At 52.9% G+C, this 102,377-nt stretch overlaps 4 protein-coding genes and 1 long non-coding RNA gene across 21 annotated transcripts; 3 read left to right on the forward strand and 2 right to left on the reverse strand.

Moving 5' to 3' along the window:
• The first annotated feature begins 1,009 nt into the window (after positions 1-1,009).
• Positions 1,010-21,616, forward strand: ESPNL (espin like). The gene is made up of 9 exons (XM_080669502.1): positions 1,010-1,318; positions 2,423-2,613; positions 3,674-3,860; positions 6,060-6,242; positions 9,622-9,753; positions 16,184-16,295; positions 17,265-17,377; positions 18,291-18,485; positions 19,955-21,616. The coding sequence occupies exons 1-9, from the start codon at positions 1,025-1,027 to the stop codon at positions 21,560-21,562; spliced, it is 3,015 nt and encodes a 1,004-aa protein (XP_080525628.1). The 5' UTR covers positions 1,010-1,024; the 3' UTR covers positions 21,563-21,616.
• A 2,897-nt stretch (positions 21,617-24,513) lies between these two features.
• On the reverse strand, positions 24,514-28,942 carry LOC308248799. The gene is made up of 4 exons (XR_013960643.1): positions 28,810-28,942; positions 27,568-27,789; positions 26,329-26,471; positions 24,514-25,359 (listed from the first exon to the last, which is right to left on the reverse strand). It is a non-coding gene; the product is annotated as an uncharacterized lncRNA (long non-coding RNA).
• Positions 28,943-30,755: 1,813 nt separating this feature from the next.
• Positions 30,756-40,761, forward strand: KLHL30 (kelch like family member 30; the record flags this gene model as incomplete). The annotated part of the gene is made up of 7 exons (XM_080668236.1): positions 30,756-31,529; positions 32,548-32,683; positions 34,482-34,568; positions 35,046-35,201; positions 36,474-36,662; positions 37,378-37,523; positions 39,003-40,761. The coding sequence occupies 7 exons, from the start codon at positions 30,756-30,758 to the stop codon at positions 39,252-39,254; spliced, it is 1,740 nt and encodes a 579-aa protein (XP_080524362.1). The 3' UTR covers positions 39,255-40,761.
• A 16,519-nt stretch (positions 40,762-57,280) lies between these two features.
• ERFE (erythroferrone) lies at positions 57,281-64,423 on the forward strand (the record flags this gene model as incomplete). The annotated part of the gene is made up of 7 exons (XM_080670448.1): positions 57,281-57,469; positions 59,711-59,821; positions 60,315-60,402; positions 61,817-62,209; positions 62,296-62,386; positions 63,090-63,168; positions 64,325-64,423. 7 exons carry the CDS (start codon positions 57,281-57,283, stop codon positions 64,421-64,423), a joined length of 1,050 nt encoding a protein of 349 aa, XP_080526574.1.
• ILKAP (ILK associated serine/threonine phosphatase) lies at positions 61,390-99,291 on the reverse strand. 17 transcript variants are annotated; one of them, XM_080670440.1, is made up of 13 exons: positions 99,110-99,239; positions 88,178-88,243; positions 87,672-87,728; positions 84,000-84,119; positions 82,593-82,719; positions 80,865-80,971; positions 79,703-79,796; positions 79,323-79,410; positions 77,820-77,941; positions 69,736-69,855; positions 67,935-68,016; positions 67,522-67,689; positions 61,396-63,162 (listed from the first exon to the last, which is right to left on the reverse strand). In XM_080670440.1, the coding sequence occupies exons 1-12, from the start codon at positions 99,156-99,158 to the stop codon at positions 67,549-67,551; spliced, it is 1,173 nt and encodes a 390-aa protein (XP_080526566.1). In that variant the 5' UTR covers positions 99,159-99,239; the 3' UTR covers positions 61,396-63,162; positions 67,522-67,548. The 17 variants fall into 17 exon arrangements, with proteins under 17 accessions (XP_080526568.1, XP_080526566.1, XP_080526562.1 ...); XM_080670436.1 differs by lacking the exon at positions 61,396-63,162 and adding an exon at positions 88,034-88,080 and having other exon boundaries at positions 67,425-67,689; positions 84,010-84,119; positions 99,110-99,242; XM_080670443.1 differs by lacking the exon at positions 61,396-63,162 and adding an exon at positions 88,034-88,080 and having other exon boundaries at positions 67,425-67,689; positions 99,110-99,234.
• Between the last annotated feature and the right edge of the window lie 3,086 nt (positions 99,292-102,377).

A 102,377-nucleotide genomic window follows, 5' to 3' on the forward strand; every position in this document is an offset into this window, starting at 1 on the left:
GACCTATGAACCAGGAGGTCACAGTTTGATTCCCGGGCTCCATCTCCAGGGTGGGGCGTGCAGGAGGCAGTCGATCAATGATTCTCATCATTGATGATTCTATCTCTCCCTCTCCCTCATTCTCTGAAATCAATTTAAAAAAATAAAAAACACAGTCACCTGAGACTGTGTCTCTGGAAGCCCTGGGAAGGCAGGTGCCTGATGTGCAGTGTCCCCCTCCAGGGAGGCTGTGGGTGCCCAGCTCCAGGTCTGGGAAGTGCACCTTGTGGCTCTGAAATATGCACCTGAGACCGTTAGCTGCAGCCCCTCAGACTCTCACTAGTTGGTGGGTGGGCTGAGACGGGGCCTTCAAACCCTCAGTCTCCCTAGGGGACTTCCTGTCCAGTGCCCAAGGCTGGCCCTGCGCAGCCAGCTGAGGACCAGGACCCAGCACAGGTTTCCATGTGGGAAGGCTCCTTGTATGACGATAGAGGCAAAGCATTTAGATCCCAACACACCTGGTGGTAAGTTCCCTGGAAACAGCTCCATTGTGGGTGGGTCTGCCCTCCCGTGACAAATCTCCCAAGTGGCTTTCTCAGGCCAGCACGGGCTCAGGGCTGCTGCCCAGACTGGGGGAGCAGGCGCTGGGGGCCTGCTGCTCTCTTGAGAGGGTCTTGTAACTAAGCTCTGGCTGGATGTGGGAGGTTCATCCTAGGCTGAGACATTTCCTCGGCCCTCGCCCCACGGGAGGAAGCGGCATGGCCCAACGAGGGGCAGTTCCACTGGCTGGTGCTCAGCCCCTGATCTTAACACGGTGTGAGCCCTTCCCCTGTACCCTGTGCCCTCTGAGCACAGCGCGAGTGGCTCAGGCAGGGCGTGTGGCCCAATCCCCAAGGCCTGCCCCCCCTCTTGCACCCTGCCGCCTCCCATCTGCCCTGTGGGCTGCTTATCGGGTAACCAGAGCTGGGAGCTGCGTCCACGCCTGAAACAGGAAGCCCGGGCCTGTGCGTGAGCCCTGAGAGCCTGCAGGTGCCTGGGCAGGAGGATGGAGGAGCAGCGGGCACTCGTGGCCGCCAAGGACGGGGACCTGGCCACCTTGGAGCAGCTGCTGGAGGCTGGCACCCTGGGCCCAGGCATCGTGGACGCCCTGGGGGCTGGCCTGGTGCACCACGCCACCCGGGCCGGCCACCTGGCCTGTGTCAAGTTCCTGGTGCAGCGGGCCAAACTGCCCGGCAACCAGCGGGCCCACAACGGGGCCACCCCGGTACACGACGCAGCTGCCACCGGCAGCCTGGCGGAGCTGTGCTGGCTGGTGCGTGAAGGGGGCTGCGGTCTGCAGGTGAGCACAGGGCAACCTGGGAGGCAGTGTCCCTGTGAACAGAGGGAGGCGTGAGCTGTGAGCTAGAAGGTCCTCTGCCCTGGGCTCTCTTTCTCAGGGACTCACCATGAAAACCCCACAGCTCAGTCTGTGCAGTCTGTCTCTGCCCCCTCCCCCACCCCCCCTTCAACAACACAAAGCCCTTGCAAGCCAAGGCCACCTCCTAAACCACCTCGCATCCCCATCGCCCCCACCTCCCCGCATAGGAGCGCCTGGCCTTGCCGGTGGGGGTCCCGCCAGTTCTCATCAGGCCTGGTCCCTGGGGCCTGTCTCTCAGGATCTAGGAAGGGCCCACAGGCGCGCGCAGTGGGCACTTGGGCTCAGGAGCTGGAGCCCCGTGCGTGACTGAGGCCCTGATGCTAGAGAGAGGTCTCCAGGGTTCAGGGACAAGCTGGTGAGGGAATTTCTACCAGGGCCTGTCTTCGCCCTGTTCCTGCCTGTCTGATACCCCTTTGTGAGGAAAGACTGTGAGCAAGCTCTGACAGAGCCGAGTGGGCATTGGGGACCCACTGGGTCCCAGAAGAGGGAAGACTCACTGGTCACAGCCTGAGGCTGCCATCAGTCACAACTCCCAGGGGCAGAGGCAGGAGTGCTGCCTGTCCGTGCTGTGCCTGGGAGAAGGCCCCAGGCTGTGGCTCCCGCAGTGGAAATGCTCCCGGCCAGGACCTGTGCTGGGGGTGGGCACTCAGTGGGGGGGGAGGGGCCAAGGTCAGGAGGCCGCCAAGCCTGGCACGCACTGGTAGGCAAGCGGAAGCCTTTCTGATCGCTCGCAGAGATTGGGAAGGGGCATGACTGTGCTCTGACTGTGCATGTGGCAGGGTCACAGATTTTGACCCAGACCTGGCCTTGAGCCCTGGCCCTGCCTCTTACCTTGAGCAGGTCGCCTCAGAAGAAAGGGCCTCCCTGGCCTTGGAGGGAGCAGGGGGGAGAGGAGGGAGCAGAAGCTTCCAGCAGGTGGGGTCCCTGGCAGTGTGGACCCCAGTCTGGCTCTGGCCACACAGCTTCTGCCCAGCGGGGTGAGTCCAGACCTGCCACCCATTCCCCACCCTGCCTGTGCCCCGGTAGGACCAAGATGCCTCGGGTGTCTCCCCACTACACCTGGCCGCCCGCTTCGCCCACCCGGTGCTGGTGGAGTGGCTGCTCCGAGAGGGCCATGCAGCCACGCTGGAGACGCTGGAGGGGGCCCTGCCGCTGCACCATGCCGCTGTCAGCGGGGACCTGACCTGCCTGAAGCTCCTGGCAGCTGCCCACCACAGGTGAGGAGCTGGAGCGCCTCCCGTCGGCAGTCTGGGGGCCTGGCCCCTGGGGAGGCTGCACCCAGGGGGCAGAGAACAGCTGGTGGGCAGGCACACAGGGACAGGACACAGGGAAGGCCAAGCCTGGCTGTCCTTACGGCCGCACGTGTGTTCCCGAGACCTTGCATCTCAGCAGTGGAGCAGCGTTCTTATTCCTGGTCCCCCCATTCCCACCCCTTGGCGAAGGCCTTTGGGACTTGCTTTGCGGATCTTCCTCAGAGTGTCCACGCTGGCCATGGAGTCTCTTAGACTCACAGTTTTTAAAGTATTTTCTGCCATTTGAAAACTGGGAGACTTCACATTAAAACATACGCACACACATATGCACGTACACATATGCGCACACATGCACTTGCACATACACACGCACACGTGCACACACACACACACACAAATAGGAAGGACCGTGCCCCAGAGGCCAACATTCCCACTTGGCACCACTGCAGGAGCCAGAGGTGAAGTCTGTGTCACCAGGGGATAGGGGTCAGCCCTGGGCAGGGGATGACCCCTCCCTGCAGCTAGTCACTGGCCCTGCAGCAGGTGGAGAAGGAGGGGATTCGGGAAATCCCAGGACCTGCTCCAGTCCATTCACACCGGCCCCAAATGCCAGGCCCGAGTGCCCATGGATGGGTGAATGTCTAGTGTCTGGCTCACAATGTCCCCTTTTGCAGAGTAGGCTCAGCTCTGGGTTGCCCACTGCAGGTCCTGGGCTAGTCACCTGAGGCGCCCTCTGCTGGCCGACCCCAGGGGCGCACACCTTGATGAGGAGTGGGCGGAGCTGGATTCCAGCAGCCAGAGCCCTCATCCCCACTTCCCCGGCCTCAGCTGGTTCCCTTGGGCGATGAGAAACCTGTGCAAGCCTACAGGTGACTGGCTGGGACCCCTCAGCCGGTAAGGGAGCTGGAGCTGGCCTGTGCCGGGCCTCCCCTCCCCTCGATCTGGGTCCTTAGCTGGATCAGTCCCCACACCCACCCCTGTGACCCTTGGCCAAGCGCCCTCTGAACCTCGCCCTCCCCTGCAGCAGCGTGAACCGGCGGACACGCAGCGGCGCCTCCCCGCTGTACCTGGCCTGCCAGGAGGGCCACCTGCACCTGGCCCAGTTCCTGGTGAAGGACTGCGGCGCCGACGTGCATCTGCGCGCCCTGGACGGCATGAGCGCGCTGCACGCCGCCGCCGCCCGCGGACACTACTCGCTAGTTGTCTGGCTGGTAAGGGGGACCGGGTGGGGACAGGGGAGTCCCCGGAAGGCTGGCCCCTGCTCCTGCCTACTCCCCAGAGTCCCTCTCAGCAAGCAGGGCCTGGCTGCGGTGGGGGGGCCCACCGGGGGCCCACCCCTTGGATCCCCGCAGAACTGGGGACCCACAGGATTGTGGGGATGGGATGTGCCCGCCCATCGCTCCCAGCAGCGTGGGCAGCAGGCTCAGGCGGGTCCGGGATGCAGCCTCGAGTCCACAGCTCCAGGCTGAGGCTGTGAACCCGGCATCAGCAGCCCTTCCCCACTCCCCTAGGGGCCTCCTCCTCAGCCCTTCCAGCAAGCCAGCCTCACTCCCCAGGGGCCTTTGCATGTGCTGCCCCCTCTGCCTGCAGCTCCCCAGGGCCCCTCCACTGCCTGCCTGCCCACCTGGCTAGGATGGCAGCCACCCTGTGCCCAGCTCTCTGCTCTCCTGCCGTCTTTCCTCCATGGCACCAACACCCGACACACTGTAATTCTGACTTCTTTATCTTGGTGGTTGTCTGTCCCCACCCTGGGAGGCAGGGACTCTGTCCTGCTGCTGTGTCTCAGGGCCTGGCATGCAGTCAGGGCTCTGGAGATGTTTAGTGAGCAAATGAATGAAGTCTTCAGGATGAAGTCCCACTGCTCACCTGGGCCTCAGAGGCTGCCAGTGGTCATGTCCAGCCTCCCTTTGCCTCCCTTTTCCGGCACCTCCCAGCCCCTCCCCCCAGGCACTCAGCAGGGCCTCACCTTGGCACAGGCCAGGTCTCCCTCCTCCTGGGGTCCTCCTGCCAAGTGGGCCGTCCCCCGGAGAAAGCCTCCAGTTGTCACCCGCCTGACAGTCTGGGGCGTTGTCCTCACATCCCCTCCCCTGTAGGTGTGAGCCCATCCATTTCAGACCTGGCCTCCCCTCACCTGGAGGGACTCCTGGGCCCAGGGTGGGTCCTGGCCGTCTCTGGCAGCAGGGCCATGCATAGCACGTGCTTCACATATGAAGTGAGCCAGCAGGCTGTGTGGTGCCCAGGACAGGTGGGTAGGAGGGAAGAGGGACCTCTGAGCCCCCCAGAGTCCCCTAGAGGCTCACCCCAGGGAGGGAGCAGCTGGGGCCATGGGGTCCCAGGACCAGAAAGGCCTTTCCAGATGGACTCCCCGCCCCCCTCCCTGTAGAATGGCCGAGGGGGAGGGCAGCCTCCACCCAGCCTGGCCCACCCGCACCAGGGCTGGGCACCCTTGCCCTTGGGGTGCTGTCTGGTGGGAGGCCTCTGTCCCTCACAGACATGGCCGAGTGTGGGATGAGCCAGCAGAGCTTTGGGCTGCAGGTGACGCATGGACCGAACAACCAAAGCCCATCCCTCCCCCAGGAGGAGCAGGAGGCCGTTGACAGTGGATCAACCCCGTGGGCACGTCTCTGCTGTTCCCTGGCCTTTCCCTCGGGGTGAAAGTTGGCCACATTGAAGGCAGGAAGAGGGAGAAAGGGGGCACCCACATCCGCCAGCCCCTTCCTTCAGGAAGGCAGGGTTTTCCTGGAAGAGGCCCTTAACGTCTTGTTGGCAGACAGGTCATGACTGTCCCGAGGCCACAGTTCAGTGTGCCCATAGAAGTGGGTGGGCAACCCTCAGGGTCTGCCCCTCACACACCCCCACGCCCAGCTGGGTGCTCTGGACCAGAGACCACTGGTGCCCTCACAGAGGTGGGTTGCCAGCAGGACAGGGCCCAAGCCACAGGATGACCAGGGTCCGAGTCCAGCGCTCTGAGAGGCCTGGCAGGACCCGCTTCCCAATGTCCTGTGTCTGCATCTGTGCTGGGGAAGCTCAGGGCCCAAATGAGTCCAGTGCCAGAGGCTGTCAACGTTGTTTGCAGTCTCCCAGGTGCCCTCGAGGTGTTTGCTCATTGGATGTGTGAAACCAGCTCCTGGAGGTGTTCTGCTTAAGATTTGGGCTGGGGCAGATTTGGGGACTGGAGGCTCCCCGTAAAACCAGATCTCACCCCCAACACACTGTTCTGGAGGTGCCAGGCCCTGGGATGATGGCAGGCTGAGTGTGAGGAGCCGGCTCTGTCCCAGGACTTCCTGGGGAGTGGTGCCCCTGTCCCCATGGTCACCTCCCAGAGCTCCATGTCCTCCTCCTGGCGGCCACCCCCCAGGAGTGGTCACCCCCATCCAGCCTCACCTGGTCCCTCTCCCCCCTTTCTCCAGGTCACCTTCACTGACATCGGCCTGACAGCACGGGACAACGAGGGGGCCACAGCCCTCCACTTTGCAGCTCGAGGCGGCCACACACCCATTCTAGACCGGTTGCTGCTGATGGGCGCCCCCATCATGAGAGACTCCTGGGGTGGGACCCCCCTGCATGATGCCGCAGAGAACGGACAGATGGAGGTAAGGCAGCGCCGGGGGACTTCTGTTTAACTCATTAGTCAGTGAGGAAACTGGGAATTCAAAGTGACTGTATATCCACACACACATACTTACCCCCAACAGGGGTGGGATGAGGAGGTGAATATACAGATAGACGGATGCAACCCGGTCGGTATGGCAGGCAGGTGATCGACTGATTGGACTCCATCAGACACAGACATTTTGCCTTTCTCTGGACAAGAAGCATTGTGGTACAGTTTTTTGCAACCTACAGGTATTGCCTCAAAGGCAGTGAATGAGAAGCGGGCAGCGCAGAAAGTGTGTGCCTGGGGCACTCAGTAATGACTCTTTTACCCATTAGGTGCCTTTCTGATTTTCCCTGATATGCCCATTGGACTGTGTCCTCTGTTTCCTTACACCTGAGCATTTACAGAAAGATGCACACTTATTACATTGTATCTTGTTCTCTTCACCTGTATGTTAGAGTTAGAGGGGAGTACTAATTATTTTAAAAGTATGTGTGCAGCCCGGCCAGTGTGGCCCAGTGGTTGAGCATCGCCTATGAACCAGAAGGTCATGGTTCGATTCCTGATCAGGGCACATGCCCAGGTTGCAGGCTTGATCCCCAGTGTGGGGCGTGCAGGAGGCAGCCAATCAATGATACTCTTATCATCATTGATGTTTCTATCTCCCCCTCTCCCTTCCTCTCTAAAATCAATAAAAATATATTTAAAAAAAATAAAAAGTATGTGAGCAGGTAAATTATAGCATATGTGGAGTTCATTTTAGGATCCTGAATGAGGTGTCAGGAAATATTTGTGATAAAAAGGGCGCATTGGGACTGACATTAGGAATGGAGGGCCCTGGACTAACTCATGCTCAAGGTGCCTTCCAGCCCTGCACCCTCTGATGCTGCTCGGTCTGGGGTGATGGTTAAGGTCATGGGTTCTGAGAGCCATTGCTCTGCACCCAGGCTGCCCACTTTCTGGTGTCTGAACTTGTGAGGCCTCTTACCCTTCCTGGTGCCTTGTTTCGTCTTGTGTAATACGGGCCCCTTAAGCCCACGGGGTGGGGGAGCTGTGAGGAGTGGCCCAGGTGTCTACCCAAAATGGTGCCTGGCACAGTGAGGGACCATGGGAAGGCCTCACTGCCCCATCTCTGGGACAAGCTACCTCCTGGGGGTGAGCATGATGGTCCCCACAGTCCTGACTGTGAGAGAGCTGGTGGGGTGTGGGCGGTGGAGGGAGAGGCCAGAATGGGATGAGGTTGCTGTTTTTAATGTGTTTTATTTCTACAGTTTTCAAAAACCTATATGACATTATTATTTTTTATTCAGTACATGAATAAAGACATATTCAAACATATCCACAGATTTACCCCCTTTTCCCCTCAGGCCCATTCCTTCCGGCAACTTGGGACCCCACATGGAATTCCTTTCCCTCGGTCTGAGTGAATGTTTTAGACGGTCCCGTAGGCTGGGTTTGCTTCTTGTTCCTTTCGTTTGTCTGGAAACATCTTTATTTCATCTTCAGCACATTTTTGCTGGGTAGAGAACTGTAGGTTGGCAGTTTTTACATATTGGTGCTTTGAAAATGTCATTCATCACTTTCTGGCTTCCATCAAGAGGTCTGCGTGGCGGGGGGTCACTGTTTGAAGATCATATTTTCCCCTCTAGCTGCTTTTACTAGTAAGATGCCCATCGTGTCTGGTCTTCTGCAGTTTCACTGTGATAGGACCAAGGTGGATGGCTCCAACTCGGGACTGGTTGGACTTCTCGAGTTTGTGCTTGGTGTTTCCACCGTCTGTCAAGTTCTCAGCCGTTCCCTCTTCAGACACGCCCTCTGCATCCACTCTGCTGTCTCTCATTCTTCATTCTGCATTTTAGTTCTGGCTGTAGCTGCTGGTTTTCTGTCTTCATCTTTCTGTCTGGCTGTGCTGTATTCCAGATTGCTTCTTCAGGCCCATTTTCTGTTTACCAGTTCTTCCACCTTCAGTCCTTAACTTGGTTATTATTTTTACTAGAGGCCTGGTGCATGAATTCATGCACAGTGAGGTCTGCCCGCCCATCATGGCGGATCGGGCCAGGCTGGCTGGGGGGAGGGGACGTGGTAGGTTGGCCGGCTGGCCCTGCCCCCTGGTCGAACTCCCAGTCGAACTCCCATTTGAGGGGATAATTTGCATATTAGTCTTTTATTATATAGGATGTTCTCCACCTCTGAATTAGTCATTTTTCAAATCTACATGTGTCCGTTTTTCTGATTTATCATTCCATGCCTGTACTTTCCAGCTTGGTCTTTATTTCTTTGAAAGTCGTAAGCCCAGTTGCATCACAGTTGGTTAACCTCTTTCTGCAGGTCTGTTTGTTCATGTTCTGGTCTCCTTTCTGGTGCTTCTGGTCTTGTGGACTGTGCGATGCACATTATATTTGAGAAATGATTTGCAGGAGTCATTTGAGGCCCGGGATGTTGTCTTGATTGCCTCTGCCTGTTAGCATATGTGGGACTTGCGAGCCCAGAATCATCTGAGTCCACATTCCAGGCGCAAGGCTCCCTGGTGCCCCTGCATGATGGGGAGCTGCGGGCTGGCTGGCTCTGGTGTACTTTCCTCCGAGGGGGAGCCCTCAGCCTGCAGCGGCAGGTGGTGGGTCAGAGCCCACCTTAGGAAGCCCTGGTTTTTGCCGGTCCCCCTCCTCCCAGGAGGCTGCAAGGACCGCCCAGGTCATGACTTTCTCCTGCATCAGCGCTCTGAGTGCTGGGCTTATCCCTCCGACGCTGGTCTTCTGTCTTGGCCTGGTTGTTCCTCACTTGCTTGTTGCCTCTTCTGTGTTTCAGGAGGGGGATCTTGTCCATTTTCTGCATTACTGGGGAGGGGATGGGTCTGACCCACCTGCTTCTCTACTCCCTGACCTGGGTCCTTCTGCCCACCTGTTTTTGCTGCTGGCAAAGCCACCTCACAAATGTACAGACCAGTCTGTCACAAGTCCCAGCTTCTTCATGTAAACATGGCACACCCCTCTGAGAGTTGCTGTAAAAGTGGAAACTGGTTCTGTAGTTATAGCCCAGGACAAGGGCTACAAGGGCAAGGGGCAAGGTCGGGGTCAGGCTCCGAGCAGGGAGGACCCCAGCCATGCCGCCTTCTTACCACCGGAGCCCTCAGCGAGTTCTTTACCTCGGTACCTGGGTTCCCATACAGGATGGGGTGCTGGTACCTGCAGGGCTTGGTGCCAGGCAGGGCAGCTGTGGGTGCAGAGAATGCTGGGATTCTCAGGCAGGTTCCTCAGATGTTGGCAGCCTCAGTGTCCCACCTGGGAGCTGGGGATGTGGTGCCAGCCCTCCGTGGCGCCTGTGAGTACTGTGGGATCGGCTTGTGTGCCGTGGGTCACATGTGCCCCTCCCTGCAGTGCTGCCAGACCCTGGTCTCCCACCACGTGGACCCCTCCCTGCGGGATGAAGATGGCTACACGGCGGCAGACCTGGCGGAGTACCACGGACACCAGGACTGCGCCCAGTACCTGCGGGAGACGGCCCGGCCGGTAAGTCTCAGTCATCCTAGCTGGGGTGAGGGTGACAGCCCCCCCGCCCCACCGGCCCTGACAGACCAGTTAGCTAGAAAGCTCTATGTATACCATGTCATTTGCAGGACAAAGGTTCTGGGCCAGGGCTGAGCCAGCCCCACAGCTCAGCTAGCTGGGCGCTGGGACTAGGGATGAGTCAGCAGCCATGACTGGGCATTGACCAGTCGTGTGACGGGGGCTGTGGCGGGGGCTGTGGCGGGGGCTGTGATGGGGGCTGTGACGGGGGCTGACGGGGGCTGTGGCGGGGGCTGTGATGGGGGCTGTGACAGGTGCTGTGACAGGGGCTGTGACGGGGGCTGACGGGGGCTGTGGCGGGGGCTGTGATGGGGGCTGATGGGGGCTGTGGCGGGGCCTGTGACAGGGGCTGTGGCGGGGGCTGTGACGGGGGCTGTGGCGGGGCCTGTGACGGGGGCTGTGGCGGGGCCTGTGACGGGGGCTGTGGCGGGGGCTGTGACGGGGGCTGTGGCGGGGGCTGTGACGGGGGCTGTGACGGGGACTGTGATGGGGGCTGTGGCGGGGGCTGTGACGGGGGCTGTGACGGGGGCTGTGGCGGGGGCTGTGGCGGGGGCTGTGGCGGGGGCTGTGACGGGGGCTGTGACGGGGGCTGTGGCGGGGGCTGACAGGGGCTGCCATCTACTTGGACCAAAGAAGCCATGCTTCTGACTCTGGACCCCCATGGCCCTTGCTCCCAGGGGCGACGTTGTGTCAGACTGAGGTTCCCCACGGGTGGGAGCAAGACGTGTTCTTGGTGAGATGACCCTCATGAGGCCCAGCCAGCCCTTTGCAGCCCAGGAGGCAGCAGCTTCCAGTCCCCGCTCCTGCCTTGGCATGTGACCTTGACCTTCCCTGAGCCACTACGCAGTCTGTGAGGACAGGGGTCTGTCCTGCTGGCCCCATCCCCAGCACGTGACAGGCCGCAGTGTTTGTGGAATAAACAGGAGCAGACAGGTGGGTGAGCAAAGGGATGGATATAAGTGTGTGGATGGACAGATATGATGGTGAATGGACAGACCAATGGGTGGGGGTGGACAGATAAGTGGGTGGAGTCAGCAGTTTAGTCAGCATGGAGTCAGGCTACCTCCCACCCCTCCATTCCAATCTGCCACTTCTCCTTAGTGGGCACCCCTGGGGTGGCTGGACCCCATTTCAGTTGACAGCCCTGAGGCCAGAGAGCTGACCTGTCCCTGTGCCAGGTCCCACAGCTGGGCCTCCTTGTCCTTCGGGGCATCAGGACTAGTGCGGCAGGGCTGCAGTCCTCCCTGGCCCTGGGCCTTGGGACAGTCCTCACTCAGCCACCACCAGCCGAGGTTCAGGGGCAGCTCAGGTGCTCTGGGGACACGCTGGTGTTCTGGTTTGTCCTGACATTATAGTTTCAGAAGCAAGAACTACAGGTCTGCTGAAGTCATTTACTTCCTAATCATTTTACTAAATAGTCGATGTTTGGTTAAAGGCTGTTTCCCTGGCTTGGGCTGGAGGAGTTGGTGGACCTCAGTGAGTTGCTGATGTGGTGGGCGGAGCTTCACTGTCCATCCGCTAGGGGTGCCCGGCCACCTGGGTCCCTCCTGGCCCCTGTGTGGTCGCTGGGTCAGCCTGGCAGTGAGATGAGCAGGCAGGGTGGGGGGCTGCTTGGCTGCCAGGGAACAGGTCCCACCCTGCGTCCCTTGCCCGGCCCCCGCCCGGCCACGCTGCAATGCCCATGGCCAGGGCTTGTCCTAGCAGGGCCTCTGCCCCCACCCTCCATCCCCGGGCTCCTGCACATCTGCCAGCTCCTCCGGCCACTGTGTCCCACTCTCTTAGGTGGACGGGCTGGTGGGTGCTCTCCTGACACCTGGGATGTGGGGAGTGGCCCATCTCAGGTTACCTGGTGGTTCTTCGGGTCCTGGCTGGCTTCTTGGTGACACCACAGGATTCAAGGCAGCAGATTCCCCAAACCAGCCTGGGCTACGTGTGCAGGCCCCCCACCGACCTGCAGGCCAGTGGCACCCAGCCCATCCACATGCTCCCCCTGTGATGGTGGGGAGTGGGTGGGCTTGTCCGCCTCCTTCCGCCCACAGCCCCTCCGGCCTGCGTCTGGGCTGACAGCTGGCATGGCGCATTCAAATGCAGACCTTGGCTTTGGGGCTGGTGTGTCCAGTGAGCTTCAGGAGCCCATTTGGGTCTCAGGGTTGGACCTGCGGCCTCTCTCTTCTCCCTCAGTGAGCACCGGGGCAGCAGGGGGTGCCAGCCACTCGCCACTGGCTGGACCGTTCCCCCACCAGGACTCCTGCCTCACACTCCCAGGCGCAGGCTCGGCCCTGAGGGAGGGCGGCCGGCAGCTGGGGGCCGAGGCCCGGGAGGCTGTGCGCCTGATACAATATTGATGGAAATGCAATATCCAGAGGTCACCCGCGCTGGCCTCTTCCCATGTCAGGCTCGGAGGAGGTGGTGAAAGCCACAGCCACGGGTCCCAAGAGAGGCAGCCCAGGACCGAGGCTGGACAGGTGGAGACAAGACTTGCCCTGTGGGAGGTGCCCCCTTTGTGGGCTGGTCTGCAGGACCATGGGGGTCCTGCATGCTGCTGGGGAAGTGCAGGCCCTGCCTCAACCTCTCCACCTAGACTTCAGCCAAGTCCTTCTGCTCCCTGGGCAGCCCCTCTGCACACTGAGGGGTGGGGCAGGGGTAGAGGGGCCCCCTGCACCCTGACTCCCTCTTTTGAGGCTGGGTGTGAGTGAGATCCTGGTGGCAGCAGTTAGGAGCAGCAGCCCAGGGTGGCAAGCCAGGTTCGCCACACCTCCATGGCATCCACTGTCCTACTTGCCCCTGCCCCATCCTCATTACCACCAAGATTGGAGCGGCTCTGCCCAGCAGGTGGTAAGTATCTCTGAGACTCGATTTTCTCATCTGTAAAATGGGATTGAGGAGCCTAGTTGCAGGGTAAAAGAGACACCCATTGACCACCCAGCTGGCACCATTCCCTCCCCCCAGGTCCAGAAGGGTCCTAAAACCCCTTCCTTTTACAGATGGGGAAACTGAGGCCCAGAAAGGGCAAGGCCTCCCCCGGAAGCCTCCTCCCCAAGGGAGGGGCAGGCCTGGCTGAATCTCAGCCGTGGTGACCGGTGTCCAGCCCAGCTGTGGGTCATGATTTTGCTGGCCGGGTGGCATTACAGGCCTGTAACCCTGCTCGACAGCTGTCCTCAATGTATAATGCATGGTCGGCACAGCGCTGCTCAAATCTCACCAAAAACACAGCAAAGGAGACTGCAGGCTATGGGAAAGGCGCCAGCCTTGGGGCAATTGCCCAATTTGGGGGTAACACGCCCACTGTCAGGAACCCACAGGTCGGGACCGTCTGACGCTTCTTCTGGTCCTTGTAGATTTGGTTCCTGTCCAGGCCTAAGTGAGGAATGCAGGGATGTGGGATGCCCATTGCCGGGGAAACTCAGCAGCAGACCCCCGTCCTCGCTAAAATTCAGAGGTCACAGTGACACTGCAGTGACGAGGTCTGTGCCAAGGTGCTGGCTCTCTCCTTAACTCCCAACACCTGCAGAGTTCTTCCAGGAAACTGAGGCCCAGGGCACCTCCCCAGAGCTGCTCCTTAGAGCAGTGAGCAGGATTCAGCCCCAGGGACAGGGTGGCATAGGCCTCCCAGCTGCAAGTGCTGCATGGAGGCCCAAGTTCATTCCCCTGGGTCCCCAAGCAAGTTCCAGCTCCCTCCCTCTTCCACTCTCCCCAGAGAAGAAGGGCAGCTGCCATCCCAGCTGCAGCCACACACTGCCAGGGGAGGGGAAGCTCTTGCCTCTCCCCCAGAGCAGATTCCGTTGGGCTCCCAGGATGGCCAGGAGCAGGGCGGGCAGGCAAGCCCACAGCCCTGTCCTGGCTGAGTGGGGCCAGGCATTGGAGTGGCTCTTTGGTGAGGGCCCCTCCTCAGCCCTCCTCTGTCCATCAGTCTGTCACAGCCAGCTTCTATAGCTGTGCCTCGAGGCCTGGGGTCTGACCGACCCTGTTTGCAGCTCCTAAGCCAGGCTATGTCTGTCTCATGGACGCTGGAGAAGACGTGAGACTCCTGGGTCTGAGACACAGGGGGAAGGGCAAGCGTCATGTCTTGTTGGGTCCCTTTGCCCCCCAAGTCCCAGGGTTGTGTGATATGGGCCCAGATGGCTACTCTGCACCCAGGAAGTTTGCATCATAGCTGAGGACCCCAGAGCCTGGGCAGCCCCGTTTTATAGGAAGCAGGAAGCAGCCTGCACCTCTGTCTGGGTCCCCGCTGCAAACACGACCCTGAGAAACGCCAGGAAAAGAAGAGCCAGGATGTGGCATCCTTAGTAGGTGCGAGAGGCCCGCCGCCTGCCTCTTCCTCCACTGCGGGTGCCCCTGGGCCCAATCACAGAGCAGTGATTCGAGGGGCTCCGGTCCTGGCAGGAGTAAGGACTGGGGTCCCAGTGTCGCCTCGTCCCAGCTGCTGGGCCTTGAGAAAGCCCCTTGCCCTCTGTGCCTGGGGTTGTCCTGGGGGTGCAGGTACTGTACTGAGGGATTCCGCTAGGTGGTCTCTCCCTCTCATGTGACCGGGATCTCAGGTCCCTGGAGGGTCTGCTTCCCTGGGTCCTGCACTGTGGAGGGTTAAGGTGTATGGTAAGGGATCCCACATGCGGCCCCAGCCCTCCTGGCCACCTGACACCTCTGCCTTCAAATATTCATGCGACGCCTCCCATTCCTGGGGGTAGCAGCTGTGACAGCCCCGACAGCCCAGGACACCACAGCTCCCCGTGCTCGCAGCCCAGCCCCTACTTCCACAGGTCCTCTCAGCTTTGGGCAGACCACCCCTGAGCCTGCTGAAGCTCCCCAACTGCTGTGCTCTGGGGCTCCTGGATTCCTGCAAGGAGCGAGGCGTGAGGTGGGTGATGGCCGGGCAGACGGGGTTTCAGGCTGTGTTCCTGTCCAGTGGCCATGGTGGACGGAGAGTCCTGGACAAGAGTGTGACTTGGAGCCGGAGGCAGTGGGTGAAAACCTATGGTGAGGGCTCCCCCATGCAAGGCTCTGTGTGAAGTGAAAATGCACGCCTCTCGCCTTCTAAGCGAGGAAGAATTTCAAGGCAGAGCTGGCAGCGCGTCACACTGAGCTGCAGCGTGGGCCCCGGCCCGGCCACGCATCCCGCATGGGCTCATTTAACCAGGTTCTGGTCCTCTGACCCTCTCCAGCACCACCCAGGGGCCCGCTGGAGGGAGGGGTGCGGAGCTGCGGTCTGCTGGCCAGAGCAGGGTGCTTGGAGAGAAGGCAGCGTGCAGCCCTACTAGCTGAGACGGAATGGGGCAGCCTCATGCCAGACGGCACCGAGGCACACTGGCCCGGCCTGGACCCCAGGCATCTACCAGCTGAGAGACGGGGCCAGACAGCCTTCAACTTTCAGCTTTAAACCAAAAGGCTCTGGGGTCCTGGAGGACAGCTCAGGAGTCCTCCTGGAGAATTTCTGTGCCACTTAAGTTGGGACAGGCAGAGGTGGGAGGTGAGCACAGTCCTGCTGCTGGCAACACCTGCTGTGTCAGGGCAGCCTGCATGCCTGGGGCCCCTGCTCAGCCAGCCCCGTGAGTCCACCCGGCCAGGAGTCTTGGCTCCCGATGGTCAGTGCCAAAGCTGAGGCTGAGCTGGGGGGAGCACCTCCAGGCCAAGGCTCTTTCCGGCTGCTCACCCGTCAGTGCTTGGGGGCAGAGAGGTGGCCAAGGACAGGATTGTGCCCTGCCCCAGACACGGGGCAGGTTGTGGGGTGAAATGGGGGGTGATCCAGTAGCCCCCAGCATGGATTCCCAGACCCCAGGCTCCCAGGGCCAACTTGGTGTCTGTTTCCAGGCAGCCCAGGGAGGGTGGCCTGGACACTGCGTGATAGGTCTTGGGCACAGTGCCCTGCCCTGAGGTGTGGTCAAGAGCATGGCCCCTGCTTGTGGCTAAGAGGAGTTTCAAGTTCCTTGTGGTTTTCCCCTAAGCCCAGGGGCCAGGCACCTGCTCTTCTCCGAGGGGACCATTCCAGGTGGTTCGTCTCGGGAGGGTGTGTGCGTGCACATCTCTTGTAAGGCCGAAGAGAGGTGAGCACAAGCTGGACACCAGGTCGTAACCCAGCACCTGGAGCTGCCGAGTTAAGCTGCCTCTAGGGAGCCCATGAGCTGGGCCTTGAGATAGGGATTCCCTGGTGGTGGTGGAGACATTGGGGGGCACAGTGAGTGGTGGCACTCAGACAAGTGGGTGTTTGGGAGCCCTGGTCACCCGGTGTGGAGGGAATAGAGAGACACGGGGGACAGGACCTGGAGGGATACTTGAACCCCACTAGGCCTGTACTAAGATGCACGAGACGGGCCAGGCTAGCCTGGATACCCCTCACCTTCACCTGGGCCTCCCGCTGACCAGGTCTGTCCACCCCCAGGTGCCGCTCCTGATGACACCCCCACCCCCACCATTCCCCCCTCCTCCACTGTCGGCTGCGAGGCGCTCCCCAGAGGATGAAAGAGGGGGCTCAGGTCTCAGGAGCCCCACCTGTGAGTACGCTTCTCCAGGGAGGACGGGCCTGGGCCATGGGTGCCAGGAGTGGGCACTGTTGGCCTCACCCCCGACGTCCTTTGAGGGGGTGGGGGTGGGAGGGTAGCTGACTCCAGGCAACTGTGCTCAGGATACTCAGGACCTGGTTGGGGTCACCCCCTCCCACTGCCCAACCCCCAACTTCTTCCAGGTTTCCTTTGTTGTCTTTGTTGTTTTAAAGGGAGACCAATTAAACAGCCTCCTGCCCAGGCAGGGTCCCTCTGTGAGCTCTGAGCCCTGGGGCCTGGCTACCCTGCCTGTGTGATGATGGGCAGCCCCCTCCCTCTCTGGGCCTCCCTAGTCCAGAGGGAAAAACCCCTACAGACATGCTGCTGCTGTCTGTGACACCAGCAGGGGCAGGGACACAGTCCTTAAACTGCAGGTCACCACCAGACCTGCGTTTATTAAAATGGAATGGAGGAAAAAAAAAAAAGATGGAATGGAGCAGCTGAGAAATGTTCGCAGGCCCCTACGTAGTGAGGGCAGCAGCAGTTCATGGGGTACATTGTCATCATGTAGGACTGTGTGGGCCCGGGTGTGATGCAGAATGTGTTTCTCATCAGGGTGAGGCCCTGGTGTGTGCATCTGTATGAGGTTCAGGGGCATTGAGGGTGGTACAGGACAGGCTTTATGGCCCAATGGGCTGCATCAGGTCCCCAGACCTCTGGCTGTAGCAGGACTGGAAAGAGGATGAGAACTGGCCGTGGAATGGGATGATCACAATAAAACGCAGGCTCTCCAACCAGCCAGCCTCTGGAGGCCTGTGCACACCCCTGGGTGCTTCTGAGAGAAGGGGGCTAGTTGGGTCTTTGGCTCCAAATCCAATGTCCTTCAGGGAGGCCGGCTCTACCCCAGGTCCCAGGTCTTCTGCTCCCCAGCCCCCTGCCCTGGAAGCCCCTCTGATTCCAGTTCCCCCTTCCACCCAGCAGCAGCGTCGCTCAGCCCTGCCTGGCCTGGCCAGCCTGACCAGCCTCTTCCGAGGGAGCAGATGACCCACGCAGTCCCCCTGGGGATCAGCACCTGCGCCATGGCCGTCGCTACGGTGCGTTCTCACTGTCCACCTCTCCGTCTGCCAAGCCGCAGAGCCCAGCCAGTGTTCTCTGATGGGAGCCCAGGCCAGGTCACTGGGGCAGCCAGGGCCTTCCTCACAGGAGGGCGTCAGGTCGCGCCTGGGGCGCAGGCTGGCTCTGGAGGACACCGTGGGTTCTGAGGAGATGGGAATCTCAGGGCCACAAGCAGCTTGTCATCCCAGCACAGAAGGCAGGGGACCCTTCTTTGACCCCAGGGAGTCCCAAGCTCCCTCCTCCTGACCTCTGAACTCAGGATGCTGCTATCATGATATAGAGAAGCAAACATCCATGGAGAGGGTGGGCCTGGTGCCCACTGCCCTCCGCCTTGGAGCTCTCAGCCAGCCCAGGACCCATGTGGGGAGAGGGAGGCCCACTTCCTTTCTTGTCCTCTTTCTGGGCATGAGGCCCTCACAAATCCTGCCCACTGTTCCTTGAATGAGTCCTGGGAACTCTCAGGGCTGAGATGTCCTGTGCAGGTTTGAGAAATGCTGCACAGTGCTGCTCCCTCTTGGAGAGTTATGGGGGAGCGGGAGCCCCTTAAAGGCCCTGACAAGTCCTGCAGTCCAGAATTGGCCACCAGACTCTGTCATGCAACTGTTGTGCAAACTTGTTTGCCCATCTGCATGGCATACTCTGAGCAACTTCATCCCGGCCAGATACAGCAGAGCAGGAGGAATCTCTCCTTGCCTCTCACCCAGCAATCCCCGCCCCCCGCCGCCCCTGCCTCGATACCACAGGGGACACTGCTGTCCTTGGTCTCCCCACCCTCCCTGGCAGCCCCCACCGCCCCTCCTCCCTGGGCTGTGCTGGCCCCAGGTGGCCCTCCCTTCCTCTTCCTGGCAGGGCCCCCTAGGGGCCCTGAATTACCTGCTCTTGTTCACACAGGGGGCAGAGACAGTGGCGGGGGATACTCCCCAGGGCCTGGCTGCACTACAGCTGGATGGACTGCCCTCTGGCGACCTCGATGGGCTGGTGCCCACGCGTGATGAGCGCGGCCGGCCCATCCCCGAGTGGAAGCGGCAGGTGATGGTGCGGAAGCTACAGGCACGCCTGGGCGCTGACTCTGCCCGGGAAGCTCAGGTGGGGCTGGGCCAATGGGATGGGGAGAGAGGGGCGGGGCCAGATGGGAGGGGTGGAGCCAGAGGATAGAGGACAGGGTGGGGGGCAGGGGGGGTGGGATGGGAGGTTTGTCCTGGCAGGTTGACATGGAAGGGTTCCTCTGTGAGCTCTGAGCCCCTGGGGGTCCTGAGGCAGAATGGGTTGGCCCAAGGGAGGACCAGGAGGAGGCAGGGGTGGAGTGAATGAGGGATGGTGAGCAGAGGTGAGGTCAGAGAACGGACAGGCAGAATATTACAGGACCTCTCACTGCAAGGCCTCTGGGGAGCCTTTGAAAGTCTGAGCAGAGCACTGGCTGGTTGCTCAGTGGTTAGAGCGTCCACCCGAGGACCCAAGGGTCATGGGTTCATTCCAAGGGTCCATACAGGGCACATACTTCGGTTGCGGTTGCTTGTTCGATCTCTGGCCCTGGTCGGATTTGGTTTAGTGTGTCACTCTCACATCAATGTTTCTCTCTCCCTGTCTCCTCCCTCCCTTCCACTCTGTCTGAAAATGAATGGAAAAAATACCCTCTGGTGAGGATTTAAAAAAAAAAAAATCTGAGCAGAGAAGGGCTGTGGTTTGACGTGGACTTTGCCAGACTTCCTCTGCCCGCCGTGTGGACAGTAGTCCTAGAGACCTACCCTTGAGGGACACGGTTTTGTCTGAATGAGGTGCTCTGCACCCCTTGCCATAGAGCAGCCCCTGCAGAACAATAATACCCGTCACGTGCGGCTATTTAAGTTCATTAACAGGAAATAAACGTCAAAGCCCCTCCCAGAACAGTGGCCACTCCCTGCCCACGGGCTCCTGAGCTAAATACCCACTGACTGGCTCTCAGAACTTAGTGCAGAGTGTGCCTGGCACCAGACAGTTTAGGCCTCTTGGCAACCAGGCAGTAGGTAGCTCGCCTGTGAAATGGGCGCCTCCTCCCGGGGTTCTGAGAGGTAATCAAGAGCCCCGGGGCCTGGACCCAGAGAGAGCCCAGCTCAGGGTCCCTCTGTGTCTGTCCCCGAAGACCCTGAGCACTGGGGCAGGGCTGTGTCTGGTGCAGGGGGGCCCAGGGATTCTGGGGTGAGCCATCGGGAGAACCCAGAGCAGAATGATTGAGGCTGCCGTCCGCTGGGCCGCCTTCCAGCACAGAAGGCTCCCGAGTTTGGCAGGAGGGGCAGGAGGGCTCTGAGGAGAGAGGTCCTTTACATTAAACATTGGGGAGATGAGAAGGAGAGATTAGGCAGAGCAGACACCGCAGCTTCTTTGAAGGGGAAGGCTGGGCCCCCGCAGGGCTGGGGGACTGTCCTGAGCTTCAGTCTCTAAGTCCAGGCAAGAGCCAGCTGGTGTCCAGGGCTGGGCTCCCCAGAGGCACCGGGCGCCGGCCACCTCGGGAAGCTTGAGTCCAGCAGGAAGGAGCATGCCCTCCCAGCCACCCCACTGACCAGCCCCCCTGTGCCCAGGAGGACAGTGGGAGCGCGGGCCCCACGGAGCAGGCGGCCTGGCGGTACTCGCAGACCCACCAGGCCATCCTGGGCCCCTTCGGGGAGCTGCTGACGGAGGACGACCTGGTGTACCTGGAGAAGCAGATCGCCGACCTGCAGCTGCGAAGACGCTGCCAGGAGTACGAGAGCCAGCTGGGCCAGTTGGCGGCGGAGCTGCAGGCCCTGCTGCCTGAGCCCCTGGTTAGCATCACCGTCAACAGCCACTTCCTGCCCCGGGCGCCAGGGCTGGAGGGCGAGGAGGCCCCTTGCCCAGTGCCCGAGCCCTCGGGCCCTGAGGTGGCCATGGAGGCCGTGCCCGGCGGGCAGCCCCTGCCCTTCTGGTGCAGCCACGTCGCACGGCTGGTGCGAAGCATGTCGCTGCTGCTGAAGGGCATGAACGGGCTGGTGCAGGGTGAGGAGAAACCGGCCGGGCAGCCCCCACAGGAGGCCAGCAGGGAGGCCCCGGCCAGCCCCCCACAGAGCGAGGCCCAGCGTGAGATCCAGGAGTGTGGGGTGTCTGTGCGGACGCTACGTGGCAACTTCGAGTCGGCCCCCTACCTTCCCTGCATCCCAAACCTAGGACCCTGTGAGGCAGGGGCCCAGCCCGGGCAGTGCCCCAGAGGCTGCTGGCCTGCCCCCCTGCAGCCCCGGGGCAGCCCGATCGGAGGGGAGCCCGGGCCGGGCGACACCGAGGAGGCCAGTGACTCGGGCATCAGCTGTGAGGAGGCCCCGTCAGAAATGGGTGCCGGGCACAGCCCTGACCTGGCCAACTTGCGGAAGGAGCGCATCGTCATGCTGTTCCTCAGCCACTGGAAGAAGTCGGCCTACACACCCGCGCTCAAGACGGCTGCCTGCAGGACCCTGGAGGCCCGCCGCGCTGGGCCGCGAGGGCAGGTGGTGGCCAGGGTTCCTCCACCACCCCCACCCCCACCCAGCGAGGGCCCTCGGCTGGGCCACCTGTGGCAGCAGCGGACCATCATCACCCACCTGCTGGGCAACTGGAAGGCCATCATGGCGCACGTGCCTGCCCGGCAGCTGCGGCGGCTGAGCCGGCGGCCCCAAGGCCTCCTGTCTCCCGAGCAGTTCCTGCCCCACGTGGATGGGGCGCCCGTGCCCTACGGCAGCCTCACGCTGGACCTCTTCATGCTGGGCTACTTCCAGCTCCTGGAGTGCGACCTGCCTGCCGAGGAGAGAAAGATGCGCCACCTGCTCTGCTTCGAGGTCTTCGAGCACCTGGGCGCCCACGGCTGGGAGGCCGCGCGGGCCTTCCACAAGGCCGTGACCGATGAGGTGGCTTCCGGCCGCCGGGCCTGGACCGATGGCTTCGAGGACATCAAAGCCCGCTTCTTTGGCTCCAACCGCGGTCCTGCCTGGGACACTGAGCCTGGCCGCAAGTCAGGCCTGACCCCACTCGGGCCCCTGCCCCACACCACCAGCCCCAGTGGCGGCCCCGAGCCCGCAGCTCAGCAGCTGGGGTCCGGATCCCAGCGGGGCAGCTTCAACAGTGAGGACATCTGCGGTTACATCGACCGAAGCTTCGCCTTCTGGAAGGAGAAAGAAGCTGAGATGTTCAGCTTCGGAGACTGAGATGGGCTGGCAGCCCCTTCCAGAGCGGCCCTGGGGGTGGTTTCGGTTCTCTCTCCTCTTGTCCTTTTTCATCCACCTGGTGGCCAGGTGAGCCCCCGGCCAGGCGGGCAGACACTCAGCATGCTAGCGCCCTCCAGTCCTGCCCTTGACAGAGCTTCCTCCTCAGCTCTGGGCTCAGCCTCAGAATCCTTCTCACCCCCAAACCCAAGGAACCGCTCTCAGCTCTCCTTCGGCCCTGAAGTTGACAAATGGCTGTCCCAGCCCAGGCCCCTCTGCCCGATTTTCCCCTGAGCATGTGGGTGCCAGCCCATGCTTTCTGTGGGTCCTCCTCCCAGTGCCTGGGGGTCCTGCCCCTCAGTTTCTCTGGGGCTGGCGGCCCTGGCCGCGTCCAGACCTATGTGCCCTGCAGGGGTTCTGCCTCGGTTTCTCCTGTGGACTCAGGCCTGCCCCCCATGTCCCCTGGCCTCTCTTTCCCTATCTGGGAGGACAGGAGTGAATGGCAGAGGCCTTCCTGTCAGACAGAACTGCCCTCTGAATTCTCCGGGTCATGGAGGTGCTTCACACTGGTGCATACTGGTCGCCCACGGCCACCCGCTGACTCACATGTGCCCATCCCTGTGGGGCTCCTGTCCTCAGTTTGACAGCCCCGCCCACGCCACATGGCCCAGGCAGCAGAGACGGCTGCGAGACATGGCAGTGGCTGAAAAGGGCTCTGAGCAGAGAGGGGTACTGTGCTGCCCTCAAAGGTGAGCTGCCAGATCCAGAGAACTTGTGGCTGGGGAGGGGGCACACTAGCCAGGCCGCGATGAGGTTCAGCCTCTCCTGTGGCCACCCAGGTGTCACCCACACCTTTGAGAAAGGGGGCGGGCGCCCTCAGGGAGCCTCCGGAGCTGCAGAGCATCTCGTAAACAGGTGGATGGAGCCTACAGTTTATCCCGGCCCCAAGGGCAGCAGGATGATGGGCCCCAGGCTGTGGGGTTTGCCCAAGGGACTTTGGGGAGGATTTCCTGCAGCTGTTCCAAGGCCCCAATAGGCAGTGTGTGGGACGGGGCCTCAGGAACTTCCTCTGGCTGCCACCTCCCTGTAGCCAGGCCCCCTGACCGGCAAGGGCAGCAGATGAGTCGTGGAATGGAACAGCCCTCCCAGCCAGCCCACTTGGGGTCCCACGGGGAGAGACAGGTGGAAGATGTGGAGTCGGGAGTGTTAGGCGGCCAAGGCTGCCAGGCCCAGAAAGGAGAACATGAATTTGCTAAATAAAGACTCCCGTTCCTGGCCGGTCTTCACGTTGTGCTTGCTGCCCCCGGGGAGAGCTGCCTGTGCCCAGAGCGGGTCCCAGCACTGGGTGGGCACCAAGACCCAAGTCCTCATCTCAGCGTCACCGTCCTTAGCCCCGCAGAGCCTCCACTTCCTCATCTGTAAATGGGGTGCAGCGCTGACCTGCCCATGGGGGCAGCCATCTTGTGTGTTGGAATGAGGGTCATGGTCAGGGCAGACTGAGGTCCCATATGGGGGGGCCTCTGTCCTGAGACCACAGTGACACTCGTCCACCTGCGGTCATTATTCAAGGAGCAGGTTCCAATGAGCAGAGCGTCAAGCCTAGGCTCCACAAACACCTCCATGCTGTTTCTCAGCTCTTGGCCCTAAAGCCGTGGTCAGCAAATTGCGGCTCGCAAGCCACATGCGGCTCTTTGGCTCCTTGAGTGTGGCTCTTCCACAAAATGCCACGGCCTGGGTGAGTCTATTTTGAAGAAGTAACGTTAGAAGAAGTTTAAGTTTTAAAAATTTGGCTCTCAAAAGAAATTTCAATCATTGTACTGTTGATATTTGGCTCTGTTGACTAATGAGTTTGCCGACCACTGCCCTAAAGCATGACTGATGGAGCCAGACAGGAGCTGCCTGGGGCTGCGTGAGCCCTGGGAGGGGGGAGGGATGGGTGTCAGAAGACGTGGGCATTCAATGTCTCCATCCCTGTGCTGCCTGAAGGACCCTGTTCTAATGGCCGGGCAACAGAGGGGGCCAGGATGGGGGTGGGGTGGACAAGGCCTGGCCTCAGAGGTGGTCTTCTGGCTGGGGTGCTCAGGAGAGCACTGGGCAGGGGCCAGGACACCTTACTGGGACATCCCTGCCCACTTGCTGTGGCCTGAGGCAAGTCCCTCAGCCTCTGAACCGAAGTTTCCCAGCAGGGGGTTTGGACCAAGGCCAGCAGGGGGTACCTCACAAGCATCCTGGATTCTGGGAGGACATGGGGTCGGGGTGGACTGCCAGGAGAGGGGCGAGATGGAGGCTTACACCCAGGTTTGAGGCCTGGAAGGAGGGAGAAAGCACCTCAGTAGACACCCTGCTTCCTGTGGGGTCTTATATAAACACCAGAGGCCCGATGCATGAAATTCGTGCGGGGGGGGGGGGGGCGGTGTCCCTCAGCCCAGCCTGCACCCTCTCCAATCTGGGACCCCTCGAGGATGTCTGACTGCCCATTTAGGCCCGATCCCAGTAGGATTGGACCTAAATGGGCAGTCGGACATCCCTCTCACAATCCAGGACTGCTGGCTCTCAACTGCTCGCCTGCCTGCCTTCCTGATTGCCCCTAACCACTCTCCTGCCAGCTTGATTGATGCCTAACTGCTCCCCTGCCAGCCTGATTGCCCCTAACTGCCCTCCCCTGCAGGCCTGGTCACCCCTAACTGCCCTCCCCTGCAGGCCTGGGTCCCCCCAACTGCCCTTCCCTGCAGGCCAGGTCGCCCCCAACTTCCCTCCTCTGCCGGCCTGGTCACCCCTAACTGCCCTCCCCTGCTGGCCTGATCGCCCACAACTGCCCTCCCTTGCAGACCTGGTCCCTCCCAATTGCCCTCCCCTGCTGGCCATCTTGTGGTGGCCATCTTGTGTCCACATGGGGGCAGCCATCTTTGACTACATGGGGGCAGCCATCTTGTGTGTTGGAATGATGGTCCATTTGCATATTACTCTTTTATTGGATAGGATGGTGTTCTGGGGCAGCCCCACCCATTCTGAGCCCCTCGGCCTTGGCTGGTGCTGGGAGAGCTGGTACTTTTCACGACGTTCCAGGTGATTCTGATGCTCAGCAGCCTGAACCTCGGCCCACTAGCAGCTCTTGTGTGAGAAGCAGGGTCCCCTGCAGTAGACGCTGGCCCGTAAGGCCCGTCTGAGGACCCCAGAACCCCTGCCCACACAGCAGACTTCAGTGAGGTGACCAGACTCAGAACAAGGTGAACCCCAGGGCTTCCCAATGTATTAGAAATGCACTGGAGAGAGGGGAGCCCTGTGTTCTCTCTGGCTATAATGAGTGCAGGGCACATATAAGAAAACCGCTGCCCAGAGGCAGTGAAAGAATATCCCCTCCTCGTGGCCAGAATAAACAGGCACCTGTGCGCACCAATGCGCAGGTTCAACACAAGACCACTTCTTTTTCCAGGAAGGCCCCAGCTGCCCTGGCCGGGTAGCTCGGTTGGTTAGAGCGTCGTCCTAATACACCAAGGTGGTATATTTGGTCCCTGGCCAGGCCACATAGGAGAATCAACCAAGGGTCTGGCTAGCCTGGCTTGGTGGTTGAGCACTGACCTATGGGCCAGGAGGTCACAGTTCCATTCCTGGTCAGGACAGACGTGATCTTCCAAGTCTTGATATCAAGTAGGTATCAAGACTCCCACCTTCACTGCTCCCATCTCTGGGGAAGCCGCTGCCGTGTTGGGAGCAGCCCTGTGCAGAGGCCCGTGTGTGAGGGACAGAGGCCACCTGTCCAGTCCAGCCTGCGGTGCCTCCTTGGTGCCAGCTAAGAGATCCTGAAGAAGAACCACCCAGAAACTGTGAGAGATCATTCATGTCTGTTGTTGTAAGACACTAGATGGTGGGGTCATTTGTTATGCTGCAGCAGCAAACACATACAACAGACGAGAAAATTTCAGAACGGTCACTCGGATCCACAGGCCAGAGTAGAGAAAGGTGAGACACCTCCCCCAGAAAGCTCTGCCCTGAGATACACATGCTACAGCACGATCTCGGGAAAGAAGGAATTGTCCATTATAGTCCCAAGGACGTTGTCAACTAATTAAGGGAGAGGGGGGATGACCTCATGGCCCCGTGCCCCAAATAAATCCCAGATGGAATAAGATACCCTGAGCAAGTAAGGACATAAGACACCGGCAGAGGGGGTGGGAGGGCTGGTTGCGGTGGGAGAGCCGCAAGCACAGGGACAGTGATACCTCCCCACGGAGACAGTGCGTCACTCGCCCGAGCTGGACGACCCTGGGCTGCAAGGTGACCACGCTTTAACTTGGTGACTTCGCTCTCCACATCTCCCCGGGGAAGTAATCAGAGTGGCACTATATTAGTTATCATTGTCCCAAACTGCACCCAATTGAGTGTCTTTCATAGAGGTTACTGGACAGCGCCTCCAACTTCCTGAGGTGTGGTGGGTCCCCATTAGGATGAGATTTAAAATCATGCTTTCCAAAGACCATTCACATCAGCAGTGCTTGCGATGTAAGTGACAAAGCAGGACGCAAGCACCTCCCCGCAGGCACTCTAACGACCGGGGAAGGCGGAAAGGGAGAGGCCACTGTGTTAACAGGGGTTGTCTTACTGGCTGCATTTTCTGCTTTATATTTTTATGTGTTTTCCAAATTCTCCTCAATAAGCATGTGTGGTTTTTGTCATAAAAAGAAAGCGTATTTTTTAAAACTGCACCACCGAGTGGTGATCTGTTGATGAGAATCTGGTTTGAGCCCTGGTATCGAGTTTCCCAAACTGACTTGTCATTCAAGGTGCTGGGCCTCCAATCCCCATGTCCCCGGAAGGCCTCCATTCAGTGCCCAAGCTGGGCAGCTCTGGTGACAGCAGCCTCTCATCAGAACCTCTGTCCTTGCTTCCTCCAGTGTTGACCTTTGTGTTCTGCCTGCAAACGGGGGGCAGGGTGGGGGGGGAGGAGGGCGGGGTGCAGGCACACACTGAGTCCTCTATTCCTGCTCCACCAACCCTTCCTTTCCATGCTAATGCCCAAGGCTGGGGGGAGTCCTGAAACTGTCCAGGGCCTAGGGCTGGGCTGAACTGGACTGAGCTGGGCTGGGCTGAACTGGACTGAGCTGGGCTGGGCTGAACTGGGCTGAGCTGGGCTGGACTGAACTGCACTGAGCTTGGCTGGGTTGGGCTGGGCTGGGCTGGGCTGGGCTGGGCTGGGCTGAGCTGAGCTGGGCTGGGCTGGGCTGGGCTGGGCTGAGCTGGGCTGAGCTGGGTTAGGTTGGGCTGGGCTGGGCTGAGCTGAGCTGGGCTGGGTTGGGCTGGGCTGGGCTGGGCTGGGCTGAGCTGAGCTGGGCTGGGTTGGGCTGGGCTGGGCTGGGCTGAGCTGAGCTGAGCTGGGTTGGGCTGTGTTGGGCTGGGCTGAGCTGAGCTGAGTTGGGCTGGGTTGGGCTGAGCTGAGCTGAGCTGGGTTGGGCTGGGCTGAGCTGGGTTGGGCTGTGTTGGGCTGGGCTGGGCTGGGCTGGGCTGAGCTGAGCTGAGTTGGGCTGGGTTGGGCTGGGCTGAGCTGAGCTGGGTTGGGCTGGGCTGAGCTGGGTTGGGCTGGGCTGAGCTGAGCTGGGTTGGGCTGTGTTGGGCTGGGCTGAGCTGAGCTGGGTTGGGCTGTGTTGGGCTGGGATGAGCTGAGCTGGGTTGGATTGGGCTGTGTTGGGCTGGGCTGGGCTGGGCTGGGTTGGGTTGAGCTGGGCTGAGCTGAGTTGGGCTGAGCTGTGTTGGGCTGGGCTGAGCTGAGCTGGGTTGGGCTGTGTTGGGCTGGGCTGAGCTGAGCTGGGTTGGGCTGTGTTGGGCTGGGCTGAGCTGAGCTGGGTTGGGCTGGGATGGGATGGGCGGAGCTGAGCTGGGTTGGGCTGGGCTGGGCTGGGCTGGGTTGGGCTGAGCTGGGCTGGGCTGGGCTGAGCTGGGCTGGGCTGGGCTGGGCTGGGCTGGGCTGGGCTGGGCTGGGCTGGGTTGAGGAGGGCAGCATAGATGCAGAAAACCTGTGAGTGAGCAAAGTCTGGAAGCGCCCAGTGCACATGTGATTAGCTAATCACTCATTGCAGTCCTTGTGGAGCAGCTGTGCCCCCACTGGAATGCACGCATCCTGAGAGCTCACGGCCATCTCCTCAGCAGGTAGCAGGTCCAGCAGCTGTGCCGGTGGGGCAGGTGCATCTGTCCGGGACCCAAGCTGTCATGATGCTCTGCTCCCCTTGAGAAATTACCTAACATTGCCAGAAGTGAGGGCTGTCACCCTGGGGTCCACCCAGGCCCCTCAGCACTATAAGAGCATCAGCCAGCCTGGCTGGCATGGCTCAGTGGTTGGGTGTCGACCCATAAACCAAGAGGTCGCCGGTTCAGTTCCTGGTCAGAGCACATTCCCAGGTTGCGGGCTTGATCCTCAGTGCGGGAGACAGCCAATCGATGTTTCTCATTGATGTTTCTATCTCTCTCTCTCTCTCAAATCAATAAAAACATATTTTTTTAAAAGAGCATCAACCAGTCCCTAGTGGACATTGGGAGGCCTCTGTCGGACTTGGCCCCACTGGCGCGTCCCCACACACCTAGAAGAGGTTGTTAGTAAGGCCCTTTGGGAAGGAAGGAGGGGCTGACAGATGGAAGCTCCCACCTGTCCACCCATGCGGCTCCTCTCCTGGGTCCCTGCAGGCCCTCGCCTCAGAAGCTTTGCTCTGAGATTTCGGAGACCCCTCTCGGTGCCCCAGCCCAGAACTCAGGCGGCCTCAGACGCGAGGGCCCTGGGGACCGTGTGCCCCAGCACTGCCGGGAGGCCCCTGCTGCTGGATTTCAGATGGCCCATTTCTTGGCCCTCTTCGGCTCTCACACTAACACAGCCCCACGGCAGCCCGAGGCCAAGGCCATGATACAATGGGGTCAAGGTCTCAGGATCCCGCGTCCCCGCCACCAGCCTGGAGGGGCACTCGGGATGCCTCCTCACCCCTCGCCACCGAGACGGCCCCACTGCCACCAGGGACCCCCGTTTGGAAGCCTCTGCTGACCAACTGCCTTTGTTTGTGATCAGCACTTCGTCCCACTTGGCCGAGAACAAGAGGCACGTAGATGCCTGTCAGTAACCTTGGAGAAGCGAGTGCCGTCAGCTGAGCTGGGGCCTCTGGGTGCCCCCTGAGTCCCCAGCACAGGCTCACTGTCCCATCTCCCAGACAAGGAAGGAGGAGGGAGCGGCACCCCTCAGTCAGCCCACAGGGAGGGGTGAAGCCCAGACTTACTCCCTCCTGGAATGCGTCCTGCTCTCTGTCCCGGCCCCTGGTCCCAGAGGCCTCGGCCTTCCTGCCATGATGTGGCTCGTTTGGGCTTTCAGAGTGGACAGCCCAGGAGGAGACCACACCAATCTCCTCCCCCAACCGCCTGCCCACCCGCCCTCCCTCCCAATGCAGACAGAGGCTAAAAATACCCCTTCGGCCCCACGTGGCCACTCAGCCCGGCAGGCCCTCCATGCCCCTCGGCCAGCTGGCCAGTCTTGTTTTCCGGCCGGAGTCCTCAGCAACGGGGTGCAGGGGCCCAGTGAGAGGTAGGTCCAGGGGGCTCTGGAGTGGGCAGACAGGAGGGGGAGAGGGACTGGGAGATAGTGGATTACCGTGGCAACGTCCGTGGGCTTGGTGATCACAGTGCTGGACACTTGCACGGTCATAGCGGGCCGTGGCTCCCCCAAGACACCAGATTTGAGATCATGGTCAAGCCCGGCCCTCAGGGTGGGGTGGGGACTCAGACTTTCCTCTGTGCCCAGCAAGGGGGAGGCTGGACCACACCCCAACTGCAGCCAGGGCCACAGCACCCAGCATTCGGCTGGAGCTGGATTAAGGTCCTTCCTTTGCTGCCCTGCCTGCTCAGCCCACCTCACCCCCGGCCCAGACAGGCACCAGTTGAGGCTCTGGGACCCTCCAGAAGCCCCCACCCTGAGCTGTTACTGCAGGGTGGCAGGTGTCAGCAGACAAGCCTATGGCCCCACAGGAATGTGGTTGGGCACTCCCGCCCCTGGGGCCTGTCATGGTAGCCGTGGGCCAAAGGAACCCAACAATGATGGGAATGCAAGGTCTGGGGACAGTGGCTGGCCCACTAATCTCCTGCTAACGCCCCTTCAGAGAGCAGAGCTGCCATCACCAGCCAGAGGGCCTTTGCGGGGGCGGGGGGAGGCAGGTATCAGCCAGGGCCCGCTGACCCGTCCTGTCCTGGCATGAGCTCAAGAAGGTGCTCAGGATCCCAGGTGGGTTCCCTGGGTCCGTCCCTGCTCTGTAGGATGGGGATGGGCACCAGCAGGGCGGGGAGGGACCGTCAGCTCAGCAAGGCCTCCCCACCCCAGGGGCCTGCGTAGTTCACCGCTTCTCTTCCTGGGGCTTTGTCCCCAGGGACGACGGCTGCGGAAGGCGCCCCCTGGTGGACAGACTGTTTCTCTGGGTGCAGCTCCTTGCAGCTGTGGGTAACTCCTTCTCTGGGAGGCTTTCTTAGAGTGAAATATCAGAAGAACATAAACCAACATGGGCTTAACCAAATAAGCCCAGAAGGGGATTTGCTGACTCAGACTAAATGAACACTGGGCTGTGAAATCCCACTCCAGAAAGTTTACCTTGGTTTGTCCTTACCAACCGATACCCAGAGACAACGGACACCCGGGGGTTCCGCAGGGGTTCCCCAGTCTGGCTCCCCCACTTCCTGCGGTGTGACCATAAGCAAGTGCTACTTTGTGCCTCAGTTTCCTCATCTGTAAAAGGGACGCTGAGAGCCTGCACCTCACAGGCATGTCTGTGTGGTGAAGGCGTGAGCCACCCTTGGGATGTGGCCAAGCACACGGGAGCCTGTCAGTGAGAGCTGCTGCAGAGACGTGATCACACAACCCCTTCACCATCAGCCTCTCAATCTGCAGACGAGGAAACCGGGACCGGGGCGGGCCGTGGCTCCCCCAAGACACCAGCAGGGTCATAGCAGGCCAAAGCTCCGTGTGACCAGGGACGGTGGGTCAGGAAGCCTTTCCAATGTCCCCAACGCCCTCCCCAGCCACGGCGGATCGGGGAGCAGGGGAAGCCACTGGGTGCTCAGCCAAGGCCTGTGGAGGGGTGGGAAGGACTGGTGTGAATGAGACCACCAGCCCCAGCTGACCCTGCTTCCTTCTTGCCCTAGGAGCTTCTTCCTGGGGGCTGGCCGTGTTGGCTCCGCAGTCATGGTTCGGAACGTGGACGACCTGGACTTCCACCTGCCCTCGCACGCCCAGGACATGCTGGACGGGCTGCAGAGGCTGCGCTCTCAGCCCAAACTGGCCGACGTCACGCTGCTGGTGGGCGGCCGGGAACTGCCTTGCCACCGCGGCCTCCTGGCGCTCAGCAGCCCCTACTTCCACGCCATGTTTGCAGGCGACTTTGCCGAGAGCTTCTCGGCACGTGTGGAGCTGTGGGACGTGGAGGCTGCCGTGGTGGGGCAGCTGGTGGACTTTGTGTACACGGGCCGGCTGACCATCACCCAGGCCAACGTGGAGGCCCTGACACGCACGGCCGCGCGCCTCCACTTCCCCGCCGTGCAGAAGGTCTGCGGCCGGTACCTGCAGCAGCAGCTGGATGCCACCAACTGCCTGGGCATCTGTGAGTTCGGGGAGCAGCAGGGGCTGCTGGGCGTGGTGGCCAAGGCCTGGGCCTTCCTACGGGAGAACTTTGAGGCAGTGGCGCAGGAGGATGAGTTCCTGCAGCTGTCCCAAGACCGGCTGGCCACCTGTCTGGCCAGCGATCTGCTGCAGGTGCAGCCAGAACAAAGCCGGCTGGAGGCCCTGCTGCGCTGGGTGCGCCACGACCCACAGGCCCGGGCCGCCCACCTGCCTGAGCTGCTCAACTTGGTGCGCCTGGATGCCGTGCCCAGGCCCTGCGTGCAGCAGCTGCTGGCCACAGAGCCACTCATCCTGGAGTCGGAGGCCTGTCAAGCAGCCCTGTCCCAGGGCCATGATGGGGTGAGTGGGGGAGGGGGAGCAGGGAGGGGAAGCTCAGGCACTCCACCTGCATGGGGATGGAGCGTGCGCCATTCACCCCCAAGTGCAGATTGTGCCCGTGCGTGTCAAATGTAAGGAGAAGGGGAACAGGAACACAGACAGGCATGGCAGCCGCTACCACCTGCCCCTTAGGAAGCTGTGGAGCTCTTATGGGTGCAATTTCCTATCTGTGCTGGCAGTGGGCCTGGCAGGCAGGGCAGGTCCTGATGAAGTGACAGGCCAGGGTGTGGCTGGGACAGGGAGCCGACAAGTCCACCTGCTGCTTGCTCAGGGCCTTGCTCCAGAGGATGTCTCAGCAACCAAGTCTGACCAGGGATGAGGCGCAGCCAGCTGGGGGCCCTGCCCCGTGAGGTAGTCACCTTGTAATTGCTGGTGGAAGGCGGTGCGGGCATCCATAGGAGGGGCCAGAGGGCCAGTGGAACCCCTGGGTCCTGGGAGCTCTGGACAGTGGCTACTTACCAACTAGGGTGGGATCGTTTCAGCATTTCTCACCTGCCAGGTCCATCTGAGTTGGGTGTGCACATGAGGGCCCAGGAGAGCAGGGATCCAGGCGCAGGGGAAGGCTTATGTGGGGGTTTGGGGACAGCGCCTGGGATCAGTTCCAAAGGTGGGTGCAGGAACACCTCTGGCAGGCACGTGGTGGCCACTGGAAGGAGAGCTGCTCTCACACTCAGGGCACAGGGGCAGCTGCCCTACCTCTCACTGTTCTGTGCTTTGATGTGGTCACCACACATATGGGCACACGTACACACATGGGCACATGCACATACAGGGGTGCGTGCGCGCACACACACACACACACACACACACAGGCATACACACTGACCCTTACCCACCCACGCATGTGCACCAACACGGAAGCACACCTGTGGACCCAAAGCTGTGCCCAAATGTCAAGGCTACTACCCTGCTAGCACTGGGGCCTGGGAGCGGACACAGTTGCCACCCTTCCCTCTGACTGCACCCTCCTGGCCCACAGGCACTGCCTGCCCTGCCACAGCAGCTGGAGGAGGTTCTGGTGGTGGTGGGCGGCCGCGCCCTGGAGGAGGCCGAGGAGGGCGCCGAGGAGCCCGCCCCCCATCTCGAGAATTTCGCTTTCTACAACACCAAAGCCAGTGAGTACTCCGGCATCCAGAGCTCCGCCTGCCGCCTGACAGGAGCCCTTGTGAGGTGCACAGACAACAGGCCCCTCCTGGGTGTGCCTGGGCCTCAGGGGGCTGCAGGCGAGACTGGGGGAGGGGAAGCTGACAGTGGGGGGCACTGCAGGCCCCTCTCCCTTCACCCAAAGCCCTTGGTATTATCTTTTAGGCCATGGGGCCCCAATAAGAGGTTCTGTGCCCAGACCACACGGTATGGGATGGGTGACCTGGCAGCTGCTTCCTCTTGGCGCCCTGTGCCCTGAGTGCCCCTATGGCCTCAGGGTGGGGTGCAGGCAGCCTGGGGGGTGAGCACTCAGGTTCTGCATCAGCCCGAAAGGGATTCTAATTGCAGCCTTGGAGGAGGTCACTTTACCTCCCTGAGCCTCAGTTTCCTCATCTGTGAAATGGGCTCCTTTGCACAGTTGAAATGAGGAGCCAACAGGCAGGGGCCTGCCCTGCCCTTTGATGTGCCTCTCCTGCGGGGGATGGGGAGGGCACGGGGACCCAGGCAGCTCTTTGGGCTGCACTGATGCAGGCTGGCTGGTGTCCTGGGGCTGCTGGGCTGGTCGCCAGCCACCCCCATGGCGTCAGTGGCTGGTGGGCTTGGGGCCAGCTGTCCCAGGTCAGGGGCTGACGAGAGGGGATTTCGGGCCTGACATCAGAAGATGAGCTCGGCTGACTCAGTGCGGAAGCAGCTGTCCCTCGGATCCCACTGGGAGGGGGGCAGGGGGGATGCTGGCAGGCAAAGGCCTGGTGACTGACTACTGGGCAATCCCCATGGGGTGGCACAGACATGAGTCAGGAGGGCACACAGCCCCTGCCCAGCAAGGCCCGAAGTTCTGCGTGTTCTGAAAACTGTTGTCAACGATAAACAGACTTTTCCAAGGGACGTCCCCAAGGTTGTGCCTCTCCCACAGCCTTCCATAAAAACCCAAAATGTGTCCACTTATAGGACGTAAATATTCCCACCTTTATTGTCTCGTGCTTATTTTCTCAAAGCATCTTCTCAGCATTCCTTCCTCAGCTCACCTCATGTAGCTCCATGAAGGCAGGTCTGACTTGGGTGCCTTCCTCTGTCCTAAAAGCTACCTTTGCTCAGCAGTTGCTGTGTGACAGACACATGTCATCTCGTGTAGTCCCCACATATCCCTGGGAGGTGGGAATTTTCCCCATTCCACAGGTGAAGAAACTGTGGCCAGGGCTTCCCCAGGCCACACAGCTGGTGCCTGAGAGCTGGGTGTGGACCACTCTGCCCATCGCAGGCCCACGTCTGGCCCCTGCATGCCCCTGGCTCACGTGAGCACAGAAGGGGCTCAGGGCAAATGCGTGAGGAATTCGGGAAGGAATGATGTTTCTGTTATAACCCACTAGTGACTAGAGACCAAGCCCTTTAACCCATCACCCCTCTGACTGAGGTGGGACCAGACCACCAAAAGGCCCATTTGGGGTCAGTGGGGTCAACTGCAGGGTCGTGTGAGAGCAGCCTCTGGAGCCTGGCCGCCTCTCGGCTCACCCTGGGGCTGTGCCATGTCCAGTCTGGGTGCCAGGCTCCAGGGCGCCACCAGGAGCCGGGCCTGGCAATGCACATGGAGCACCACGGGCGCCTCGGACCCCGCCCCACTGGGGTGGCCCCCACTCCTGCAGCAGCTGAGTCGCCCCTTACCCTTTTGCTGGTGAGGGGACGTCTCTGCACCACTGAGTAGAGGAGGTGTGAGGGGTGGAGGCCCCAGCAGTGAGCTCTGCAAGCTGACCCCTGCCTCTCTCCTCCTGCCAGAGAGGTGGACGCCGCTCCCAGACTTCCCCGACTTCCACAAGTGGGGCTTCTCCCTGGCTGCGCTGAACAACAGCGTCTACGTCACAGGTGCGCAGGCGGGGGCTCCCCCTTCGCTTAGTGGGATCCACAGTTTAGTTAAGACTCTTGCAGAGCTTTTCAGGGTGTGAAAACGAGGAAATTTTAGGGCCACGGGGCCACACGTGGGTGCAGGGAACAGTCACTGCCTGACGTGGACCCCAGGTGGCCTTGCCACGCTCCTGCAGCCGGGTCCTCCCAAGACGGAACTGTGTGATCAGGGGAAGGGGTCATTCTGGCCTCGCATATCTCAGAGCTTCCACGGGTGGGGTTTTAAACCACTGATCTTGCGCCTGTTATTTGTGGAGCAGGAGGGACCTCTCCAAGCCACCCTGCTAGACTGTGCCACCGTGGTCCCACCCGGCCTGGTGTCTGGCAGCACGGAGGCCTGGCCTGGGGAGAAGGGAGCAGGACCCTTGATGCCCAGTCCCCACTGGCTCAGAGACCCCAGGCTGATGGGCACCTAAGGGACAGAACCTCTCCTGGCAGGTGGCTCTCGGGGCACCAAGACGGACACCTGGTCAACCACCCAGGCCTGGTGCTTCCCAATGAAGGAGGCAGCCTGGAGGCCGGTGGCACCCATGCTGAAGGCCCGCACAAACCATGCCAGCTCGGCGCTCAACGGGGAGATCTATGTCATCGGCGGTAAGGCTACCGTCTCCATCGTCCCAGGCTGCCTCCTGCTCCTCAGAGCCCCCTCTCCACCTCTCTGCAGCCTGGGGGCCTCTCAATCCTGCAACAATGGCTCCCCATCCCCATACCCTCACTGGGGACCAGAGAGCCCCCATGCTGGCCCCAGGGATGACAAGGGCACTGCCCCCCCATCCTGCCTTCAGGAGCTCACTGTCTGGGGTAAACAGGACCCATGCCAGGGCTTCTGGGCAGGCTGGGCAGCAGAACTCCCACCTGGGCGGTGCCACCTGGGCATCCTGGAATGAGGCTCAGGCATGCGGCAGCATCCCTCCAGGTGGCTCTGATGCACTCCAGGGTCACAGGAAACAGGACGAGTCGGTCCCCAGAAGGAGACCCTTGAGGGGCTGGCCTCAGCAGAGAGAGCTACTCCCATCCCAGAACCTCAGCTCGGGGTCCTCTCCTCAGTAAAGTCCCTGGGGTACGGAGATCCACAATGGGTCCCTTTGCTGTCACCTTTGCTCCACCATGCCCCAGCCTGAGGATGGGAACCCACCTTAACTCCTTCTACCCAGAGCCCCCTCAGAGTCACCCCGGGGACACGTGTGGTTGGATGAATATTGAAAAACAAAATGCACTTGTTGAGCAAGTTTCCCAAGGCCTCTGTAGGTGACCATCTGGCCCCGAGGCCACTCCTAATTTCCTCCTGTGCTGGCCAGCCCCTCTCCCTCAGTGCTTCTCATGCTCAGCCCAAGAGCAGAGGGCATGCACAGGTCCTGCTCCAGGAACTCAGGGTCCCCAGGCTTGCCCTGCCACCCAGGGCAGAGCCCGGTCATCACCACCCCCAGGCTCTGCCGGGGGCTGGAGTGGGGGCTACTACAGCTCTGCCAGGACTGACATCCTCCTCCCAGGGAAGGGCCCCACGATGAGAGGCCTGGGTGCCAGTCTCCTGGGGGCTCCCACCAGCACCCCTCCAGTGTGCTGGGCTCTGAGGGGTTGGGAGTGGCTGGGCTTTACTGCAAGGCCCCATTACCATTCTGGAGGTAGGAATTCCTGCCTACAGGTGCCCACCTGCCATGCCACTTCTTGGTCATGTGGCCTTGGGCAAATGCCCTCACCTCTCAGAACCTCACTTCCCTCTGGAATGGAGGCAAGGCATTGCCTCCCACTCCCTTCCCTTCCTGGGGCACGCGGGGTGGTCCCTGCCTCTCTACAAAGCCCAGGCCCTGCTTTTCCAGGAATCTTCCCTTGGCCCCGCCCCCTGCAGCCCTGTCCCGCCCCCCACAGGCACCACCCTGGACGTAGTGGAGGTGGAGAGCTACGACCCCTACACAGACACCTGGACGCCTGTCAGCCCTGCCCTGAAGTACGTCAGTAATTTCTCCGCGGCCAGCTGCCAGGGCCGGCTCTACCTGGTGGGCTCCAGCGCCTGCAAGTACAACGCGCTGGCCCTGCAGTGCTACAACCCCATCACAGGTTGGAAACCCAGCGGACACGTGGGGCCCAGGGAGGAAACGAGGGGTCACCTGCACAGAGCAACAGCCCCCACCCGACTAGCGGTCACGGGGGCTGGGGGCAGAGTGGCCCAGGGCAGGTGACAGGGAAGCCCAGCCCAGATCTGGGAAGCTGGCTGGCTGCTGTATCTGCCTGGAACTGGCCTCATGGGCCAGGAGCAGTGGCCTGGACCCACAAGGCCCAGTGGCAGCAGCTCGGTCTCTGCGCTTTGGGACAGAGTTTGGCTCCAGCTGGGCTGCTCTGGCTCGGTGGCCCTTCCAGCCCAATCTCTCACCCTCTGTTCTGTCCCCTGGACAGTGGATATGATACTAGGACCCATTTTGCAGGATGGGTGTGAGGATCCCAGAGGAGACCAGCTGGACCCAGGGTCAGGTGGGGCCCCAGGTTACCAGACCAAGGGGACAGGGCAAGAAGGAGGCAGAGGCCTAGGGTGCCGGTGAGGGTGGGGCGGCCGCCAGACCAAGGCCCTGCTCAGGACCTGAGGATGAGGCTCTGAGGGCCTCCTGCCCCTGAGCCCCTCCTGCAAGCCCCCCACACCCCCTCCACCGATCCAGAGAACGTGAGGTGTGAGCAGTGGGCTCGGGTCTGTGGACCTCTACCTCCCATGCAAGGGCTCACTCCCCGGCTCAGAAGGGGGTGCTGTCTTGGAGGAGCCTCAGACCCTGTGTCCCCGCAGAAGCATGGAGTATGATCGCCTCGCCCTTCCTTCCCAAGTACCTGTCCTCGCCTCGCTGTGCGGCTCTGCAGGGGGCGCTCTACCTAGTCGGCGACAACACCAAGAAGGTCTACGTGTATGACCCGGGGGCCAACCTGTGGCAGAAGGTGGGCCTCAGCCTCGCCTCCCAGTGTGACTCCCACCCCCGGAACCCTGACACCACAGAGAGCAGGCCTGTGGACAGCGGGACCTGGGGGTGTCCCCACAGGGGAGGACAGTGAAGGGGAGATGAGGGCCCAACGCCCGGGCTGAGACCGTGAGGATGGGAGAGCCAAGGACGGGGGGATACTGGTCACTCTGAATGCTCTGTCCCCAGCATGGGGTGGCCTGTCCTCCTTGTTGGGCACAAAACCAGGCTCAGCCAGAGGTGCTTCAGCCACAGCTGAGGGCCAGGCCCAAGAGGGAAGGAATCTTCCGTCCACAGAGGTAGTCAAGCCAGGGTGCAGATTCCTGAGCTGTGGGTGAGGTGGGAGCAGCCAGCTTCTTAGCACCCCCTTCTCTTCTGCCACTGGCCCAGGGCAAGGAGTAGGAAGTGAGCATTTTGAGACTCGCCCTCGGGGGCACCAGAGCCCTGACCCTTATCCTGTTTTCTCTGGAGAAGAAGGGCAGTGCCCAGAGCCCACAATGGCCTCAGCACTGGTCAGTGCTGGGCCCTCCCCACCTGCATTGAGATTCTCAGTCCCTGGAGCCCCAGGAGGTGGCTCTGCTTCCTGCAGCCGCCCCAGGGCCTGGCCACACAGGGCCTCTGAGATCCCACTGCCCACAGCTGTCCCTTGGCGTCAGTGCTCAGCTGACCAGAGGCCCCATTACGGTGGCACAGCAGGTGCAGGGCACACGCTGCCAGGCGGGGCTTTCTTCTTGGGCCCGCTCAACTGGGCCTCGGCTCACGCCACTGCTCTGGGCAGGGTCCCAGCCATGTAGCTGCACTTGCCCTCTCCAGGCCTAAGGCGGGTAGTTGAGCGGGCGGGGGGGGCGGGGGGAGGGGAACCGCCCATTACTGCTTTCAGGTGCAGGCCACAGACAAACCTCTCCTTACTGCCATCCGGGCTCTTCCAGAAGCACCCACATCTCTCTCGGGCCTTAGGCGGCTGCTGGCCCTGACCCACACCCCTACCCAGGACACTCCTTAAGCCATGAGCCAAGGCCAGAGGTGCAGGGGCCGAGTCAAGGGCCCATGGAGCAAGTGGCCCCACACATGTGTCTGAGGCTGAGGCCACATCTGTCCCCTTCAAGAAAGCAGCTGAAAATCAGAGGCTCAGCCCAGACCTCACCCTGGGAGGCAGCTCCAGGCTCAGGCCTCCCTGTCCTCTCGCCCCAGTTCCAGAAATTAGCAGAGTTGGGCCCAGAGGAGCACGAGGGGGCTGGGAACATCGTTCTGGGCTGGGGGCCGGAGGGGGGGCAGTGGGGTCTCCCCACAGAAGGAGCTGGAGGGGAAAGAGAGTCACAGGGAGCCAGAGTGACATCCCAGGTCCCAGGTGTGCTGGTGCCCTGGATGGATGTTGGGTGGGGTGCTGGCATCTTCTCTGCATGTCCCTGGTCACCACACTCTGGCCACCCACTGGACACTGACCACTGACCACCCACAGGTGCAGTCCCTGCATAGCCTGCATGAGAACGGCGCACTGGTGCCGCTGGGCGACGCACTGTACTTGACGGGTGGCCGCTGGCAGGGCATGGATGGTGACTACCATGTGGAGATGGAGGCCTACGACCCTAGAAGGGACGCCTGGATCCGCCACGGCGCCCTGCCCCGCCTCTGGCTCTACCACTGCGCCTCCACCGTCTTCCTGGACGTCTCCAAGTGGACCCAGCCCTTCAGCCCCGCCCAGGAGCACTGAGCGGCTCCCCAGCACACCCAGAGGAAGCCAGCTGAACCCCCATGGGAGCACCCCATTTAGTTTGCTTGTTTGTTCACTCGGCGGGGGCTGGACTCAGGGCACCAGGGACATCAGAGGGACATGGTTTTGGTCTCCGCAGCCACCACACCAACTCTGAGCTAACCAGCAGCTAGACTAGAGGGAGAAGCTGCTCCCCAGCCCACAGGGGTGTCTGAGACCTCAGAGGAGCAGGGGTCCAGGAAGCATTGTGAGAACTCAATGGGCTGGCCCTGGAGAGGAAGCTGCACACAGAGTGGCCCAGGCACTGAAGCTGCTGGGGAGGGTGGGCAGCCTGGCCCCCAGCTGTGTGACCACGGCCAGCAGCCACCCTCTCTAGGACTCCGCTCCAGCTCCAGGGCCCACTGGCAGCTCAGGTGGCTGCAGGCTCGTCCCCCACTTCTCGGCCTCTGCTTGTTGGCGCCTGTTTCCCAAAGGCTGCTTCTGGGGACAAAGGAGGACCCTGCTCAGCTTTCCTGTGCCACGCCCCCGGGATGGCAGCACCCACTCAGGCACTGGAGGAAGGAGTCGTGTGTGGTGGACAGGAGAGAGGGTCCTTCTACCTGCACAGGGGCTCCGGGGGAGGTCAGCAAAGCCTTCTCAGGGGGGTGAGCAGGAGGGGTGCTCTCTGGCCAGGATTTCTATTTCTTGGGGTGGTTTGCATCCAAAGGTTCTTCATCAGAATGGAAGTCCCCAGCAGGAGGCCATGTGGGGTGGGATGCAGGGAGTGGGGACCGGGGCAGGGACCCTGTAGGGACTCTTGGGGAAGCCTCTCAGGCACGTTTGTGGCCTGCTACCAGGCAGCCTCCCGAGCAAGGGCGGTGCCCGGCGGGCTCCTGCCAGCACGTAGCAGGACTCAGGTGGTCCGCTCCCTGCTCCTTCTTACTCATCCTGAGTGAGACCTGTCACCAAGGGGACAATGAAGGGCTCTCACTGCGTGCTGAGTAGCCCTCCAGCTTTGTTACTGACTCCGTCAGGGTCACAGGCCTGCAGGTCTGGGTCCTGGGCCCAGCTTGGCTCCAGCCCCATGCAGCCTGGCCGAAGCCCTGGTAATTCCAGTATCTCTCCCTCTGGCCTGGGGTTCCTCTCCAGGGCCAACCCATGGGCTCCTCCTTGAACCCCACCAGGGACCAGAGGTGCCTCCAGCATCCTGGTTCTGAGGGAGGGTCCCTGGGCCCCCAGCTTCGTGGATCAGACCCACTTTGCTCCCAGACCTGACTCCTCATGCCCATTTCTTGTGGAGAATGAGTTTGCCCTCAGGACCCAGGTGCCGAGGGGCCTTCTGGGAGTCTGCTCCCAAAGGAACACCAGCCCCAGACCCAGGACCCCTATTCAGCTGGTGGAGTGGATGAAAATGAGGGTGAAGGTTTCTGGGACCCTTAATCTTTCTGTACGAAAATTCTGTGAAACATTTTCTAGCTATTGAAGGTGCTCAGCCAAGCGCTGTTTCAAAACAAAGACTCAGAGGTTGAAATGGACTTACTTTGATCACAAACGGGTGTTTGAAGGGCTGGTGTCCTGGAATTGGACTTGCTTTCTGCTCTTGCACATCCTCAGCAATGGGGGGCAATACCCAGGGTGGGAGCCCCTCTTCTGACTGGCTGAGCTGCCCTTATCTGGGGAGCCTAGATCAGACCAATTATGCCCTTCAGGGTCCCTGGAGGAAACATGTGACACCTCAAATTGAGTGATGGAAGAGGGTTAATGAAGGGCCATTTCCCACGTGTGTGCAAGAGCTGGAAAGCCTCCCAGGGCTAGTGGAGCTGTCACCACCCCTCTGCCCCAGGAACAAGGGGCGGAGCAGATGCAGACTCCAGAGCTGGGCAGAGAGGGCTGCCAAGGAGCTGGGCCTTTGCTAAAGGAACACAGCCACTGCCCACTGCCACCTGCAACCCAGCAGGGAGGAAGTGGCAAAATAGGGACCCAACCTCACTCTCATTTTGCCCCGCAGTCTCTCCATAGTGCCTCCCCGACCAAACCCAACCAGAATCAGAGGGAAGACAGGCCATTGCCACTGTGCGTAGCGGCCAGCCTGAGGGGGCAGACAGCAGGCAGGGAAGGGTGGACAGGGTGCCACAGTCCCATGGAAGCTTTGTAGCATACCACCAAATAACCACAAGGTGTAACAGGACAGGTGTAATTCACTAAAGGAACATCCACAGAGCAAACCAAGCCATCCTCTCCCCTTATCAAAGTCCCAGGGATACAAGGACTCTTTAGAAGGTTTGGGGCTACTGTGGACTTCCAGAAAGGGGGGGTGGACAACCTTGGAACATGTGCAAAAGCCCACCAAATTCTCAGGCCCACGAGGGTGAGGGTGGGAAACCATCTCCTCAGCACCAGGGTGCTCATGTCTGCCAGGTGGGTGCGTGCTGTCTTTCCCACAGGCAATGTTGGGTTAACTGAGGCACCACTACCCCACCCAGAAGACCCCAGTCTTCAGTGACCACACGATGTCCTCTGAAGCCAGGCTCAGCATAGCCAATTTGGACTCAACTCCCTTAAGGTCCCAGGTGAGTCAGGGTCTGGGGATATTTCCAACCACTTCCATCTGACTTGGGTTTTCTAGGATATCCCAGGCAGGACCCTTTTATTATTGAGCATCTTCCCTGGACTAGGGACAGTGATTGCTAGAATCAGGCAGTTGACACTCCCATGAAAATGTTTGTAATTAAATGAACTGGTCACATGACAATTCACTGTAGTCAATTTCAAGGACTGCTCCACTTGGTAGGTCAACCAGTTGGCCCAGTGGAAAATGACTAGAGCAGGTTTTGTAAAAGAAAAAAATTCTTTTTATTGATTTCAGAGAAGAAGGGAGAGAGAGAGAGAGAGAGAACATCAATGATGAGAGATAATCACAGATCAGCTGCCTCCTGCACACTCCCTACTGGGGACCAAGCTGCAATCAGGGCATATACCCTGACTGGGAATCAAACCATGATCTCCTGGTTCATAGGTCGCCACTCAACCACTGAGCCACACCAGTCAGGCAGCAGGTTTTGAATAACGTTGTTTCATTCAATGTCATTCCATTACAATGTTGATGAGATGCCATACGAACTTGACTCTTGTTTCTATTAGTTAGCCTATGGTTAAATTAGTTTGCTATATGTCCTGGTTGTGCTTAAAGTCCTGGAACCCGTCAAAGATGTTAGGTGAGCAATTACTGTATTGACCTGGAATCTGTGAGTGACTCACAGAGTGGGTGGTCAGAGCCACAAATGAGGTGAGGATGCTCACTCTCCCAGGGCTGTGTCACTCATTATCGGTTCCAGTGCGAGACTCAGCCTGAAGCAAAGCGTGGCTGCCGTTGATTCTCCTGAGCCCCCAGCACCAGGCATAGGAGGGCAGCCAGACATGACGCTGATGAGTGAAGCTTGACATGAACTGTGATGAGCCCTTCATGGAGGAAGTTCTTCCCTGTGTGGAATGAACACCCAGGAACCCACATGACTTCCTCCAAGTTGATAGACTATCCCAGGGTTTCTCAGGGGCTGGAGTGATTTTGGTCACAGCCAACTTGGACTCAGCTCCCTTTGGTTCCCAGGTGAGCCACCATCACATTTAAGAATTTGATTCTTGCCCAGCTGGTGTGGCTCAATGGTTGAGCGTCAACCTATGAACCGGGAAGTCATGGTTTGATTCCCAGTCAGGGCACATGCCTGGGTTGCTGGCTTAATCCTCAGTAAGGGGCATACAGGAGGCAGCCAATCAATGATTCTTTATCATCATTGATTCCTCTCTCTCTCTCTCTCCCCTTCTCTCTAAAATCAATAAAAATATTTTTTTAAATATTACTCATTCTCTGATAATTTAAAAAATTTTTTTGATTCTTGCCAAAATGGCAAATATAGTCATGGATATCTACCCTTTTGCATTCAATTGAGAGGTGAACTAAAGTGTAATTTTTTAAATTAATCTATTAGAAGCATGATAATGTTACTGGTGAGACGATGAGACCTCATTTCCTGTCTTGAAGGAAATATTTCTGTCAAGAGACAAAGTGCAGCAAAGGCAGGAAGAATTTATTGCCGCAGCAAACGCACACTGAGGTGGGACATTTATGAAAGCTGGGGACAGCGAACCAAGGACAGGTCTAGCACAGAAGAAGCAACAAAAAAGCCGAAGCTGGGCTGCTTTGGCTCCCTGGGAAGTCAGAGGAAAGAGGGCCGTGAGACAGGTTGGGGATAATCCCGGGATGAGCTGCCAATGCCCAATGCTCCCCAGGTTGCAGGTCTCATGGGGTCCCTTAGAGGGAAGGAGGGGGAAGGGAAAGGCATGGGCGTGCTCCCCCAGGGGAGAGCATGTGCTGGGTCCTCTGCACAGAGGGTAGTCATCTCTCTTGCAGGTGGGAATCTTAGGGGAGGTCTCAGGTGAAGCTCTCAATAGAATATTCACCAGCTTTCCGGGTGTGTCCTTTCAGGGTCATGGTCTCCTCTGATTGATCAGCCCCCAGGGCAGGGGGTCATCCGTCAATGTAGCTGGTCCTGAGGCAGCCAAGGCGTAGCTTGTCTGGTTTTGCTGCTTTTCTAGGCCTGGAGCTGAAATACAGCTGAGGCCTAGATGTTATCCTTAGGGAGGACAAGGTCAAGGGTCTAAATTGCATGACCAGCGATATGAAAGATCAGGGGGTCTAAACCACATGACCAGCAATATGCTAGGGGAGGAAAGGTTGCCTGAGGGTGAGGTTCTTGCTTGCCCAGTTTTGCCCCTTACTAGGCACCTGGGGTTTTCTGGTGACCGTCTCAGTCCATTGTCCTTACTCAGTTCATATCAATCTAACTGCCTATCACAGTAACATCTGTAGAAAACAACCCAAAGAACACTCCAGGCAGATGTGAAAAAGGTAAGATTGCCCAAGGACCTGTCCAGGAGGGGCTGACTCCTAGCAGCTGACCTTGCACCTGACAACAGTGGGAACTGAGTCAAGGTGTGCTGAATTAAGCTGAGTCTGTGGATTCTTCTGAGATACTGACCTCAAGATGTGGGGGCTGGACCGGGACGAGGTTTCATTTGGTGCCGTTGTGAGCTCGGGCCAGTCCAAAACTTGAGCCTTGGTGTCCTCATCTGAGCAAGGAGGACAATCACATGATCTGAGAATTAGATGATGTCACTTGCGGGGAGGGCTCTGGCAAACAGCAACGGTGACCTGCCTGGACACCAGGAGTGAGGCCACAGAGCAAGTGGACTTCAGGCTCCCATTGTCTTGGGGGGCAAAGGGAGCTTTTATTCCCATGACTTCACCCGCAAAGGTCCTTCCCTTGAGGAAGAGAGGAGAGCGGAAACAGCTTGACTGCGTCAGACTGCGGGGCCGCCAGGGCTGAGGCTGTGACATGAGGGCCCAAGAATGAGGATTAGGTTTCAGCCAGGCACGAAGGCGTGTGGGGGAGGCCACCTTGTGTTCCGCCGGGCCCCTGCTGCAGCCCCTCGCTCAGCACCTCCACCTTGGGATCTGTTCATCCCCCGTGTTGCCCCCACTGTGGCCCCGTGGGCTGCTGTGGGGAGGGGCATCTAGTGCCATTGAAACCCTGTTTCTGGGGTCGTCTGCTTGGGTGATTCTTTGCTAAGCCCTAGCCTCCTCTGACAGGCGTGGTTTTAGATATGTGACCCCAGAAACACATGGGGCCCACCTGAAGGCCCCCACCCTCCGAACCCTCCTGCCCCGGGCCAGGCTGTGTCGTCACCTCAGATAGTGTTACAGGCGCTGCCCAGCACCAGAACCAATTTGATTTGGGTCCACTGTAGGCCTGTGACATCACCAGGATTGTTCACTGTTTGGGAAAATCTCTGTTTTCACATGACAACGGCTTCGGTCCTCAGTGCCGGCTTCAGGCAGCCACAGCCCCCTTCTGTGAGGTGGAAATTATGTCACACAAACATTTTGAGGATCACGTGTGCCTCGAATTGGGTCTCTCTGTCCCCACACATTTCCAGTGTCACCAAGGGGACAGAGTCTGAGCCTCACCTTCCCAGGGTGCAGGTTAGCCCATATGGCATCTGACCCTGAGAGCAGCGTGCCCCGTACCCCTGTGGCCAGAATCCCAGAAGCGGCTCCCCAAGCATCCAGCCTCTGTGCTGGGGGTGAGCATTGCTGCCTCCTTCCTCCTGGCCTTGGCTGTGTCTGCTCACATCTCACTTATGAGTGGTCCCCAGACAAGGGTTCCGGACCACCAGCTATTATCGTGCCCACTTTACAGACCAGCAAACTGAGTCTGGGAGGGCCTAGATGTGCCTCCTCAAAGCCATCCACAACCTTTGCTCCAGATGGCCTTGCAAGAACCCGGCTTGCTGAGCAGACCCACAGCTGGGTCTCTCCTGGGCTCAGAATGTGCTCTGCCATGGCCCCCACGGCCTGGACCCTGTGTGAGGACACCCCCATGACATGGTGCTGACAGCCTAGCCCAGGGACCTGCACCGCTCAGCAGCCCAGAAGCCAAGCTGGCCTCCTCATGGCCCCACACAGCACCCACCGTGAACCCAGCTCTCCCGAGAACAGGCCCGAGGGCTCATGTGCATCAACCCTAGCTCTCGGCAGGGAAACCGAGACTCCAAGGAGCTCCAGGAGAGGCCGGCCACAAGCAGAGCCCCTTTCCTCTGCCACGTTGGGCTGCCCGAGTAGCATCCCACCCCACCCAGCGGGGGGAGACTCCGGGTTTAAGAATGGCCAGGCACACATGTTTTCCCAGCTGCCCGCAGAAGGAAATCCCACACATGGGACACCTGCTTCTTAAGGAAAAGGCAGGGCCATATTTTCTTCAATAACCTTTGAGCTGCCCTGGCCTGGGTGGCTCAGTTGGTTGGGCATTCCTGTGCACCGAAAAGTTGCCAGTTCAATTCCTGGTCAGGGCACAAGCCAGGGTTACGGGCTCGATCCCCAGGAGGGTGTGTGCAGAGGCAACCAATTGATATGTCTCTCTCACATCAATGTTTCTCTTCCTCTCCCTTCCTCTCTCTCTAAAAATCAATAAAAATTTAAATAAATAAATAAATAACCTTGACTGGCTGGCATGACTAAGTGGTTGAGTGTTGACCTGTGAACCAGGAGGTCACGGTTTGATTCCTGGCCAGGGCACATGCCCAGGTTGTGTGATCAAGCCCTAAGAGGGGGTATGCAGGAGGCAGCCTGTCAATTATTCTCTCTCATCATTGATGTTCCCCTCTCTCTCTCTCTCTCTCTCTCTCCCCCTGCATCTCTGAAATGAATAAAAATACATTTCAAAATAAAAATAAATACCTTCGAGCTGATCCTATAGCTCATATCTCACACCAGCTAAAATAGGAAGGGCCCTAATGGCAGACTGTGTCTGTGAAGATGGGGCCGTGCCTCATGGGCAAGAGGGCCTGGCCTTGGCCTGAGCCCAGGCTGTGTGTCCCTGGACAAGCCCCCACCTCCCTGGGCTCATCCCTGGGCCTGTGAGAAGGGATGAGGTGCCGGGTGTGGCCCTTCCCAGAGCAGCATCTCCTGGGCGAGGGAGCCCCACTCTCCCGGCCCATCACAGGTTTCAGCCAAGAGAATCCACCCTCAGTGTCCGCTGGTCCCAGATAAAGTCTCCCCAAAAGAAGGAAAGTGAACAAAATGTTAATATTCAACACTAAAGTACACGCCCCAACACACACAAACACGTCATTACAAGTCCAACACCAGGCTTCCTAACAGACTTCCTCGTGGGGCCGGAAACGAGAAGCCACCAAGGCATTCTTCCCTCTCGGAGGGCTTTCCAGCGACACTCTCCGAAGACTTGGGAGCAAATGTCCTTATTTGTAATAAAACTGCTGAATGTTTGCAGATGAAGTGAGTGCATATACTGTGTTAAGTAAAAGTTCCATAAGCCATGTTTCTCATGGGCATTCCAATTGTTTTCATCCCACGGATAATTTTTTTCATTGCTAAACAGACACAGACAGAACTCTTCTGCGGTCCGAATTTGCTTTGAAAGACACCCTCAGAGAGTACTGGGCACACGGCTCCTGGGGACACACCTTTTCAGGTGGGCAGGGTAGCTTTTTCTTTAAACACCCCACCCCAAAAACTCTATCAGCATCCCCACAGCCTACAGGTAGGGAGTGGGGGTCACAAGGAACAATTAGCACCTAAACCAGGCTTTTTCTACAGTGAGAGCATTTTCTGTTTGCCCATCTGGGACAGGAAGCCACCCCTGGGACAGGGCGTGAGGGGCTCAGCGGCAGAGACTGCGGGTGATGCAGGATTCCCTGGGGCCCAGCATCACCCATGGCTCCTGCCCCAGGCGGTGGAGCAGGACCACCTGCTTTTCGGTGCAGGTGCTACCCTCTGTGAAATAAGACAGGGTGAGGCCCCTGATTCTCAGAAGAGGCCAACATCGTGCCCTGGTGTGGATGGCAGGACCGCAGGAGTGCCTTCCTCAGCTGTGCCTTGCCCCATGCTTGAACAAAGGGCACTGTGTGGCCACCAGGTGCTGGAGCCCGTGGCGGGGAAGCCCAGAGACCCCAGCGTGCTGCCCTCATGCCATTAACTTGGGAGGGGGACAGACAGGCAGTGGGCATTGTGGACGAAAAGGGGCCACATACTAAGCCTGACAAGCTCAAGGGAGGCCAGCATGGCGTCCCTACAAACTCAGATACCAGAGACCGGAAGTAACCACAGAGGATGGTCTGATCTAAGAGAAGTCATGGCCACAGTCACGTCCTAGGCAGTAGCTTCCTTGACAAAGGTCACTCTTCACTTGGACTGAGGCCATCTATATTATGTTTTTACATCTAAGATTATATATCTTTGAAATATCAGGGTAATCTCCTTTTTCTAGACCCCTCAGAGCACAACTTCCCAGCAGAGCAAGAGACACAGAATTCTTCATTGTTTCCGCATACATCTCCACGTGCTGTAAATGTGCATAGTTAACTATCCTGTACCCGCCCCTCACGTAAAAGAATTCTGTGTCTCTCTGTTTTACTTTTTTCAATCCCAGAGATTTCCCCGCTTTGCTTTCTCCCATCCCTTAATTTACCACTAATGGAGTTAATGTAGCCCTCTTTAGGTCTTCTCCTTTAATTCTAATGTATAAAATAAGCTGTAAAACTGCCGTTTTTTCCCCAGAGAATTTTCTCAATCTGTTGAGATCGTGCTTCCCAGCAACTGTCATCATTTTGGTTCATAAACTCATAAAAGTTATCTACAGGTTTGGACGTTTCTTACATAAACACGAAGTAGTCGCCAAAATTCGCCAGAAACCCACCGAGAACCACCCTGTGGACCCAACTTGGACCCAGTGTGCCCCACCTGCTCCCTGTTTGCATTGGGTGAACATGGGTGAGCTTTTGTGTGTTGTTTTTTTTTTAATGTTTATTTGAGTCCTTTGCTATTTATTTATTTATTTATTTATTTATTTTTAAATTTTTTTTTATTGATTTCAGAGAGGTAGAGAAAGGGAGAGATAAAAACATCAATGATGAGAGAGAACCATTGATTGGCTGCCTCCTGCACACCCCACACTGAGGATCAAGCCCGCAGCCCAGGCATGTGCCCTTGACCGGAATCATACCCATGACCCTTAGTCCGCAGGTCGATGCTCTCTTCACCGAGCCAAACCAGCTAGGGCCTGGGTGTTTATTTGGAATTCTGAACCTCCTTGTTTTAAGGTAGGAGGCCCTGGGCTAGTCTTAAAAAAAAAAATTCTCAAGGTGAACTAAAGGTTAAGGGTTGAGATGAGGCAGGGACAGGAGAAAAATAAAGGTGGCTGGCTGTTTTTTTAATTTTGGCTTTTCAATTGGAATTGCTTACTGAGAGGTCTGAACAAAACCTTTGAGTAGATAAATGAGAATCTGAGTTTGTTCAGCTCCAAAAATAAGGGGCATTTTCTCCCTCCAGTTTGAATTTTGGGTATTCTTAGGTGACTAAGAATCTATGTGGAGGTGACAGAAGGTACCTCTCAAGATGAGCAGGACCCAGAAGGGAAACAAGCTGAAGAAGCTCCAGAGGAAGAACTAGCTACTGCTCTAGGACAACTTCCCTACAAACGTTCTTCCTTATTACATGAAAATAACAAAAACATAGAGATCATCATAGACCTGAAGGCTATTACAGTCAACAACTAGACTCGGTAGCCAAAGGGCTCCCTCCCTGCATGACAATCAGCTCTGCTATAGACCTGTTATGTAAACAAATGGAAGAGATAGTTACGAGCTCCCCTTATCGAAGTTCCACTGGCTGAATCTCTACTGAACTCCCATCACACTCAGATTCCTGAGTTAGCTGACTGGCTTCTCATGAAGTTCCCCTCTCTCAGCACCTAATAGTACTTGAACTCGATGTAACAGTTTTAACCCAGCAACTTTACTACCTTCTTTGCAGGATGAGCATCCACTATTGTATTTTGCTTATTAACTTACCTTCTTGCTTTGGAATGGTTTACAGGAAACTTCTATTGATAATGCTGACTTAATTTGGTTACAGGTGGATCTTTGAAAGATGGGCAGGGGTGTTACTGAGCTGGATATGCAATAACTTACATGTGGACATAACAGAAGGTTCTTATTTACTTGAATGAGATCTGCCCAGCAAGCTGAATTAATTGGTCTAACTTAGCCTTATTAATTGGCAAAATAAATAGCCAATATTGACACTGATGGTAGCTATGCCTTTGCTGTAGCTTATGACTTTGGAATATTGTGGAAGCAGCGAGGCTTCTTGTCTTCCTCAGGTCAGCCTATAAAGAATGGAAAACGACTTACAGAATTATTAGACGTCATACAGCAAATGAGACAGTTGGCAATTATTCAAAATGACAGGACTTTCTGAAGCTGCCACCATGGGAGCAAAAGGAAATCATGCGGCTAGACACACAGCATTGAACAGATAAGTTACCCAGACCTGAGGATGCTTCTTACTGCCTATCAAATAAGTGAAAGACTCTTTTACAGTTAACAGACGACTGCAGAAGAAAGAGGACGTGTCAACAAAAAGGGGGAAACTTTGAGCCAGACACACAGATATGGTTTGGACCCAATCAGAAAACAATCTTACCTATAGGGGCCCAACTCCCTATACTTCAACATGTACATAAGCTAATTCATTGAAGATTTCATGGAATAAATAATATTACTGGAAACCTCCCACTGTAGCTCATAAAGTATAGCAAATGTTCCATCTGTCAAATCCACAGGTCCCAAGGACATTTCCCACTTCCATGTGAGGTATGATAATTGGATTTTATCCAAATGCCACCTCTTCAGTGATACACATATGTATTAGTTATGATTTGCATATTTTTTCTGGGTTGAGGCATTCCCTTGCAGGAGAGCAATGGTCCTAACAGTAGGTAAATTGCTATTGAAAAAAAATCATTTCCAATTGGGGAATTCCCTCTGAGTTACACTGACTGAAGGGACTCATTCACTGGGCAGCCCACCTATACCATATGGCCTATTCTACAGCATTTTCACTGTGCCTATCACCCTCGTCCTCTGGATTAGTGGAATGTACCAATGGTACAATTACAATTCAGCTAGGTAAATTTTCAGACACTTTTAATCTCCCTCGGCCAAAAAGCACTCTTTATGATGCGCCCTCAACCTGATATCTACCACTTTTGGTAAACATACACTTTCTCCTTGTAAAACAGTTAGTGTTGCTTATGCATCTAAATGAAGGGCATATGAACCAACCTTATTAAAAAGAGACATTCACCCTCGCTGGTTTGGCTCAGTGGATAGAGCGTGTGGACTGAAAGGTCCTGGGTTTGATTCCAATCAAGGGCACATGCCTGGGTTGCGGGTTCAATCCCCAGTGGTGCGGGGTGGGGGGAAGGAGGGAGGGTGCAGGAGGTGGCTGATCAATGATTCTCTCATCATTGATGTTTCTCTCTCCCTCTCCCTTCCTCTCTGAAATCAATAAAAATAAAAATATTAAAAAATAAATAAATAAAAAGAGACATTCTGGCCCTACTGCTGAGGCTCAGTGGTTGAGCACTGACCTATGAACCAGGAGGTCATAGTTCCTTCGATTCAGGGAAAGGGCACATGCCAGGGTTGCAGGTTCAGTCCCCAGCAGGGGGCATGCAGGAGGCACCCAATCAATGATTCTTTCTCATCATTGATGTTTCTATCTCTCTCCCTCTCCCTTCCTCTCTGAAATCAATAAAAATTTATTTTTTTTAAAAAAGAGAGATTCTGCATTATTGTCAAGGACTTATTAACCAGCTTAAAGAAATTGATACATTGGAAAATGATTCATTTCATAGTGTGCACCCAGGAAACAAAGACTTCAAAGATCACAACTTACAACCTGGAAATTTTGTCTATTGGAAAAGATATCAACCTCAAATGGACATCTACCCATCTCTGATTCGCCTCCACCTATAGCAGAGATCAAAGACTTCTCAAGGATTAGCTGGTTTGGCTCAGTGGATACAGCGTAGGCCTGCAGACTGAAGGGTCCCAGGTTCAATTCCAGTCAAGGGCACATGCCTGGGTTGCAGGTTTCTATCTCTCTCTCTCTCTCTCTCTCGCCTTCTCCCTTCCTCTCTGAAATCAATAAAAAAATAAAAAATAAAAAATGATGAGTCACTGACATCAGAGATAGCTATCCAAAGACATCAGTAACACCTAGATACCTAAAAATTGATGTTGATCATAACAGAACATTTGTTTGATTGTCTTCACCTGTCCACTAATAATATTGGTCATTATAATAGTTATACTTGTTCTCTGGGCTTTTCTCAAACCTTACATATGTAGCCCAACTGTTAATAATTGCTGAAGGTGTATAAGATAATGTTTGTATTATCCATAGTATTTTTTTTATGGTTTCTCTTTGGAAAATTTAGAAGGAATGTTATTGCAGAAGGAAGAAAAGGGATGTGTATGTTTTTGAGAGGAGTTAAAAGGAAGTAGCTTGTACTAATATTATTTCTGAATGAGTAAAAAGAGAAACTAAGAAAGACAAGGGAAGTTGTAGAAGACTAGTGGAAAAGGAATCTTGAGAAAGAAATTTTATATGTGAATGTGTGGACAAAATGGGACCACATGACAAGTTCAGGGGATGCCTGCATGGCAGCCTTACAAACTCAGAAACTCAAAGAAACCACTAAGGTGGTTTGAGATTTAAACTTCCTAACTAGCCCTAGCCACTTTGGCTCAGTGGATAGAGTATCAGCCGGTGGACTAAAACGTCCCAGGTTTGATTCCGGTCAAAAGGCAACCAATCGATCTGTCTCTCTCACATCAAGATTTCTTTCTCGCCGTAGCCGGTTTGGCTCAGTGGATAGAGCATTGGCCTGTGGACTGAAAGGTCCCAGGTTTGATTCCAGTCAAGGTCATATGCCTGGATTGGGGCTTTGATCCCCAGTAGGGGACGTGCAGGAAGCAGCCGATCAAAGAGGCTCTCTCATCATTGATGTTTCTGTCTGTCTCTCCCTCTCTCTTCCTCTCTGAAATCAATAAAAAAAAAATTTTTTTTTAAAAGATTTCTTTCTCTGTGTTTGCCCCCTCCTTTCCATTCTCTCTAACAAATCAATGGAAAAATATCCTCGGGTGAAGATTAAACAAACAAAAACCAAAAAATCTTCCTAATTAAAAGTGAGTCATTGCAAGTAGTCATGCAGGTAGTCACGTCCTAGGCCAGTATCATCTCTGACGAAGGTCATTCTTTATCACCGTGGCTGGTGTGGCTCAGTTAGTTGAGCATTGCCCCATCAGGGCACATCCTCCTGAAAGGTCACCAGTTAGATTCCCGCTCAGGGAACATGCCCAGTGGGGAGTGTGCAGGAGGAAGCCTGTTGATGTTTCTCTCTCACATTGATGTTTCTCACTCTCCCTTCCTCTCCCTCTAAAGCCAATAGAAATAGATATTTTTTAAAGGTCAATCTTTACCTTAACTGAGCCTACCTGTTGTCTTTTGCATCTAGGATGACATACATTTGAAATGTCTGATTTATTTCCTTTTCCAGATCCTTCAGGGCACAACCTTCCACCAGGGCAGGAGACACAGAATCCCTCTTGATATCTTATTCTTGAATATACCATCTCCGTGTGCTATAAATGTTGATAGCTAACTATCCTGTACCCACCAATGTAAAAGAACTATGTGTCCCTCCATTTTGCCTTATTATCCAATCCCAGAGATTCCCCCACTTTGCTTTCTCCCCCCTCACTAGTCTATCACCAATGGATTTCATGTAGCCCCCTTTACGGATTCCTCCTTTGATTGTAATCTATAAAATAAGGTGCAAAACTGCCACTATCCGGAGCATTTTCTCAATCCCTTGAGATTTTACTTCCCAAGAATTGTCATCAGTTTGGCTCAAATAGACTCATAAAAATTATCCACAGGTTTGGATTTTTCTAACGTTGACAAATGCTAGAACCCAATTATGGGAAGATGCTTACTCCCTAACCCAACAAAAATTACTAACTATATTAATTCAGATGGAAGCTGAAGTGGTTGTAAAAACATGGCCCTCTATAATGCTGCTAAGGCACAGGAAATATACATATGAAACTTACTGTCCTCCTAGACTCTGGAAAATTTTAGATGGTAATAATAATTTACACCATTGTGTTCTTACAGCCTTGGCCCTGATTAAACCTTAAAGTTACAGTCCCCAATTGTACAACTAGCAGGAATCAGATTAATAATGATAATGACAGTTGAGTGCTTCCAATGGGAAGTAGATAGGCCATATTAAAATAAGAACAACAACACCACCCATCTCATGGTCAGATTGTAAAAACCAAAGAGATGCACGGTGTGCCCTCAAACTCTAAGTAAATGTTATACTAGGTGCAAAATACAGGAAAGTGAGATGGCAGCAAAACTTAAATCATGATAGCTTTTAGGTTAGAAATGATCCAGATGGCTTGTTTCTTTTCTCTTTTTTTAAATTTTATTTTGTTAATCCTCACCCGAGGATATTTTTCCATTGATTTTTTAGAGAGAGTGGAAGAGAGAGGGAAAGACAGAGAGCAACATCGATGTGAGAGAAACACATCGACTGGTTGTCTCCTGCACAAGCCCTGACCAGGGCCTGGGCCAGGGAGGAGCCTGCAACCAAGGTACATGTAGACCCCTTACAGATTCCTCCTTGACCAGAATCAAACCTGTGACCCTTTGGTTCACAGGCTGACGCTCTATCGGCTAGGGCCAGACGGCTTTTTTATATTTCTTTTTTTAAAATACCTTTTTATTATTTCAGAGAGGAAGGGAGAGGGAGAGATAGAAACATCAATGAGAAAGATCATCGATTGGCTGCCTCCCGCATGCCCCCTACTGAGGATCGAATCCACAATCCAGGCATGTGCCTTGACTAGGAATTGAACCGGTGACCTCTTGGTTCATGGGTTGATGTTCAACCACTGAGGTACACTGGCTGGGCAAGAGGACTTTGTCTTTTTTTTAAAAAAAAAAATATTTTATTGATTTCAGAGAGGAAGAGAGAACCATCAATGATGAGAGAGAATCATTGATTGGCTGCCTCCTGCATGCCCCCTACTGAGGATCAATCCCTCAACCAGGGCATGTGCCCTTAACTATAATCAAACCTGGGACCCTTCAGTCCGCAGGCTGATGGTCTATTCACTGAGCCAAACCAGCTAGGGCACGAGGGCTTTTCTCTTAATGAAGGCCCATAACACCTGACTGCCTCCCATTTATTTGCCTTTCCCTTTTGAGAAAATTTTGGCGTTGACTTCCATCAAGTTTATAGTCTTGCCGCATCCCCAGTGGTCCATTGTTCAGCAAGACAAATGATGACACTAAGACTTCCTAGGAATGAGCCTTCCTAGCACCCTGGGAACACATTATCCAACCAAGTGGTTGGTCATCAGTGCATCCTTTGGATTGATTTATGACCTAAAGAAGGAAGTGTGGGTGAAAAGGGGACTACATACTAAACCTGACAAGCTTAGCGGAGACCTGCATGGTGGGCCCTAAAAACTCAGAGACCAAAGTAACAGGTAGTCTGAACATCAAAATTCCTAATTAAGAGTGGGTCATAGCAGTGGTCATAACCTAGGCCTGTAGCATCTTCCTTGACAAAGGTCCATCTTTACATCCACTGAGCCTGTCTATTGTTTTTTTTGCATCTAAAGTCACACACCCTTGGAATGTCAGTAATCTTTTCCAGACCTTCTCGGGCACACCTACCGCACCAGAGCAGGAGACACGAAACTCCTCATTGTGTTTTGTTCTCTGTGCTGTAACTGTTGTTAGCAACCCTGTATCTACCAATGCGAAAGAAGTGTGTGTCTCTCTGTTTTACTCCTTATCCAATCCCAGAGATTTCCACAATTTATTTTCTCCTGCCCCTTTAATCTACCACCAATGGATCTCATGTAACCCCTCTTACGTCTCTTTCTTTGATTCTAATGTATAAAATAAATTGTAAAACTGCCATTCTCTGATGCATTGTTGTCCATTTGTTGAGATTTTATCTTTCTGGCAATTTTCATCATTTTGGCTCAAATAAACTCATAAAAATTCTCTACAGGTTCCAACATTTCTTACCTGGACAGTATGCAATAAAACAAAGAGCCCAAGTTGGGGGTGGGGGGACTTGCTCTTCTCAGGGATGGACCTGGAGTTTATGCTGGAGGGTATGCTTCACCTGTCCAGCAGTGTGTCCTGCACTGATCCAGTGGGCAGAGGGTAGCCTGGTCCCTGGTGGGGCCTGTCCCTACACCCTGCTAAGTCACCATAGGGCTCAGGACTCCAAGCCCAGGTCTTGTTCATGCCCATCAGTGCAGGGCAGTTGTCTCTGGCAACGGATTCACTCTGGGTGCCACCTTTTCAGGTCCCTGCAGGTGCTCCCGAGTGAGTTGGGAAGAACTGGGCATCCCGGCCCTGGGTGGGTAGCTCAGTTGGTTAGAGCATAGTCCTGATAGGCCTAGGTTGTAGATTCCATCCCTGTATATAGGGTACATACAAGAAGCAATCAATGAGCCTGGTGGCGTGGCTCATTGGTTGAGTGTTAACCTATGAACCAAGAGATCACAGTTCGATTCCCGGTCAGGACACATGCCTGGGTTGTGGGCTGGATCCCAGTGGGGGTCGTGCAGAAGGCAGCCAGTCAATGATTCTCTCTCATAATTGATGTTTCTAGTTCTTCCTCTCTGAAATCAATTTTTTAAAAAAGCAACCAATGAATGCATAAATAAGTGAAACAACAAATTGTTTCTCTCTTGCTCTCTCTCTAAAAGAAATAAAATAAAAATTAAAAAATTAAGTGAAAGAGGAAAGGAAGGAAGGAAGAGACAGAGACAGAGAGAGAGACACACAAGGAGGGAGGAAGGGAGGGAGGAAGGGAGGGAGGGAGGGAGGGAGGGAGGGAAGGAAGGAAGGAAGGAAGGGAGGGAGGGAGGGAGGGAGGGAGGGAGGGAGGGAGGGAGGGAGGAAGGAAGGAAGGAAGGAAGGAAGGAAGGAAGGAAGGAAGGAAGGAAGGAAGGAAGGAGAGAGAAAAAACCTTGCATCCCTGTGCTCAGGGCACCGCAGCCATGGGGAGAAGGCAACTCCAGCAAGGAGAGCGCCCTTCTGGGAAAGGTGCCTGAGTGTCTTCCCACTCCACGTGCTCAATCTGTCAATGAGGCGCTTGGGAGAAAGAATGCCTCAGGCCTGGGAGGAGGCAGGCGTCCCGGTTTCTTTCAGGGGAAAGTAAGTCGAAAGGGCTGAGGGTTCAATATGGGGAGAAGGGGCTCCGCAAAGCAGAAGTGCTGGACTGTGCGCAGGAAGTGACCCCGAAGCCTGCATTGGAGCAGGGGCACCACAAGGGAGTGCTCCCGACGCCTTCCGTGAGCCCCAGGAGGCCCTCCCGGCGCCACTCTCGCCTCCTCGTGCTGTCCCACAGCTCCTTCCTAAACTTCCGCTGCAGCGCACGCCCCAGCCGGGAGGGGGCGCCGGGCGGTGACGTGGGCGGGGTGAGGCGGGGGATTCAAGCCTCAAGCGTGTTATAAGGCTCGGAGCCTGAGAGCGATTCATTCCGAGACGCCGTGCTGCGAGTCCAGAGGTGCCCACCGCCTTAATGGCCTCCGCCGGAGCCCGCCTAGTGCTCTTCCTCGCCGGCCTGCTGGCCGTCACCGTCGCTGCCCCCTCTGACCTCGGGTCCGGGGATGCCTGGGATGCTGGTGCGCCCCCAGGAAACCGCGTCCGCAAGGAGCTGCCCGCCCATACTGCGGATCACCGCATGAGGCGTGCCACCACCGGCCTGTCGGTAAGACTCAGACCTCTGAGCCTCAGTTTCCCCACCCGGAGGCCGCACCTCCCTGAGGTCCAGGACACACCAAGAGAGGAGGGCGCTAGCTCCCGGGACCTCGCAAGCAGGGACCTGACTGACTTCCGGTGTCCTCCTTTCTAATGTGGGGATCAAGACGCTTAGCTTGCCGGGCTCCAGGGAGCAGAAGGGTTCTTGACGCCACCCCTCTGCATAGCTGGGTATTATAAAGGCCAGTCTTGACCTTGGCTTTTGGGTAGTTTTCTTTGGCATTAAAGCAAAGTTCTATTAGGCCATGGGAATATGCCGTTTATTTTGGGTCAGAAGGTAGTTGGGAAATACATGGAAATAACTTGATGTTCATAGGATTGGAAAGAAACGTGAGCAAATTACTGACCCCCTCCCGCAATCTACTTGGTGAAATTCCCTTGAAAAACGGAACTACTTTTCCGCAGGTCTGGGGGAAGGAGGTGTGAGGGCTGCAGAACCCCAGTGAGGTATGACTTCTGAATGTGCAGGAGTCACCCCTAGCTCTGCCCTGCTCCTTCTTTCCCAGCAGGGGTGAGGGGAATCAGGATGGGGAAGGTGGGTAGGAGGGTGTTGGGAGAGTCCTCAATGTGGTGGGGCCTTTCAGACAGGAAGGTGATTGGAGTCCCTGCATTATCAAGATGCTTATCGGCCATGCAAAAGATAGAGTAGCAGTGGGGCCTCAGGCCTGAGCTTCTCTCAGCATCACACTTGAAACCACCAAGGCCAAGGACACCCCTACCTGTGGAGGCAGCCAGCCCTTCTGGCTCCCTGGGAGGGTCCTCCCTAAAGTCCAGTCTCTCCACCTCAGCTACTTCCCATGAAGGCAGACCCCTCCCAGTCAACCACACCCCTGAGGGGCAGGGCCACCAAATGTTGGGGATACATTGCCAGGAAGCAGATGGGGAGCTGGGGTGCTTCCAAGCAGGGTTCTGGCCTTGGACCCTCTTTGGGGGTCAAGGTGGCACCAGATTCCCCAGCTCCTTTCCGAGAGTCCCTGAGGCTGGAGACCTTCGTCAGCCAAGGCAGCTGCTGGACACGCACTCACACCACGGCCCATCTCCCAGGTTTCCAGACCAACATGGCTCCACCTGTTTCTGCTCTCTCCATACCAAACTGGGGTCCGATCTGGTCCATGCACAGGACACTGGACCAGCTGTGAGGGCCAGCTCGGCATGCTCATGCAGCCCTCGTGGAATGCTGCCATGTGTTTCTACTGAGGGCAGTTTGAGGCTATAAGTGGCATCACAGATCCTTGTTTTCGGTGAGCAGCCAGCAGGTTGGCATCTCCCAGGGCCCAGCTCCCAATAAGACATGGGAAAGCTGGAGAGAGACAAGGGCCCTGGACACTTGGAGGCTCCTCCCACAGAAGCCCCCACATCCTCACCACTGCACAGTGGTTCCTGAAGAAAGCCCAGGGATGGGAGACCACCAGATCTGTCTCTGATGAAAGGACCTGACCAGCTCTAAAACGCTGGTTCCTTCCATCGGTACTGGAGTCGGTGCCCATGACCTCGTCTAAGCCCTCTTGGGCCAGTTTCTCTCCTAGCTGACAGCCTTGCCTGGAGCCCAGATAATCTGAGGCCTGCTGCCCAAAGGGCTACAGACCTCTCCCTGGAAGGTACCTGCTGAGAACTTTCCTGTCATGATTGGTCAGAATGCAGTATGCAGGGGAATGGCTATTTCTGGACCGGTCATTGTCCTTGCTCGGGTCAAATGTCCTTTAAGTCCTGAGGAGGATGGGCAGTGTCACGCCCTATGTGCAGGCCTTAAAATCCTGACATCTCAGTGCTGGACCACCCAGACCCCCTAATTGCCCTGGACTGAGGGCTGAAATTGGGTTCTCTGGAACTTCAGAAGATGGGGGTGGGATGGGAGGCCAGCTGATCGCTGGAGACCTAGGTAATCAGTTGCCTGTGGGTGTCAGTGGTCTGAGCCATCCGGTAACTCTCCGATGAGGGAGCTGGAGGAGGCCTGGTGGTGCAGCTGGGCTGGATTGCCACCTGCTACAGAGCTCTGCACCTGTCTTCCTCTCCCACAACGTCCAGATCATGGTGTGGCCCATTCCCCATGGTCCTCCCCAGGGGCTGTGCATCAAGGGCACCACTGAAGGCCAGTCCTATATATGACCTCCTGAAAAGTGTCCTGTCTGGTCTGCTCGGTGGACACCCACTGTGAGGGACAGGGTGTGGGAACCAACCTGATGCTTTCTAGGAGTCCACCACCAAGAGAACAGCCAGCCTGGGCCCCTGGGAGACCTGGAAAGCCTTCCTGAGGCACAATTACCTGGAGGATGCCAAGAGGAGCAAAGGCAGGAAGTTGGAGGTGAGCAAGGCCAGCCAGGATGTGTGCGCGAGGAGCCTCCAGTTGTGAGCCCTCCGTGAACCCCCAGCCCACCACACCCCTCGCCGGCCCCCAATGGCACACCCTGAGCACTTCACCAAGCAGACTCTTACCTTTGGCCTGGGGTAAGAGAGCACAGAAAGTGTCCAGCCAGAGGTTCAGGTGGCTCTGGGGCCTGTTCCTACAATTTACCCTGAATCCCTGGAATGCCAGGCAGCCCCATCAGCTCTCTCCCTCTACATCCTGCTATAGGAGACCTGGGCTGGCCTGGCCTGGGAGGGCAGCTTCCAAAGCATGGAACCTTACTGCCTTCTCAGCAGTCTGAGGCCCCAGAAGCTGACCTCTACCTTAGAGGTCAGAGGTCAAAGTGGGAGCCCCTTTTGCCTGCCTGTTAGTGGCAGGAGTTTGCAGAGCAGGTGCCCATAGTTCCCAGCCTGTCCATTCAGATGTCTTCACTGCCAAGTTTCCCTTCCAGCCATGCCCCCAAACCTTTGTCCTCCTGAACAACTCAAGGCCCATCAACTCATCAGAACTGGTGAAGGAGTTCCGGCAGCTGATAGAAGGTAGTAGATGCACACCATGTGGGGATATACTCCTGGGTGTGAGTGGGGTTGGGGAAGGTCTCCCAGAGGAGCCAAGTCAGGCTAGGCCTCAGCATGTCTGCAGCACCCAATAAGGCCCCTGCACTGTGCTAGGCTCAGGGTGAGGAGCTGGGGGTGGGAGTGTGGTAAGGAGGACACTGCAGAAGAAGGTGGACTTAACCACTTGGTGCTCAGTAGGTGCTTGGGGACCAGCACCCACACCCAATCTGGGAAGTCAGGCGAGTCCAGGAAAGGCCAGGAGATCTGAACCCATACCCCCTCTCAAGTGAGGAGTGTCAGGGAGGGGGCCAGGGCTCTTTAAGCTTTCACAGTGCTCCTCTGATTCCCTGTGACACCAGGGAGATTTAAGGCTCAACTGAGTCAACACAGGCCCTGACTGCGAACCCCAACTTCTTCCCCTCCCCAACAGATCTCAGCTGCTGGCAGAGACCCTTGGGAGGCTGCCTGGTGGGGCAGGGAGGACCGTGTACAGGGGCAGCACAGGGCTAGCATTACCAGGTCACCATCTGACCCAGGCTGGGCAGCTGAGATGGAAGGCATAGAGCAGTGGTTCTCAACCTTTCTAATGCCGCGACCCTTTAATACAGTTCCTCATGTTGTGGTGACCCCCAACCATAAAATTATTTTCGTTGCTACGACCCACAGGTTGAGAACCGCTGCTGTAGAGCCTAAGACCATCGGAAAACACAGATATTTACATTACGATTCATAATAGTAGCAAAATTACAGTTATGAACTAGCAACGAAAATAATTTTATGGTTGGGGGTCACCACATGAGGAACTGTATTAAAGGGTCGCGGCATTAGAAAGGTTGAGAACCACTGGCATAGAGGGAGATAGCAGAGCTGAGCTGAGCTATGGGACTGGGGGATGTCTCTGCACTGTGGCCACTGCTAAAGGGTAGCTCACATTATTTACTAGATTAATTTTATTATGAAGAACCTAGTGACAGAGCCTTTCCCCCACTTTAATTCAATATAGTGGTCAGTTACATACAGTTTCAGAGGCTGAAGAACCTACATATTATTTCCAGTATAGTTGCAATGATTATTTATGTATACCCAGCTTCCTTCCAAAGTTGACCAGGGCTGGTTGATATGATTGCATTCGCTGATACAATAAAACCATAAACAGAAAAACCACCACCACGAAGGGGGAAATGCGGGTAGGATAGGGAGGTAAGGCAGAGAACAAGGGCACTGGTTGTGAATCTGCCCTAAGCTTCCCGGTAGCCAAAGTGTGAAGGGAAACAGGGGCAGCGGCAGGGTCAAGAGGCAAAGTTTCTGCCTGCCAGGCAGGCTGGAGTCTCTGTGAGGGGTTTGAGGGGTGGGGGGCATGGAAAGGAGGGCTCAGGCTCCACTTGCTCTGTGCCAGAATTGGTGTCACTGGGAGAGGGCTTGAAGCTGGGCCCTGCCCCAGACGATGCAGAGGCAACAGGGAACAGGGACAAGGTGGACGAGCTGACAGAGGCCCTGGCCACGAGCCCACGGCTGGTGGGGGACGCCTTCCACTGCCGCCTGCGCCAGAAATTGGTGGTGGAGCGGCGCACGCTGCATGAACTTGGTGGCTACTACCTGGTGAGTCCTGGCCTAGTGGGGGAGAGGGGGGGGCAAGGAGAGGGTGTGGTGGGCCCAGGTGACCCTGTCTACGCTCCACAGCCTGAATCCGAGGGCGCTTTCTATCGTGGCCTGGGCCTGAACCTGACCAGCGGCCAGTACACAGCACCAATAGGGGGCTTCTATGCTCTTGCTGCCACGCTGCATGTGGGTGAGACCTAGTGCCAGAGTGTGTGGGGGGAGGACTGGGAAGAGGCCCTCAGCTCCACCCACTGACTACTCTCTCCCTCCCCCAAGCCCTCCCTCAGCAGAGGAAGCCAGAGCAGCAGCACCCTCGGGACCGCCTGCGCCTGCTCATCTGCATCGAGTCCCAGTGCCAAAATCACACGTGAGTGGGCGCGTGGGTGGGGGCGGGGAGTGCAGGCAGTTTGGGGCACTGGACCTGGGCCCTTTCCTCCATCCTCACTGCCCCAACCTGGGTGACCCCAATGCTCCCATCCCAGCAGCAGGAGCTAACTGGGCTACCTGGGCACACCCCATCACCTCAGCCATTCCCAGACCACTCTGCGACCCTTCCCCATTAACTCTCCCACCAACTCCTGTAAACTTCCTTCACTGCACATGACCTTGCCCACCTTCCAACTGCATGTGGGCACTGAGGGCAGGGGTTCCTCCCTCTGTCCCCCTACCCAGAACAGATACAGACCCAGGCGGGTGCTGGCAATAGCTGTTGAAGACAGGAATAAATGAAGTTCAAAACTTCTGATTCTGGTTTTGAGAGCCCTCCACACTGGCCTGACCCGGCTTTCTGGCGCACTGCTGCCCCTCCCATCTGAGCTGCAGCAGCCAGTGCAGTGGGGTTCCTCAGAGCTGCCTCTAGCTTCGGCCAGGCTTGCCTTTCCTGGCACCTGCAGCACAGCTGGTCCTGTGGAGACTGGCCTCCTTTTGGGAGCCCAGTTCAGATGTTGCCTCCACCAGAAGATCAGAGATAGCTGTCCCCTTGGCACTTTGCTGGGTCTTATGTCAGTGAGTGACATTGGCGGGGTCTGGGGTGGAGGCTCTGGCTGATCCTCTTCCTGCTTTGGCCACAGCTCCCTGGAGGCTGTCATAGGTCTGCAGAGCAGCAGTGAGGTCTTCACCATCTCCGTGAACGGTGTTCTGTATCTGCAGGTGCAGGGGCAGGGGCAGGGTTGGGCATGGGGGGGTACCACCTGGTTGTGTCCCTGAGATGACCTGGCAGGGAGGGGTGCTGGTGGGCACTAAGGGGCTCTGGGTACAGCACCCCAACTCCAGGCCTGGGAGAGGTTGGGGCCCCACCACAGCCCTCAAGACTAGTGCAGGCAAAGCTGGGCCATGTCTAGGTTTCCTTTTCCCAAACCTCACTCTGTCCACAGGGCCACTGGCTCTCAGCAGCGGCATCGAGACCTCCCAAGTCTCACACTGAGGGCTGGTGCTCCTAGTGGTAGAACAGGGGTCAGCTCCAGGGCCCAGGCTGACCTCCCTCATGACACCTGAGCCCATTGCCACTGCAGGAAGCAGGGCATGTAGTTATTTTCTTTCTAGCACTGGGGATTGGGGCAAGTAGTCAAGGAATTCATGCAAAGGTGAGATTCACTAAAAAAGAAAAACTGTCAGTGTGGATGTGTGAACAACAGCTCACATTTAAATAGCACTATGCAGGCCCCATTCTCATTCTAAGTGCGTTGCAAAAATGACCCATTTCATTGTCACAGCACTTTGAGGTGGGTACTACTACTATTCCCATTTTACAAACGGGAACAAAGCACAGAACGGTTAAATAACTTGCCCAAGCTCACACAGCAGCCAGGATTGGAGGCCCAGCTGCTGAAAGGCATTTAGTGGTCTGGTCTGGTCCCAGGCACCGAACACATGGGCAAAGTCAAATGGCTCACGGTGCACCTGGAGTCCTAAAATGCAGGAGGGGTGGGTCCCTGGAGTCTGCAGTTTTGGGAGTTCCCAGGGGATGGGATCCTGCTGGTGTGTGGACATCTGGAGCAGCCATGCCAGAGTACTGATCATTCCCACAATAGCCCTGCCCAACGGGTCAGACACCAGGCCTGTGGGACGGGGCCACCCTCATACCCAAGGTTAGAGCCTTACAGGCTCCATATGCAGCACAGAAGCCTGTTGGACTCTCGACCCCCTGCTGGCCCTGAGCAGAGGTTCCCTCTCATACATGCGAACTGCAGGAGCCCATAAGCGCAGGGGCCAATGGAGCTGGAAAGAAAGCACTAGAACGGGGCAGAGGTGCTGTGTTTTGAGGGTGTGGCTGCCAGTGCCCAGGCTGACGCTGCCCTTCTCACAGATAGGGCAGTACACCTCCGTCTTCCTGGACAACGCCAGCGGCTCCCTCGTCACTGTGCAAGGCGGCTCCCAGTTCAGCGCTCTCCTCCTTGGCATCTGAGCAGTATCGAGCTGGGTCCCAACAATCTCTGGGCAGTGTTAGAGTGACAGAGGCCACATGCAGGAGAAAGCCCATTCAACTGCCCACAGTGGCCCCTGCAGTTCAGCCCAGAGATGGCCACTCCAGGCAGCCTGGGGAGGTAACAAGCAAACCTGCTGCCCCAGAACCAGAAAGGACTTTAAGATCCAGCTTTACCAGGGTTCAGCGCACCCAGGCCTGGGGCCCCCAGCTGGCCTATTGGCTTGTCTAAAATCTCAGCTCCACCTGGCCTGCATGGCTCAGTGGTTGGGCATCAACCCATGAACCAGGAGGTCAGTTTCATTCCTCCTCTGGGCACATGCCCAGGTGCGGGCTCGATTCCCAGTGTGGGGCATGCAGAAGCCAGCCAATCAATTATTCTTTCTCGTCACTGATATTTCTTTCTCTCTCTCTTCCTCTCTGAAATCAATAAAAATATACTTAAAAAATAAATAAAACCTCAGCTTCTTCACTGTGGCCAAGCCCCGCCCTTTCCATCTTTCTTAGCGTTGAGAGTGCGGGCACGGGAATGGCCGGTCTGCCCGCTGGGGTGCCCTGTGTAGAGGAGCAAGGCAGTCTGTGCAGGGCTGCAGGGCCCCCTAGGGTACGTGAGCTGCATGGAGGGCCGGCTTTAGCAGCAGCCTTCTCACTGTGCCCATCTCCACCTGGGGCTCCCTCCCAACCACGCCTTTGGCCTGTACTGATCACAGGATCTAAGACTCTCTTTGTGGCCCCTTGGTACAGCAACCTTGGACATCAGACACTGGACAGGGCTTATGGGGTGGGGGGCAGAGAGTCTGGGCCCAGCTTCCAGGAGCTCCTTTCACTTATTAACATGTACAAACTAACAGGCACGCTCAACTTGCAGACAGATGATTTATCAAAGAGGAGCGGTAAACCTTTTCATAGACAAGGTCCTTTCCCATCCCGAGGCTGACTCACTGCTAAGATCCACCAGCCATATGGAAGAGCGAGAACATCCTTGAAGGCCCCGCCCACCCACCTGACCAGGCTAAACAGAGGCTTCCCAGGAGCTAGCAGCCCCTGGTCCCCGCCCCAGCCTAGCAGGGTCCATTGGGTTCTGGAGCTCTTCAAGGCATACACTCCAGTTAGGTGAAAATAGGCTACAAGCTCAGACAGGTGGAGATGGAGACCATACGGAGAAAGAGCTGGTCTTGAGAGGGCTGGGTACCACCAAGCCCCGTGCTGCTGCAGCAGTGATAGCACCTACATAGTTGTCAGCCTACAGCACATTCCATCTAAGGAGCAAGAATGTCCCAGAGCAGGTGGTCCTTCTGAAGTTACTCCAACACCCATCCATACACACAATGGGCTCACATGAAATCTGGTACCATAGGATATTGTGGGGACAATGGCTTAATCTCTTAGCTGGCCTCAGGATGACTTCCCCAGGAGCCTACACAGAAGTAAACATCTCACTCCCAGCTGGCTCCCAACAAGAAACCCTGTACCCCTTGCCAGGCCTGGCACAGGCACAATTCTCAGTAGGACCTGCACCCGCCCTACTAGGAAGTGCCAGCTGGCCTGGTGTCCTGTGTCCCTCTCTCTCTGATAAGGGCTGGTGTAGCCACAGATATTTTAGGAAAGTTATCTTTTACCCTTGAAAAAGCCACAGATCTCTTTCATTTTCTCCACGTAAGTATTATAGCCATTTATTAGAGTATTTATTGTTTAGTATAGTCAGATGAAATATATTTATATAACTAACTTTATGAATTGATCAAGTACCTAAGAATTGTTACGTGATAATACAAAAATAAATATAGACCTTAAAATATAGGATCTTAACCATTTTAAGCCAGGTCCACTGAGGATAGGGAGGAGTGACCTCTTTGAGGTGAGGTGGGGATGACCCCCAGCTGGGGAGGAGGCTTGAACTCCATGAAGAAGGTGGGGGAAGGGACTTGCCAGGGAAGCCACAGTGGAAGCCACAGTGGCAAGCCTCTTCCAGCTCTGAGACAGTGGCACGCTGGGAATTAGGGGCATGTGAGTCACATGTTGACACCTAGTTTGCTATAGGAGGACGTTTATCGAGCAAATTATTTATTTCCCAATTTGAGATGTTGAGGCTCTTTCCTTCAATGATGCCAGTTCCTCAGCAGCAACGGAACCTGGCATGTAACTCTCTGGGGAAGGGTGTGCTCAAAATGTTCCCCTGAGGTACTTGTAAGCAGGGACACCAATCCCACCAACCGACTGGGTGATAAGACCATGTGTGTATGCTGGGCGGGGGCCAGAGAACATTACAAAACAGCTTCCTGAATGGCAAGTTTTTAAAATCTTACATCATCCTGAGGCAAGCATTTGCCCAAAAAGACTTTAGAGCTGCTTTCCAGAAAAGTAATTACAGCAATACCAATGACTTGTTTTATATAGAAATAAGAGCTTGAAAAGTATTTTCTAATCTTCCTGATAGGCTGATCATGCATGCATTTTCCCCTTTGAACATCTTTAACAGAAGGGTACCCCTGTAAGGTGTTACTGGAAGATGGACTCAGCCCAGCAGAGCTCACTGAATGCACATTCTTACAACGCAGTTGGCTCTCAGAAGCCACACTCCACAGTAGCTTGACTGCTCCATCTGGGAAGTACATTTCACCCCCAGGGGATCCCGATGGGAGACCTGGTAAAGCCAGTCCTCCAGAGCCCTTCCTCCAGACTGTGCCTATTCTCACAGGAATCAGAAACAAGCTGAACCACCGCGCTGCTTCGGAGAGCTCACCAGGGGCACACCACTCTCGAGTAGATAACTTTGTGTACCAGTCTACTGTCCTGGCTAAGCCTGGATTGAGCTACAAAATGTTCTGTAACCTTATTTTTGTATGGAAATCTGAAAGAAGCTGGAGTGCTCCATTAGCCCTGGGGTTGGGACCCACCTGTCCTAACAAGAAGATCAGAGTATATTCAAAAGCAAACATAATTAGCCTCTGAAGGGTCATGAGTTTCTCAAAATGTAATGAGATAAGATTAGAAAAAAGAGAAACTTTTATTTACAACCATGGGAATCCCACAGGAGTACACGAAACACACATAATGTGTACACACACACACATATGAACCTTTGAAGCCAGTGGCACGCCGCGCCCTCAGTGCCCTATCCGCACCAACATCACCGTGACGTTATCCGCCGAACCCCGCTGCACTGCCTTGTTGGCCAGCCTATTGCAGGCTGCTTCGTAGCGTGTATCCACAGCGGGCTTCCCTTCCCGGCTCTGGATCTTCTCATCCTACCGGGCAGGAAAGGGTGCTGGTGAATAGGGGAATCCTGCACCCCACCACTCTCCTGAGACAACATCACCATAAGAAAGAATTGCTCAGTCTCCATCAGGGCAGGCAGGACAAACTGACCAGTCTCCCGGACATTGAAAATGCACACAAGGATATCCCCCACAATGGGGATGTAGGGGAGAACTGGGGTGTCAGTAAGGTGCAGCTGGACAACTGGCACTCACTCCCTTGTGCAATTTCTTACCTCGAGGCAGGACAAGATGAAGTTCACAGCTTCTTCTGGGGTAAAGACCTTGAAGAGGCCGTCGCAGGCCAGCAAAATGAACCTACAATACGGGGAAGAAATGTAAATGGGTTTTAACAGCAAACTCTATAAAATGGACAGTAACAGAGGAAAAAGAAACAACTTGTCCAACTACGAAAAAGCTAAGAATTTTTAAAAAGTAATTTGACTTCTATGAGACAAAGACTAAAACTATTTAAAAATAATTGTAGCTGGGACAAGCCTTCTGGTCACCAACATTGAAAGTATGAATTCAAACATTAGGTAGGTACTGCACTTTCTTATATAAACGCAAAAGGTGTATCACCAAGTAAAAGCATCAGGTGTTATGGTAAATATACACAGAACTTCTATCGCCACCTGCCTTGAGCCATTTCCTGAAGACATAAAACTAGTGGTTAGACCTAAATGGAACATCCTGGAAGCCATGCTGAGTCCAAGGCTCCAGGAGGACAACCACACACTTTCACTGTCTGAAAACAGGATTATTTCCCTATCAAAACCCCCATCCTCTGGGCTTCCCAAGGAAAGTCCTTCTGAACAATGGTGGCTCAGATATAAAGATTTTAGTTCTCCAAGCAGCAAGGAATGCTCCCCACGGCTTTAACCACCTCTCTTTTCTCAGTCATACCCAGGTCTTAGTTCTCCTCTTTTGACTGAGCATTCATTCCACAGGTATTTACCAGCACCTAGTCTGTGCCTGGGACAGTGGGGCACAAGTCCCAGAAGGCTCCTGTCCCTTCCAGTGAGGTGACAACCACCCAGAGTGGAGGGGGCTAGCATATCACACAGCAGGGGCCTGGTCTGGCGGCAGGCAGACAAGACTTTCCTGGGGCATCACTCAGAAAAACAGAGGAGAGGCTGGTGGAAACACGTCCCAAGACCCTAGGGTCAGCAAGAGCATGGCGTGCTGAAGGCAGGCATGGAGAATAGGGAGGCTGAGCAGGGAAGATCAAAGTAGGGCTCCTTACCTGCAGCACGGAGACCAGGGCTCAGAGCCATGCTCTAGAAGAGCTCCTACCCCCAAGGCTGCAGCTTGATCAATGAGCCTTTCTCACCTCCCTCATCACTCAGTCTTGTGAGCCCCTTGTTCTGAGCTCTTCCCTATTCTCCTCTGCACCACTGCCTTAGTTCAGCCAGGGACACCACCAGATCCTAATGAGCCTCTGGGCTCCATCCTGCTCCAAACCCCAACAATTAGGGCTTCCTGCCAGCAGGCAGCCAGGCAGTGTGGTGCCTCATCTTCAGGTAGCTTAGAATGGCGATGGACAACTGAACAGACCGTCTTTCTCAACCTAGCTTCGTCTGCCTAAAAATCGCCCATGACCCTCCATCATGAGAAGCTAAAATTCAAACTCCTCAGCATGGAACTCAGTCGGTCCCCATCATCTCTTTCACCCACATTCCCTGCCACCATTCAACTATCAATCTGTCACCGGCAGCAGCCTGGCACCCTTTCACACTGTCCCATTTTAATGCCTTCGTTGTGTGTTTCCTCTACTAGAAAACCCTCTTGTTCCTCCAACAGGGACTCCCCCCACTCCCCACTGCCAGGCTCCCAGAGCAGCCCATACTCCTAGGACACGAGTGCCCCCTACCAGACTGTGTGGCCTACTAGAGCAGAACCGTAGAACTGTATTTTATCTCTCTGCACCTCCAGGGCCTAACATAGTGCCCAAGATACAGCTCCTTACAAGCCAGAAGAGTTGGGGATAGATAGACCACATGTGTGCATGCCCATGCCTCTAGCGGGCACTTTTACCTGTCATTGGGGGTCAGCTGGCAACGTCTGATGTCTGGCACAGAAGTGACCCCACAGCGCTTGTACTGCCCATCCCCAATGGATCGGGACACCTCCAGCACACCTAAGACACGCCCGTCCCTAAATAAAGGGAAAACAATTCAGATTCCATCTGCCAGATCATAAGGCCACAGTACTTACAATCTGATAGTAAAATCAGAAAAAAAGGACAGAGTGAAAGATGTAGCCTGCAAAGGTCACATTAAACAGCATCATGCCCTAGCCGGTTTGGCTCAGTGGATAGAGAGTCGGCCTGTGGACTTAAGGGTCCGGGTTTGATTCCGGTCAAGGGCACATGCCTCGGTTGTAGACTCAATCCCCAGTAGGGGGCATGCAGGAGACAGCGATCAATGATTCTCTCTCATCATCGAAGTTTCTCTCTCTGAAATCAATAAAAATATGAAACAAACAAACAAAAAAATCCCAGCATCATCTCCTGACCTCAAATAATACACAGGAGATGTACTGAGTCTCCATTGCTCTAGGTCAGTGATCGGCAAACCGCAGCTCGCGAGCCACATGAGGCTCTTTGGCCCCTTGAGTTTTCTCACGCCACTTCAAAATAGACTCGTCCAGGCCGAAAACCGACTTCTGCACATGGGCCACGAAGTTTCAATCACACTGTATGTGCGCGCCCGCACATGGTATTTGAGCCTGCCGCATGTGGCTCGTGAGCCGCGGTTTGCCGACCACTGCTCTAGGTCAAGCATGCCAAATTCTTAGCCCACAATGAGTATTTTTGCGGCCCAGCCAATATAACAGTAAGAAACGTTTTAATAAAAATTTCGTAACTTCATTTTTACAATATCCTATTATACATAATTATTAATAACGAACTACAAAGTTCCAATGACCGATTACTCTAATCGTGTTGCATTCATTTCCCTTACGCGAAGGCACAACATTTCTCTCCACTAATACTAGCAGCAAATATTTTAGCAGCTGATTACCACGTCATTAGTTTTGGACTGACTTGTTCGGTGTGCGCAACAGGAAGTATTTCGCTTTCGGAGAACAAGAAAAATAGGTTTAGTTGCATTACACTTATTAATTTGTGCAGTTATTCAGTGTCTGGTAAGTCAATGTTCAAGGAAAAATATTAATTTTTATTAAAATGTTCCATTATTTTGTTAACGATTACTCATTTATTTCAGCCCTTTGTATTCAGCATGTCTCTATTGAAATAAACCTATGTTTCTATGAAAATTGAAGCTTTTGGTTTTTTTGCAGCCCATATAAACTTAAGCCTTATTTGGCCTGTGTTAGCCTTTGAGTTTGACATGCTTACTCTAGGTCATTAATGTTCCTGTGGCCCTTGGTGCCTCAGCCGGGCTGCATATTAGAGGGAACAGTGCCCCCTCTGGCTGCACTTATGTGGTCACAATGGTCTGTTAATTTGCCCAAAGCTGGGAGTGAACTTAACTGGACTGAGTAGGGGCTTGGCTTTGTTTTTCTGTTTATCTTAAAGCTCCTTAGGTGATCTGAGCATGCATGCAGGGTTAAGAAAAGGTGGAACAGAGGACTATTTTGCATTTCCTAATTAGGTTTGGAAAATACTCAAAGTGACCATTCCCAGACTCCACAGCACCTTTTCTTTCCACCAGGTATGGGTATGATTAACTTACATCAATTGGTAACACACTGCATAGCATTACACTTTTACCCATCCTATTTTTAGGTAAAGGATACAAAGATGGTGAGGTGACCCATAAGTGGGACCATGCTGTAAAACAGGGAACAACAGTACTTGACTCAAGGCCCCCAAGAACAATTCTGGTGGTGCTGCCACTGTGTGACCTCAGGCAGTTGCTACTGGGGGGCCCTCAGACCCTCACGTATACAGCAGGAGGAGAAACCACACTGGAGAAGATGCAGGTGAGTGCTCAGCAAACACCAAAGCTGGGCCTGGAGATGATGTGTGAATGGAGGCACATGGCAGAACATCCTCGCCTAGGCCTGGACCGCTGTTTCGAAGTCAGAGTTCAGCCTGGCCTTGGCCTTACACTGTGCCCAGTCACCCTCTCAGTGGGAACAGCTGAGTGATCAGCAACAGACTTGACCTGGCACCTGAGAGAAGTCAAGCAGTCACCCCATACAATTACTAGAGCGAACAGCAGGGGGCGAGTTACACAGGAGCAGCAGTGAAGATGGACAGAGTAGGGTTGGGAGAGTCCCTCAGCCCTAAGAGTGCCATTAAGGAAGCCGCTCAAAGCATAAGAATCCAACCAAGTGCTTCTTCAGAGACCAAGTGGCCAGGTGCCCAGTGTGGACACCCCTCCGCCACATCATGAATGCAGCTCGTTTCAAGACCAAGTGTCATGACCTGGACACAGGGCTGGACCATCCGCCTTCATGCTCAGACAAGTTCAACAGAACTACACGCTCCTTTGCTACCCTCAGAGTTCCCCCAGACCACCGTGCTGAGGAGTGAGGGGCTCTTAAGTCTCAACCCATGAATCCTGGGACCACCTTCCCTGGTGCATTCCCCACTTTTGCTCAGAATTGTGTTAGTTTCCATCTCTTTCCCACCTGCCCATCAAGCATAGCTTCATGCTTCCTCAGCCAAACTTCTGATCTCTGTGATCTTTGCTGGTACTTTCTCTTCCAGTTTCTCTTTCACAATGAGAGAGAGATAGAGAGGCACTGAGACAGTTGCCCTGGCGGCCAGGATAAGCTGGACACTGCTCTAATGTCAGCTCCTCTAGCATATCAGCAAAAGCAGGCCACAGTCAGTCTCGATGCTTTTGCATCCTCTTCTGACCCAGATGCCCAAGTCCTGCGTCTTACTATGATAGATGCTAACGAGGTAACTGAAGGTGGATTCCAGAATATCTCCTTTTCGATATCAGAGACCTACATGTGACCTGGTCCCAGACACATGCACTGCATATTTGTTTATTTATTTATTTAATATATATATATATATATTTTTTTAATATATTTTATTGATATTTTACAGAGAGGAAGGGAGAGGGATAGAGAGTTAGAAACATCGATGAGAGAGAAACATCGATCAGCTGCCTCCTGCACACCTCCCACTGGGGATGTGCCCGCAACCAAGGTACGTGCCCTTGACCGGAATCGAACCTGGGACCCTTCAGTCCGCAGGCTGACGCTCTATCCACTGAGCCAAACCGGTTTCGGCTATTTAATATATTTTTATTGATTTTTTTATAGAGAGAAAGGGAGAGGGATAGAGTTAGAAACATTGATGAGAGAAACACCGATCAGCTGCCTCCTGCACGCCCCCTACACGGTATCGAGCTCACAACCAAGATACATGCCCGGGACCGGACTCAAACCCAGGACCATTCAGTCCGAGTGCAAATGCTCTCCACTGAGCCAAAAACGGTTAGGGCTGTACTGCATATTTACATCTAAATGCTATACATGCAAGCCTGCCTCATCTGTCCTGTCCAGATGCCTTCCTCGTAAAATAAAAATAAAACTGCACCTTCTCAGAGAAGTCCAAGATAGTGTGACACATTGCTGCACACAATATGCTAAAGAAAGTAGAAAAAATAAAAGAGTATGTATACAGATTTGCTTCTTTCTGTAAGAAAGATGGGAGAGAATCCAGAACCATGAGTGAGGGGGACAGCACAGAACCTATAATAAGCCTTTTTATTTAACCATGTAAATGTGGGTTTTTATTTTTTTAATTATAATAAAAACATACACACAAAATAAGATTTACCTTTAACTATTTTTAATGTACAGTTGAGTGCATTAACTGAGTTCACACTATTGTGCAGCCATCACCACCATCATCTCCAGAATTCTCTTCATCTTCCCAAACTGAACCTCTGTTGAACACTCACTCCATACCATCTTCCTCTGGCGACCCCCATTTCACTTCCTGGCTCTATGAATCTGGCCATTCTATGCACCTCATATTCACATAATCATACAGTGTTTGCCTTCTGTGACTGGCTCATTTCACTCAGCATCATGTCCTCAAGGTTCATCCATGCTGTAGCCAGTGAGAGGATTTCCTTCTTTTAGAAGGCTGAATAGTATCCACTATATGGATGGACCACATTTGTTTATTGCTTCATCTACTGATGGATACTAGGATTGCTTCCACTGTTTGGCTGTTGTCAATAATATTACTATAAACATGGATGTGCACACACCCGTCCAAATCCTTGCTGGCAATTATTCTGTGGAATTGCTAGATCACATGGTAATTCTATTTTTAATATTAGAGGAACCTCCATACTGTTTTCCACCACAGCTGCACCATTTTACATCCCCAACAACAGTGCACAAGGTTCCAATTTCACCATGTAAATGACTTATAATATAGGGTGAAAAGCCCTAAAATCTAAGACAAATTGAAACTAGTGATCATAATGACCTAGGTGGTAACACAAGCACAGCGAAAACGATTATTCTAGGTTTACAAATATGTCCTTCATGAGAAATAGTTCAAGGACAAGAGAACTACACTGTAAGGAACTCAAACTTCATAATAGTGATAATGCAAATAAATGTACTGTTATTAGGAACCAAGATTTTCAGCAAAAAGGACAGATCTATGACTACTGAGTCATAGAAGTTAAGAGAAAGCCCTGTACTGTTAAATTTGAATAACAAATAGCAGCCTACGCTCACCATCTAAAGAGTGCTGAACAGACTTAGAATTAGTGACATTCCAGGTGAAATAAGAGTCCCCAGCACAGGGAGCTAGGTTTTAAAGATGAATGGAAAAGTCAGCTCAAAGGCACTCCCTTTCACTGGCCACATTGGGGGTAATGTGGGCAGGAAACCCATCAGGACCCTATGACTAGCATCAGCACTGAAATCACACACCCCTGACAAATGGTGGTTCAGAGCAAGGAGAGAGGAGAAAGGGAAAGAAGCAGAGTGAAAAGAAAAACCACTAGGCCCTGGCTGGGTAGCTCAGTTGGTTACAGCATTGTTCTGAGAGGCCAAGGTTGCAGTGTCAATCCCGTCAGGGCACATACAAGAATTCATAAGTAAGTTAACAAATCAATCTTTCTCTTCCTCACCCCCTCCCCTGTCTCTAAACATCAATTAAAAAAAAAAAAAAAAAAGGGAAAAACACCACTAATTTCCATAAGTGCAGGTGGCCATCTTACTTTGCAAATTGATAATGAAAGAAATGAACATCAACACTGCTTTCTGGGAAGCAAGTATGGTTCATTCATACCCCACTGATGAAGGAAAGCCTCTCCTTGTAGGATGCCTGTTAATACCTGTGGCAGGAATTCCAAGAGCAGGAAAACATCTTTGTCATCCCTATTAAATACTGATTCAGACAAGAATCACTAAGGGATCTACCATCATGACGGAAAAAAGAATGTCCCCAAGGTGCTAAAGTGCATCTCCCTAGATCATCTGCTGATCACACAGAGAAACCTGTCCCTTTCCCTGCAGGGACTTGTTACCGCCAAAGTCCAGTGCTGGGAACTCAGCAACAGTGACCTTACGTGGGGGATTATCAAATATAGGCCACCCCCAAACAAGTATTTTTCTAAAAATGTTTAATCTGAATCTAAAGAAGACTTTAGACCTAATTTCTAGTTTATAGGAAAAACATGTAAACAACTTAAATGATACCATGAAAACACAGGCAAACTCAGAACGTGACCCTATATAACCGCTGGCCTAGACAACTGCATGATCCAAATGGAGTAAGAGTGGAGACCATGCTACACTGAACGATGTGAATCCAAAGTGAGCATGAGTGCTGGCTGGACGCTGCTTTCAAACCAAGACACTTTGGGGACAACTTGGAGAAATATGAATATAGACAGAATTACAGATAACCTAAAGAATTATTTTCTTAAGTGTTATGTCTGCAACTAACTTTCAGTTAGTTCTGCCTAGCATACACATACACGAACCAAATATGGCAAAATGTTAATTACTAAATCTAGATGGTAGATATTGAAATGTTTACTCTAATTTTAATAATCAAAGTGGGAAGAGTAGAGGGAAAGAAATGCCCACCAGTCCTGGACTCGGGCAGATGGGATCACAGCCTGGCCCTGCTGCTGAGGAGCAAGGTCACTGCCACCTAAGCCTCCGTGCCCTCTTCTCTGCAGTGCAGGGTTCACCTTGAGCACACTGTCAAATGGGCTCCCTAAGGCATCTGCACACCGCTCATAGCAAATGGGCACTGGGAAAAAGGAAGAACCTCAACAGAGCTGATGATTCACCCATAGGACTGTCAATGTCAAAGGCCTTTCCAAGGAGTTCAGCCAAAGCAGAGTTTTAAAGTTGTAAGAAAGGGCAGAAAGATGATGCTGATATTAACACTGGGGTCACATTCTCAAGCATTAACTTCTGCAGCCGCCACGGTGGGAAAATGGGGCACGTGCCACTGCCCAAGGTCTAGAACAGCCGTGGGCAAACTAAGGCCCGCGGGCCGGATCCGGCCCGTTCGGCTGTTCTATCCGGCCCGCGGAGCCAAAAGAGCGGAGGGTTCTCTTGCGCTCCCCTCCGCTCCTTCACCAGCAGCAGTGTTAACATGGCAACGTCGGGAAACACGGCCGCAGCTCCTTTTTCTGAGTGGGCGGATTTATATCCGCCCATTCAGTAGAAGGAACAACCTCTCAATCTTCCAGAGGCTCCTTGTAATGCCCTCGGACACGTCCCCCGACATCACCCTGGGAATGCGTAGACACGTTATCGTGGTGATGTAGGGAGACATGCCCCTGGAGAGCACAGTATCAGAGCATTAGCTGAAAAGGAGACCAACAACACTGTTCCCACTGAAGTTGATGTTTTAAAGACCAAAAACCTTTCAACCCAGTCTACACTGCCATCTACATCTACGTCCCGGGCATCATTTGGAAGTTGCACTAAAGAAAATGTTTAATTTACTGTTTACACATTTTGTTCTTTTCTATTTGTTTTAGTTTTAAATTATTTTATTATATTTAAGTTTAATTTGAAAGGCTTTTGTACCTTTCCTTTGTTAGGCAATTTTATTTTGCCTTTGCCATCTTCAATATAAGGTATGTTATTGTGCTATGATTCCTCCATTTTTTGAAGTTTCAAATTATAATAATTAGTGTTTACATTCTTGTTGTTAAAATGTTTGAAATGAATAAAACTATTGAAATAAAATTTAAAAAAAAAGACTGTACCCTTTTATGTAATGATGTTTACTTTGAATTTATATTAGTTCACACAAACACTCCATCCATGCTTTTGTTCCGGCCCTCCGGTCCAGTTTAAGAACCCATTGTGGCCCTCGAGTCAAAAAGTTTGCCCACCCCTGGTCTAGAACCATGCCCACAGTCCCATCAGTGCTAAGATGGCCACACTATGACCAAGGTCATCCCTTAGTAACATTCCAACAATTTTGAACAAACTCGTAGAGTGCTGCCTCCTCTCCAGACCTCTCTGCACTGCTGGCTAGAATCACCCTGGAGTAAAACTTATCTAAGGATAAGTGATTACAGCCTTATATCACTGTTACTTCTCTCTCATCTCCAACAAAAATGTAAGACAAATGGTCAAACTGTAAAATGAACTAGAAAACACTTCTGGTCAAATCCGTAACGCCATGTCCCGAGATTGGAATCCTCGTTAAGTGTAGAAAGACTGAAGCCTTGGAGAGATGAATGGAGGTGCTGTGGGCAGAACCAGGGCAGAGAGCCGCCGGCCAGGGGAGCTGCTCCCCAGGAAACCCAGAGACCATCAGCCTGACACACTTCCTGTCTAAATACTTTAGATGTTCTCTCTGAGGAACTCCCCTAAAACTAACTTATTCAGTTGTGACAAATGATAGTATTTATTAAAGTTCTAGGACCAGAGAACTGTTGCAAGTGGTGAACTTTGAATTTGAGGCAGGTTTCCTCTCTTTGCAAATTTAGGAAGACATGTTTCTTGTACACATTTTGCTCCCACTTGGACATAGTGAAATCCTACAACATTCATTCACCTACTTCACAGGTCAGACCTCAGTCTCATCACACTAAAGACTGCACGACAAGGCAAGTTCTCCCCTCAGAGGACTCATGGCCATTCCTCCCTCCCTCCCTAGAGTTCCCACAGTCCCTGGTTACCTGACGTTTCCTCCAGCCTTCTGTATTCTCATTCGTTCTTCATACTGTGTTGGGTTATGCTCCTTGCTGAGGCTTAAGGCTGCATGTTTTTGACTCTCCTCATTATAACGACACAGGATTGCCTGGGAAGATGGAGATAACAACAGCGGTAAAATTCAGGAGCTCAGTGCCCAGAGTTACCAGTTGAAGACAAAGGTCAACCATTGAGTTTCAGTCAGCCTCCTGCCGACAAACACAAGTTCAAAGCAGAGCCCAAGTGGCAAAGTGGTGTCACAGTAACACTAACCAGGGAGAGATGCCCCAGTGTGGGCCTCTGTTGGTGACTAGAGTGGCCACTCATCCTAAGATGTTGTCCTTTCATGGGTGACTTGGAAAGGAGGCAGTTAATAAGCACCTAAGCCCCCTTTGGGCCCAGTTACTAGTTCCTAAGTCTACATGAGGCAAAGATGAGGGCAGAGTTGGGCATGCTGACCAAGTGCTTCTCCATGTGCTCCTGACACCACATTTACCAAGTAGTAACTTCCAGATAAACCTGGATTTTACAGAGGAGGGAGCCAAGGCCTGGAGGATAGGTATCATGTCTAAAGTCACACACAGGATTCAAATTTGACTCCAAAGTCACCCCCCCACCCCCGCTTTTTTGTCTTGGTCCAATTTTACTCATGCTATTTTAAGTCACTTGGTCAAAACACTTATGTACTGGAGATAGCCTAAGAGGACCTCCAGGATATAAACTCCACTAGGCAGGGACTGTCATGTGTAATGTTTACTGCAGCATCCCTACTGTTTATTTCTTCAGGAAATAAATTACCCTAAAAGCTACAGGGGCTGGGGGCAGCTGCATTCAGGTCTGCAGATGGTGCTTATAGATGGGAAGAGTCACCCTGTCACTGTGACACCAAAGAAACACGGACACGGAGGCTGGCTGAAAAGCTCCTGATGGAAGGCAGGGGGTCTGAACCCACCTTGCAGAAGGCCAGCCTCTAGCTTTGTTTCCCATCACAGGCTGTCAGCAGTGGAAATGCCTGGCTTTTCTCCCTTAGCCTTGTGAACTGGGCTCCTTGCATGAATGGCACATCACCTAGCACTTTCCTAGCTGCAGCTTTTGAGTTATTCTAACATCACAATGATTTTGAGAGGCAAGGGCCTGTGGTCAGAGATATGCATAATATTTGTAACTGCACACCAATTAAATTCCAACCTATAGCACTACCTAACAGAGTACACACACAAAAGGAAACATAGAAAACAAAAGAATGTATTTGGGTTTTAAAGCAGAAGAGGTCTACTGCAGGATGTAAGTCTTCCCAGAGAACAAAGTGACCCAAGTTCACCTGTTGCTCCCCACCCAGAATCTACACTCTGCACTGGAGCCCCTGCAGCAATCCCACAGAACATTCCAACCCAGCCTTTGTGTTTTTAATCTTAGCCAATAAGCGCCTGCTGCCACTCTTCCCCACAGAACATGGTGTTAGCTAAGTGGGTGGCTCCAGAGCCACATACCCGACTATCTCCGAGGTTGGCAATATAAAGAGTGTTGTCTACAGCCAGAACACACGTGGCAGTGGACCCATCTTTCCAGGCAGGTTTCCTGGGGGGAAAGACATCAGAAATACAGTCACCACCAACATGCTAGCACTTCAAGACTAATTTCCAGACTTGAATGGGAAGTGGTGTAAACTTTAAAATGAAGAGTTTCCTTAATACTTGCTTTTTTTCTGTTTCAGATTTAGTTAACAATTACAAGAACTTACTTGGTGCCAGGTACTTTTCAGACAGTGAGTGTTAGTATGAAACAGAATCAGAAGACCTGAAACGCATTCAGAAAAAGAACACACACACACACACACTCCATTCATACGTTTTCATGTGGTTTCACTTACTGGCTTGAAGCTTGTTTAAGAAACTCTTCATCAGTATGCTTAAAAGTGTCCAAAAGGCATCTCTTCACAGTTTTCTCCACACTGATTACATCTCCTATTACAGAAGAAACAAAAGATAAACTCTGAAGGAGGAAAGGTTACCCTCCATCCACTGTCATTCTGTTTCTGAACTATGACCAAGAACAATCTGCACGGCTGGTATGGCTCAGTGGTTGAGCATTGAACTATGAACTAGGAGGTCATGGTTCAATTCCTGGTCAAGGCACATGCCTGGGTTGCAGGCTCGATCCCCAGCAGGGGGTGTACAGGAAGCAGCCGATCAATGATTCTCTCTCATCAATTATGTTTCTATCTCTCCCCCACCCTTCCTCTCGCTGAAATCAACAGAAACTTTTGCCCTAACTGGTTTGGCTCAGTGGATGGAGCGTCGGCCTGCGGACTGAAGGGTCCCAGGTTCGATTCCGGTCAAGGGCATGTACCTTGGTTGCGGCCACATCCCCAGTGGGGGGTGTGCGGGAGGCAGCTGATCGACGTTTCTCTCTCATCGGTGTTTCTAACTCTCTATCCCTCTCCCTTCCTCTCTGTAAAAAAATCAATAAAATATATTTAAAAAAAACAAAACTTTTTTTTTTTTTTTAAATAAAAACTACTTCCTCACCTACAGGACAGTGCCACTTGCACTGGTGGTAGTAGACTGCCAAGTATAAAGGCAAGACACACACTTGTAGCACAGACACTCCAGGAGAGATGCCCATCACTCAGAGACATGAGGGGCTCTACAAGGCACACCTGCTCACCTCAGAGCCCACTCCTCTCAGGCTTGCTCTTTTACTTATTTATTTATTATTTTAAAATTTATTATTATTGATTTCAGAGAGGAAGGGGAGAAGGATAGAAACATCACTGATGAAAGAGAATCATTGCCTCCTGCACACCCCCTGCTGGGGCTTGAGCCCACAACCTGGGCATGTGCCTGACCAGGAATCCAACTGTGACCTCCTGGTTCATGGGTTGATATTCAATCACTGAGACACTCGGCTGGGCTCAGCTCCACTTTTAATTGTCATGACTTTTGCAAAAGCCAAAACAACATCTCAGTGAGTGTGAGTCACACAAACAGCAAACACCAAGATGAACATGAACTGATTTATTTCTATCTCACCTTTAGGAAATTTCCTGATTAAGTTCTGATGTAAATTCTGTGCAGCAAATTTTGAGGCTCGAATTCCTCCATGTCCATCAAAAACGGCAAAATATGAAACCCGGGTACTAGGAGAATGATTGAGAGTCAATGAGATTCCCACAGCAAACATTACTCCTCTCCATTAATGCTTTCCCACCTTATTTCAAACAGTGAACTTTGACACAACAGAGGAAGTCCCACTGGTAAGACACCAGTCACACCGTCATGAATGGAAAACAGGTGATGACACTAACTGAGACAAATGTATAAGTAAATTTCACAGTATTTCAAAATTAAACAAACATGCTTTAAAAATCAAGGTCTATTAACTCTGATTTTTCAGTGCAGGTGAAACTAAAATTCAGGATTTTTTTCTATTTAAACCAGATTTGGTTTTAAACACCAAGACACAGATAAACAGTTACTGACCAAGAATCAAAAATATCTGTAAGGGCAGGGGGTAGTTTCAGGGTTGTTCCTCAAACTTTGACAAATATCTAAATCTTAAAGCCTACGTCACCAGACTTATTCCTATTCCCCTCTCAAGTTTTGCCAGAAAACTCACATATATATGGAATAAATGTCATTTATAAAGGGTTTCAAGAAAAAAAATCCATATGAGAAAGAACATTTTTACTGCGGAGCTGCTTTTATCAAACATTTTTGCAACATCTTTTCATTTGGGACATCATGAGCCACAGGGAAAATAAACTTTATCCGATACAGAACAAAACTCTTGCAGCATGGTATCTACCAGCCAGGTATGGGTTAGTGTTTCCCACCAAGGGGTTTGCCCCCCGAGGGCTCTCTAGAAGTACCTATCCTGGCTTTAAAAGCAACTCCATAGTATACTTCTGATCCTGGTGAGCATGAGTGCATGCATATATACACAGATGACCTTATAGGGCCATCACCTCCTCATCTACTGGACAAAAGCCACTAGCACCAATGGCTCCAGCACACTGTATGTTAACAACCAACTGGTGTCAGTTAATGAATTTATCCTATATGTTATGTAATTATGGAAATTAGGTGGTATATATATAATTATTATATATGTAAACATGTAAGTTAATGACCACCTCCACATCCCACCTTTGGGTTGCTTTTCCACCACACCCAAGACCTTATCCAGAAGGCTTCATTGAGTTTGTACAGATTGTGGTAATTTCGTTTTTCTTCTCCTGATGCCATTCCTGCATCTGGTTCTCTTTCTGTGCCCTCACTAGCTGCACTAGCTCTCCTTCACTGCAGTGTTCAGTGGCTTCCAGCTCTAGCTTCTGGGTCCCAGAACAAGCAAACTCCCTATAAGCAGCTCTTCAGATTGTGGAAGAGAACACACTCTGAAGGCCCCCAATGTGGAGCCAATTCCCATTTAGCAGGACTTCTCGATTTCAGCATGACTGGCATTTGGAGCCGCACGATTCTTTGTTGTGGTGCGACCTTGGGAGTTGTAGGATTTAGCAGCATCCTGGGCCTCCCCTACCGGATGCCAGTAGCATAAACTTCCACTGTGACAACAAAAAATGTCAAAGGGAGGGGGGCTAAAATCAACCGAGGTGAGAACTCCTACTGTTGAACCAAGCAGCTCAAGTGTTATGTGTCAATCTTTCTAATAAATACAAAGTGGACAAAGTCCAAAACTGAAATCAGAGCTTGGTCCAGAGACTTTTATGCCCACAGGCTTGCCAAAGCAGGAACACTCACATGAGGGATGATAGGGGCCTACACTCCTCCGTGATGTCATTCAGGATGACATGGGCATCCTGCATCTCCTCCCGCTCGCCCTTCCGCTCAGCCACGTAGCCTTTCAAACCAAAAATCACTGAAGAAGCTAAGGAAAAGAGAACAAAAAGCCAATACAAAACTGTGCCCTGCCCTCCAGAAGCCCTAGTCCCAGAGCAAACAAGAGGGAACTCTGGCTATTTTACTCGGCAGTCTTAAAAGGCAAACAAGCTCTTCTCCTCAAGGCATCTCCCCGCTACAAGTCTGTTAACTGAAATCAGACCACTGTTGGTCAGAGCTGGTCTCTGCAAGGCTAAACAGTGGAGAGGAGACAGGCAGCTGACAGCAAGTTAGTACAGGACAACTCCAGTTAAGGCATTAAAGCAAAATACCAGAGTTAAGAAACGTACTGTCATTTGAATGGGGAGAGGAGTTCCAGTAAATCTAATCTTGTCAATAATTTAATGACAGAAAAATTCCTACTCTAGGGAAATGAAAGTAGAGTTTATCCCAAAGGTCCTGGTGGACATATGAAAATGTTATTATCATGCCTGAGGCTTGGTGAAGAATTTGAACAACTGGTAAGATCAGCTGCTTTTACTCTGAGGGAGAAAAAGATAAAGGGGAGGCACAGATACCTCCTTCTATTGAAAAGCATGGCTACCTTAAGCTCACCTTTTGACCCCTAGGGCCATGCAAATAAAGCGACCACTTTCTGAAGAGCAGCTGCAGGTGGGCAGAGCTCTTTAGGCTAGGGTGCTGAAAACTCAGCTGAAGACCAGCAGAGCAAAGTAGGTCCTCTCACACACCTCCAAGTGCACCCTGCAGCTTTGAGGTGCTTTGTGGTTAAAAAAAACCAAACAAACAAAAAAACACAAAGGGGTTGGGACAGTGAATGAATCCACAACTATTTCTCTTTAATAGATACTTTTCATTTCCCCCACTCTGTGACAAATTACAAAGCTGACTACAATTTTCAATTGCTTTCCCCAGCCTTGGGCTCCCTCTAGGGAAGTTGCCTACTGAGTTAACCACAGAATCAAAATGCTAATCATCAGGCTGTAACAAAGACAGGGAATTTGAGAGAAATGGGTGGTCTGCAGGCTACCTGATCACTAGAAAGGGTTAAGTGAAAACTCTGTGATGTTTAAGCCTAGGAACAACTGTAGGTTTCCTACCTGACCCAAGGCAGGGTCAGAGGCAGAGATGTCCATGGAAAGTAAAGAGAGAGAAGGCAGGAGTCAACTTTAGGAGTCTGTCTGCAAAAAGGGAGCCCTACCCAATTCTTAAATACAGACACAGAGAGGAAGCAGTATCATCAGAAAGCTGAGCTCTGGGTTGTTTTAAATTATGAAGTCTAATACATTTGTTTTCAAACTGTCTGAAAACCTTTACAAACTTTCTTTTCCACAAGCTCTTCACTGCCATTCTCCTCTTCTTCAGAGGGTTTTCTCTTTGCTCCTTTCCCTTCATTCTTTACCATCTGGGATATGGAGGTGTCAAGAGAACCTGAAAATAAAGTAAAAGCCAGACAGAAACAGCTGTAGACTTACAAAAAGACCCATGCAGATCAGGCTCCATCCCAGCCCTCAAAGACAAAATGCCATGTCCAACAGTCATAGCTCTGACTCCAAGGGCCAGGCCAGTGTGCCTGGGCACCCACAGTGGGAGACCACACCAACCGTGAGAGGAACTGCAAGAGAGGCTTCTCAGTGGTAAAAAGAGACATCCATACTCTGGGGCTGTAGCACATGCATGGTGTTGTGCATCCACAGGCCCTTATTTACAATTAGGGAAGTTTCCAAAATCTGCAAAGTGACACATACTGAACAAGTTAAAAACAAAACAAAACACAAGTACCAAAAAAGGCTTAAAATGAGATAAAAGTCAGGCTTTAAGAACTGCTGTTGAAGCCATTCCCGGTGGCAGAGGAATGAATCTGTGTTCAAAGCCAGAGCTAAGACCACTTGCAAGGGGTGGACGTGGTGGTGGTGGTGGTGGTGGTGGTGGTGGTGGTGGGTGTTTAGAAAGGTCTAACTTCAAAGCCACTCACGAGAGGGTTGCCTTTAAGGCAAGTTACTTAGCTTCCAGACCCAGTTTCTTCTTCTGAAACTTGGGAAGAATATGATAAACTCAGAGGGTAGTTTGAAAACTGATGGGGGCAAGTTATGTAAAGCATTTATCACAGCGCTTTGTCCATCAAGTATCCAACAAATGGCAGCGGCTGTCATGATAAATGGCCCTAAGTATTCTTTGCATTTAGGTATAAAAGCATGCAACTATTTATCAACTACTCTTTGCCAGACATTTCTGAGTACTGAGGAAAAAGAAGATGTCTGCATTTTATAATCTGTCCTTTTGCAAGAATTGACTCTTATTTCATACAACAGTATAACACAGCACACATACACCACCCCATATAATATGGTAAATGAACAAAAAATTTCCTGGGTGTTTCCAACAGAATCTCCCAATGGTCTCTTTATTAGCCTCCTGTCACTTACTGTTTGTGTTCCCTTTTCCCAATGTGTATGTAAAAGAATCTTCCTTGCTTTCAAATTGGAAAACAGAATATTTTAAAGCTTTGTTTTTGACTTCTAACAGAATCACACTGAAGTCAGAGAATGTGGTCTATCTTCGTTGGGATTCACTTTATTTCCTAGAATGTAATCAATTTTTGTAAATGTTTCTTGCTTGATTGAGAAGAGTATCTTTTCAAGAAATCCAAAATAGCCTAGCTGGCGTGGCTCAGTGGTTGAGCGTCAACCTATGAACCAGGAGGTCATGGTTCGATTCCTAGTCAGGGCACATGCCCAGGTTGCAGAATTGATCCCCAGTGTGGGGTGTGCAGGAGGCAGTCGATCAACGATTCTCCCTCATTGCTGATGTGTCTATATCTCTCTCCCTCTCCTCTCTGAAATAAAAATATATATTTTAAAAAAAGAAATCCAAAATACTGAATGCAAGATTGGATTCTATATCCAAAAAAAACATCAAAACTTGTTAAGAGTAATGTTGAAATCTTCTAAGTTGTTACCAATTTACTGTCTTTTGCCCTATGGACAACTAAGCCATAGCTATGCTGAATCTTCCTTAGTTTTATTAAATCTGTTAAGAGCCCTGCTTGCACACAACATTCATTATAACTAAAAGTACTATCTTTATTGGGAAGATCTTTATTAGGCTAAGTTGTATGAGTATGCTATAATTTTTGGTATAGGTATGTAAGATGACTATAATACTTTTTCTAAATAAAGAAACTATAATAATTTAATCCATATTTTCTAGACTAATTCCAACGACTTTATGGTAATGAATAATACAAAAAAAAGAAGTGCACTTGGCCTCCAGAAAGCATGCTTAGGGCATTCCCTTTCTCTCCCCCACCCCCTCTAGCATGTATCCCCTAACCGCTAAGGGATCCTATGAGACTTGCAACAGGGGAGCAATGGGCAGCAGCAGCTGGTCCCAGGCTAACTCCCTGAATGTCTCCAAGGCCCCCTTCCTCTCCTTTTCTCTGACTTCCCAGTGAGCCAAAGCAGCCTAGCCCAGGCTCTCCTGTTGCTTCTTCTAGGCCCTTCCTTGTTTCACTGCCCTAAAGTATGTTTTTGCTGCAGTTAATAAAGTCTTATTTGCTTTTCTACAAACAAACTAACAAACAAACAAAAACAACAACAATAACAACAAAAAGAGAGAGAGAGAGAAAGAAGGGGGGGGGGAATTTGAAAAGCAAGTGTTTTTTTGACAATAGACAGAAGGTCTTCGTACCAGAAGACAATTGCATTTGAAAAAGACTGCATCCCCAACTGTTCCCAGGCCACTATACCTTCCCTTCCCCAGGGGAATTCCATGTCAGAAGTTCTCAGTGAGACAGAGTAATAGATTCCTCATTATGGTAACCTAGAGGAATCAGCTCTATTCTTACCTGCTACTAAATTGGGACAGGAAAAGAAGTTAAACATTTACAGAACAGGTAGAGCCAATGTTAATAGGCTTGACGAAAATAAAATTAAATCAATAAACGGAATCTTGAGAACATATAAATGACTGGAAAATAATTAACTTAGGTCTTGAATTTTAAGACAATTCCTGCACAGGGTCTGTACCAAACACTAAACCAATGTCATTCAGACCTCATTTCTTCTTCTTCTTCTTTTTTAAAATATACTTTTATTGATTTCAGCGGGGAAGGGAGAGGGAGAGAGAGAGAACATCAATGATGAGAATCACTTATCAGCAGCCTCTTGCACACCTCACACTGGGCGTCAAGCCTACAACCCATCATGTGCCCTGACCGGGAATTGAACCGTGACCTCTTGGTTCATAGGTCGAAGCTCAACCACTGAGTCATGCCCTCAGGCCAGAACTCATTTTCTTAAATCAAAATTCTTTTTAGTATAAGTGGCACAACACAGAAGACCTATGTATCAGTATTTATGGGTTCAGGGACGCTAAATACACACACACACACTTATTTCAGAGAGGAAGGAAGAGGGAGAGATAGAAACATCAATGATGAGAATCACTGATTGCCTCCTGCACGCCCCACACTGGGGACTGAAACTGAAACCAGGGCATGTTCCCTCAGTGGGAATCCAACCGTGACCCCCTGGTTCATAGGTTGACACTCAACCACTGAGCCACGCCAGCCAGGTGACACTAAATATTTTAACTCTATTTCATATCTTCAGATACTTTCGCTGGATACATTTGGGTCAGGAACATAAGGCAAACCAGAATGACAGGTAGAGATTTTTCAATTAAAAAAACATTAATAACGAAGTGCAAAGTAAATTACTAAACTCTTAACTCTTAGTCAGTTGTAAGAGGCTAAACCCCAAGGGAGAGAGGAAAAAAAAAAAATCACCAAAAAGTGATGTTATATATCTAGCTAATCTTTTTCCTTCCATCTGATGATGCCTACTTAACGTTGAATAAATCTTAAGCTATACTATAACTTAATGCCATCCTAAACCTTGTTAAGAGCTATAAATAAATTTTACGTAAGAGTAAAATATGTATTATTTCCACTAGCACATTGCATTTTTCCCTACTACTTACCTGACTCGCCACTGCTGGCTGGTGGGAGGTCATCAAAAAGCAAAGGTCCGCCTGGTCCTGAAACACAGCAGGACACTCAGTGAGCCCACAAAACCTGGGTAAGGCATAAGTGTCAGAATCCATCCCACCAGGACGCCTATGCAGGTCACTGACATAAACTCAAAATTCTGTGTCAATCCAGTGTCAACTCATAGTGCGGTAAATAATGTCTTTTAAAGTCCTATCATTGAAAGGAAACAAAAACCTGCCTTAAGGAGTTACATCTTATTTCAGCTATAATATTCTCAAATGAACCAGAGAAAACTGCTCAACATTTCACGCAGTTTCTCAGAGCTAGCGACTAGTGGATTTTTCTGCCTTACCTGATGCCATGGATTCAAAACTTAAGACAGTCCAACACCTAAAACATCTGTGTGTTGAAAATGGGGGAAAGGGAAAAAGATTGAGACAACTACAATCCCAGGATGACACGTTGACACACACCTGGGAGAGCCTGAAGACTGTACCTGAGTCAGTACTGCTGGCCGGAGGGAGGTCGTCAAAGAGCAGAGATCCTTTCTGAGCTTCTTTCCCTAGGACACGGAACACCTGCTTAGACTGCGCTTGGGCATCGGCCAGGATGGCTTTTCAAAGGGGGAACTTTGACATAGGTTTGCTACTAAGTTCAAATTTTCTCCTCCCGTGGGAAAAAATTTATTTTTAAAATATTTTCTTCACTGCTATTTAATATGGACACTTGTTTCCAACAGTTACAATCAACAACAAAAAAAGCAATGAAAAATGACCCAACAGGCATTTTAAGGGCCAATGGGTATTTTGAGAAAAACATTTTTCTTGATACAGTATTTCATTACTGAAAGCAACCAACATTAAAAAAAAAACACCACATTTTTATTGATTTCAGAGAGGAAGGGAAGAGGAAGAGAGACAGAAACAGAAATGATGAAAGAGAATCACAAATCAGGAGCCTCCTGCATGCCTCCTACTGGGGATCAAGCCAGCAACCCGGGCATATGTGCCCTGACTGGGAATCAAACCATGACTTCCTAGTTCATAGGTCGATCTCAACCACTGACCCACACCAGTTGGCCAGTAATCAACATTTAAAAATAAAAATTTTTAAATCAACCCTGGAAAGACAAAAACTGATTTTAGAGTAAGAAAATAATGTATACCTCAAGATATAAATTCAGTGTCCTAGTAGGTTTGTCTCAGTGGATAAAGCGTCAGCCTGCGGACCGAAGGGTCACGGGTTCGATTATGGTCAAGGGTACGTACCTTGGTTGCAGGCTCCTCCCCTGCCCGGGCCCTGATCAGGGCTCATGCAGGAGGCAACCAATCAATGTGTTTCTCTGTCTTTCCCTCTCTCTTCCATTCTCCCTAAAAATCAATGAAAAAATATCCTCGGGCGAGGATTAACCCCTCCACCCCCCCCCCAAAAAAAGGATATAAATTCAGCGATAGAGGGATTCTCCAAAAATCTATAGGTCTTAAAAATTCCCATTTCAATAACATTCTGAATTAACCACAAAGTAAAATCTCAACGCACAGAGATAAGAAGCTGAGGTAACCCCATACCTTAACTCGGTGCCTCCAGCCCAGTACCCAATTCAATACAAATCCATGGAAAAGATAAGGAATTTCAGAAACTCCAAGATAAACTCAGGTGAGAGCCAGGTAAAATTTTAAATTTAAAGATCTGAATGATAACACAACACAGTACTTGTCTTAAATGTTTTATACTCAATTTTCCCTTTCCACACAAAATTTAACTACAATTCTTTCTTCTCCAGCTTCCTCCCAAATCTCTATTTATGCTATTAAATACATGAACTGGCACCCACAGGGCTCAAAATGGAGGTGTTCACATCCCATGAAGTTCCACACACTGTCTCAAGACAGGCTCTGTCCCATCTCCTATTCCTCAGAGTTCAAGGACAGAAATGTGCTCACTGAAAATCCAAAACATCCATACTGTCTTTTTGCTTCTATATAGAAATGAACTAGGTACCAATTCTATTCTTTTAAAAATAAAAATTTTAATTAAAATTTATAAACTCCAAGGAAGAAAATTTCTTCAGGAATCTTTAAGTCAGAAATACCTTAAATACCTGATAAATTCCTGACTTAATAAAAAATAACTCTTCTGCTTTATACACCTAACTCAAATGGAAAATAACTACTTATTAAAGTATATCCTAATTCCTCAGTATTACCCTTAACATATTAAGTAGTTGCAAATACTTTCATTTTTCTCACAAGCAATATAAAGACTCTGGGAAGTAACCAAAAGCAGCATTAGAAGGCCATTAAAAGGCATTCCATGTAACCAACTGCTTACTCACGAGGACGAGGAGAGTACAGGAGAAGGCCAACGTGAAGAACAGCCAAGCCTTCCTTCCACCTGTGTCAAGTCAGATATTAAGTTCTGAATTAAACTTCTCAGCTAAGCCAGGTCTTTTCACTGCCAGTGTCCAATGAAGGAAGTCCTCTTTTACCCAGGTAACACATTTTCAGTCTTTCAAGAATTAATTCCTCACAAGAGTTTCCAGCTTGAGAATTAGCCTGACCCTTCTTCTTTGGTTACAACAGTTTTCAATACGTGCGCCGCAAGAATTTTTAAAACATGCAATACCTGACTACTTAGTCAGAGGCACTGATCTCTTTTTCCTTAGACTGTCAAATGAAAAATGACAGCCAACACAATAGTTGTCCAGTATGAATGAATCAAAATTATACCTATTTTTGGTTCAGATTGGCAAAAAACATTTTTTGGCATGCCACAGAATTTTGGTAATAAGTTTATGTGTGCCATTACATGAAAAAGGTTGAAAATCGCTGGACTAAGATAGTATCCCAAATTGGACATCACTCCAGAGACGGCCTAACTCCTACTGCTGAATGGAATGAGCCTCTCCTCTCCCCATCTTTCTCATTCTGGAATACTGAGTGGTAGTTCCATTAAAAACATGAGATTACCTCATAATTTTGTTCACCACAACTGAGAATAACATATAAAAATGATAATTAACATTTACTGCCTTCCAGGCACTGTTGTAGTGCTCTCCATACTTTAATACATTTAATTCTTGTAATACTCTTAGATACTATTGTTACCTACTGATGGTGAGACTGAGGCACTTTAAGATAAATAACTGCCCAAAAGAGCCAGTGAGAAGTGAGGACTCAAAGCCAGGCACCCTGGTTTTCCTAATCCATGCTCTTGATAAGGTGCTACATTACCTCCACACATAGGCACTGTTCCAGGAACTACTGCAAGGTTAAAGGACCATCTCATTTAACCTTACAACAATCCCATAAAAATAATCCCAAGGCTCGGTAAAATCGCTGGAATATCTTCTGCATCAATAAAAGGATTAAACTTAATAATACCTTGCACCTGGATTCTTAAAATAAATAAAATAAATCCATAGGTCTTAGATGCCAAAGGTTGCTATCCTATATAATAAAAGGCTAATATGCAAATAGACCGAATGGTTGAACAACTGCAACAACCGGTCGCTATGACATGTGCTGACCACCAGGGGGCGTGTGCAGAACATGGCCAGCATTGGCCACGGTGGGATCGTGGAGCAGGTGAGTGGGGGCACCAGACCAAGGCAGGGCACCGCTGGTCACTGTCATTGGGGCGAGCCTCTGGTGGTTACTGAAAATTCTCTGCTCCCACGCTGCAGTCCTGCCCAGTGCTTGCACCTGCTGCCGGCCCCACTCATACCCACTGCCGGTGCCCAGCGCCAGTCCCAATCACTCCAAGCCATCAGGGGGTACGGGCGGCAGCTGCCGGCCCTAATCGCCTGAGGGATTCTCCACCTCCCCCTGCTCCTGAGGGGCAATTGGGGCAGCAGCCATGGCTCGTGCCCACTGACGGCGCCGGCCCTGGTCGTGCCCGCTGCTGACACCAGCCCCAATCGCTCCACAATGTCAACAGGTGCGAGTGGGACCAGCGGCCTCAGCATGTGGGAGTGATGGGCGGGAGCGGGGCTGTCAGCAGACAGGGGAACAGAGGCCGTGGCAGGGAAGATGGGCCGAGACCCGCCCCTGAGACTACTGTAGCCTCGTGGCCCACAGTACCTTTCAAGGTGCACGAATTCATGCACTGGGCCCCTAGTGTACAATAAAGATTCATCTGCCTAACCAGTTTTTTATGCCTGAATTTTCTCTTCAACTACAAATGCAAAACATGTTTTCCAAACACAAGGTATTAGAAAAAGGCCCTACCTTTCCACCACACTCCTGGGCCACAGTAACAGTTGAGTGCATAAGTTCCATTTTCCTTTATGCTCATGTACTTGAGTATGCTGAGCAAAGGACATCCTGGACATCACTCACTCACAGGATCACCAGAAGTCAGAGCCAATTCCACAGCATTTTAACACCCAGCACCTACACCTGTGTATGTGCATTTTAATTTTTAAAAGGTAGAAATATACTGTACACAATATTGTACATTGCATTGTTCATGTAAGCCATCAGGGAATGTTCCAGGCCAACACACCTTCACACTATTCTATAGGGGAAGTAGTGCCCATCACTTGTCCAATTCCCTTACTGATAGGCATGCAAGCTGATTCTGTTTGTTTTTTTCATGACAAACAATACCATAATACATAACCTTAGACACAGATACTTCATCTGCTAGAATGCTTAAGGTCTGAGTAGTTTAAATTTAACAGGTGCCAAAAGCTGTTCCAAAAAATATTGTGGTAACTTCCACTCCCAACATACTTCACGAGAATGTCCATTCCTTGATATCCTCACCACCATGCTGCCAATTCTTAAAACTGATGAGTGAAAAACATGGTACATTGGTGATCTACTCATTTCCTCCATGACTCAGGAAGCTGAGCACTGAACTGATTCCTGTTTGTGGGCTATTCCCATTTCTTCTTCCATGACCAATCAGGATATAGCCTTCGATGATTTCTCTAATGGGTATCTCCCTTTTCCCTATTAATTTGTATGAGCCGCGGAAACCGGCTTGGCTCAGTGGATAGAGCGTCAGCCTGCGGACTGAAAGGTCCCAGGTTCGATTCCGGTCAAGGGCACGTACCTTGGTTGTGGGCACATCCCCAGTGGGGGGGTGTGCAGGAGGCAGCTGATCGATGTTTCTCTCTCATTGATGTTCTAGCTCTCTATCCCTCTCCTCTCTCTTCCTCTCTGTAAAAAATTAATAAAAAATATATTTAAAAAAAAATTTGTATGAGCCATTCACTTATTAGAGATTGTAAACTTCAGTGATATGCATTGCTGTGGTATTCTATCCTGCAGAAATTTTTATCTTTATATAGTTAAACCCATTTTAATTTTTTATGACTAGAATTCTTTTCTTGCTTAACCCTGAGGTCTTACAATTAGTCTAAGTTATTTCTAATATCTTAACATTTATTTTATATGTAGATGTCCAATTTTAAAAGAAATATTTTGAAGATGGCCTGCCAAGCAAATATTTTAGTCCTTGACAGCTGGCAAAGTGTACTGGTGTAATAACCTTAAATGAAAGAACTACTCTATAAAACTAAAATCGAGTTATTGCCAAAGTAACTTTAAACCAGGACATCTTTAACTTGTTTGGAATATCAAACATAAGCTGTCAATATTTTTAAAAATGTTTTTATTGATTTTCAGAGAGAGATAAAGGAAGAGGGATATAGAAACATCATCAATCAGCTGCCTCCTGCACGCCCCCTACCAAGTCCACAAACCCGAAACCCAGGCATGTGCCCTAACCAGGAATCAAACTGGTGACCCCTTGGTTCCTGGGTCAATGCTAAACAGCTAAGAACACCAGCCCGGGAAAGCTGTCAATTTTAAAGACATCAAGTCAGCACTTCTAGAACTATGATATAGCTGAGAAGTTATTTCTGTCTGATATCAACAAACATACTTCCTCTTTTGGTAAACTATACACACAATATAGGTTTGAACTGTGCATGTCCACTTACACACAGATATTTTTAGTTAACCCGTACAGGTCAAGAGTCACCTCTGCAGTTGGGAGTCCGTACACACAGAGCGCAGGCTGTAGCCATATATGTAGTTACAGAAATTTCCATTGTGTGGGAGGTTGGTGCCCTGACCTCTGTACTGTTTCAACTGTGTGTGTGTATAAATCTGATTCAGCAATCAAATCCATAAATACTGGGGCAAAAAATATTAATTTAGCACAAAATCTGAAAAAATTTATAAGCACACCTTGCTTTACTGTGCTCCCCTTCATTGGGCTTCACAGGTGTTACCTTTTTTACCAAAAGAAGGCAAGACCCTCCACCTGCAAAAAGATTACTGACTCACTTTATCCAGATGCTTTATTACAGTGGTCTGGATCTGAAACTGCGGTATCTCCGAGGTATGCCTATGATGTGTTCTTTCTACATTTTTTTTCAAACCATAAAAAATTAAGAAGCTTAAAGGTGTGATGTTTAAAACAAAAATCATAGAACTAAACAAAATACACTTGATGTATCTGAGCAGTGTGATATTTCCTCCCATTGGACACTTAGTGTTTCCACAAAATCCAGTTAAGAGTGCATGTTTTCCCCTTTTAAATAGCTGTTAAAGTTAACAGCTTACACACTACCTCTACTGAGCACGTGCTGCACCCTGTGCTAAGCCTAGTAGAGGTAGTGCTCTCCTACGTGACAAGAGGCAGGAACAGGCACAGAAAGCAGTTAATAAGAACAGAGGTGGAATGTGAAACTAGTCAGATCACATGTCCTGAACAATCCTTGTTTCCTGCAACAGCTCAGAAATGTGTGATCCCACACACCATGTGTGAGGGTCACGATAGTGCAGTTCAGCCCATCCTTCCATTCTCTTTATGATATCAACATTTTCTGTTCACTTACTCCATTTTTAATTTTATCAGTCAATACTACAGATTTTCTGAAACAAAATGTGGCACCTTGTTGGTTTAACTAACTGCCTGTCAAGAGAACTGTGATCCCAATTCTGTCTCTCACTTTTAGTACTTACCCCTCTCAGCTTCCCATCATCTACAAACATATACATCTTCTTTGTTTATAAAGCTGTTTTAAAAAATACATACAGCCAAGCAAGGCCTGGAAGGCAGGGAGACTTCACTAATCCATTCCAGGGAAGGGGGGTTTTGAATACCATGCAGCCCCCTGGCACCTCAGCCAGAGTTGGAGATGCCCTCCCCCCACTGTAGCTGGTCACAAGCTACGAACTTGTAAGCCAGTGTGGCTCAGCTGGTTGAGTATCGATCATCTCATGCACCAAAAGGTCACCAGTTTGATTTCCAGTCAGGGCACACGGCCAGGCAGGCTCTATCCCAAACATTAATGTTTCTCTCTCTCTACCTTCCTCTCTCTCTAAAATCAATTAAAAACAGCCCAGTCAACATGGTTCAGTGGCTGAGCATCAGCCTATGAACCAGGAGGTCACGATTCGATTTCCAGTCAGGGTACATGCCCGTGTCTGGGGTGCAAGCTTCATCCCCAGTTGGGGGCATGCAGGAGGCAGCTGATCAATGATTCTCTCTCACCATTGATGTTTCTCTCCCTCTCCCTACCTCTCTGAAATCAATAAAAATACATTTTTAAAAAATCAATCAATCAATAAAAACTTATTTTAAAAAGTTGTTAGGATTTTCACCGGGATGTGAAATACAACATAGGGGATCTATCCTATCTAATAAAAGTATAATATGCAAACTGACCATACCTCCACTACACCCACAAGCCATGCCCACCAGCCAATCAGGAGCAAGCATGCAAATTAACCCAACCAAGATGGCTGCAGCCACAGAGCGAGCAGGAGGCTTGGGTTTCACCAGCAATGGAGGAAGCCAAGCTTCCACAGCCCTGGCCTGCCTTGGCCTCCGCTCACTGCTACAAAGTTTCAATTATAGAAGATAAATAAATCCCAACAAAAATGGCTGTGGCTACGGAGCAAACAGGCAGCTTGGGCTTCCCCGGCGATGGAGGAAGCCAAGTTCCTGGTCGGCCCAGGCCCCTGCTGAAGGCTACAAAGTTTCAATTATAGAAGATAAAAAAATCCCAGATACCAGGGCCTCCACTTGGGTTGCCTGGGGGGCGTGGCCAGCCTGCAAACCACCACAGGCCCCTCGCCCAGGCCGCCCCACACCCCAAGGGAACCCCCACCCTGATTCAGGGCAAACCAGCTGGCCCCCACCCGTGCACCAAGCCTCTATCCTATCTAATAAAAGAGTAATATGCAAATTGACTGTCACTTCAACACACAAGATGGCTGCCCCCATGTGGTCAACGTTGGCTGCCCCCATGTGGACACAAGATGGCCGCCACAAGATGGCCAGCAGGGCAGGGCAGTTGGGAGGGACCAGGCCTTCAAGGGAGGGCAGTTGGGAGCAATCAAGCCTGCAGGGGAGGGCAGTTAGGGGTGACCAGGCCAGCAGAGGAGGGAAGTTGGGGGCGACCGGGCCTGCAGGGAAGGGCAGTTGGGGGGGACCAGGCCTGCAGGGGAGGGCAGTTAGGGACAATCAGGCTGGCAGGGGAGCAGTTAGGCATCAATCAAGCTGGCAGGGGAGTAGTTAGGGGGTGATCAGGCTGGCAGGCAGAAGCAGTTAGGGGCAATCAGGAAGGCAGGCAGGCGAGCAGTTGGGAGCCAGCAATCCTGGATTGTGAGAGGGATGTCCCAGATTGGAGAGGGTGCAGGCTGGGCTGAGGGACACACCACCCCTGTGCACGAATTTTGTGCACCGGGCCTCTAGTTTATATATATATCTATATGTATAAAATCCTAACATGCAAATAGACCGAATGGAGGAACAACCGAACAACCAGTTGCAATGATGTGCGCTGGCCGCAGCGGGATGGTGGAGCAGGTGAGTGGGGGTGCCAGACCAAGGTGGGGCGCCGGTCGCTGTCATTAGGACAAGCCTCTGGTGGTTATTGAAAATTCTTTGCTCCCACAGGCCACAGTCCTGCCTGGCGCTCGCACCTGCTGCCAGTGCTGGCCCCGCTTGCACCCGCTGCCAGCGCCCAGTCGCATCCTCTTGCACCCGCTGCCAGTGCTGGAGCCACCACTTGAATACATTGCCGGTGCCAGCCCCGCTCAAACCCGCTGCTGGCCCTGATCACCCCTAATGGCTTCTCCACCTCCTCCTGCTCCTGAGGGGCGCTGTCAGCCTGTGGGAGCAGTGCCAGCAGGACTGGGGGCCATGGCGGGAGGGGCCAGGTGGGGGCGCAGAGGATGGGCCAAGACCCGCCCCTGTGCCCACCGCAGCCTCGCGGCCCACAGTTCCCTTCAAGGTGCATGAATTTGTGCACTGGGCCCCTAGTCTACACTAATAAAAGAGAAAGATGCAAACTGACTGTACCTCGTGACGCCCACCAGCCAATCAGGAGCGAGTATGCAAATTAACAACAAAAAAAGATGGTGGGTTAATTTCCATATGCAAGCACCTAAGACGCAAGCATTCCGCACCGCCCCAGCCACTCAGGGGCTCTGGGCAGCGTGGGAAGGCAGGACCGGAGCAAAAAGAGGCGGCTCCGGGCCGGAGCGGAAAGGCGGTGCCAGCAGCCAGGGAAAGGAAGGCCCATTCTTGCATGAATCTTCGTGCATTGGGCTTCTAGTATAGAAATAAAAGGCTAACATGCAAATGTCCCCTCGGGAGTTTGACCAGGAGACCAGGAATTCGATGGCTCTCTATGACATGCGCTGACCACCAGGGGGCGGCATGGAACGAAGGAAGACACCTGGGAGGAGCCAGAAGGCCCTAATTGCCTGCCAGGCCTAGGGACCCTACCCGTGCAAAAATTTCGTGCACCAGGTCTCTAGTATAGTCAATAATATTGTAATAACTATGCTATGCATTGTGCCAGATGGGCACTAAACTTATGGGGGGATCATTTTCAAGTTATATAAATGTCTGATCACTATGTTGTACACCTGGAAACTAATATAATATTGTTTGTCAATTTTTTTTAAACGAAAAGCTTATAGGCACATCCCCAAATATAGTCAGATACAAGTTATACTCCAACAACAAAGTAAAAAAGACTGCATACACAAAGCCACAGTTTTTATGCACAACTAAAACAATTTAGAAAACGAATGGCCAAGTTGAGTACTTAGATGCTTCTGTACCAGCCATTACAGGGAATGGCAGAGACTGGCCAGGCTGTTCCCACGTGACAAGCCAGCATCTAGGCCACGTGAAGGACAGAACCACCCCCGTTCCAGTGCCCCAAGTTGCAGTACTCCTCCACACCGGTCAGTTGAGAGCTAGATATTCTCCCTTTGCGCATATCGTTGCCAACCTGGAATCTCTGCAAATCACAAGTCTACCCATCTTTAATAGTAGAGGCCTAATTCCAGCACCACTTTCCTTCCCACTCTCTCTCCTCCAACACTCAGCAGTTCCCACGGTCCTTAACTTTTGCCAGTCATCATTTTTAATCACTTGCATTCAGAACTAAGCTCTTAGAAAGCAAAGGCTGACTCTTATTCACCCTTGTGTCCCCTGCAGTAGCAGTTCTGAACCCGCTGTCTCTGAACTCCGGCTGAGCAGGCCCGGCAAAATCCCCTGGGGACTTATTAACAGATTCAGGGCCCAGCCCCAGACTTTCGGATTTAGTGGGGATGAGCCTGGAAATCTGTATTTGTTTTTAAAGTGTTCCAGGTTTTCTGCCAACAAGTCGGGTTTGGAAGTAAGGTCTCACCTGCAAATGTAGCACGGAAACGTCAGCAGGATTTGTCCCATCAAAACCCGGACACACAGCAATAACAAAGGCACTGGTCTCCTACGGCTAATGCGTGGGGCTCAAACCCCAGCCTGCAGGAACTCACCCCCGCGGTCAGGGCCGGGCGGATGGGTGAACCTGGGCTGGTGCTCCTGACTGGGGAGAGGGAGACTTCCCGTGACCCGGGAAACTACTATCAACCGAAAAATCAGAGAAGCACAGAGGATGATTCAAAAACACGAAAGATAACACTGGCGATTCCTTCAATCTCTGGGGTAAAAACAAACCAAAACAAAACCCTGAACTTGTACACGCACCCGCGGAAAAACGTTGCTCAAGGGAAAAGCAATTCAGACCCAGGCCCGAGGACTGCGGGCTAGAGGGCCCCGGACGCCGCTCCACGTGCGAAGGCGGAGGGACTCTGCGCCGGGCCGACGCTGAGCTACCCCGAAGCTGGGCTGCCGGCGCGTGGGGGCCGCACACAAAGGCCGCGGGGGCCGGCGCTGTCCCCGACCCACGTCTCGAGCAGAGCCCTTTCTTCCTACGCAGCGAACATGGCGGAGCGCTCCGGGGCTCCGGAGCTGCAGTGCGCACGCTGGGGCCGGGCCCGCGGCGAGCGCGCTTGCCCGCCCTCTCCTCCCGCCGACCACCTCAGGCGCCGCGGCCTCCAGGCCGCCACCAGCCCTCCCGCCTGCCCCCTTCTCCTCGCCGGCAGGGCAGCCCCTCACTTACCGGCAGCCGGCGAGCGCTCGGGCTCCGGTAGGTCCCCGAACAGGTCCATGGCGGAAGCTGGTCGGCGGAGGCAGACACGCAGCCCGCGAGCGGCGGCGGCCTGCACACTCGGCGACGGCAGCAGCGGCTGGGCGGTGGCGGTCAGGGCGCTGTCAATCACCCGAGGGCGGGCCCGGAACGCCACCAATTGGCGCGCGACGTGGCTTGGCCGCCCCAGAATCCTTCGCGCGGGCGAAGCAGGGCGGTGAAGGGGCGGGGCCGGGCGCACGCGCAAAGGACTCTAGGTTCCGCGGACCTGATGCTGAGGCCGCCATGTTTCCTGGTGAGTCCCGGCCTCCTGCTGTGCTGTAGTCCGGGTATCCGTTCCAAGAAGGCCTGTCCAGAGAAAAATGTCTAAGTTCAAGGGCAACTGTAGTGAGCCCTGATGTCTGGGAAGGCTCCATGGAGCTTTTCACAGGCGTCTGCCCCGTCACCCGCACACTCGCACTGGGTGGCGGATGTCCGTTCCTAGATCATTCATTGTAGAGCTCGAGAAACCGAGGCTTAATTGAGCTGCCCTGTGCGTTAGGACTGAAACCAACTAACATGCCAGATGGACAGGAGGCATCCCCGCTCTGCCTACACCCTTTCGGCAGGTGGGGGGAGCGGGACAGAAGGACGTGATGTTCCAGAAAAGCAGCCTGTGACCAGGGATGGCCTGGCACACACAGACCTTTTGTTCTATGCCAAGTGTGGACGAAAAGGGGATACATACTAAACCTGACAAGCTCAGGGGACGACTGCATGGTGGGCCTTATACACTCAGACCTGAAGTAACCACATGGGATGGTCTGAATGCAAAACTTTCTAGGTGGGTATCTTCCGTGACAAAGGTCAATCTTTACCTTAACTGAGCCTGTCTACTGTCTTTCTGCACCTATGAATAATATACCTTCGGAATACCTGGGTAATCCCTTTTCCCAGATCCCTCAGGGCACAATCTCCCACTAGAGATTTGTGCCCCACACATACCATCTCTATGTGCTGAAAATGTTGTTAACTATCCTGTACCCACCAATGTAAATGAAGTATGTGTCTCTCAGTTTTACTTTTTCTCCATTCTCAGAGATTACCCCTGCTTTGCTTTCTCCTGCCTCCCTAATCTACCACCAATGGATTTCACGTAGTTCCAGTTATGCTTCCTCCTTTGATTGTAATGTGTAAAAAAACAAACTGCAAAACTGCCATTACCCAGAGCATTATCTCAGTCCTGTAAGATTTCACTTCTGGCCGAAACCGGTTTGGCTCAGTGGATGGAGCGTGGGCCTGCGGACTGAAGGGTCCCAGGTTCGATTCCGGTCAGGGGCATGTACCTTGGTTGCGGGCACATCCCCAGTGGGAGGTGTGCAGGAGGCAGCTGATCGATGTTTCTCTCATCGATGTTTCTAGCTCTCTTTCCCTCTCCCTTCCTCTCTGTAAAATATCAATAAAACATATGAAAAAAAAATTTTTCACTTCTGGGCATGTCCTCAAAAGTTGGCTCAAATTAAACTTCTACGACTTTTCTAAGGGCTGGACGTTCTTTCATGGTCAGTGCCAGTTTGGGGCTAGACACTAGTTAGGGTTTTGCAAATGTTAATTTTATTTAATCTCTCACAGCTTGTGAGGAAAGTAATGCTGCCTTTCTTAGATCTGCAGGAGGTTCCCCTGGAGTCTTCAGGTGAGATCCCATTAGCACTGGAGTAAAAAGTCTATTATCAGGAATGGAAAAACCTCATAATACATGGGATGTGTGTGTGTGTGTGTTTGCAGGAATCTGCCCAGGGCACATTGGAAATGCAAAGAAACTGTCAACTCTGAGGGCACTTGGGCTGGACACCCCCAGAACCTCCTATGATGTGTGGAGTTCGGGGCCCAGACTCTCCTCCTTGTGGGTTCTTGCCTCATGAAGTTTAAAGAATAAAATTCTCAGACTAAAAGGACTTGTTAGTAAAAGTGTGGAAATTTATTGGAAGCAAATACACATTCCCACATAGAGAGGGGTTCTCGAGGGGTAACCACCTAAGCCCCGTTGTCTAAGGTTTTAAAGGCTGGAAGTTCTTTATCTATGCTCCCTTCTAATTGGACCTCTTCCCCATTTAAGACCCCCGTGCTTTCCTAATTGGTCATTCTGCAGAGTATCAGTTTCAAAGGTCAAAGCCCATGTGGTGCCCCCCTTTTTCTCTCCCCCTTATCTTGCAACATTCCTATATCTTCTGTGAATGTATGTCTTCCTCCTGTAACATTTCTATATCCTCTGTGAAAGTATGTCTTCCTCTTGTAACATTTCTCTATCCTTCTCTATCCTCTGTGAAAGTAAGATAAGCATTCTGGTGTCTTGGAGCTACTTCTGTCCTTCCCATATACATTCCTCTCCCATGAATCCCCTTTTCCCTAAAACTGCTTGTCCTGTCTCTAAAATTCCTTTCACTACCAGGGGCTTCGTTTAGGGTGGAGGGTGGAGCACAAAGGCATGGATGTGGGGCTGCCATGCCTCTGTAAGGGACAGAAAGGAGTTAGGTGGGTGAGACAGTTAAGGTGGAATCATTTCACCAGGTTTAACTCAACAGGGGAGCCATTTTTTGCAGTTAGAAAATCTCAGTGTTCCAAAAAGGCACCCTCTCCTGCTTCCACCCTGTTTGTTATCTGTAGTCATTTCACAGAATTACAGACCCAACTATTGTCACAGCAGAAAGAGCCCTAGAGGCCTTGTGCTCCCTGCCTCCCCCCTTTCCCCCCCTCCCCACCTTCACATTAGGCCCACTCTGAACTGTTTCCAGATTCAATTTATTGGCTTCTTTTTATCTAAATGTGATGTGCCCCAGGGCATATTTTCCTAGAGCCTCCTCCATTTATTCTCTTCCAAAGTTATCTTTATGACTTCTTTGGCCTTAAATACAGCTGTATTCTAATGACACATTTGTGCATATCTTTCATGACTCTTCTGGGAACTATCAGCATCCCCACTTGGGTGTCCAATAGGCATCTCAAATTAAATATGGGCCAACTAAAACTCCTGCTCTCTCCCCAAAATCTTGTTCTCCCCAGCCTTTCTCAAATCATCATCCACCCAGGGGCTCCTGCCAAAACCTAGGCAACCCCCTTGATTCCTGCCTTTCCCTCCTCCCAGACATACAATTTAGTAGGCCTTGCCTGTTCACCTCAAAACCTCCACATCCCTTTCTGCCACCGTATTTCCTTACTATGCACATGAGACTGCCTCCTCTCAGACTCTTGTCTTCCTACAGTT

This window comes from Plecotus auritus (assembly GCF_963455305.1).
Source record: "Plecotus auritus genome assembly, chromosome: 5".
NCBI classification, from domain to species: domain Eukaryota; kingdom Metazoa; phylum Chordata; class Mammalia; order Chiroptera; family Vespertilionidae; genus Plecotus; species Plecotus auritus.

Bases quoted from the DNA above. Each gene is read 5' to 3' on its own strand.
- ESPNL (XM_080669502.1), top strand. From the start codon at position 1,025: ATGGAGGAGCAGCGGGCACTCGTGGCCGCCAAGGACGGGGACCTGGCC. The intron at 2,614-3,673 runs GTGAGGAGCTGG...CCTCCCCTGCAG, and splicing joins CTGGCAGCTGCCCACCACAG to CAGCGTGAACCGGCGGACAC. The intron at 9,754-16,183 runs GTAAGTCTCAGT...GTCCACCCCCAG, and splicing joins TGCGGGAGACGGCCCGGCCG to GTGCCGCTCCTGATGACACC.
- ILKAP (XM_080670440.1), bottom strand. From the start codon at position 99,158: ATGGACCTGTTCGGGGACCTACCGGAGCCCGAGCGCTCGCCGGCTGCC. The intron at 87,729-88,177 runs GTACAGTCTTCA...GCTGTGTTTCAG, and splicing joins GGCCAGCAGTACTGACTCAG to GACCAGGCGGACCTTTGCTT. The intron at 80,972-82,592 runs GTGAGTGTTCCT...TCATTCTCCTAG, and splicing joins AGGCCCCTATCATCCCTCAT to TACCCGGGTTTCATATTTTG.